Here is a 125,682-nt window from a genome sequence, read left to right on the forward strand (position 1 = left end):
TACCTCCCCCCACCCTCTACCTCTCCCCACCCCCGCCCCACCTCTGGTCAAGATTGCAACAAAATCACCAGTGTTGCCGAAGTCATTCTCTCTATTTTCTATTCCCTGAACTGTAGGTACCGCAAACCTAAAATCTCCCCTGAGCCTGTGGATGTCTTCCTGCCTTGTGGGCACTATGTTAAGTGAGACGAAAGAGTAAAGAATTAGAGGCCCTACTCAGGCTCAGTTTGCACCCTTCAACAGATAAAATAGATATTTTTTTTTTTAAAGAGAGAAACAAAAACCACCTTTTTAAAAGTACTAAAATTACCTCTATCCTTGATTGTTCTTTTCCATTCTGGAACTTGGAACCCGGAAGTGGGGAGGAAAATAATTAATTGACATTCTCATTCCTTATGAGACCACTTCATCAGTCGGAAATGATTATGAGGTCACCCTGCAGCAATTTCTTCTCCAGCGCAAGTAATTCCAAGTTCTTTTCACTTCTGTTCCCCATAGATCCATTTGCCAACACTAATTATTTTTGTTGCTCTTCCCTGGTTCGTTTCCAACGTTCCAAGTCACTTAGAAAAAAAAAAAAAAACAGAACCTCAGATGGGACAAAGCCTTCTATGGAGTTGGCTTGATTTGAGCTTCTAGATGGTGTGCTGGCCGCTGCGGCATTTTCTGCTCAGTGGAGATGTGAGAGGATTCCTGTGTTATATGAGTGTTCATAACCAGAACCTGACACCGGTGACCCCTCTCTATAGCTTGCTGCAATTTGCACTCCTGCTCCAAGAAGATGCTTAACAACCACAGTACGGTAATGGTGGAACCAGCTAAACATTTCTCACTAAGTGTTGATGTTGCTCTATTTTTTTTCTAAGCATTTCACATCATATCTTCTTTTACTAAAGTCTATGGATTTCCTCTTTTAATGTATATTTTAAAACATGTCTGTTTTAACTTTTTTGTTGTGGTTTAGGCTAAGAAAGTTTGTTCGTTCTAAAAAGTTCATTATTTAGCCGAACTTTCAGATTTCAGGTGAGATGGTTCAGCAAGGAAGAGCACTTGCAGTACAAATCTGAAAAGCTTAGTTCAACCTGTAGGATCCATGTTTAGGTGGGAAGGAAGAATCCATTCATAATGTTGTCCTTGACTATCACATGGATGCCGTGCACCACACACACACAATAACGGTAACTCATTAAAATAATAAAATATAAATAATTTGTCGCACAATCTTGACTCTTTTATTCAATTCCCACACATTACGTTGATTTCATAACCAGGAACTGACACGGCTGACCCACGGTACAGCTTGTTTTAATTTGCACTCCTGCTCCAAGATGAGGCTTATACTACATTACATTGGTGTCTTGTATTTCCTAAAACAAGATGATGATAAGAGCTTTGTGCATATAAAGAGTACTTATTTTATAGTGCTTTGCTTTCACAATACACATTTCCAGTCATGCACTGAACAGCATTTATTGACAATGTTTCAGAACTTGTGCTGGATATTAATGGGGTAAAGTAAAATAATGCATAACTGGCCTCAAGAGGTTAAAAATTGGGAGGGGAGGGGAGGGGCAGGGAAGGACATAGGAACAAAATGTTGCCCTACCCCATGGTAAATATTAGAAAATGGGGAGCAGTGCTTTTGTGTCGGGGTCGAGAGCAGAGTTTGCAGAAACAGGAGCTGATGGATGGGATTCACACAGAAGACCCAGATGAGTGTTCTGCAGTGGGAGGAGTGGAGGCAGAGGAAGCCCAAGGCAGAAGGTGGGCACGGACTATAGCTCTGCATACACTGAGTATCACCCGGGCACACTCACTCTCCAGTCAGAATGTTTGCCATCACTCTCATAAATGGCAAATCTGGGAACTGGAAGAAACAGAACATAAAGTCTGAAGGAAGACAGTTTCCAGCCTTTACCTTCCTAGGGCAGTTTGCTGTCTACATGAAATGTCTGCTATAAAAGGGAATGGACGCCTGTTCTTGATTTTAGCATCTACTCTTTTTTTCCTGTATTTTATTTTTTATTATGGAAATTAAAACATTTTTATAGCAGGACATTTTCAAAATAGAAATGCATGAAGAACTAATAAAATCAAAGGTAGTAACATTTAAAAATGTTTTCTCTGTCACTTGTATATATAAACTTGCATGCATATTTTATAAAATTGACAGTATTATGTCTCTATATTATATCCTGTTCTGTTCCCTGAACAAAATATATTGTGAATATTTTTTCTCGTGCACATAAATAGGTTTCAATAGTATAACTTTTAATGTCTGCAACGTATTCTATTTTTAATGATTGTAGAACATTCCATCACATGGATATAATGACAATAATTTGTCTATTTCACTATTGTTGGAATTTAAGATACTTGTAGTAGTTTGCATTATGATAACATTACTGTTCACAGTGTTATGGGTTCATGTTTCTTAAAAGTAACAGGTTTAGTAATAGGTTTATTAGTGCATATGGAGTTGTACTTTCTTGCAAGGATTTCAGACTTCTCAGTCTTAGGGAAATGTCCCATTCTTCCAGAGGAAATTTCTTATGGCCATTCCATCTATGTGTTCTCCTCCACAGCACAGCCCTAGCAACCAAGAGACCTCAGTTGCCATCTCTAAAATAAACACATGGGTCTATGATCCCTGACATTTGATGAGACAACTTATAAATAAAGACCACATTTTAAAACTGTGAAAGGTAGCCAGGTGCAGTGGCACATGCCTGTAATCTCAGCACTCAGGGAGGCAGAGGCAGGAGGATCGCTGTGAGTTCCAGGCCAGCCTGGTCTACAAAGCAAGTCTAGGACAGCCAAGGCTACACCGAGAAACCCTGTCTCAAAAAACCAAAGAACAAACAAACATCAACAACAACAACAACAAAAGTGAAAGATTTCAGACACATAGAACAACAGTGTTCATCTTTGTTTGCCTTTAGATTTTACATGACTATAATTGTTCTCTTTACAAAAGTTTATCATTTGCTTTCAACACTGAACGTGCTTTTTAAGTATATCCATACCTTCACCCTGTGAATCTACTTTCTCTCATATATATGGAGCTCTGTCATAGGATTATTCTCAGAATTAAAAAAAAATTTTTTTTGCTGTACATTCAGATTTTCCAAGGTTTCCTATTTCAAAAAATGCTATGATAAACATCATTAAATATAGTTTTTCTTCTTTATAGCTGAGAATGAAATTACTTATTGTAGGAAATGTATACTTACAAATTGAGCAGACCTCATTAAATTAATCTCCAAAGCAGTCACGCAAGTGTACGGCACCCCAATAGGGTGGGGAGCTCCCATCTTTGTTCATCTTCCTCAGCCGTTGATAATATAGCCTGATGACCCATCTACACCATGCTCAGAAAATTAAAACAAACAAACAACTAAAAAATATGAGGCCAGATGGATGGCTCAATAGTTAACAGTCCTGGCTGCCCTGAATTCAGTTCCTCGCACCTGTACAGCAGTTGGACTGAACTATCACAGCCTTGATGGATACTTCAATTTTCCATAAACCACATAACAGACAAACTGCAGACTCCTTTTCCCAGTGATGAGCAGATCCAGTCACTTGTTGGTCACACAGTTGGCTCAGTCGAAGGCTGAATTAGGCACTAAGCATCTTGTCACTTGGGAGAGAAGGGTTCCACTCTTCCTGCAAAGTAAAATCAAGAAAGAAATGAGAGTCAGATGACTCCTTGCTCGGGTTCTAACTGATTGCTATGGTCTAGGAGACGACAGAGCTGATTAACATAAGGAATGTGAAGAGCCAGTTGTAACTATTGTCAGGGCTAGAACATTATTACAACTACAAATCTGGAACAGTCTTACAAGATAAAATAATCCTACATGCTAACGTTAATATTCAGTAAATATATATGTATATAACTTTCAATAGGTTGGGTGATACTTTAAACTGTCGCCATAATTATGTCTGAGGATGCCATAGTAAATATAAGTACATGCTCATGACACAAGACTAAGATTTTTTTCAAAGGTATAAGAGGAATAATAATAAACTGCATACATACTATGACATATATATGTACACATGTATTGAAGTGCACATATACTGATAAATGCGTAAGCTATGTAGATAGAGGCCATTTTGTCTGTATTTTTGTCTGCATATATCTTATGTAAATATTGAGATTAAAAATGTACTAAAACGTTAATTATTTGGATAACAGAGTTATAATTAAGCTTTGCTTTTCTTTAATTCTTATATATTGTATGAGGTTGGGTAAATTACCTTAATATCAAGTGGGTATGTGTGTAAAATAAATGAAGCTAGAACTAAGTTGAATGTTGTAATTTGATTCAAGTATAAAGGTAAGAAAGCAGCTTGCCATCCATGGTCTGTAGTTATAAATGTCAGAAAATATTTGCTACATATAAATGAGTGGCTGAAGAGTCAACCTTTGTCCTGAGTTGATAAGGAGGAAGCCCCATGAATATGCAAAGCAGCTCATTTCAAAATTTCAGTGGTCTTTTCGCTGAATCAAACTGAGTACGTTATCAGTGTGATTGACTGTGACCAACTAAATTATCAAGGTGGCAAAAATAGATTCCTCTGAAAGTCACTGATCCAGTGGCCATGTGTAAACACGCAGTCTATTGCAGGACCAAGATGGTAAGAAAATAAAGATAAATAGTCACTGGATAAAACATTCAGAAATGCTTTGGGCAAGTCCTGAGTTTTCAGATCAGAAAGTCCTCTAATTCTTTCACTTATCTATTTGGAAGCCTGTTGACAGAATATGTAGTTCTCATTTGGAAAGGACTTGTGATCTGCATTGCATTTCTTCCTTTCTGAGCGACTGTAAACTGCCTGTCACCTCTGAGTGCCTTGTAGCCATCACTGTAAACTGTCAGGCTTAGCTGAGTTTGGAATGCTCAGATCAGTAATAAAGTTAGCTCTCTGAGTAAGGGGAAAGCTATGGTTTTCCTTTCTTTTTAATTAATTAATTTTTTTCTTGGTTTTTTGAAACATGGTTTCTCTGTGTAGCCTTGGCTGTCCTGGTTTTGTTTTGTAGACCAGGCTGGCCTTGGACTCCCAGCAATCCACCTGCCTCTGCCTCCCTGAGTGCTGGGATTAAAGGTAGGTGTTCACCACAATGCGTGGCTTGTTTTCCATTCTTACACTATTTTGTAGCTGAAACAATGTGTTAACAACATTTTAATTTAACTTGAAAGCGAGAAATTAAATTAGCTAACACTGGGTGGAAAAGTTACTTATAAAATAAAATGTAGGCTGGAAATCATAGTAGAAGTACTCTCACATCCAGCGATAAGGAAACTTCCCTGCGTGGTGATGACACGCCAACACTTGTCATCGCCGGTGTGTTAATCGGCAGCTGCGTGTATCGATAAAAATCACTGTGTCTTACAGGCAAGAAAGGAATTAGACATCATACAAATCCATCCCTCTGTCTGTAAATAAGAAAATCAAAAACAAACAAGCAAACGTCAAGAACAAAAAAGCCTAAATTTCAATCTAGTTTTTTTTTTCCAACAAAAGATCAAGCAACAAAATATACAAACAAAACACAATTCTCGCAGGGCCTTCGGTATTGCCTTCCTGCCTTTCTGCTGACTTTGCAACTAAGTCTTAGGAAAGTATTTCAAAGCAGATGTTGCATTGCATGAGATCAGTCTGGCCTGGGGGAGCAGATGCTGCTCTGAAAGCTTTCCTTACCTGAGGCCTTCTAGCTGTTCCCTCTAAACTGTAACTGACCAAGACAATTTAATTTGGGCAGCAGGTGACTGTGATGATGTAGAAAAAGAGATCACTTAAAGTCCAATGGCTTTTTAATATTGGAGTCCACTATAAGTTGGTGATTATTGTATGTCATTATGGGAGGCCAAGTTTTATGTGAAAGATCTATTTTGTTGATTAAATGACATTCCTTTTTTTGTGCCAATGGGTCACACATAACATATGTCCAGTCAATTATTTTAGCAGTAGTTGAAGATTTCTTTTTTTCACAGTAATAGTTTTTTTGGCAATCAATGGAGCTTTGAAGAACCATTTTTCTTGATAACGACATAGATCTTCCCTATAGAAGTTTTCCTCCCAAGATGAAAAGATGAATAAAGTTGGTTTGTGAGGAAGGGTCATCAGGTTTGCTTCATTGTAATTTTTCCAGAAAGATCAATGGCTTTGCATTCTGAAATGGTAGCAAAAACAACAGTTTTTAATAACTGAATGACTCAAAACAAATGGGGATTTGACTTGACATATGTCAAATTAAAAATATTGATAATAAAAAAATAGCCATCTTTTTCCAGGAAATTTCATCTCTTTTTATCTTAGGGGATCAATAAGATAAATTTAAGCTCTATCATGGTCAATAATCTAGTCAGGTGAAAGAGTCAGTATTAGATATTTGAGGATTCTAATTCAGGTCTAATTCTGATGCATGAATGAATTCTAGAGTGATCTTTAACTTTTAACATCTCTACAAGTAAGATGCAAGTTATCAATTACCTTTTATGCTTTTGCATGAAAAAATTACATGTTTACTAAAAGAAACACTTGTATGTATCAGTGTTTCTTTGCTTCTATTTTGTGTTTAAATTAAAATAAATAATTCAGGAAACCTATTGACACATGATTTACACAAAGGGCCATTTTCCTCAGAAACAGTTGAAGGACCTAAACAGAATGGTTTACTGAGCAGTGCCTGTTGACACAAACAATTCCTACACTGACAGTTTGGTTTTATATGCCTGCCAATACTATTTGAGAATCATTACCCATTATATGTATGACCCAGTGAACTTTGTTGACCTGCCGTGACCCCTTCATCCCATTGTCTGAGCAAGATACTTGAAGTTATAGCCCATCTTCATGTCTTTTACCTTAGGATTGTGGCACCAGGGGACAAAGTTTGAAAACTATTCATTGCAGTCAGTGCCTAGATGCAACTGGTCAAACTAGGATACCCAGTGTATACATACATAATCCAAGGGTCATTCAGCCTAGGAGGGAAAGAACAAGCCTGGCCCTGTTTAAAGTTCTATCATGCAGCAAATGAGAATATGAGACAAATACTCTGTGCTGCATGGAATTAAATCTAGAAGGAAGACACATCTAATTCTGAACCATCACAGATAGAGAATCATCAAAAAGTTACTTTTGTTAAATAGTGATTCACTGTAACAAGTGAGAATCCCAACCAAATCTGCTACCAAGGCATCAGGCAATAAAAAAGAAGGTTCTGTACTCCTCCATTGCTGGGGTGAGTGCACCCTTGTACAACCGCTTTGGAAATCAATCTGACTGATGCTATCTCAGGAAATTGGGAATAGGTTTCCTCAAGACCCAGCCATACCACCCCTGGGCATGCACCCTAAAGAGGGTCCACTGAAGGATGGATAAAGAAACTATGGTTTGTTTATACAATGGAATACTATTCAGCTATCAAAAACAAGGAAATCTTGAAAGGTGAAACCAAATGGATGGAACTAGAGACAGTCATCCTGAGTGAGGAAACTCAGACCCAGAAAGACACACAGGCTATATTCTCACTCAAAAGCGGATGTTAGCCACTTAATTCAGGTCAACCACATTACAATACAGTGACTGATGTGCCAACCAAGGTTCATGTAGAATGTGGACCTAGACCTCCTGCTCAGATGTAGTAGATAGGCAACACAGTCTCCTTGTGGGTCCCACAATATGGGGAGTAGAGACTACTTCTGACATGGACTCGGGCCTCCTAATGTAGCTCACTTCCACCCTGGCAGGGTGGCCTTGCCAGGCCACAGAGGAAGAGGCTACAGGTAGTTCAGAGGACACTGGATAAACTGAGGTTAGGGGAGGAGGGCTCACCTTTCTAAGGACTAGGGGAGGGAAGGAAAAGGGATGAGGGAGGGGCCTGCAATTGGAATGTAAAGAATTCACACTGCAGAACAAACAGGTAACTAATATTGTTAATCCCACTACATGGGAGCAGCTCTGAAACTGGCTGAGATATGAAGGTCTATGCATAGACAAGGCTACATGTTGGTCACAGATTCTCTGTGACTTATAATTAGAGGCCATTCTTAGTATGGCAGGAAGGAAGATTTGCAGATGTCTTACTTCAGCTCATACAATGAGCAGAGAACCAGCCTTAATTGCTCTGTGCATCCTGCACACCTCATACAGTCTTAGTGTTAGAACTCCATACTTGTGAGAAATTATGTTTTCAGAATAAAAGAAATGGACACTGATGCTGGATCAGACCTGACAGGATTCATTCCTCTCAGCATGCTGGATGCTGTCGCCCTGCATTCTCCATGTTCCAGCGCCAGGTGCCTCAGTTGCTGTTACCCATCAGAACAGGACAGCTTCCAGGACAGTGTTGTAGAAAGCATCTGATCCCAATTGATCCAGCAGTTCAGACTGTCCCACACAGAACTCCTATTAAGCCTGGAATTCCACAACATTTAGAAAATGGACCACAAATGCTATCACTGACTTACTTAACCATTTTCCCCCATTTTCGGCGCTGGGCAGGGGGCTTCAAAGGTGTTATTTGCCCTAAATCAGCCTGAAGAAACTTTAAGAGAATGATGTCCCATTTCCCCTAGGGGGGTTGGATAGGTTTCTGTTTACTCTCTTAGTCTACAGATGATTATTTTCATCAGGAGTTGGTTATAAGTTATTATTGGTCTTATACAGAAAGGAAACTAGGTTGGACTCAGGGACATCTCTCTTTCCTTTTTCTTTTGTAGGTAAGTAGATAGGAGCTGAAAAGAAAGAAAGGGGGATATAGAAATGTAGGAGAATAGAACAAAAGGTAGGTTATTGAATCTACTCCTCATTTTAGGGCCTTAATCATTACTCACAAATAAGTTTATTTTTTAGCTCAATGATATTGAATTTTGTATATTGAAGCAAATCATGGTCATGTCAATTATTAGTCTATTTTTATCACAAGAATATATATTCTAGGTCTAATAGATAGATATGATTCTATAGATAAATAAGGTAAATAGTTAAATAAGGTCTTCAAAAGCCCCACAGACCAACACAATATGGCATTTAAAGATGTTTTCATTATTTTAAAGACTCTTTGACAACAAGACAAGTTAACTCCTGGCAACACCCTCCCTCCCTCAAAGAAGATGATGAGCATCAAAGAGCTTTCTTATGAAGTTGGCTTCAAATGTGGCAAACCAGCCACTAGGCAAAGTGTCCTAATTTCTGCCACAGACAAAATTCTGCCTAAAAATGGGCAAGCTTAGATGTAGGCAGAGTCGATGGCTGAACTCTGCCAAGACAGAGTAAGCAAGTCCTCAATAGTTCCTGCCTTGTAATACATCTGCCAGATATATTGGGCCAGAAGGCTGAAGATGGTGCTGTAATGCTATACAGAGTGTTGGGTGACTATTCAGGCAGTAAACGATCTCAGCCATTTTTTATTTTGGAAGCTGCTAACCTGCACTTCTGGTTCACTCAGGTATTTAAGTTTTATTCCTTCACAAATCTCTGATGGGTTTGAAGACCAGATAGTTTAGTCTTTCAATTAAGCTTAGTAGATTAGGGGTTATGATGTTTTTAGATCAAGATAGATGTTTTAAGTTAATAGAGATGAGATATGATAGATATTGATCTTCATTCAGAAATTTAGACCCAACAAGATAGGAAAGGTGTTTACTTCAAGTTTGCCAAATACAAATAGCTAAGTCACTATGAATGTAACATTTATATAATTCCTGATTGTCTTGTGGTTCTTCCTGCTGTGTGCAGTTTATTTTATTCATGTGTAATAATATAAATGTATACCTTAAAAAAGAAACATAATTTTTAAAACTGAGGGAAGAATCAATGTAGCAACCATCTAAGTAAAAGAAACATTTTACATTCTGCTGTAGAAACAACGTTTTCAGTATTTTACCACACAAATATCAGATAAGCAAGGTAGTTTAGTAATTCTTTTAAAAAAGAAAAAAAGAAAAAGAAAAAAGGGGTTCTAGTTGGGACATTTCATAGCACAAGCTGTGCATTAGACCACTCAGTAAAGGTGCATTTCTAATTTCACAGGTCTCTCCTTAAAAGGTACCTTAACTGTGCATGTGTTCAAAGTTCCATAAAGTCATTAGGTCCCATAGTGCCCCTTCTGAAAAACACACAAATCTATTTTCCATATTTGCCATATCATTGAGATTCTGAAACAGGATCCTTGCTGAGAGACGAGGACCGCTTCGTAGAGTTTGGATCCTTTGTTCCGTCTTAATCCTCAGATTTTTGGAAGTTGAACCTTGATCTGAGAAGATGCAAATGGATGACTTTTCCAGCTTTTGAATGAGGCTGAATTAAAGTAAATGTCCAACAGCTGGTACTAAGGATTATAGACCAAACAGAGTCTATATATATATATGAACACTGAACTCTTTCTCTTAAGTTCTTGGTTAGACCTGTTGTAGAGATAATTTGAATAAAATGGGCCTGTTAACCAATAACCATATGAACAAGTTTGCAGATAAAGTCCTCAAATGGCACAATAGCTGTATCATGGTGGGGAGTAATAGCTGAGAATGTTGTATAATTACTTAGATTTTCTAGAAGCCAGAAGACATGGATTGTACTCTACTTTTACACTATGACCAAATGGAACTTAAAAGAGTAATCCAGTTCATGGATGGTCCATTACTAGTCAATTCATGAAAAACTCTGACAGCTGTGCTGACACCACCTGGCACCCCACCGGCAGTGCAAATGATTCTGCAAGACCATCATGGTCAAGAAATCATCACTGCTTATGGGACAGGAAGTTCTTACACTTGATGAGAGTCAACTCTCCAGGCAAGCGAAGGCAAGCCAACCAAACATTGTTGCTAAGGATGCCTGAGGGAACCAGAACACTGTAGGTAGGTGAGATGGTCTGTGTTCCTTAACTGTATCTACTCACCTACTGCCTCGTTCTTGAGGAGTTGACATCAAGCAGATAACCAGTTCATAAGATCTAGTAGGTCTCAAGAGACCAGATATGTCTGTTAACATTCCTCAGACCCAGGACCTCCTGGCATATCAGACTATATTGCAACTGATGGAGACAATCATTTTGGACAGCATATATATGTCTGAATTGGATCCTTACCGAGGTGCTGCCCAGAGTCTTTCCTGTGCTTTACAGGATCCCTATTGTCTTAGAAAAGTGGCAGCATATCCCAGCAGAACCATTAACAATAGCTCCTTATTCTAGGCATGCCCTGGATTGCTGCCCAATCCCTGATCTATTACTTTGCTCTTTGTCTCTCTGGTTCCATTTCCTAGCTTTGGTATCTGTAACCCTTATCATTTGGCAGATTTCCTTTTGACATTTCAGGCCTGAGGTTCATTCTCGTTGGAGAAAAGTGAGGGAAAGAAACCAAAAGCAAAAATTACCCCATGCTTTCTCTCACAGATAGTCACTGTAAGAATTTTAGTGACATATCCTTTTAGATATACTCTAGATTACTGGTTTACAGCTAGCTTCAGCTCCCGAGGGAGTTCTAGGCCAGTCTGAACAACCTAGCAGCTCAAATAGGAAGGTTTAAAAGAAAACAGAGGGCCAGGGTTGTAGCTGGAAAAGCCCTTCAATGTGTGTTAGTTATGGATCACTGTATAAAAAATTACCACACTCATGGTGCCTTAAAACAATTATCATCCTATGTTTCTCTGGGTCAAAGTCTGTGGATAACTTAGCCCTAGCATCTGGAGATAGCTCCCTCTCATATTTGCAATCAGGACTTATTTGTAGGTTTCTTGCCTCAGATACTGAACTGTTTTTTGTTATTGTTTTCTTACATATACTTTACATTGTTAGGTATTTATATTACTATAGTAATAATTCTTTCCTCATTTAGGTTTTAATTAGTATTTCTTTCCCTATTTATTGGTTATTATAATGTTTTGTTCAGATGATTATATGCCTACTATACTAGCAACTTTAAAACCATTTTTCTAAATGTTAACATTCATATTAGAAACCTGAACCAAGCTAACACTTTCTTATTATCTCAATCTTTAAAAATAAGTTGGTATATACAACTAATAAGAAATCATGTGCATACTGTTTTTAAGCCCATATAAAATGATACACTTGTGCTTCTAGACATACGCACAGTTGAAAATGGTTAGGTTATGGTAGAAGACACTCTTCGACCCAGGAACAGTTTTCCTCAAGAGAACTGGGTAGTTGTGAGACCAGGAGAAATTGATTTTCCCTATGTACCTTGTCTATGATATGACTTCATAAATTGTATTTTATTTGTGAGTATATATGATGGGCTTGCCTAAATGAATATATGGCTTACGGGCACTCTAGTAACTGTCCCATCTGCTTCCCCTTGTATGGTACTCCAATAAGCTGATATTCTTCTGCTGGCGAAAAAATAAGCAAAGAGCAGACTTTAGAGACTACTCTGTGATGATCTAGGGACTGTTTGATCGAGTGAAATAATTAGGTATATATACCTATATATAAGTGTATATACACCCAAAGCCCTCCAGACCAACTGATCATAGAGCATGCCATATCAAAAACATGGATTTCTTATCACTAAGAACTGAGTATAAAAGTTATTGTGGATGGTGGCTGGGAACGTGAGACCACAATCAACAATAAAACGTTGACCTGTGTACCACTGTGCTCTGTGACTGTAGACACCAACAGCTCAATTATTCAGCATCCACGATTGAGTGTGTGCATTATCTAGACTATTTGACTCATATCCTAAGCTCCCCTTTCACCTACTGCTTAATCATTTTCCTACCCATTACCAGCTCCAATGGGCATAAAGATGAGGAGCCCCTCCTCCATGTATTTAATTACTTACAGATGTAAAAAGTTTTTTTTAAGTGAGTAGTGATTAAAATGAGTTGTTCCAATAAGTTTGTTCTTTTATTTTCATTTGTGATTCATTATATTGATGAATTTTCAGTGCTGCCTTTTCCCCTTTGCTACTCCCTAAAATAATTATCTGCAGAGAGGACTAAGTGAGTATTCACTAGCCGTATATTCAACTTTCTAACACGTTCTCCCAAATATCAGCCATTTAAAAAAATGAAGACGCAACACAGTGGCAGGTGTAGGAGAGAGATTCATGATTCAGGATCTAGTGAAATAAAACAACATAAAAATTAATAATGCTTAATGGGGACAAAGTTAGGTGGACAAACGTGGCCCAAAAATGAGTATTGAAAAGTCAGATTTAAGGATGGATGCTAAGAAACAGCATCATGGAAAACCAGAAACCAGTTCTTTCATGCACCTAATAAAAGAACTATAAACAAATAGAGAATGTATCCAAAGACATGGAGGAAGAAAATAGCTAACAGAGATGATACTCTACTGGACAGCTATTGTCTAGTAGGTGGCTAATACTTATTTGACCTATTTTGATTACTGTTTTCACCTTATATACTTCGAAAATCCACTTGAACTCATTGGCATAAGAAAATATTTTCTAAAAAAACCAAAAAGAATATATTTTCTAAAGAGGACACTGATAGCACAGGCATTAAAACCAACAACTAATAAATGGGATCTCACAAAGCTAAAAAGCCTCTGTACAGGAAAGGGCACCATTAGTTAAACAAGCAGGCAGCTGCCCATAGAGTGGGAAAAAGATCTCCATCTATTTCGCGTCTGACAAAGGGTTAGTATCTAGAGTATACAAAGAACAACAGAAAAAACAAAAACAAAACAAAACAAAAACAAAAACCCAAAAACCTGAACATAAGAAAACAAATAACAGGCAGTCAGATCTCTGTGTGTTTTCAAGGCCAGCCTGGTCTACAAAGCGAGTCCAAGCTAGGCAAAAATACATAGGGAAACTCTGTCTTGAAAACCCAAATCAAGGCAGACCAAACCAAAACAATAACAACAACAACAAGAAAACAAATAATCCCCGTTTTTTAAATTGAAACTAGAAATAAAACCAGAATTCTCAAAATGAAGCACAAATGGCCGAGGAACACTAAAAGGAATGATCTCCTTAGCCATCGGAGAATGGCAAATTAAAGCTGCTGTGGTATTTCATCTTACCCCAGGAAGAAAGACCAGGATCAATAAAACAAATGGCAGCAGATGCTGGTGAGGATGCAGGAAAAGGCAGCAGATGCTGGTGAGGATGCTGGAAAAAGGAAACACTTAGTCATTGCAGGTGGGAGTGCAAACTTGCATAGCTACTATGGGAGTCAGTATGGTGGTTCCTCCAAAAGCTGCAAATCAGTCTAGCACAAAGCCAACTATATAACGCTTGGACATTTACCCAAACCACTTTACATTTTACTACAGAGTGTTCATCAGTGTTCACTGCTGCTCTAGTCATCATATCCCGAAGTTGAACATAGCCTACATTCAACTGATGAATGAATAACGAAAATGAGGTATGTTTACACAGTGGAGTATTATTTGTCTCCTAAGAAGAATAAAGTTATGAAATTTGAAGGTAAATGGATGGAGTTACAAACAATTATCCCGAGTGATGTAATCAGACGCAAACAAGCATTCCATGTTTTCTCTGATTTGTAGATCTTGGCTTTTAAGCTTTAGATATGTGTGTTTCATTCAGAATACCCATAGAAATTAGAGAGGTAGTAAGAGATTGGTGGAGAGGAAGGGATCTTCGACAGAAGGAGAAATAGAACACAATGTTATAAGGGGATAAATGGAAATTAGAATAGGGGGATTAATGGTGAGAATGGTGGACAGAGGGCAGGGTAGAGGAGGCGAAATAGGAAGGAATACACAAGATCTATGAAAAAGCCACATGCAAGTCTATTACTGTGAAAGCTTCTTAAAATATATACAAGTGAATATATATATATATATATATATATATATATATATATATATATATATATATATATATATATACACACACACACAGAAGTGTTAAAGGAATTTAAACGGAGTTGTCGTACAATGAGGGAGACAATACCTTAAATAGATATGCTATGCTACTGAACAAAATCTCTGGTACAAGAATAAGTTACATCTTTCTGAGTCACTGGCCAAAAGGGTCCTGTAGATCCCCTCCAAACATTATAGGCCATTGCCAGTTCTACTGGTTACTCTCCATAACTTGATGGAGAGACCCTGGTGCTGGTGACCCTACATAATTATGTCACTGAACATGGAGAACTTCAGCTGTGCTTAAGTAGAAGCTTCCACAACTACTGGCTAGCATTTCTGGTACCAGAAGGTACTATGCATGCTACTAGTGGAGAAAAGTAATCATCAGTCTTACCCTGCTTTATGACCTACATAACAATCTGCCTGCAATTTATGCCCACTGGTGCAGTGATGGCACAAGTGTTATGGGAGTCACCAACCAGTTTTAAATTTACTTTTCGTAAATTTATTGTTTCTTTAAAGCCTGATCTGTGAGATGAAGCTGATAGTACTAATGGCACCCAGACTCTGATGTCAAATAGGACATAAGCTCAGTTGAAAATCTGTTACTATTATTCTGCTAAATAAATATAGAAGCAGAACAACTCCAAATCACACATGTCTCTGCCTATAGATCAGTGCTTTGCTCGTTGCTCACCAGAGAAACTTCTTATGGTATGTAGTATGTAACGTAGAGACCCACAAGTGAACAATTGCAGAGAGTGCAAGACTTTGGGGCTATGTAGCAATAAGTGGGATGTATTTATCATACTTTCCCCCTCAAGGCTCAGGAATCAATGCAGAACACAAGGCAGGAAGCTTATAAGGGCCAAACATGATATATGGTTCCAAAGAAACAACATTTTTCCAAACACACCAAGACTGAGGTACATATGAACTCACAGAGGCTGTGACAGCACACCTAAGTCCTGTGCAGGTTCAAGCCTGGCAAGATCACAACATGGAGCAGAGTAAGTAGCCGCCAAGTGCCACCTGTAGCCAAGAAGCTATTTGCAATTAACAGCTGCTGGGAAAGGCAGTCAGTTTTCTTCAGTAGAGTGACACTAGGTCCATCAACCACACTCCACAGTGGGCCTCGTTCTCAGCAGCAGGCAACTAACATAAAATGGACTCCGTGTTTTGTTTGTTGTTTGTTGGTTTGGTTTGGTTTAGTTTGAGATGGCTGTTTGTTTTCAGAGAGAGAAAAAGAACACAAAGTTGGTTTGGTAGAGGGGGAAGATCAAGAAGGGGTAGGAGAAGGGGGACAGAATATGAGCAAAATATAGATAAATTATGAAAGAGAAGCCTAATTATCTATCTAATATAGATACATTATGAAAGAGAAGCCTAATTATCTCTCTCTATATATGTATGTATCTACCTATATTAGATGTACATATATATATATATATATATTACAGAACGAACTAAAAGAAGTAAATTTAACAAAGACATGGGTTATTATAATGTCTTACAGAGATAACTTAGCTCTTCTTTTGAAGACTCAGCCTAGCTCCTGTAACTCTAAGGGGAATCCTCTCTTTCTCTAGGTAATGATTGCAGGTGGTTTTGCTTAACTGCCTTTAAAAGAGGCAGACCTTTCTTTTATCTTTGAGATCTCTAAAAATATATATATGACATTGCCCTATTGAGCATCCACTCATAGGAAAATATTGACATTTGACATGTGAGAGTCGATAGATTTGAAACTGAAAAAGAAAAAACAGGTGAGTAAAGTTGGGATGACGTGAAAAGAAGTGAGGGTGACAGTGGATTTCAGAGCAAGAGTTTGGGGAAAGTAAAATTGTTTGTATCTCTAATATAAGTGAAATCTTTGAACCTGAGAGTGTAATGTATGCCTGGAAAATGTTTCAGATTTTGCTGTGACCTTGTAACTTGCTGGGCAACAGGACTCTATGCCCCTCATACTTGGAAGTCATCATCCAAGACTCGAACTCCCGGAAAAAGTTGAACACAATCAAAAACTCTGAGTCACTAGTGCAATAACTCAATGCCAGGAAGCAATGACCTTTTTGCGTGATGCCTGCAGTGACATCAGTTTGCAATGGGTCACTAAGAATTGCTCAGGGTGACAAGGTTTTGTGAACTATCCCGTGAGAGGCTTCTTGCATGAAATGCGAGACTCTAATTGTAACAATATTATAAACAAACCTATGCAATTAAGACTCAGCGCATGACTGGAAGCAGAGATAAGCTAATACGATTATGAAGCAACTAAATAGATCCTGAAGCCATATGATGACATCATGAAATTTTAGAAGCTACAGCTGGCTTCCAGTGATATTTTTGCAGTTGAAAATATGTAGCATCTGGTCTTTCACTTATCATTCTTTGCTGAAGTCGTCGTCATCTTAAATTTCCTTTTATCATGTAGATGTGGTACGTTTAAAAATAATGTTGGAAACTTTTGAAAGAGCATGGCATCCAAGTTCAAGGAAAATACAAGAATTATTTGCTATTTCAAAAAAAATTGCTTATAAAGATGGGCTGTGCCCAGAGCCCCTGTAATTGTACTAACCAGTTTTGTACTCATAACAAGTCATTGACCTACGGCATGAATGTCTCTTATTGAGTTATGAAAGTTTAATTTTTCTTGTCAAGTATGCAGTGTTCAGCCATTCATTCTTGCGTGTTTCAGTGATGAGATCTTGTACCCTTGTATAATATACAGTTAAGAAGTCTTGCTTTGAATATAGATTTCTCAGGTTCAAATCCAATTTGCCACCTACAATCCAGGTAACATTTAATGAGTTATTTAATCTCTTGAGATCCTGATTACTTATCCATAAGACAGGAATAGTAGTAATTACTATTAAATGACACAAATATTTATAAAGTATTTTGCATCATGTCTGACATTCATAAGCTCCAAGTAAATATTATTTATTGTTAGTTGATCACCTAGCAAATATTTATTTGTCAACAAAGATTTATGTGCCTAGAGCACTGTGATAATCCTTGGAAACACTTGGCCACAAAGAAAAAAATGATCTATTAAACAATTTACTTGTGCATAGTGACGCGCGCGCGCACACACACACACACACACACACACACACACACACACACACACACACACCAGAGTCTCTGATTTTCTATTTGGCAGATTTTTTAGTAACTACTTTCTTCCTGTTGGGAGTGAATGAGGGAGGATTAGTCCAGAGAACTAATGCTGAGAGTGGGGAGACTTATTAATTTCACTATGACAAAAGGACCCTATCTGCCTATATAGTCACACACTGTCATCCAAAGTTCATTCTAAACTTTTTCACGATGTAGGGGTGACTTGGGAGTACACATTATACTCGGCAATCTGGGGAACTAGGCCAATCTTACTGCTACTCCTTCAGCTCCGCTTCCCTTGTTTCTCCACCTTATCACCTCCTGGTACCACAGGATGCCAGCTGTGTTTCCTCTACAGCACCCTAGCCCTCACCTGTGCCACCCCACTGGCACCACAGTTCCTCAAATGTTGCCTCTATTCTTGCTTCTGGAGCTGTAGATGCCCCTGCCTCCCGGGAGCTTACATCCTAACATGACCAAGGTCCGTAGAAAGTTGAACGCATTGGATCCTAGATGAAATGAACACTGACAGAAATGTTAAGAAAGAACAGTGAAAATGGCCTCATGTTAACAGGTTTATGTGAACTGACTATCCAAGTAGAGAGAATTTTTAGGGACAAATAGTAAAAGAAAGACCATCTCAGGCAATGACAAAACATCCGAGGAAGGTGGTCATTTTGCTGTTCTTTCAACAGTACAAAGAAACTCAAAGCACAGAAGGATGTGCCCTCTGGAGGGAAGTATATCAAGTCAGTTTTTCTAAATAGATGTACAAAAGAAGCTGTAGTTACAGCAAAGTACCAAAAGATCTGATTGTTTTGCTTGTGTATATTAGACTTATTTCTTAATATACACATTGTTTTGTGAGTGGTTAAAGCACACCTACATGTGTGAGTGTGTGTGAGTGTGGGGAGGTGGGTTCTGTGTGCTCACATCTGCATACTCAAACACACACTGAATAGACGTGTGGAAGTTTGAACCAAGCAGAACTCTAAAAATCTAATCTTTATAAAATAGCAGCATATTAAGGCTGGGGAGGTGGAATCGTGGTTAAGAGCATTGGCTGCTCTTTCAGAGGACCCAGGTTCAAATCCCAGCACCCACTTGACAGCTCACAGCTATCTGTGACTCCAGCCACAAGCAATCCAAAGTTGTTTCTGGCCTCTAGGGGCACCAACCACACATGTCATGCACAGAGAAACATGCAGGCAAAATGCCTTCCCCCTCCCCCACTGACAAAATAAATACAAATATTTTTTTAAAAGATTTAAAAACAGTATCATGCAATGAGATGAGTTCTTCCTATTTTCTGCTGTTATTATACACTGGACTTATTTAGTTTCACTTGTCATAAATATGACATTTGCATACAAGCTACTGTAGACTAATTCAAAGAACATTTAAGCATTTGAACATTAATGACTGACTTTTATGTGGATGGCTTGGTTAATATCAGGCGCCCCTCATTATTCACCTGGGCCTTTTATGGGCTTGGTGCCTTTGATCTAGCAGATATCTAGAAACATCTAGGACATGATGAAATGAGCCTGTTCCGGCTCATGGTGTTTAGATATGTCAATGGGAGACCTTTCATGCCATCACAATAGCACTTCTTATCTTCCTTCACCAGAGTCGAACACAGCAGAGCATGAGAAATGCATATGCCCAGGTCTCAACAAAGAGCTCATTACCATATTAGACTTAGCTGTGCTCAGTTAACTCTGAAGGCTCACAACACAGGCCAGCGAGCCACAGAGTACACTTGATTGCCAAATGTTGTCCAAATTAAAGCGATTATTTTAGCAAATGTTTCATTAGTGTTTGACTCCGCAGTCAAACCTCTCTTTTCCCTGTGAGCATGTTTTCATCAAGATGAAAAAGGTGGCAGATGCTGCCTGATCATTTTAAAATCTGTACGAAAATTTCTCCCACCGCCAAATACATTTCGTGTTCCTTTAAAGGTGATGTTGAGAATGCTTATGCCCAAATTACATAGCTCAGTTCACTTCAGAGCTTTCTTGCTACTTTATATCAATTCACCCCATTCAGACAGGATTAAATTACACATGGTTTCACCATAAGACCTGTTGAAGTAATGAGAGTCCAGCTGGCTTCCTGGACGGGTTAAGTACATCAGCAATCTCTAGGGTAAGAGGAACTATAAAGTTGGTTCTTTGATAAAGAACTGGATTTGCTGCCCTCTCCCCCTCCCACCAAAAGATATTGTTCAGGAAAAGTGTTGATCGCAGGTAGGGGTACCCTAATCTTAACATTTCTTATTCATGTTATGTAATTGAAGAAAAAATTAAAAATACAGTGTTAAAGGATAGGTCCTCCGTTGGCTTTTTGTCTGCATCCAATTTCAACTTTTTAAGACAATCCTTATGATTTTCTCCAGTCCCTTCATAGGAGTCTAAACAAGAGTTTGCTAACTCACTAACAGAGATTAGTAAGTCTGCACCCTGAAGAATGACTGACCTCAAGGTTTCTTAGATTTGTTTAAGAAATGAAACAGAAACACCTACACAACCCTTTCTCCAGCCCCCTCTGAGAGCTTGTTATACTAAACTAAATGCGCATGTGTGCTTTCTGTAAATGTGATGCCATATGAAACAAGACTCGAGTTTCCCTAATGAGGGCACAGACCAGAGACCAAATATGAGAAAATGCTGATTTTTGAAGATGGCCTGGGAGCTAACTGTGCCCACTATTATCTCATTTTTAAGAATGGTAAGTCTTCAAGCACAGGTGTTCTTACAATACAACTTGTGACCTGCTGATTTAAAATTCCCAGTAGGGAAGAGGTTGAGAATGGCAGCGCAGGCCTGTGAAGACTCAAGAAGTGTGGTGACTCCTGGCTCCTGACTCTGAGAGAGGCTTGAACTGTCCACGAGCCACACCAGGACTCCCACGGAGACTATAGCTTCATTTCCTCAGCTCCTATTCGGGCAGGGGATTTCATTAGGAGCCATCTAGCAGGTCGCCTGTTGAGTGAGTTTCCAGGTCTACCTGACATACAACGTGCCCGATGACACTTTGGAAATTTTCAAATAATATCAGTTCTCGATGATTCTACTACCTTGTAGAGCACCAACTTAGCAGTGTATATTTTTAACATGGCGATAGAGCACTCTTTAGAAATGCTGCATCAACAACAGGTCTTGATAGACAAAGAGTTAAATATCATCTAAACCAAAGCAGCACTCCTGGGAGATATTCTCCATTTGACAATGTTTGTGGAATATGTTTAAGAGGGCATCTTACTTACACTATCCTCGTATTTTTATGGAGGGCTGCTGTAAGATTACGTATATACATTTGAATATAAATTTAAAATAACTCCCCCAGGAAGTATAAAATTCAAATTCTGTGCAATAAGAACTAGCACCATGGCATTGTTTAATTGATTACAACTTTTTTCCCTAGGAGTCCATGAAATATTTGGTAGTGTGTGTATTAATGTCAAAGAAATATGATACATAGACACAAAGTGTCATTATGAAGTTACTGGGCAGAGAAGGGAGCGCTGTAGCAAAAGTGAATTAGAAATACTATATGTTTTGGCATAAAAGGTAAGTTTAGACTGTTTTACAGCTCTGTTTAAGGTCAGCCTTGAAAGCAAGGAAAAAAACCAGGGCAATAGCAGCAACTCCTGCTGGTAAAGACACAAAGTTTGGATGTGTATGCAAGTCATGGAGATGCTTAAAAATATTTTTCTTTTTTTTTAAGAAAAGAAAACCCCAGAAATAGCATCAGAGAACGCTTGAGAAATGCTGCATCGACAACAGTGGTTTTCCATGGTCTCAGGGATCAAACTCTATGTTGAAGAAGAACTAAACATTAATTTTAAATGCACACATGCCTTCCATGCAAAGAATCCTCTCTGTACGTTGACATGCTGGGAGGGATTGAAGGAAGGATTGAGAACACCTGAAAAGCTTGGTGTCAGAAGGTGGCAGAATAAGTATATGAAAGCTGCTTAATGCTATCTGTAAGAATAAGGTGGGCTAGTAAATTCCTCATCCACAATCTTGCCTAAAAGCGTTTGTGCAATGATAGAGAGGTGGCTCAGAGGGTAAGAGCACTGTCTGTTCTCCCAAAGGTCCTGAGTTCAACTCCCAGCAACCACATGGTGCCTTACAACCATCTACAATGAGATCTGGTGCCCTCTTCTAGTGTGCAGTGCCATATTTGGGCAGAATACTGTATAAATAAATAAATAAATAAATAAATAAATAAATAAATCTTTTTTAAAAAGCATTTGCTCAAAGGAAGGAAAAACATTGCTAGAATTTCCAAACTACAGCTTCTTTCCACATTCCCTATAGCACCTGTCTTAACTACATCTTTACTTTAAAAACATATCTAGGTAAATATTCCATTTCTCTTCTTGGTGAGCACCACAGGAGAAGTAACTGTGATTTGTTTCTTGGGTTTCAAAGAAGCGTGATACAATGTTCTCTGTGGGTTTAGGAGGCAATTTGTAAATAACTGGTAAAGAGAATGAATATGTTTAGTGTATTTTGTCCAGAAATCAATTTGCAAGCAGGTAATTCATATATAAGATTAATGATGTCATTGCAGTATTACAGGTCCTAGCTCCTGGAAAATAAAGGATAATGACCATCCTGGAGAATTAATGTATTCAGGCACCACACCCATCTTATTCTTATTTTTGCCAGCCCTATACACTGACTTGGGAGTGTCAATATATTGTTTTTAGCTTACATGTATTATTTATATTATCTGTAGGCCCGGCTAGCAATCAATTAAGACACAGACACTTGTTATATTTTAAAATAGCCTTAGTTAACCTGGGGCGGGGCAGATATCAATCCTCTAAACTACCTCCCATAGTGGGGCAGGCATGGGATCCCTGCCTCAATCCCATGCCATCTGCTTCTAATAACTTATATCAAGTTACCTCCCGTCCATAATCCCAAATACTTGCTAATGTTCTTCATCTGGGTCAGATTCTCCACCTACGCAGGCCATGTGTGTCTCTTCCACCTAACATATGGCTGCCTTCCTCTCTTGCCTTCAGGTCTCTTTCCTTTCTCCTCGTGGGGGTCTCTCTTCTTCCCAGAATTCCTCTCTCCTAGTCTCACTTATCTCCTCCCCTGCCCAGGTGGGATGGCTTTTTATTATGCAAAAGGTGGGTCACTCAGACAGCAATTAGTGATTAGCATCAAAATCCACCAGACTATCCCCCCAAAAGTCAAAGTGAACTTTCCCTCCTCTTCCCTGAGTATGGTTGTGTAGACTGTGGTAGAAACCTAGCCATATAAGAACTACACTGGAAAAGATACAAAAGAGCGGTCTAAGAGAAAATTGAGTTTGTCCTTTGGACAGTTAGATAACTAACCATGGTCCAAGCACACAAATAACCAAGGCACATGTAACTGGGAGGGCATCCAGGGGAATGTGTGATATCCTGGAGACAATAACGGTAAAGGCGGTCTAAGAAAACTACATTACACGCATGTGTGAAAAATGTGACAATGACACCCATTGTTTTACACAATTAGTGTGTGCTAAAACAATCACAAAAATAAATTGCTCTTGTTATGCCAACTGGCATAGATATTCCTTGCCACTGAAAAAGACTTGGCCAAAAGAAAATAGAGTATTCTTTTAATTCCAACCAGACTAGGATATTGGTTAATAGTCACTAGCCAGTGTTGCAACATAAAATATAAACATAAAATTATTGTGGTATATTAATGAGCATTTGATGAGTTGTTATTCCTGCTATGATCTGAAATGCTTGCTCTGTCTCAGAAACCTTAAGGACTAGTCTTTCTGCTTTGTGTTCCTCCTTGAGTTTGCGCGGTGCTTACCCTGTATCAGAGTTTTTCTCTTTCCATCAGACAATTGCAGGCCTCAGGTATTCACACCAGCACTGTGAGAGCATCACACCATTTTCCACTCCTGTGCCTCTGCTAGGTAAGGGCTTGATACAAAGGGGCACCCTCTATTAGAATAAAAGACGATGGGCGTGAACTGGGATTCATTGGCCAAAGGAAATTTATATATCAAACACTTTTGAAACATGACCAGGGCCTTTAACATCAAAAGGTAAAACAAAAAATCGTAACACTGTTAGTCCCAAAAGACGGACAAAAGAGGCCCTGGAGAAAAGGAGGGCTAAAATGCGTGTTACATATTAATTTTTATATATGTTGCTATGAATTTACTAAAGTTTTATGATATCAATTACGTATTATTAAAGTTCAGAAATAAAACTTTGGCTGCCATGAGAGCAATGGGAGAATGACACAATAAATTATACATTTTTTTTTAATCTAGTGTACTTTCTTGGGTTCTGTGGCTTGGAAGACTGGATAGTACAGTTACAGCTTAGACTTAGGCAAAACTGGGCTTGTACATGGAGCTTTGTTTTTATCTATATGACACAAAGAGGTAGGTATGAATTTCTGTGAATCTGAATCTCCAGTTGTGCTGTTTGTCAAACAACATGACAGAAGTGTTTGCGCGCAGGTACCAGTGTTTGTCAAGATCTTGAATGTTCCTCAAAGGCTCATGTGCTACAGGTTTGGGACACAGCTGGCTGTTCTCCTGAGCATCCCTAGAAACTTTAGGAACTGGATCTTAGTTGAAGGAAGTCTATCACTGAGGGTGTACATGTGAAGGTTATATGGGAATTGAAGTTGCTTTCTCTGCTCATCTTCCTCACAGAACTTTATTATTATAATCTATGCATCTGCCAAAAGGCTGTGCTCACAAAGGCTCAAAGCAATAAGGCCAAATAACCATGGGCTGAAGCTTCTAAAACCAGGAGCCAAAATAAACTTTCTGTCCCAAGGAAAGGAAGCTAGGCCTGAGTGACACTGGATGCCACTCGACAGCCCCTTTGTACAACTCCTCACTTTCCCTATGTAGCACCAAGCCTGGGTCATTGTACAGTATAGGTTACGTAACTATGCTGTTACAGTAAGCCTATTTCTACCCAGGCTAAATAGCAAGTTTTGTTTAGTGTGTGTGTGTGTGTGTGTGTGTGTGTGTGTGTGTGTGTGTGATGGAGAATCACAGCCATTAACTGGGTAAGGTAGCACATACCTTTAATCCAAGCAGAGGCAAGCAGATCTCTGGGAATTTTGAGGCCAGCCTGATCTACCAAATCTGGTAAGCTCCAGGACAGTCAGAGCTACATCTTAGAGAGATTTTATATCAAAAGATTTTATATCAAAAAGAAAACCACAGACCACATCTTCTGCCTGCTATCGGTACCACTGATTTAGTGGACTCAGGGAATGAGGAAGGCAATGTGGTAAAAATATTTGTTAGGGATGCTGTTTCCTTACCTTGCAAAGTAGGCTGATCACTAGCATAAGTTATAACACTAAAAGACTGACACGCAAATTCACAATATTGGTAGGAGTAGTTTATGCCAGTAGTTTAGTTGCCATTTCCTGCAGATGCATATAGGTCAGATGAACTCAGACCAGAAATAAGTATTCTGGAATCAACAGCGGAAGAAAGGAAGAATTTGCTAAGAAAGGTGCTCTCTCATTGTCCGCTAACTGCTCTGATGGAGAGAGCCCAGTGATTTGGGTCTTGCCGAGCTAAAAGTGATCTGCTTTGTACCTAAAATTGAAGAAGTTTTCTGCAGTGACCATGAAACTGCAGGCATAGCAGGAGGCAAGAGTCTTGCCTTGTCATAAAGCACCAGTGATTTTGCTAGCAAGAGGTGATAAATTGTATTGCTTTTCCTCCTAAGCCTATTATTTCAGATGATCTCAAGGTAGCCACCATTAATTTAAGGACCAGAAGGAAGGGCAGAGACCAGGGCCTACTAAATAAAAGTGGAGCGTCTACAGGCAGCTAAAGGCATGCCTGGCAAGACTGTTATCTGGGTATGTGGCTGAGATAACTGTCTTGCCAAAGACATCCCCAACTTTTCCTGGTGCAGTTCATTATTGTGAAAGCTCAAATAAACATATGTCATGATGCTTCAAAATCTATGAGCTTCCCAGGAGAAAGGATCCTCCCCATCTTATGTATTTCATTTGTATATGTTGAGGAAAATTGTGAAGGACGAATTTCCCAAAGGAAGATCTGGGGACAGCAGAGAGCAAGAGAAAAAAACAAAACAAAACAATATCCGGGAGAAGGAATCGGTGAGTGTGAGAGGCAGGTCAGGCAAGACTGGGCAGGGTCCAGTCTGTTCCTGCTCAGTTGCCTTCGCTAATTATTATGGAGGGTGGTGCATCCTTCCTTTTGCAAATGGATTGCTTTAATGCAACCATTGTCTTCCTTTCTACCACTGAAAATTTAAGTGTGCTGGTTACTGAAAAGATACTCAGATCTTTGTTTGTCAACCTACAAGGAGCCCCGATCACAACCCATTGCAGAGGACTGAATATCATCCTATTATCTTGGGCAGTCATAGACACGGTACCATATCAGGAAGATACTTAAGTCTTTTTTTTCTTCCTAAAGGTGACAGGGAACCTGCTCTGAACATGTTTGTTTGGCAAACAGAAGGGACTGACCATGACAGAAATGCCAGTATCCAACTGTGGTGGTTTCATAACATGTCTACAGATTGTCTGATAGTCCTCCCTTCAAGTTGACTTTCCCCGTGAGGATAGAATGAACCCAGTGACTCACTTCTAATTAGAATAAACTGGAAGTAATTGTGTGTGAATTAGACCAGGTCACAGAGGACAGTGTGACTTCATCATTGCTCCTCTCCGATAACTCGCTTTAGTGGAAGTTCACTTCCACGTAGTGAAGTTACTCAGGCAACCTGCAGAGACCAGGAATCCCTGCCATCCTGACCAAAGGTCTCCTGCCAATAGTCATGTAAGCGGGGCTTCTTAGCACTGGGTCCTCCAGATGCAGGAAATCCTTCAGAAACTGCAGCCTCCCCAGCATCATTCTTGCAACCACAAGTGGCAGAGTTACCTCAGGAGCTCGGGAATTAAGGCGAGCAGTCTCCGGCATTCCTTACCCCTGCAACCTTTGAGATAACTGTTTGTGATTTCAATCCACTGTATTTTTAGGCAATTCGTTATGAAGCAACGAGGAATAAAAAGTGATTCTAATTATGCCCTGTGTCTTTGGCAACCCTATTTTTACCCATCATTAGAGCTCTCTTCCTACTGAGTGTGAAGTTCTGTCACATCGTTGTTTTGACTTGTAGATTCCTAATAGTTAATTACACGGAGCATGTTCCCATGTGCTTCGTGTATATCTTCTTCAGAGACAAGTCTATTCAGAAACTTTGCACATTTAAAAGAAATGAACTTTGTTTTTTGTGTTTTTGAGTGGTAAAAGTTCTTTATGTGCTCTAAAATATACCTTAATTTATATAATATATATTATATATACATATAATACATATTATATATATGAAAATTTGCGCCATACTATGTGTGATGCTTTTATGTGCTGTAAATTCACAAAATATTTAGCTGTCCATCTGGGTCTAGTATGCTCATTTTTTTTTCTTTGTCACTAGTGCAGTTTGTTCGTGCGTCACAAGACTTTGCCTGAGCAAGGACTTAGGTCCTCAGGATTTACTAAGCTTAGCTCTTAACATTTAGTTCTCTGATCCATTTTGAGTTTGTTTCACATATAAAGTGAAGAATGGTTCCAATTTCATTCTTTTCACATATTCACATGCATATATCTCCAAATGTCCCAACATCCTTTGTTGAAAAGTTATTTTTCTATTGGAGTGTATAAAGTCTGGAGGTAAAATATGCATGTGCATGTTCCTGTTCTGGAGTATATTTGTGTATCAAGGGTGATGATATGTTGGCTTGGATTTGTAAAAAGATAATTTATATGAGACAGTTTTTTAACAATATAAATCAGGAGCATATATGTGCCTATCTATTTTCTCTCCTTTGGAGATTCAACCAATTGCACAAGTAATAAGCATGCATATTACAGCTCCTTTATCACTTTCTTCACTATAGACCCTTGAATAATTTGGAAAACAAGATATATACTTAATTTTAATTGAAGGGTATCTGAATACATGGCCCCCAAATTAATAGGATTATTTGTTTACTGAACTGAATCATGTCACGCGTGTTTGTGAAATCTTGAAAATAAATTTTTTATGTAATATTTCCTTTAATTGTCTACACATAGTAAACTGATTTGCTATCACAACTGGCAGATTTCTCTTACTTCAGTGGGAATTTTTGGCCTTGTAGCCATAAACTGTTCTATGTATTTCCATGTTTTCAGAAGGAATGAGGCACATCATGCCTGTTTCATTGAAGTGTCTGCCTTTTTCTTGCACACCTTTGGTTGCTTGTAGATAATCATTTCCAGATTTGATTTTTTTTTTTTGATAGATGAAGTTTTCAGGATGCATTTTAGTGCAGAAATGAAGCAGGCTGCTTTTGGCAGACCTTGGGAATCAGACTCCACTGGGAGAGAAAGGGCTGGGGTCCCACTAGGGAAAAACCACATAGGAAGCTGCAACCGGGGCATCTAAGGGTCTTCCTTTTGGTTCTTCAGGCTTTCTTCAGTCTCAGTGAGCTGCCACACAGGCAGTGGGGTAACCTGAGAGAAGTGACTGCTCCCACAAGGCTGGGACAAATTCTGAAGTCCACACGTAAGTGCTGTAAGAGCTAGTAGAAGCAATCCCCCAGCAGTGACAACCACTAGCTCAGAGGTAGACTTGTGCTCTTAGGAAGGGTTTCTTGTTTGTTTGTTTTGTTTTGTTTTAGGGGCTTGGTTCTTTGATTTGGTTTGCTTTTTTTTTTCAACTTATTCAATCCACTATTTACAGCATTTCATTTCTCCTATAAAAACAGGTTACATTTAGAGTCTTCCACCAAAAGTTAATAGAAAATAGGAACAGTTGTAACTATGGTATGCTTAATGAGGACACAGTAGATGAAATGTCAACTCTGTGGATTCTCTGATTGCTATCAAAGCCTCCATACACGAAAGTGGGCTTTATAACAAAATAACTGACAAATAAAATGTTATGCTTAACATGCTTTAGGTTTGCGTCTAACAGATTGTTTTCTTTATACCATTAACAGCTTCATGCAGTCCTCCTAGTCTAGAACTGTGCAACTCAATATGGCAGTGGCTTAAACTGTGCAGTGTTGTGAGCTGAAAGAGCACTGGGGTTTTCCGACCTAGTGTTCAAAAGAATAAAATAACTGGGCATATTGGTGCACATCTATAATTCCAACATGCATCATGAGTTCCAGACCAGCCAGGGCTACATAACAATACCATGTTTAATAAAAAAAAAATGAAGGTATAATATCCAATTTTTATGGACATTGAAATGTTTTGTATATGCTGAATTAATTGGTGAATGCAATTTAAGTTAATAACATTTTTTTTCGTACCTGTGAGATATTGCTCCTGCAAATTTTAAATAAGACATGAAACTCACCTTTGTGATTCACTCAGTGTTTTTATGGGCTAAGTTTATGTGCTCAAGAGGAAAGATACTAGTGTAACTATACTGGTGGCTCCGTTTGTATGTGATCATTTACACACACACACACACACACACACACACACACACACACACACACCTCCCCCCCCCCCCCACACACACACACAGAGAGAGAGAGAGAGAGAGAGAGAGAGAGAGAGAGAGAGAGAGAATACAATATGTCCAAGTCTTCTCAGTGTGCTTTTGTAGTTTCTCATAACGTGCTTCTGTTAATAGTCTATTCCTTCCCTGAGAACCCCTTTGTCACTCTGCCTACTTAGTAAATTCTTGTAACCTTTCATCGGCCACCTGGAACACTATTTTCCCTGGAAAAAGTGTTTTCTAAACTCCCTGGCCTAACATTCAAACCCCAGATGGAAAGAAATACTCTGTGCCAGAGGTTATGACAGTGACCTGGCCAACACCTACTGAAGGCTTACTGTTTGCTGGCCACAGGGCTAGGTACTGAAGGTAGCCCAATGTGAGCAAGAGGGGAGATTGGACCTCATGAGTGCATACTTTCATTGTAGAATGGAATGTCGAAAAGCTGGCCATTTACAAACTTCAAGGCTTCAGGGATGCTGGGCATGAGAGATGTAAAGAAAACATCCAAGATCTGTCTTTCTCAGACTACTTGTAGATATGCATAAGAAGATAAATTAGAATATTGAATTCCAGAGGACTAATGACCTTTTAAAAGATTTACTTATTTTTATTTTATGTGCATTGGTATTTTGCCTGCATATATATCTTTGTGAGAGGTTGAGATCCTGGAGTTCCAGACAATTGTGAGCTGTCATGTGGGTCTTGGGAATTGACCCCAAGTCCTCTGGAAGCATAGTCAGTGCTCATTAACTACTGAGCCATCTTTCCAGCACCAACTAACAGACTTTTTATAATACATGTATGTTTAGGTTTATAAACTGAATGACTTTTCACATTACACATGCTTCCTATGAGAACCAGCTTCCAAAGAAAGACAATTGTGCATCACATATACCCCAAGATCCATGCCATTGGTACTCTTAGCCTAGACATTGTCTTTCTGAAAATCCAAAATTATCTCATAATCACTAGGAGATGCAGCTCAATGGGAGAGATGTTGGTCAGCCAGTGTGTATGAGGGTCAATTCCTAGAAGCAGAAAAACTACTGTGTCTGTGTGTGGATGCTTGTGCCACGCACATGAGCTGAGTTCACTGGACAACTTCATGGAGTGTGTTCCAAGGATCAGACTCAGGTAGCTAGGCCGTTTTACTGGCCCAGCACTGGTATTTTTTTGTTTGTTTGTTTAAAGAAAGAATAAACACAAAAAGATCCTCATACATTTAGCATGGTACATTGAGATGAATTCCACATGTGGTACATAATTAATTTAACACAAATGAATTATCAGAAAGAGTCCAGGATTTAAATCGCTACATTGGGAGGGATGAGTACCAGCTTAGGTGCATCATCTAATGTGTAGCATCAGGGTTTTAGCACTGATGTTGGACAAGCAGGACAAGACTTGACTTGCTGGGAAGTCTCAGGGAGCTAAAAACCTGTTTAAAAAGTGAGAATAATATTTTTTCTGAGTGACATTTGAGAGGCTCAAATATCTGTCCTCAAGTGTGTCACCACAGTACATGTACCTCAGTCCTTGGTAGGAGCATCATTCTCTTACATGGAATCTCTTACCTTCCTTAGCTTTTTGTTAATTGTGACAGGCTATCTGGATTCTTAGTCTGTGCCACAAAGGAACATGCCAATCAAAAGAGAAGAAAGTGTTTGTTGACTGGTAACAACCTTGAAGTAGAGTACAAGCTCAATTTTTCTGTGTGTGTGTGTGTGTGTGTGTGTGTGTGTGTATGCATGTGTGTGTGTCTGTGTGTGTATGTATGTGTGTGTGTTTGTGTATATGTGTATGTCTGTGTGATTGTGTGTGTGTATGTATGTGTGTGTCTGTGTGTTTGTGTGCATGTGTATGTATGTGTGCTTGTATGTGTGTCTGTGTGTGTATGTGTGTATGTATGTGTATGTGTCTGTGTGTGTGTGTGTGTGTGTTGCACGGACTTGAACCCATTGCTTTACACATACTAGTCCAGTGCTTCATCCCTTTTTGCTCCACCGCTGTCTCAGTTTCACAAACCTGGGTCTCTCCTTTGGGAACTGCATCCGTGAACTTGCAAAGAAGTCTTGGATGCCCCCCCACCTCCCCCGACCCCCGCCTGCCTGTCTCAACCTCCCAAATAACTAGGATTACAGGCCAGTACCACTATGGCTAACTGAAAACATTTGTTGAATCCACTACAATCTACCACAAGGATGACTTTAATGAAACTAACATTGAATTTTCAATAAAATACCAAATAATACCCAATAAGCTGCTTAAGAGAAGGACACATCTATTCTACATTCAGAAAGACTTTGTATAATATTAACTTTTTTCTCAAAAGAGCTAAGTTCTAAATTATGCTGGTCATTTAATTGCAATGATTTGCTTTTTGTCAATCCAGGATAGATGATGTCCCCAAGATCTGCTGCCTTTACTAATTTGCTTCAAGCAGGTTTTGAACTGTGGCATATGCAAGTGCTATGCTGTGACAGGAATTTTACACTGCATTAGGACAACAGATTGCATAGGTGAATCACTAGGAGGAGCAAATAGTCCTAACATGTGCTCAGGACCATGCTAGGGTGTATAGATGTATTAAGAATTAATTTGAAAAATTGCTTTCACTTTCAAGATTGGGACGATACACCAGACCTTGCTCATTTGAAAAATCTGAAAAATAGCTATAAAGCTCTTACATAACAAGGAAAGAATACACTTGATCACTTGGATAATTTTGGGTGTCGATGTGTATCAATAGCTGTTTCCAAATGCTCCGGAAATTCTTATGGAGATGAAAACATATGTATGAGAGTAAATAGCTTGGTTCACAAAATTGTCTTATTCGGTAAGTATTTTAACGCAGGCGTACCACTTCAGAGTTTAGGATGAACTGAAGATGCACTTCAGCTTTTTTTTTTTAATGTCAAACAAAAACAACTTCTGCCATCATTTCCCGCTGGTAATTCTTTTCATGGCGAAATACTGGAGTCAAAAAACCAAACGTGACATCTAGGGTAGAGGGAGCATTAGAAGGAGGCTTCACGAGTAAGACGTGAAGGGAGCAGAGAGAACACAAGGAGAGGAAGAGATCATGGTTTCGTATTTCTCTCTCCTCCCTCCACTTTCTCGCTTCACCAATCTGTTGGCCCCCCTCAAATTTAGAGGCGGGTTCAGCAAGAGGAGGCTGCAGGAAACCCAGGTTTCGCTGCACTGCCACCCTGGCTTCGTGATGTAATTGTTATTTATTGAGACTCTGAACCGAGCGGAGCGGCTTAAAGAAGTGACAGCCCATCTCCCAGTCCTGTTGGGTCAGATCCTTTCTGGGGGTGGTGCAGATTGGCGGGCAGACCCTGCTGGAGACTTCGCAGTGACAAAGCAGCTGAAGATAAAACCGGGTTCCTGGGTTCCGCGTCGTCTAGGGAGCTGAGCTGTGCACTCCTCAGGTCTTTCCTAGTTTTTCGCTTGGAATCATGCCACATTTATTACTGGGTCCTACTAGGTGCTGGGCCCGGGGTCAAAGTGACCTAGGGTTATAGCGCTATAGGTTCCGGGACACAGATTTCAAGGAGATTGAAATTGAGGGTGGATAAAAAGGGAGCCAAGAGAACGCGTGCTGTGGGGTGAAATGGGAGGAAGGGAGACACTTAAGGTGCCAGCCCCTAGGTGGGGACCCGGGGGACAGCCCTACTCCTCTGCGGTGCCCCCAACGCTTGCCCTGGCCTTGGTGACATGGACGGTCGCCTGGCCCCTAGGGAGAATGTGTTCACGCTGCTGGCTGGACGGGGCCGGGAAGCCAGGTTGCCAGCTCCGGGAGCAAGGCACCCCCCTCTCCCGGTGGAACCAGGTCGTCTCCCTGCCTTCAAGGCCGCTCAGCTCCCGGTCCCGGACCCGGCGTACTGACAAGGAGGCCTGCAGGCGCCGGGTGGGCTCCTCAGCTCCAGCGAGCCTCCGGGTGTGTGATCTGCCCGGGTGACAATGGGAGGGAGGGGCAGAAAAGGGTTAAGAAACTTGGCTGAAGAGCTGAATGGCGTGGAGCAGCGAGGGGAGGGACCCGGCCGCCGCGAACTCGGCGGCGGAGGGAGGAGCGCGGCTGCGGCGGGCGGGAGGCGAGCGAGGCGCTCAAAGTCAGCCTCGCAGACATTGCAGCAGAGCCCCGAACTCGGGAGGCCACGGCGACCGCGGCGCAGGCGGAGGACGAGCCGGCCCCCCAGCCCGCCGGTGCGCACCGCCCGTGGCCTCGCGCGGCCGCAGGGCACAGCTAGCCCGGGAAGGAGGGAGCGACGCGGATCGGCGGCCGGGAGCCGCGGCGGCCTCGGTGAGTGGCGATCGCGGCCCGGGCTCCGCGCGGAGCTCGCGGAGCGGACGCCGCGCCACCCGGGCACGGCCTGGGTGCGCGGCCCCGTGGAGACGGCGGAGGCCGGGGGGAGGCCCGCGGGAGGCGCCAGGGACACGGATACCGGGGACAGCCCGCCGCCGCGCCCCGCTCCGGGTCTCCCCGGGAACTCGCGGGCCCGGCCGGCGCGGCTGCCAAGTTGTGGAGTTCCCAGCCGCGGGCTCGTCCGTGCCAGCTCAGCGTGAGGGGCGCAACCTCCCCGGGGTTGCTCTGTGCCGGGACCCACGCGGGTGGCCGGGTCGCGGGTCCCCGGTCCAGCCCGCTCGGCTGCCCCCGTTGGCCCCGAGCCCCGGGCAGCCAACGCCGCGCCGCTCGGTCCTGCCGCCCAGCGGTGCCCGCGGTGGCGCCCGCGCAGCTCCCCGCCTTTCGCCGGTGCTTCCCTTGCGCGGTGCTCGCGGATTCCCGATAGGGAAAAGTGACTAGGGAAAGGGACAGCGCTGAGCCCCAGGCTCGGCCTGCTGGGCACGAGCTCCCGGCCCGCCGAGGGAGGGCGAGGCCCCTTGCACCGGAGGCCTCAGCCTAGTTTCCCCAGCATCCGAAAGGGGGTTCGCTTTTAGCATGAGCCTAGTGAAGTCCTGGGAGACCGCTCTTCTCTCTTGTGTCACTATCCTCCTTACTACAGTTGTTGTTTGAGGAAACCCTCTTCCGTGGAAACACCCCCCAAGACCCTCCCATCCTTTCCCAAGTAGTTTACAAATTTTAATCAGGAGTTGATATTCAGACTGAAGGAACAAAGGAACCCACTGTGTTTAAAAGGCGGACAGGCAGTGAGTCTGACACATGTTGATCTCCAAGGCATTCCCGGAGTTTCTACCTTCCATCATGTCAGTAATTTACTTGGATTTTGGCAGTCGTAAACGAAGAACAGAACGTTAAGTAATTTTACGCTTAAAAACCTTTTTACAATTTGCTAAATTAATGGGTCGGTTTAGTTGGGGGAAAGTCCCGACGTTCTTAGGTGCAAGAACTTTTAAGTAATTTTTTTTTTTTTAATTGTGGCACCAGGCTGGAGTTTCTCTGCTAATGTGATTATGACACTGAGGGAAAACCGTGTTTTTAGAGAAAGGCTGTCTAAAGTAAAACAAGATTGGCGTATCTGTCTGTCTGTGTCTGTGTCTACACATATACGCATACATGATGTATGTGTAGTCTTTGTATTTTTTGCGCTCTGTGAAGCAAGGGGCCTCAGTAATTCATTCTTTAAAGTTATGAATTACATTATACCCGCTTATTAGTGAATCATAGGTTTAGCAAGTGGGTGGCTTCTTCCAGATGCTACTATTCGTGTTTAATCATCAGTTTGCCACCTTTGTCTAAGAAACAGTGAAATAAGTTTACTTTTTAAACAAATGGTGCTTCCGGTGTATGACCCCTTAAGAGTGGCTGCTGCCTGGAGTATGTTGAAATGTCCTTCCACATTCCAAGGTTTTGCCAGCAGTTTGGTAATGTCCATAGGGTTTAATTGATTCAGGGCGCCTGGCTTCCACACCAAGAGGAAGTTTCTCTTTTAGGACTTAGTTCTTACAGACAAAGGAGGAGAACCAATCAGTAATGCAGCAATGCACTACCTGCAAACTGAATACTTCCTGGGGCCTGTTTTATACTCCACAGGGAGATTTCTCTCCAGACTTAGCCTTTCAAGTACAAGGAGCAGGAAGAAAAGACATTTAAAAAGTAAATAAGGGCTGGTGTGTGTGTGTGTGTGTGTAAAGTGTGTGTGTGTGTGTGTGTACAGTTCTGCTGTTGCTTGTATTCAAGTGAGTTCTCTGAACTGCCTTTGAGAGAGTTGAGAATCAGGTTTAATGGCTATGAGAGGACCTAGAACCACTTATCTCTGTTAAACTTTGTAGAACTTGCACTTTTTTAAAATTGAGATACCTGAAAGTATTGTGAGTTAGCAATGGAGAAGGGTTTGTGGATGTGTGTAGGGCCCCTCTGACTGCTCCAGTTTTAAGAGCAAAACATTGTGATAAAAAAAAAAATAACCTATACCACCACCTAGAGTCTGTTTGTTAGCTTATTGCTCTTGGAGTTTGCTTACATTGACATGCCCCTTATGGTTGCTGTGTAGTCAAAACATGATTAAGAAGTTCAGGCTTTCCAAAGGCCATCCAGGAGAACAATTATTTAAGTAGTAAATAGCAAGTGCCAATTTAAATTATCCACACCACCTTCAGAGTAAAAAATTATGACATTTCAACTCAAGTGGGCTAGTCTCCAAAAGATATTAACTCAAAAAAAAATTAAGACAGCCTTTGTAGTTTATGCTCTGACTGTTTAAAGATTTTCTGTGTTACTAGAGATTCAAGAAATATTATGAAATAAGTGCCTTTTGAAGTTCAGAGGAAACAAAAGCAATGAGAAAAAAAATACAGAGAGAGGTGTGTTGCCGCTATGAAAATTTTAGCTATTGAGAAGGTTAAAGAGAAGGTAGGCAGTTTTTGAAGTTGGCCTCAGATATTTGAGAATACAGTCAATGTGAAATAAAAGGGATACTCTGTCTTGCTGGTGGTTTGTATGCAGTAAAGCAGTCTGTTAAACAGGAGACCATAGGGAGGCAGCCTCTGCCATGTGGCTTATCACATTGTCCAAGGAGGAAGTACTGTTCCTCCTTTAAACGTGTAGCCTGAAAGATGGCCTCCAAGATCTTTAATTAAATATCATGTTGAACAGAGAGAACTAGAGCACTGTATTAATTCTGTCAAAAATCACTATTTTAGAACATTGAGGACAACTAAAAATGAATTAACTCATATCTGAAAGCAGAGTTTTATAGAAGGTGACAGATGAGGCAAAATATGTCAATCTAATGGAACACATAGGGAGATCAGGATAGATGTGCCATCCTCGGCTCTTTAGATAGTTGAGCGAAAAGGAGATTATTATTAACTGCACACATTCTATGGCCAACCAGTACTAGAAGATCATGGCATGGTGCTCCCTTTAAATCAAAGTGGCTCAGGATCTATGAGGATAAAGGTGTTAGAGTTTTTATTTGTAAGTCTGAAGATGGCAAGCAACGTATGTCTTCCAGAGCAGCCAATAACTCTTTGTTTTTGTTTTTTGTTTTTTTTTTTTGGTGGAACATTTTTTTTTATTATTAATTTATTCTTGTTACATCTCAATGGTTATCCCATCCCTTGTATCCTCCCATTCCTCCCTCCCTCCCACTTTCCCCTTATTCCCCTCCCCTATGACTGTTCCTGAGGGGGATTTCCTCCCCCTGTATATGCTCACAGGGTATCAAGTCTCTTCTCGGTAACCTGCTGTCCTTCCTCTGAATGCCACCAGATCTCCCCCTCCAGGGGACATGGTCAAATGTGAGGCACCAGAGTACATGAGAAAGTCATATCCCACTCTCCACTCAATCGTGGAGACTGTTCTGACCGTTGGCTAGATCTGGGTAGGGGTTTAAAGTTTACCGCCTGTATTGTCCTTGGATGCCAATAACTCTTTGATGTATGAAGTCAAAAGATCATTTAGCTAAAAATATGTTTAAGACATTCAGAATTGAATCGTAAAAATTGCCCATTTTAAACAGTGGTGCATCTTTTTTAAAGTTTTGAAATTTAGGCTTCCTGACACAGTTTTTAAAGTGTAGGCTAGTTGGTTCCTCTCTGTACGCCCCCCCCTCCTACCCTTCTTTTCCCTCTCACCCTCCGTCTCTTAAATGAACAAACCACATATCTTTAGCCATTTCTCTCTCTTCCACGAGAAGTGCTTTAATTTGTTCACTTTCTTTTGTGTCTGTGGTAGGGTGAAGTTTCGTCTGTAGTTTTCCACCTCCCATTTCTGGTGACTGATACACACTCATGAATCAGCTTTGTATTTTCAAAGGATAATTTACTCTTATTGGGATGATGGTTGAGGAAAAAGCATCTGCTGTTCTTAGCAAAATCCTGTGTGCCCATATCTTCCAACTAGAGACAAGGTTGTTTTTTTTTTTTTAATTTTTTAAATTAATTTACTTTTATTTTTATTTAAATTGCCTTGAATTCTGTTGAGGAGTTAATAAATATCTCCAACAGAATGTGGTAGGGTCACTTGAACTGGGCCTGTGAATTAAAGTAATTGTAGTTTTTCAGGAACCCTGGGGATGTACATGTTCGTGCAGTAGTATTTAGTACGGAGCAGGCCAGTGGAGTGGAGCTGGGGGCTCTGTGCAAAAGTTGGAATGAACAAAAAGTAAATGGAGGAGAGAGATCTCGCCTTCCATCCCCGTTTGCATCTGATGCAGAAGCGGGGACGTGAATTGCTGATGGTAATGGATTCATTCCCTTTTACGCGGCCAGCAATATTATATAAACAGTGGTTGTTCGAGGGAATGAAATGACGAGTTCTCCATTTGTGCAGATTCACATTTAGTTGTTGAATGCTCCTTAAGTGTATCTGAAGTGGAAGGTCAAGATCGGGTACCAGAATAGAGCCAGGAGGTACGGTTTACTTGCCAGAAAACGAGTATTGTCTCCCGTTCTCTTTCGTCCATTCCTTTATAAAATCTGGAGTTTTGTAAGTATTGTTGTGGAGATGGAAAGCCGGGTGCTAAGGCTTGGGTGGTGATGCAGAGATCTAACAGAATCTTATGGTGGTGGTGGTGTCTTGGTGTAACTGGCTACAGGAAGTATATTGTTATTATCCTAGTGGGGCATGGACAGCAGAGAGACCAGAATTCTCATCGAGAGTTTCCTTACAAATAGTTCCCCATCATTTTTCACCATTGACATTTAATGTTCAGTGTGCATATATACTGAATGCGTAGGAATTCTAAAAATTAGATTGGAGTTTATCTCGAACAAAATTCTTGTTTTGCTGTGGGTATGAAAAATAAGTTTTTCCATGGTGAAAACTGGTATGTAGACTACTAGGAGGTTAGGATGGGTTTTTCTTGTTTTTTGTTTTTGTTGTTTTTGGTTTTGTTTAGCTCTTCCTATATACTCTGTGTCATGGGCCTTGGCATTGTAATTGATCCTCACACTTTCTCCCAGACATGTCACATGAAACATTATAAAACTTGCGATGGTATTGACCGTCAATAAGCCTTAAACAAGACATTTTCTTTAGGTTCATACAATGGAGACTAGGAGTACACTTTTCTAAAACTGATCCATCTTACATGATATTGGGATTTTGGGTCATGCTAGGGATAACTATTAAGCCCAGAACTCTAGGGGTGCTCTAGCGAGGAGCAAATCTGAAGAATTTAGAAGGCTGGCAACCCAAATTGCAAGAAAGCAAGCAACTTGGGTTCTGCAGGAAAACATACATTCTGCATCGGTAGGCTAAAGATGCTGTTAATGTTATGTTAATTTTTAAGATAGAATAAGCTTGAAGATAATCAGATGGATAATTAGAAGTTATGATTCATCTGTTTGTTTGTTTTGGTTGAAATAATGCCAAGCAGGGCAGCAGCATATATCGGAACAAAGGCTGGAAAGGGAATTGCAACATATCGATCATCTCTTCCTCCCTGCCCTCCCTCTTCTTTTGACTCCCAACTAATGGGTCTAGGGTAAACCTAAGATTTTGTTTGAAAAAAAAAAAAAGCAAAACAACTTGGAAATGGAATTAACATGTGAAGAAGGAAATAGTTGTATTTGAAATCTCAACATGTCATGGTTCTCTCTCCCTTCAGGTTTTTTTTTTTTTTACTTCCTATAATTAGGAATTAAAATCCACCTTTTGTTGTTCAAATACTTTTAAGGGTGAAAGCAAAATATCCTTTGTTGGCTTTAAATCACGCGTGACTAGCCCAGAGTTTCAAGAAACATTGAATTTCAAGTCTGTTAGGTACTTGTAAGTTCTTGGGGCTCAGTCTCCCACCCAGACAAGGAGCACTCTGACAGCCTCGTGCTGTGCTGGTGTTTACTGAGAGCTTCGGTGGATGGGGATCTCTCACTTTTAGACTTCTTATTAAGAAAAGCCCCTTAATGGTAGGCAGAGTCACTCCTTTTGAAGCCTGCAGTTTCCATCGGCTGCAAAGGATTGTGGGCAGTTTGGGAGCGAGGGAGTTTGGAGCTTGTACTGTTAGTAGTTTGCTTTGAATATTTTACTTCGTGTTCTTTACTAGCTCTGTGAAGGTACAAGGTACAAGGCCACATTGCGGTTATTGGCTTTAGAAGTCAGGAGGAAAGCTTATAGTAACTATACTGTGGGTTCGGATGGTAGTTAAGCTGGCTGCTTGTGCCTATGACCTCCTAAGTGTTGAATGTGCCTAGACACAGCATGTGCCGATGTTAAATATCACTTCGTTAAAAATGTCAGATGCAAATTTTGCATTACAATAGGTAGGTGGGGAAATTAAGCTGAGACACAAGCTTAAAGCGAAAGAAATAATATAATATGGTTTTTAATGTGGGCAATAACCTGGCACATACTGTTAGGATCAAAATTTGAGATTTGGAAGTTCTGCACAACATGGGCGTTTTTCCAGAAGTGTGTGTGTGTGTGTGTGTGTGTGTGTGTGTGTGTGTGTGTGTGTGTGTGTTTTGAGGATTGAACCCCGGGGCCTTGTGCATGCCAGGAATGTATGTGCTCTACCACTGAGCTACATCTGCAGCCCAAGAGATGACATGTATAAGGAATGATAAGTGGATTGGGAAAAGCAAAGTTTTAAGTTTTTAATTCCTGGATTTTGCGTTTCTACTGTCAGAGTAGAGAAGTTGATGTATATACTGGAAAGGAAGCAAGCTAAAGATAGAGGGGCAGAGGAAAAGTATTGGGAAACATGAGGAAACTCCAAGTGAATTAATCATCTTTGCCTTGTTTTACTGGAAGGGGCATACGGGATAGGGTGTGATTTTCTTTTTTTTCAAAAGTACGTTAAAGATGGCACTTCTGTTTCTCTACATTTCTCTTTCTTGTGTAGAGTCTTCTACTGAATCAGTCTTAGATTCTGGTAAAAGGGAAGTCCTTTTTGTTTCCCTGGGCAACAACATCCGTAGCCTGAGAGGTCAGATGTGATTTTTCAATTCTGAGGTTCTGCTGCCGTGGGTCAGGACGAGTTGTTCATGACTTCAAACTGCTGGTTTTAGAAGCAGTGGAGATGATTGGGTGACAGCTTCACATGTGCAGAAGTTGTAGTGCTGCATGCCTTTTGCCGCTTTACCCCCCTGTACCCCTCCAGCATGAGCAGGAGCCGGGAAAGGGAGTGAAGGTTAGGAAGTGATGGCCTTGTGCCTGGCACTGCTCTGGCCAGTTTACATTCAGTTTTTTCACTTTCAATCCTTGCAACTCCACCTAGACATGTTAAAAAAAAAAAAAAAAATATATATATATATATATATATATATACATATATACACTTACATACATATATTTACACATATGTATATATATACACGTATATGTATGTATGTCTCTCTCTACATATTTTTATATATGTGCATATATATATATTAATATTATTTTTCCCCTCTAATTACAGATTCAGAAACCCAGTCTGTGAGTTTTCAGAGTCACTTGCCTGAAGTCACACAGCTAGTTTTCATTTCCCATAGGAATGTGCCATCTTTAGAAAAAGAAGCAGCTGCCCCCCCCCCCCCGACTTTGAGGGAGCCTTTAGGGAACCTTGCTCTCCTTCCTGATAGCTGCAAACCCCAGGATGCAAGAACAGGCCTCCCTGCCTGATGCTCACAGGCCCTGCTTTCTCTAGAAAGGCCTCTCTTCCATGGTTTCCTCAGCTGCTTACCCTTAACCAGAGGAGAACTTGCTCCCCAAGGGGCAGCGGGGCTACTCTCCCCCCAAACTTAGTCCCCAGGGGCAGCTGGCCACTCCTCCCTCCCCCCCCCCAGTGTGAAGTGCCCCATGGAATTGTCGCAGCGTTCTTTAAGGTGGTGGATGACGCTGTATTTCTTGATGTAACTCGTTAAAATGGCTTGTCATGTCTTCACCTTGGGGTTCCCAAGGCTGACTGTGTTTGCCCCCGTCAGGGAGCTGCTGTCGCAAAGGTACGCAGCCTTCTTGGTTGAAGAATCGTGACTCCTCACTATCCTTAATGTGATTTGTTTTTCTTTTTTTTCCCTTTTACTAGCTTTTCTTCACCTACAATGGTTTTGTTAGAGACGGTGACATGTTGATAAAGCAGTCTCTGAGCTCCAAGAGGGAAATGGATAGTGCATTTGTGAGTTTATTGGAAGGAGAGAGATAAGGAGGTAGTTGGCCTCGTTTGGGGAGTAGACCTTGATGAGGAGGGAACTCTTTGAGTTAGGAGGCTTCTGACCCAGGGTGCATTTTTAACTACACACCAGTTCGTGGCCTTTTATTGTTGAGGCCATAAGAAATGGAGTTATATACCTCTCCACCTTTTTTTTTTAATTGACTCATTTAAAATTTATGGAATTTGGAACCCCAAACCACTGTAGCTGAGTGGCTCTTTATACAGTGGAAGGTGCAAGTTGAAACTATATTAGAGACATAGAAGGAGATATAAAGTGAATATACAGAATAGTTTCTAGTGTGCTATGGGTGTTATATTGCTAAGTACATGTTGGGAAACAAAGGATTCCCATAAAAGCTGTAAAAGAATAATTTGTTTTGATTTTTTTTTTTTTAAAAGAGAATGGATATTTTATTCTGGCTAAATAAAAAAAGAGAGGAACTTTCAAAGTGAACAATCTGGAGAGGAAAAAAAATCTTTTTATGAGTATTATGTATTGATATTATTTCTCTAACCCTCCCATGCTTTTAGGGAATTAATTGAAATAGACCGAGCCCATGTGATAGCAAACATACAGGTTGGGCTGGGTTCCTAATTTACGGTCTGGTACTTTCCTCAGTGTCTACATACTTTGTATCATTAAGGCAAAGCCATGCATAGCTGTGGGGCTGAGGAGCATCACCCTCCCCCATGTGAATCAGTGCTGAACTTGAATCTTCATGAGTGGAAATAATGTCATGGCATGTCTTCAGGTTGGAAGAGAACTTGATAGAAAGCTTTAGAAGGGAGCCGGGCGGTGGTGGGCGCACGCCTTTAATCCCAGCACTTGGGAGGCAGAGGCAGGCAGATGGCTGTGCAGGCAGATCGCTATGAGTTCGAAGCCAGCCTGGTCTATAAAGTGAGTCCAGGATAGTCAAGGCTACACAACAAAACCAAAAGAGAGAGAGAGAGAGAGAGAGAGAGAGAGAGAGAGAGAGAGAGAGAGAGAGAGAGAGAGAGAGAGAAGCTCTAGAAGGACTGGAGCTAGCTAAGGACACTAGCTAGAGGACCTGGCTCTGCTTCCTCTTTAATAAAAGCACTCAAGTGTACTTGGTACTTTCCCATGAGTTTCTTTCCTCTCTGTTCTAACCTTTTCTGCTTAAGCTTGCTTTGGAATTCCTCATCTCCCCCACCCCCACCCCCACCCCCTGCTCAGGATCCATGAGATACGACTGGGCAATCAACTACTGAATCTTTTAGCACTTTTTTTTTTCTGTCATCCTTAACCTCAGACTTCCCAAAAGGAGGACCTGAGCAAGTTGACTCTAAGAATTAGCAAGGCAGCAGTTGGTTGGCTAGACCCAGGCTGAGAAGTCGCGTCTTGATTTACTTCAAAGGCCTCTGTTTCCGTTTTCTTTCTTTCTTTTTTTTTTTTTTTTTTTTCTGATGCGGGTCAACCTTTGGCTGTGGATACAGCAGCAAAGTGCAAGGTAAGGCCAAGGAGAGATCAGTGGTACCCAGTGCTGGGTCCTGAGGGCTGAGTGGAGGGCAGCTGCATCTTTGCATCTTTGCATCTCTGTGGCCTTGGGCCTTTTTTTTTTTTTTTGTCTTCAGCGTAGCCTTGGATTCTTTTCATAGTTAGAATTCTTTTCGTAGTCCTGTGATTTGCGTATAATTTCTAGGCCATTTTGTAGCAAAGGTATGTGTGTGTTCCTGCAGATGCTTTGTTTTCCCGTCTCCATACATTTTTGGTTCTGTTTAAATAGAGACAGGGTTGAGGTTTCCTGGGCGTCCTTTCTTCCACATTAGCATGTCTATTGATATCATGTATTTTCAGGTCTTTTTTTAGGAAGTCCTGTTGGTTGGACCTCAGGGGGTAGCTTCTCTGACATTTCTAGGAGACACAATTGCACAGCAACCTTCTGGATCCTCTGGCTCTTACAGTCTGTCTAGCCCATTTTCCAAAGTGATCCCTGAGCCTTGGGGGCAGGGCGCTGCATTTTGATCGGTTATCATTTTAGGTGATGGTCTCAGTGTCTTACAAAGAGGCGTTTTCTTGATGACAGATGGGGACTATAATGTGGTTATAAAGACAGATATTTAGGATGCATTTTGGGGTTATGTGGTTGTAGGTTCCCCTAGACAAGGAACTACAGGCAACTAAGGAATGCTGAGAGTTGAACAAATAGTCTTCCCCAGGGAAGAGCCCACCCATTAATTATTTAATACCAAGTAGTCAGCCCTGAAAATGCACATGCAGTCCATTATATGGACTCGGCAGGTTGCTCTTATGGAATACACACATATGCATGCGTACACACACACACACACACACACATACACACACACACACACACACAGAGAGCAAAGAAATAGAGGCTATGAAATTTGAAGAAGAGCAAGGCAGGATGCATGGAAGAAATTGTAGCAAAGACAGGGAAGGAAGAAATGATGTAATTATATTATAATCTAAAAAAGAAATAATTTAAGAAAGCACCAGGGGAGCTTCCTATTTGACTTAGCAGAACCAGGCACTGTTAGCTGTCCGTAAGCAAGGTACTGTCATCCAGCTTGCCTTACTCCTCACCAATGTCCTAGAACTAACTACCAAAGGAGTGGCGTGGGGTCTTTTTAGTCAGTTGAGAGCACAGAATGTGTGGTTTTTATGTGCTTTCAACCAAGTATCCCCTAGTCTGCACTCTAAAGATAGGAAGACAGGAGACCTAACTGTAGTCCTTTACACAGGCCACAAGCTGACAAAGAGCCTTGCCTTGGAAGGCAAATTGGAAGAGTCTTGCTATTGGTGACTGCCAGTAGGTGGGCAAGTTCAGAAGCTTGCTGCAGGCCCCCACACACAGTCTTTCTCTTCCGAAGTTATGCATTCCCTGATTTCCCACAGCCCTGTTTGTCTGGTGTCTCCTCTAGGAAGCCTGTAAACTTCATTTAGAGGAATGGGTTCATTGACAGATTGTTAGTGCCCTACGGCCTGCCACAGAGGACATTGTCCAATTCTGGACTATTCCTTAACTAGACCTGCATCAATCTCATCTTTGTTTATGACAGCTGTTAATTGTTATGTAGAGTGTAGGAATCATAGCTGTGGTGCATTTCTTTGGTCTGCTTAAATGAACACTTCCAAAAGGAATAATATTGTATGCTTAAACTGTATCCTCTTTTCAGTTGTATTAATTATGTGAGAGAAAAAGGAACGCAACTGTGGTGGCATTGTAATTAATTGATACTTGAAATGAGAATTTGTTTTATAATAAATATGAAATGTCTTCAAATTGCCCAAATTAGATTAGAAAATACGTTTCGCAAATTCTGTAGACAGCATTTAGTTTCTTTCTTCCTTATTTATTTTTAAGGAAGCGAAACATAGTATTTCTGAGCCCTTTAAGCAGTTTCCTTAGTTCAGGTTTAGAAGCCAAAGGAACTGACCAGCTGGGCAAGTTTAATCCTGTGGATTTGACTGCTTTGCAAGATGGACACATCTTAAAAGTTTATGTCTGGCGAGATGCTGTGACTCAAAGGAGGCTGAGGCAGGCAGAATTTCTGTGAGTCCCAGGCCAACCTTCTCTACAGAGTGAGTTCCAAGGAGGAAAGAAGGGAGGGAGGGCGGGGAGGAAGGGGAGGACAGAGAGGGGGAGGGAGAGAGGGAGAGGGGGGGGGGACAGATAGGCAGACAGACAGACAGACAGACAGACAGACAGACAGACCATATCTCAAGCAAAACAATAACCAGAAAATGTATGTGTAGACTTAGTTTTGAGTGTGGGAATATGGTCATTGGTCAGTGAGACAGTACTTGCCTAGAGTTAATTTGCCCCCCTCTGGTTTTTGAGGCAGCATTTCCTTATGTAGGCTTGGTTGTCCTGGAACTACCTGTATATACCAGGCTGGCATTGAACTCAGAGATCTGCCTGCTTCTGTCTCCCGAGTGCATGGATTCAATGTCTGGCCATCACACCTGGGTATTTTTGGTTCTAAATAACCTTACAGAGTTAACATTGTAGGATGACAGTATACAAAGCCCTTTGTAGGGTTTAATTGATAGGTCTGCTCTTCTCTCGACATGAATCTTGTTATAGTGTCTTTGTGTTGATTGATAATTAATAATGCTGATGCAAAGCAGAAAATACAATTATATGGAAATGGAGTTCAGAAGTATCTATCCACTGAGAGATTTAGTTTCAAATGCTAAATAAACATATACATTGTCTAAGCATGTACACATTATTAAAACATGTATTGTTGGGGCTGGAAAGATGGCTCAGTGGTTAAGAGCACTGGCTGTTCTTCCAGAGAACCGGAGTTCAATTCCTAGCACCCACCTGGCAGCTCACAACTGTCTATAACTCTAAAACCTCACACCCTCACACAGACATACACGCAGGCAAAACATCAATGCACATAAAAATGTATCATTATTAACTTTGATTGTTAACAAATGTTCTTAAAATCATTTCAATGTTTTGTGATGACAAGTTTGTAAAAAGTGTGTTGCATTTGAGAGGGGGGGAGGGAGGGAGGGGGAGAGAGGGAGAGGGAGAGGGAGAGGGAGAGGGAGAGGGAGAGGGAGAGGGAGAGGGAGAGGGAGAGGGAGAGGGAGAGGGAGAGGGAGAGAGAGAGAGAGAGCAAGAGCATTCCAACATAAGGCACACCTTGGCAATTGGGTTTCTTCCACTGCTTGGAATCCAGGGGTTTAAGTCAGGACCCCTGGCTTGCTGAGGCCTCTCACCAGCCCAAGACAAAGTTTTTAATGGACATAACTTCACCTGTACCAGCAGTGAATGCCAGGTGTTTCTTTAGTTTGACCAGTTATTCATTCATTCTTTTATGTATTCCTCCCAATAATTAGCCCAGGAAGTCTTTCTTCGAGGGCATTGTTCTAATATGAGTATATTTACTGATTTTTACTTTTACCTTTTCAGCTCCCATGCTTCATGTTGCAATTACTAGTTGGTCTGCACAAGCCCAGATGATACTGCTCTTGCAGTACATGTTCTGTTTAATAGTAGGTTACCTAAAACCTGTGAGGCTCAGAATTAGAAGTAGTTAAGCATATTACTTAGTATAGACATCAGCTTAAAAGCTGGTCCTTTTGGCAGTGAACAAAATGATAAAAAAAAAATCCTGTTTTTAAACCCTTTGAAAGGCAAAAGGAAAGATTATTTAATTATTTCTATTCATTGTTACACAAGTGTATGTGTGTGAGTTTATATGTGCCATGCATGAAGGTACCTGTGGAGGTCAAAGAGCATCGAATCTCCTGGAGCTGGAGTTACCCCAGGTTGTTTGTGAGCTGTCAGATGGGGTGCTAGGGACAGAACTTGGGTCCTCTGTAGGAGCAGGATGTCCATCTTAACCACTGAGTCATTTATCCAGCTTTAAACAAAGCCAAACTTAATATGCATTTTCCCTCTGGTTGCTATGGACATTTAAAATTTTATGTTATTGATTGATTTTAGTTGTTAAGTCACAGCAGAAGCAATAAAGATTTTTTTTTTTATTTTGTAGTGGTGTGAAGTGTATGGAAGGAGAATAAATAACATAGATTACTATGTGATAACATGAGCATGCCAACTTGGACTGCATTTGATTTTATTTTACTGTGAAGTTTTACCTTTTTTTTTGGGGGGGGGGTTCAGATTTTTGTAATTCTTGTACCTGAGCAGAAATCTATATTTACATATGTGTAGAAAATGTCTATTCAGAAATACACGAGCGGTAACTTGCCTCGTGATCCTCAATTCTGTAGCTCAAGATACTGGCTCAACTGAACTTGTCAATGAAGCATCAGAGAAAAAATTACCTTTGCACATATTGCTTGGGGGTGTTGCAGCAGCACTTGACAATCCTTGGTGACCATGGTGTTACAATTTCTTTAAAAAAAAAAAAAAAGAAAGAAAAGGAAAAGTGAGCACACAAGTAGTAGTCTTGGAGGAGAAAAGAAAAGTCACTTCTAAACTATTCCTGAAGTTGTGGTTTCTTTTGTTTCATATATATGTACATAGATATGAATATATGTATATACCATATCCTAAAGGATACTGAAAAGTAAAATGGTCTTCTTAACGCTGTTCAGGGTAGCCTAGCTGTTAATCATAGACACCGTGGTGTTTGATAGCCGTGGCAAAGCTATGAAATGGGTGAGTCATTTAATGTTTTCTGGCTTGTTCCTTTCATAAAGTAAGGAGGTTGGGTGCGAGTGGTAATGTGGTTCTTCTCAACTCTGTAAAACTACAGCATGACTTCAGGAAGGGAGCTTGAGTTTTTTTGTTTTTTGTTTTTGGTTTTTTGTTTTGTTTTTGTTTTTTTTTTCCTTACTGCACTGAGTAACAAGGTGCCCAGAACCTCAAGTTAGTATGATGCCCCTTCTGAGTTTTTGGAGCTTGGCATTTAATATTTTACTGCACAGTTTTTTAGTTTAACATAACTGAACTTGTGCCGGATAGGGTTAATAGGCTGGAACAAAAGGTCAAAGCATAAGGCATTAGGCTTAATTAAGGGAGAGCAGGAGTGGCAGGGGTGTGTGACAGTTAAATGGGTTTCCCACAGACTAATGTCGGTTACGGTGTAGCCATGCCGCAACTTAAGCCAAGGGCAGTGGTGATTAGCAGTTCGACATGCCAGACACTTCTGGCCAATCCCATCTGATTTAGAGGTTAAAAAAGCACACCTTTATGAGCTGATGGATTGATTTGTGTGCCCGTCTGGGAAAGATTAGAAGTCCAAGGCCGATGCCGTAAATGTCAGTTATGGAATATTGTACTCTCTCTCTCGGTTGCTCATTGTTTTAACCGTCAAATGTTTTATAATGGGGGATAACTGCTGTTTATGGAGTTGAATGCAAAGTGGGTGGGTGAACAGGTGAGGTAGGAAGGGACAGTATTTCCTAGATGAAATTACGATTTAACATATCCTGTAGCAGGTGCTTCTGCCCTCTCCTTTATAGTTTGTGTCATATTGCTCTTTTGTGTTACCTGAGCGGCCCTGACGTTGTCAGTCCAGGATATACTTTTGCTGATAGAATTGATAGGCATGTGTATTTAGGCACCTCTCTTGCCAAGCAGATGGGCGATTTATCGCCATATCATTATACACATTTTCTAAAGTGGGGAAGAAAGAGAAAAGAAAAGAAAAAACAAAACTCAAAATAAAAGGAGTCCGCACAAGCGTGCCTACAACTGTTCTTCATTAGGAATATATAGTCACAGAGCAATAAGAGACAGGCTCAGGAAGATGAAGTTGTTGTACTCAACATTTCCCCCATAACATGTCAGGCCAGCGCATGGTGGTGTAGGAAAGCACCAGATGCCGACAGACCCCAGGACGAGCCTGGGATTTGGCCTTTATTGGAGTTTCCATGGGGCAAGCATTGCAGGGCTGGGCAGGGTAACCATGTACAAGACGAGATAATCTTAGTAAACAATGGTTAGGTACTTGTGGGCTGCATCTTCTTCTTATATATAACAGCGTAATAGATGGGATTACATAGTAGCATCCAGTTATCTATCAGTATATAACTGATATACAGGAGGAGTCTTAGTTTGCTTCAGTGGTGTGAAGGGAGAAGAAAAAATACTGCCTTCTAGATGGTGAGGCCAAGTAGAGGGGGGTGTGACCTTGATTGATCCCTGTTCATATCAGAGACATGCGAGGATCGGCATGCATCCAAGGGGGACAGACTTTAAGATAAAAGGATCATTAAGATGTTGAAACATCGTGATGTACAGAAAATGAAAAGTAGACTCTGTGCTCCCTGTGCACAGATGCTTTATGGGCGGAGCTTGCTATAATCATCTAAAACTGAGATGCAGAATCTGTTCTTGTTCACTTTCTCTCTGAGGAGAAGGGCCAGCACTTTATTTTAATATGTTGTAGGCCCAGCACACTCCAACCTGTGCTTCTCCACCCAGCACACAGGGATGAATGGCATACCTAATATTGCATTTCTAAATACGACCCAGTACCATGAGATCACTTTGTTCTCATATGATTTGTCATTTGGTATGATATTTTTTATCCCCCCAGAAAGCTATGCAATCCTGTTACCTATAGTTGGTTTTCAGTTCAAGATTATAGCAATATTTAGCAAGAAACGATGGTTAAGTTGTGGTTATAAGAATTGGCATCTACATCTCCTCACCTCCAAGGAATGGAAAAATCCTGACTTTATGTGGATGTTTTAGAATTTAGGATAAATCAGCATAATCGATGTGCTGAGCAGCTTAAGTCACTGTCTCACGAGGTGGGCTGTGAGCAGTGTGTAGACAGTCATCATGGCTTTTCTGTCAGAAAGCTCATATTCCATTGGAGGTGTTGGTGCAAATAAAAAAATCGTAGCCGCGAGCGTTGGAAGTAATGCTGGGAGCTCAGCCTTATACTCTTTCTGATAAACAAATATGAACAAGAATTTCCCCTTATAAGGCTAAACATTGACCTTGAATTGTATTTGAAAACTAAGCTCATCCAAAGTGAATTAATTTATAGTTATAAATGAAGCCTTTTAATTTATCACTTTAAAAGGGGGGTAGGCAGAAGGCTCAGTCAGTGAGGTGCTTGCTGCAAGCCTGAGGACTTGGCATTCGATCCTCAGAGCCTGCAGCCTTCACACTTGTGATGTGGAGACAGCATCCCTGGTGTGCCATCACCCTGCTAGACCTGCTGGATTGGTGAGCTTTACGTTCAGTGAGAGACCCTGTCTCCAAAAATATGGCAGTGAGTAATACCGAGTAATGCAGGCAGACACCCCACATCAACCTCTGACTGCCACATGCATGAGCATCCAGAAAAATAGAAGGTTAAGTATGTGATCTCATGGGATTGGAGTGTATTTAGACGCGTGCTGGTAAGTGTGTATTCCCCCATGTACCTTGGAGAGTAGCAATTGGTTGAAGTGGACTGGGCCCATGACATAAAGGCTCCCACTCGCTGCCGAGGGAGAAGGTGCCAGAAGCACGGGGTTTGAAGTGTCATTTAAGTCACTTTTAAATTGCAAAAGGTTGGCTTGGGTGGTATTTTATGAAACTGCTTGGTTAGTAAATTAAATAGAGGAGCTTGCCCTACTTTAACAGAGAAAATCTTGAGAGAATTTCCTAGGATATGATATTAAACCCCAAACAAGTGCTTGATGCTTTATGTTGGTGCTAATGTGTTTGTATATAGATATGTGTGTGTGTGTGTGTGTGTGTGTGTGTGTGTGTAAATATGTATGCACATATTTTAATATATACACATTTTTAAAAGTATCTTACGGCCCATCTTTACAGTTTCCTTTCTTTCATTTGGGTGATTCCAAGTGTTGTGCTATCTAATTTATTTTAGAGTGGCATTTTATTACAATAGAGAAACTGTGTTATAGGGTTGTTGTTTTAGTGTGTTGTAGAGTTTTGAAGCACGGACTTTGTGGCCTGCCATTTATGGGAGTGGATTTCTGTCTGCCTATGGTATCTCCTTCCTTCTATTAGCATAGTGTTAAGCTTGGTCCTCTAGGCAGTCAGTGGAACCTATGCTTGTTGCGCTTATTACAAATGAAACAGAAACTCAAGACTTTCCTTAAATCTGGGAATGGAAAGGTCTTGTGCATGGTGTACAAACAGTCCGCCACTGAGCTACAGTCCTAGCCTCTAAAAAGTATTTATTTATTTTAATTTTATGTGTACTGGTAATTTACCTGCATGCATAACTCTGTGAGGGTGTCAGATTTTGGAGTTACAGACAGTTTGTGAGCTGCCATGTGGGTGCTGGGAATTGAACCTGGGTCCTCTGGAAGAGCAGTCAGTGCTCTTAACTGCTAGGCTATCTCTCCAGCTCCATAGATCCCTTTTAAAGAGGAAAGACAGTTTTAATTAAAATACAACTACATCAGTTTCCCTCATTTCCCACCCCTTCCCCCACATTCAAATTCATGGCCTCCTTTTCTTTAGTTGTTATCATCAAATATGCAGATAAATGCAAACACACACACACACACACACACACACACACACACACACACACACACACACACCAAAAACAAAAAACTAAAAAAACAAAACAAAACAAAACAAAACCCAAAAAACCCCCAAACCTGCTTTACCCGTTTGCTGTCCTTGTATGTATTCGATTTCAGAGCTGACCACTTACAGTTGGATAACCAATCAGAAGGCTCATTCCTGGGGAAAACTATTTTGCCCATTCTTAGCATTTCTTAGTTGTCGGCAGTTCCTTGTTACATGTTTATTGGTGTTATTGTTCAGATCTTCTATAGGGAGCCATACTGTTGAGAGTTCATGGGAGAAGCTTCGCTGTCATTTTGAGCAGATACAATCTCACAGCCGACTTCCTGTTCTCTGGCTTTTATAATCTTACTGCTCCCCTCTTCCACAATGTTCCTTCAGCCTTGGGTAATGGAATTGTGTTGTAAATATGTCAATTAGGAAAACAATTATAAACAAAGGGTGTTTTGTGCTTTTTTTTTTAAATGTTGCTAAAGTATATGGGATTATTCTTTGCCTCAGTTTAGGCTGATGAATTTCAGTAAGAGAGCCGTAGTATGCGATGGGCTTATTCAAACATACTGTTCTGTAGATGTTTATAAAATCTATGAGTATATTCCTGTGTGCACAGATGTGTGCACCTGTTGATTGCATTAAGCATTTGATGTTTCCTAATAAGGGATGGAGAAGGCGCTTGCTTCCCACACGGTTTTAAGTGGATCATTTCTCCTAGGTGAATTGCACACATCCTACTTTTTGTATTCTGTGACCTTGCAGTCATGACTTCAGCCCAGAATAGTTTCAAAGTCATGTAAATGAATGCAATTAAGGTATTGCTTATCATCTTACATAGTTCAGATGGAACCTTACTGGATGGAGAGGTTTGTTTGCCTTATGAGGAAGGTCAGGATAAGGTTGAATTTTATTACATAAATGATACAGCGATGTTTTTATTTAGCTGATGAAAAGCTAGCGTCATAGTAGAGAAATCATAATTTTTTTCCCTCTAATTACCTGGATGTCTTCTTTCGGTTATTGTCATTTTGTTTTGTTTGCTTGATTGTTTATTTCTCTCTAGTAAACACTTTTAAGGGGATTCATTTTGTCTACTTTTAAGACCCTGGAACATCATACTCAGTTATAGTTCTAGGTTTAATGACTAACTCATATGTAGAGGAATTTTCATTCAGAACATAGCTGCTCAAGCAAGAGATCACATCCAAAGACCTTCTATGTCTGTGTGATGCAGCTGGAATACAAACACATCCTTAATCCAGGAGACAGAGGCAAGAAGATCTGACTGAGTTCAAGGCCAGTCTTATATAGAGCATGTTTCATGTAAAGAAACGCTTAGGTCCAGGCATGGTGGTGATACATGCCTTTAGTCCTAAATAGTGAAGGTAAAGTTAGTTTGTAAAAGGAAGCACCCTTGTTTGAAAGTGATGTGGCAGAATTGAGTGGCAGAAAAAGTGATGAATCAGAGAAAGATTTGACAGAATAGGATACGTCCAACTCACAAAAGAGAGAGGGAAGGGAAGCTCCTTAAGGGGCAATACAGAAAGAAAGAAGACAGTTTTACTAGAAAGTTTTACAGATCGAGGTTGAACGAGACAAGCTAGACAGGAGCTTGCAAAGACAGACTGAGGGGCCAGGAGATTAAAGCAGATTGTGGGGAGTTAGTTTGAGGCCAAGCAGAGCAATTCAGGGGCTGAGAAAGAAACCAGATTGAGTAAGTCAGCTTGGAGAGGAGTTTGAGCCAGAACAGCTGAGTTGAACCAGCCAGCCCAGAGCTTAGAAAGAACAACTAAGGATGAACTTATTAAGCAGTAAGTCTCAGAGGCTAAGAACATTCTAGGCCTAGACTTGTACGGAGACTAGAAGCTTCCAGGACTAGGCCTGGGTTAGCAGAAGGAGGCAGGTAGCCTCCCAGGCAACAACTGAAACAGGTGAATAAAAGTTCCTTTTACACACGTGTAAGTTGACAGCCCAGCTGCTAATGGGAGTTGGCTTTGGGCTTTTGGGCTGCCAGTTACCGGGCAGGTGGCACAGGGCTTTCCAACTGTAGGAATGAGAGTGTTGCGACACATAGGTCTGTCTGTAGGGTAGAGAGAGCGCCCATGGAGGTTGTACTGAAAAAGAACTGAAAGTGAGTGTGAATGTGTGGGAATAAAACAAAGTGTGCTGTATCAATTGATTCAGGATTTAAGGCTCATGTTTTATTTAACAGCTATTTGTCGGGAGGTAGCTAGATGCTCTTGCAACATGGCAGAGACTTGGAGAAAATCAAAGAAAAGTGAGAAGACTCCCAGTCACAAGGGGAATAGCAATAAGTAGACCCAGAGGACATAACCTGCAGATGTAGGGTGACGAGCCTGCTTGGTTAGCATGCGGGAAACACCACATCAAAAAGTTTGGTGCCTATGAAGAGGCTGAAAATAAGATGAACTAACTGCTTCACTCTGGTAGGATGTTGTTCTGGGTTATGGATTTTTTTTTTTTTTTTAAGTAAAGCCGTGATTCTGGAAAACTTAGCATAAGGTATGGATTAGATACCAAAGAGGACAACAGTGTAAACTCTATAGCGTCCAGTGGAACAATGCTGTAGTGAGATCAGAGTGTGTCTATCCTACTTTCCCCATCACTGGCTGACTACACTGTTGTTGGCCTGTTGGTCAACACCTGTGTAATGGAGGCCATTTCTCTGCTGGCCAAATGCATCCATCGATCAAGCATATCCACTGTGGCCTTTGGGCTGCCTGTACTCCAGGATAGTTATGGATAGAGCCCAATACAAAATCCTAAGAGAGAGACAGAGACAGAGAGGCGGGGGGGGGGGGGGGGGAAGGGCAGGCGGTGGAGAAAGTGAGTTATGTAGTTCTTGAATCAGTAGAAGGTGACAAAGTTGAGTTGTGATTTCAAAAGGTTGGACATGCCTGCCAGTTTCTCCTTTTCAGTGTCATTGTGAATTGAGGATGGTCCTAATTCTGAGTTTTAACTTTCTTTTTCTACTGGGTGAGAAGCAACAAGGTGTTTCCAACTCTTTGATGAATGTCAAATACTTCCAATGCCCTTTTTCCCAGAAATCCTCCCATGGTCCAGATTCCTCTCTGTCCTCAACATTAGCTTCTCACACCCTTGAGCTCAGGGGGCGGTCTATTTTTAGTGTGAGGACAGGTGTCTTTTTGCAAGTAATTCTATAGCATAGGTAGTATCATTGGGGGTGGTCAGCCACACTCAAGGGAAGCACGCGTGCACGACGGTCTCGAAATACATGTATTTGTTGCTTTTGAGTTAGTTTATTGTAGACCATAATTAATAGCCCATTCTCAAACGCATCATTGAAATTACTACACGCACTCAAGATGACACATCTCTCTATTTCAGATTGCGTGAGGATTGCGAGCTGTTCCCCAGCTGTTTCCGGGATCCATTATTTTAACACCTAGGAGAAGCACATCCAAAGGTATTGTAGTTTGTCTCATTGTACCACTGCGAAAACAAATTACTTGTGGTCAGTCTTTTCGGTGATAGGAGCATATTCTGTTATTTTCTTCTATTAAACTAGCTTGTCGTTTGTCACAGGCCATCCCATCCAGCCCCTTTGTTGTCTCTTAGCTTGTTGTGAGTCAGGATGCAGTAGGTTATGGTGGCCAGGGATGTGTTGGAGCAAAACCTTTTGGCACATCTTTATGGACAGGGAACAGGCCAGACATGGAAATTGGGTTAGAGATATGGGGACAGGAGCAAGATATACCCTTTGAAGCCATAGGGGTAGCAGCACCCTACTCCTTTTAACCAGGCCCAACCAGGCCCAATCTTCTGGTCACTCATTTAATTGAGAATTCACCAGAGGTTTCCCAATGAGAAGGTTTTCTCTTAATGTCCTGTCTTCCTTCTTCTGGCTAGTGTGTGTCTCCTTTAAACAACATTGCTAGCTCTCTTGCTTGGAATAGAAATAGACGATGGAAGAATGCATACATATAGTTAATAATAGAGTGTATCTGTTAAGGTTACAGTGAATAATGAGCTGCTAAACTATGTGTTCACTAGCTGAATATTCATGGTCTACATTCATGTGAAACAGCAAATACCAGTTTTATAAATTATCGTAATCAATTCTCGAGCAGTATGAATAGCGAGGATGGCGTGAATATTGCTTTGTCTCGTAGAATATTGGAAATCTTCATTCTGAGATGTTTTTGCTTTAAAAAAAATTCTTAGAATTCTTTTTTTTACTTTATTTTTGGAAAAATAAGCTTGGAAATCTTGGTGTTTAAAGGAATTTGGGATCATTTTTATTAGGTGAAGATGATAATTAACTACTGTAATTACACATTTAAGGATAGAAGCATTCGAGTGTAGTGATAAAGAGAATTGTTCCACTTTTCAAGCCCTTGTGAATTATCCAGTTATAACAATGTATCATTATCTCAGAAGATGAGTATGTTGGGTGAACGTTGAGCTGGATGCTACTATTAAAAAGAAACTCACGGTTGAAACGAGGTATAAAGTGGGCATCCCTGCTTATAAATTCAGAATAGAAATGGTTTTGAGGTCATTTCTTTGAAGATACAGTACAGGGGCTCCTTTTCTAAAGTGCTTACTTGTAAGACATTCTTTCGCCAGAGTTGAACTAAATCCTGTGAAGACAACATCTTTCCTTGTGCGCTGTGTGTAAGTGTGTATGTGCCTTAATTGTCAGGCTCCATGGATGTGCCCAGGTTTCTTCTGCACAGGGTGCCAAGCAGCCTTCTGATGCTTGCTGAGAGTCACTTGAGACTGAAATTCCATATGGCGAGCATGTCCCTTCCTCATACTTTCAGCCATTGACTAGCACAGCCTCTCTTTCATCTCGATTGATTACGTCAAATGAGGATTATCATGCTAACTGAACTTTCATACGAGAATTGTATTGAGTAGATTTCTCCCTACCCCCCCAGGGGCTCACTGAACATGAGTGTTGGTTTCTGTGTACTGGCTTCCCCTGTTCATACACTGTGCAGTGGCTTTTCTCTCTTAGTTACGCACCATTCCTCAGAGATAGGACTTTTTGCAGTTTGAAGTGTTACAGCAAAACTAACACAATTTTCTTTTTTTTCTTTTCACAATTTCATGGGTGTATTTTTTTTTTCCCATAACGCGACTGTAGCAACCTCTTTATGAGCTTTTTCCTGATTTAGTAAAGAACAAGTTCACTAAGGGAAGCACTTTATGGCTCCTTTGACATACCGAGTACCGTTATTCAGTAAATAGTCTGATACTATTATAATGTCTCTGGTAAAATGTGAGTTCCTGACTAGTGGGCAGGTAACGTATACAGAGCAGATGCGCTGGCAAAAGCATGCTTTAACTTGTGGAAATAGACGGGGACTTCCTTGTGCTCTTCACAGCTGTGTCATTATATTCTTCTAGACTTTTCCTGCTGGTGTTTTTAGATCATAGTTGATCTTAGAAAACTAAACTCCAGGCAGTGAGACTCTGATTTGTTCTAGGACCTTCCATGAAAATCTGCAAATGCTCACATTTCTTATAACGTGCTGTAGCATTTGGAGGAAATCCACTTCATTCTTACACTATTTTACATCAACTCTAGAATGTGCCCAATACAATAGAAATGACACATAAATATCTATATATGATAGAGTTTGAAGAGTAATATCATAGTTATTGTTGTGTATTTATAACATATATCATTATATAATTGTAACGATAATGATGTCATTACTGTCTAAATTATATCCGGGGCAGGATGATCTGTATATTCTCAGGAAATAGACTGCCCCTATTAAATATTTTTCATCCAATTTGTCTAAATCCACAGATGCAACAGTATTTCTCTTTTACCTGTGTAGCAATATATAATTTAGCTGCATGGCAAATGCTGGCCTCAAGCCCAAGATGCTTCATATAGACTCCTCAATAACCTATTCTTCAGTTTTCTGACTACAAACTGAAGATACAGCCTGCATCCCTGGAACGTCATGAGAAACAGTGTGTTGCCTTCAGTGTACTGTCAGAGAAAGAGAAAACGCTGCAGACAGTGGTGGTCATTTGGCATTGTCAATGATCTCTGTGACTCTGTTGCATGTACTTGTAGCCACAAGGCTTTTGGTGCCCTTGCTCTGAATAATGACTCAGAAACCGATACTATTTATTACAGCCTTGAACACTATTGCTGTGCAGACACCCAGATATTCTAACCTGATATCTTGGTATGGCCCAAGTCTGGTTACTTACTAACATTGTCTCATTCTGCCATCTGCTTCTTCATCCATGTCCCAGTGGCAACTTTTTCTCCCTGGTCCCCAACTTAAAAAAACAAACAAACAAACAAAAAAACAAAACAAAACAAAACAAAAAAAAAAACCCGCTCTCTTTGACTCTGGGAACAGCCTAAACTCTCCAGCCAAGCTATTGGCCGCTCAGCTCTTTTTTTAACCAATCAGGAGGTGATGCAGAACAGTGTTACAAACCACTAAGGCAGCAGATGCTTCCTAATGATGACAATAAGGAATCGGCTTGTACTCACCTCTCTGGGTACAGAAATCAGCATTTGAATATAAAATGATAATCTTTTTGTTGTGGTTGTTGTTATTTGTTGTTTTGGTTTTCGAGACAAGGTTTCTCTGTGTAGCCTTGGCTGTCCTGAGCTTGCTTTGAAGACCAGGTTGGCCTGGAACTCACAGAGATCCGACTGCCTCTGCCTCCTAGAGTGCTAGGATTAGAGGCATAAACCAAGCCACCAGGCTTAAGATGATAATCTTTACACAGCGCACAAAAACAGTACTGCAACAGGTACTTCTACGTCAGGACTTGTGCTTCCACGCGTTATCAGCGTTTCTTTCGTTTCCTGTGCATTTAAGGGTTGTGCCAAGCCGACCAACTCTGTACGTTTTCATTCCTTTCAAATTGGAACGCATAAAGGTCTGCCAACTGCCGGCAGTTCCTGGCTCCTCAGCAGTTCTCAAGTCCCTCGCTTACTGTGAAAGCCGTCCTCAGTTTTTTGTTTTTGTTTTGTTGTTGTTGTTGTTGTTTTTGTTTTGCAAACATCCAGATTGCACAGGGCTAGGAATGGCAGTCTTTTTGAGTTTGAGCTGTAAAACAAAGCACTATACTGGAAACAATGATCTTCAGTTTTCCTCCCAGGAAATAGCTTTCAGGTAAATAATTAGTAAAATCTCACCTGGCTTTGTTTTCCCTCTCATGGCAAGCTGCAGGATTTCAAAGTGATGTCTTCTGACATATCCAGGTTAATAGAAGTCTTTCAGTAGAAAGGGTGAGTTGGGAAGTTGGCTCAGCACACATGGAGCTGCTTCAAGACACATGCCCTTAACTACTGTTTGCCTTCTTACAGGTTTATAGTTTTCGCTGACTGCAACAAAATGAAAGGCTCCAGAGTTCTTACTGGGTCAAGATTTATTTTAAAATATTTTCAGGATTTTTTCTTTCTTTCTTTTTAATACAAAAAAAAAAAAAAGCTTGGAGGTTTTCATGCAGAAACTTTTAACCAGATTTATTTCAGTAAGGAATATCCAGGACATTTATTCCCTGGTAGTAACAGAAGCAATACCTTTGGTTAGTTTTCAGTCAGAAGTTGTCAGGCACTAGAGTATCTAAGAATGAGCTTTTATCATTCCAAGCTGAGTCTTAAAGGGTTTGTGTCTGTAGCGCAGCTCTAGGCACAGAATACCGTGGTCTAAGAGTAGGTTATCGGTCTCTGATGAAATGGACAACTGGGGGACTGGATGGCACAGGCAATTTTGGTGAGACAATGTGGAGGGCTTATTTGTGGTTCCTGGGACTTCCATTACAAAACCAAACTGGCTCAAGTTCAAATCCCAGCTCCACCTCTTACCTATACATGACCCAACCTTACTGAGCCTTGTCCTCACTCTTGGTTGCTATCTATTTAACAGTTAAATGAGTCATTATTTGACTTAACACTATTGGCAATAATTGATAGTGTCCTAGTTAGGGTGGCTATTGCTGTGATGAAACGCCAGGATCAAAGCAACCTGGAGAAGAAAGGGTTTATTTGGCTTATGCTTCGACACCATCTCCTCTAAGCAAGTCAGGACCGGAACTCATACAGGGCAATAACCTAGAGGCAGGTGCTGACACAGAGGAGTGCTGCTCAGTAGCTCGCTACCCATGGCTTCCTCAGCCTGCTTTTTAAAACAGAGTCAGTGACTGTGTTAAAGCTACACTACAGAACTATCTCGATGGCAAAAACTGCAATGAGAAAATATTGATGGAAACATCTGCTCTAAATATTGGCCTTAAATATTTTTCTCTGTGTCATAATTAGCCAAATATTTCCTTTTAAATGATAGCCAAGGGCCAGCAGATGACTCAGCAAGTAAGTAAATGCACTTGTCACCAAGGCTAATGTCCTGAGGTCCATCCCTGGGACCTCACTGTGAAAGGAGAGAACTGACTCTTCTGGCTTCTGCATTTATTACCCATGTGCACATATACACACAAAAATCCGTACAAACCAAGTAGCTGTAGAATACAATCACATATCTTTTAGAAATTAGACCTAATAAAATATTGATAACTAGTCATGGTGTAATTATAAATACCATAAATGTAGAGTTAAGTTGAGCCTACCTAGAGTAAAACTTTGCAATATTGCCAATTTTGGTCCAGTTATGTCTAGAGCAGATTCTTTTGCTCTTATAAGAATTATATAAATCTGTTAAGGTTTTTCTTACGTTGTGGTGTTTTGGTTATTCCGAGACTTTGGGCTGTCAGTTTAAACAGATAAAATTTGGCCTTTGTAGCTAACTGAAGGTTTGGTTTTAAATGAGCAATCAAAGGGATTTTTGAGTACAGCTTGCACGCACCCTCTCTATTCCATCACCTCTCCAGTCTAGGATTTCTTTGGGATGAAGGTGGCATGTATAGTCAATGGCAGTGACCCCGGATTGCCTTCTAAAGAGTGTGCACACTCGTGTAGCTTTGTTTAATTCGTTATTCACCTTAGTATATTTGGCCTTGAACCCTTTCTTCCCACCGTCTTACTACATAACTTGACCTTTTCTTTCTGTCTTCACTGGATAAGAAGTTACCATTTTACAGAATGCATGATTTCACAATCTAAGTTATGTTAAATAATACATCTGAATGGCCTCTGCTGTGGCCATATGTTTGTTTTCAGTTCTTGTTTATTTGTTTCTTTTTTTTTTATTTTTGATACAGGATCCTAGTATGTAGCCTTGACTGGCCAGGTACTCACTATAAAGCCCAGGCTGGCCTTGATCTCACAAACATCCACCTGTCTTTGCCTCCTGAGTGCTGGGATCAAAGGTGTGCACCATCACACTCAGCCCTATTTTCTGTTCTTGGTACAGCAAATATCATAGGTACATTTACCGCACTGCCAGGACAAAATGAATGTGTGTTAAAATGACTTGTTTTCTCTGTCATGGAACATGTTCTGTAGGTATGCATCATAACAAAAGATAATAAAAAAGCCCAAGTGCCTCAGGTGAATATATTTACCTTTCTTTTCATTTGATCTAACGTATGGTAGGATCCTGCATAGTTCAAAAATATTTCAGTGCTAACTAAAATGCATGCTATTGGAGGCACTCATAAAAGCAGCTTTGGTGGTGAGTAGGCCTTACCACACACCTGGAAATTTGAACTGTTGACAGTTAGTTACCAGGATGTTGGGTGCTTTCCCTCCTGGTGTCCTGTTATGTTGATGTCTCAGCTGTGTCACTCATTGTGGTTGCAAGATGGCCATTTGCCTGTGATGTTTGCTTGTTGTTCAAGAGCGAGAAAACAGTTCCCAGTAAACTCAAGCAGCAAATTCTCTTTATCTACTCCTGCTATGACCCTCATGATCAGAGAAAATATTATTTGTCAATCGTAGGTACCTCAGTGTAGCTGGACTTAATTAGATTTGCCTTTTGAGAGAAGGTGCTTGATTTTGCCCGCCCGGCTAGTCAGGAAGGGACACCAGTGTTTCACATCTGTGGGAAATGCAGCTATGTTTATTTCCAGAATCTGTCTTCACTGCCGTCATATTTGGTGACACTCTTTTCTAGTTGTCCATTTGTTGTGCTGTGGGGGGTAGAGAACCCGAAGGCAAAAGGCTTTGCCGTCTTTCCAGAGTGTACCTGTTGTTGGTGAGACAGACAAAGCAATTCAACATCATGGTGGCTTAGTAAGTGCTAAGTGGAAATGGAGGTAGAGAATGCAGCCTGGAAGACCTGGAGGAAGGCAAGAGCCAGCTTAGATGGTGTTCCTGAAGGTCTCACCTACCGGAAGGCTGAGAGGTGGACGGTGTGGGCGGAGTTCCGTGGGCGGGGAACATAAAGGTCAGAGGGCATACAGCTTCTGTGGGTGAGGGAGGAGGAGTAAAGGGGATGAGGGCGAAGGGGAGAGAAAGCAGTGAGACAGCAATGGCAGAGTGACCTCCTTCGGCATCGTAGTGGTTCATTTTCACAGCAGTGTAAAACTGCAGTTAAATCTGTGGTATACATTTACCAAAAACAAACAAAAAACCAGCACAAATAATTAATAAAGAAGTCTGATATGGGAGTGGGTATTCTGTGTTTAACAAATGGAAACAGTGGAAGTAACTTTAGAAGTATTAAAAGCTTTCAGATGCTTAGAGTAGATTTAGGGCTCACTTTTTTATTCTTGTCTTTAAATTTACATGTTAAATATATTTATTTGAGTCAGTGCCTCATTTCTGAAGACACAAATCTTATAATAGATATGATAGTTTTTAATAAACAGTAGAATGGATTTTTTAAAAAAATATATCCTTTTCCTGGGTAATGTGATACAATAGACCTTCCAAAGTATATGCAGATAATTGTCCTCATCCTAGCTTCCTAGTTGTTGTTTAACAGTTTCCTCTGAGATTGAAACATTCCATCCTATTTGGGAGCCACTAAGATAGGAAGGTAAACAATTTAAAATACCTTCAGAAAGTTCCTAAAACTGACCAGATTCAGTAAGCCCCTCCCTGCCAGGGTAAGCAGTAAAAGCTGAGTCACTGAGACAGCTCAGGCTGTGAGGAAGCCTCTGGGGCCCTGGGAAAAGCAGAAGCCAGCCAAGCTTCCTGGAAAAGGTTTAGAGCAACTGAGTGAGGGGTAAATGCGCCGAGGAAAGGACACCCTAACCCTGACTTGCCCTCAAGCACCTGGGCTGAGGAAAGAATATTCTGATCCAGACTTGACCCCAAGACTAGGGCCAAGGGAAAAATATCATGACCCTGATATGGCCTGAAGCTCTAAGAAGTGGAACTTGGAAATACCCTATCCCTCACAACACCCTATCCCTGCCCCCCACCCCCCACCCCCACCCCCACACACATACTCAAGGTTAATGGCCAAACAATGTTTCCTATGGAAGGATATTTTCTCACTAAGCTCAGAAATCATGCTCCAGAAACTATATAAGCCTTCCCCTTCACCCAGCCCTCTTCTGCCTCTCTTCCTCTTCAAAGGTAGCTGCCATTCTGTTTTCTCCCCAGTGAATCTCTTGTGTGAGGTTTGTTGTGTGGTGTGACTTTGTGGTATTCCTTGGCTCTTGACTGCCAAGATGCCCTTGCACCAGAAAAATTCTTACACTGAGGCACCTGAAAAGGCCACTCTCTGATCTGTTTAGTTGCCTGTAGTCTGCAGTGTGCTCCAGAGCTTTTGTGAGCTCTCACCCTTGCTGGGGATGGGGGAGGGCAAAGACAAAATCAGCTGACTGGGAGTCACATGTGCTTCTGTAAGTAACCCCTCACCCTTACTCCTCTAACCCCAGTAATACTTACTTGTTCACCAAGTTGAACTCTGGTAATATCCAATCTGGTGTGAGTAGACCTGGGCATTGCGTCACCCCAGGAAGACGTTTTGTCACACATGATTGGCCCCAGAACAGGGACATGACGGAACCAAAGATGAGTTAGGGAGGAGTAAGTGAATGGTCCTGCCTGTGGGGTAGCAAGGCATGCCACCAATGCCAAGCAGCCTCTGGGGCGAGCATCCATTGAGGAAATTCTGACACAGTTCTTTTCCTGTGTGGTATGTACTGATGTGCCTTTGTGCTATCTATGACAGAGGTTGCATGATTCTTGCTATGTGTCATGAGACCTGCAATTAAGGCTGAGCCATCAGGATTAGTAGTGTCCGTGGAGGGGAATCCCAGGATAGTAATATTCATCGAGGTGGCATGGGGTGACATGCCTGCTGGATAAGTGGGGTCTATCTCATGACTGTGGTGGTACCCTGGAAACAGTTAAAGATGTAGAGGAAAAATTTCAGTCTTTTAAGTTTAGCATACAAGGGTAGGGGTTGTCAACAAACAAACAGCGGCATAGGTTGCTTGGCCATGTTGTGTGTGGTTCGAAATGCATTGGTGGCCAAGATGGCAGCCAAGCAGGAACTTGATTTTGTAAAGGACCAACTGCAGTAAGAAAGGGAGATGCTTTCATTTTCTGTATTGGGCTCTGGCTTGGCAAGTAAGTTTCATAAACAAGAGGACGGGAGCGAGGTGTTAAGTATAGTAGGATATACCCCTCAGGTCCTTCCTTTAGTAGGAAAGGGTAACTCCGTGACCCAGTGTATAGATGCTGGCCTTTATAGTGGGCCAGTACAAGAAACTATGGTGGTCAAGAAGTACTCAACACTTGCACTGTTGGAATTGGAGAAGACTTGAACAGCATAGGACATGGGAGCAGATGGGATCATTAGGACTGCTGTGAAGGTAGACAAATGAGTACCTTCTGACTACCATCCTTCCTTAAGACAAAGGGTGCCTAGCCTGAGACAATATGAGTGAAATTAGCCCTGATGGACCAGCTTAGTAGATCTGTTAGGATCACTTTGCTGTTTTCATCTGAGGTCTCCACAAATAGCAGGGGCTGGAGGACCACAGAGGATGGGTGGATGCTGTCAAGGCAACCGGGATAAGAGAAATTGGGTTTGAACCTCAGTCACAGGGTCAGATGGAACCGTGTTCACCGAGGAGTTGAAGAAAAGGTCGATCCAGCGGGGACATCAAGGCTGATATAGATTATCAGTGGCTTTGCTGGGTCCGTTGGTAGGACAGGATTTTTATAAAGTAGGTTAAGACTTTGGCAAGTCTCAGGTACTTTAGAACAGCATGTAAAGAGAGTTCATAATGTGATAGACCATCCTAGAAGAGATAAGAAAAAGGTAACACAGAGAAAGAGGTCTCTCTGGGTTACCAGAAAACACATGTGACAAGATTTTTGTCGACTTGGAGTTCCTATGGAAAGAACTGATGAACCAAATTGCATTCTTACAGCCCAGCTGGAAGGTTTGAAAGCCCAAGGAACAGTCCATAGTTGACAGCCATTAGAGAGCAATATGCTTGATGGTAATGAAGCCATCCCAGGGGTGGGTACATGTCCTCCCAGAGTAAGGAGGCTGCAATTCCTTCCAACACAGAGATATACTAGGGCTGGATGTATTCTGCCCAGCCAGAAACTCCCTCAGTAGCCTAGTAGGGTGAATAGAGAGGCAATAGCATCAGATATAGCCATGTATCTTGCACAGGGCCACTCTGACCCAAGGACCCAGCAGGTGCAGCAGGGAAGGACAGAGCCATGTTCCCCCATTGGCCCTGAGTAAATCTGAGCAAATTAAGTTGGACCGTTGAAACTCATCATGCATTGGGAAATGTAGCGGGGGCGGGGGGCATGGTAGGACCTTAGGATATGGAAAAGTCATGACTCAGAGAGAAGGACTGAGGGCTACAGGGAGCTAGGTAAGACAGCAGTGCTTCCTATCCATGCTCTGTCCCCAGCCTTGCTCTGTGGAGAAAGCAACTGATGCAAATGGATGCAACCTTTCCATGCTGTCTTAGGCCTTGCCGGGTTCCTCTTCAGTATCTTCTGAGGTATCAGCCTCTGGGATCACCTGACACATGCTCAGACCAGATGACAGCAGACTTTCAGAGAGGGCATGCCAGCCTAGTACTTAGCCATAGGTCGGCATCTGTAGGCATCCCATCCCAGGCTTGGAGTAATCAAAGTAACCCAAGTAGTCAAAGTAAGAGTCTCCTTCAGAGGAGCCAAGCTATGAAGAAGACTCTTAGATCTGGGAGAAGCAGACACCAGCTGAGCTGCCTAGAAGAGGGTTAGACCAACTGATGTGTGTGTGGTGTCTCCCCAGGAGAAGCTGTGTCACACTACAATAATATATAGTTCATGGCCAACTTACAGTTAAGTGCGAATCAAAGCTATCAGAATGAATCAGTACCGTATCATCATGTGACGTTGGAGTGAGCAGCTTTGCGTCCATTTGGAAGAGGAGTTAGTGTTAAGACGCTGGAATACTGCACTCATTTGAACTCGGACAAGGACAGTAGCGAAAAACCTCAGTCTGCACGTTCTACAACCTACTCAGAGCATTTCAAAGTACCTTTCCCATGATAGACACTGGGGAAATATTTAAATAGAAAAATAAATCTACATTATTATTATAATTCATTATTTTAAAAATTTAGAAATAATATGTTTCATACAGTGGTTTTCCTTGAGTGCCATGTCCCACCTCTGAAGCCGTGCCACTGGAAACATTGGATTTTAACTGCTTCTGAGCTAAAAGCAGCATATAACAAATATAAGGAGTTCTCTGTCTGCCAAGTGCTTTGCCGTGAAGGGTGGCTAGGCTTTTCTCATGACCCTCTTGCCCGTCATGGCATATCTATGACTGTAGCCCTGTGTTCTCAACTGGGCAGAAAGACCTGTGAAGACCCTGAAGCTCCTGAAAAGCACTGGGTGATTCCCACACCATCTCCCATGAGCCGCTCTGAAGTGAGCCACACGCAGGCAGGCCGTTGCATCCTTTTGAGACTTTGGTGACTGATAATGAGCTAGCTTCATTCTTAGATTAGACTGTAAGCTTTTGCCTGCAATCCGGCTTCCATGTTCTTTGGAGCATGTGCATCGCTTGCTTTATATATTCCTTTTATTTATTTATTGTTAATAAAGAACAAAATCTACTGGCTAGAGGCTAGTATGCATGTGTGGAAATTTTAGATACGTACCCTAATCGCTTCTTAGCACAGTGGCGTTCTGTTTGCCACAGCGCAGTGGCTCGTTTTATTTCCATTTGTGTCGCACTGTAAAGAGAGGTAACACTGGAATATCCCGTCTAAACTGCTTCACACTTGAGAGTTCGGACCAGTTTTGAATATTTGCATAAGCTTTACTGGGCTCACAACCCAACAATCTGAAATGCTGTAATATTGGAGGCTTTTTGATACCATGTCAGAAGCTTTAAGTGTTTTGGATTGTAGAGCGTTTGTCACTTCAGTTTACCTGTGCGTATATTATGAGATACAATATACTGTGAAGAGAACCTCACTGATGTGATCCTTCTGTCAACTACACGTCTCCTTACCGCACAGTTTAGTTAGCCCTTACCCCATTTTGCAACCCTGGACCACTTCTGAATTTTATATTACTCATTTACCTTGTTTTTAATAGTGCTGTTTTTCCCACCTGCATAATTAAATACTACGTTATTTGACTTTATGCTTTAGTTAAGTCTTGTGAAATCATAGTATTTTGTACACAGTCCCTTGAGACTTCTCTTTAATTCATTGTGGATTTTTAGAAATCATTTATACTGCTGTATTTATAGCCCATTTGTTCTCTCTGCTGGGTAATACTATATTGTGTGAATTTACTTTGTTTTGTTGGTTGATAAGTGGGTGCATTTGTTTGCTTGTTTCATTTTGCTTTGGTGTGTGTTACTTTCCTGTTGCTGTGATAAAATACTATGACCACAAGCCACTTACCAAAGAGTTTACCAAAGATTAGAGTCCACTGTGGCTCCTCTGTCCAGGGAGGACATAGACGTAGGGGGCAGAAGCAGGAAGCTGGCAGATCACATCTTTCATCCATACACAGCAGATAGAGGAAAAGGGGGGGGGGGGCGTACACACAGGAAGTAGGGTGAGGCTATGATTCCTCAAGACCCACCCCAGAGATGAACTTCCTCCAACAAGGCTATACCAACTAAAGGTTCCATACCCTCCTTAGCAGTGCCACCAGCTGCGAACCAAGTGTACAGCTGTGAGCCTGTGTAGACATTACTCACTAAGACCACAGCAGCGGTGTCTGTATTGATGTATTTATACATACATGGTACACTTAGAGTCATATATATATATATAGAGAGAGAGAGTCATATATATATACACAACAGCTGTTACAAAGCGTCAGTGAAGTCTATAGTGTGATATATCTTGTGTGCTTGGCCCTTTAAAGGATCCCCAGTTGCTAGTCAACTGGCCATTCAAGAATTCTTAGCCAGTAGAACTGTCTCACCCGACACGGCCTTCGTTCAGTGTTGGGTATAAAAAAAGCCAGGAGACACTGAGAGAGATTGCATAGAGTGAGAAGCGAAGGCCGTTGGAGAAGATGTTGCCAGCAGAGAGTTGAGCTTGGGGAAGCTGAGCTGGGCAGATAGACTAGAACAAGTATAATGTTTTGGAGCTGTTAGTATCCGGAAACCTGGGAGAAGGGGCTGCTTAATCAGACTCTTGGGGAACTGAGGGAGGAGTAGTTAAGAGAAGTGTTCCAGTCTGGCCCGGAAACTGGGAGGAACGGTCGGGAAGGAAATTAGGTCCAGGCATCTCTGTCTTTCCCCTCTGGCCTTCTTTCTCTCCTATCTAGTGTTTGGGGGAGAAAGGGAGGGTAATAAAGGCTTGGAAAAAGGAGAACCTACAAAGAACCCCCAAAGTAACAAAGACAAGCTACACATGTCAGCAGCGGCTCTCTGTGGTTTCACACAGGGAAGACTCAGGGTTACACACCCCAAAGGGACGTCTTGAGGGTAGAGAAAGAGGGAGAGGAACAGAGAGAGAGAGAGACACAGAGAGAGACAGAGAGACAGATAAAGACAGACAGACAGAGTGTCAGTTCTAGACGCTGCCATGCTTTGTGCTTCCTAATGAGGTGCTAAACATTGTTTTCTGTCACTACCCAGTTTTGTTATTTTCTTCTATATGGGCGGGACATACAGCTAGTTTGGTATAGTGCTTGCTCAGCGTGGGCAAGGTCTTGAGTTCAATCCTCAGCACTACAAATAATAATAACTTAGTGGGTTTTTTGTTTTTTTAAGAAGGAAAGAAAGGAAGGCATATTCATGTCTTCTAAAACTTTTCACTCAATACGGCACATACAAATGGAAAATTAAGACTACCTTCTCTGCATCTCATAGTTTTTAAAAATAAAGTTTTGTTGAAAACACACATGTATATTTTCATGTATTATAGGTACTATTTTTTGACCATGGGTTCTATGGTTAATTTTTTTGTTTTTATTTATATTTGTTAATGAATGGGAATGTTTGATGTTAATGCGCTTACATTTATTATGCTTTCTCGTTAGCCCTTTCTATGCTTTAAGAAGCCTTCCCTGCCTTTTTATATTGTCTGTCTGTCTGTGTGTTTCTCTCTCTCTCTCTCTCTCTCTCTCTCTCTCTCTCTCTCTCTCTCCCTCCCTCCCTCTGAGACAAGAGTCCAAGTTAGCCTTGAACCTGCTATATAGCTAAGGAAGGCCTTAATTTTCCATCCCCCTGCCTCAACCTGTACGTCTGTCCATCTCAGAGCTCATGATCTCTTATATATCATTTGTAAAATATTAGACCCTTGCCTTCATGTTTAAAACTTCAATTCCTCTGGGATTTGTATTTTGTGATAACTGTAGGGACCCAGTTCCTTTTCTTTCTTTCTTTTTTTCTTTTTTTTTTTTTCAGTCAACAGGACATTGGGTGACTGCCTCCCTTTCCTTGCCGTGATGTACAGTGCAACTTGTTTCACATGTGATGGCTCTACCCAGAGGTCAGATGTCTATTTGTCCAGAGTACTCTAATTTAGCCAACTTCACTCCCAAGGCTAGATAGTGAGCCCTGGTGTCTCGCCAAGCAAGGCCCCTCTGGTAGTCTTTGTGGCCCTTTGGAGAATGAGGTGGACTGTTTCAGGTCCGTTTAGTCAGTTCATAAAGCCTTTTGATATCAGATTCACATTGTGTGGAATGTATTGATTTGGTTTGGGAAGAATTATTTTCATCCACTGGGGTTTCCTATACATGGCAAGTTTGGTTATATCGTTTCTCCTGATAATGTCTCCATATACTTTGGCCCGACAAGAGCAGCCTGTGTTTACACCTTACTTGTATTTAGGTATGTCTTGTTGTTGAGTGTTTTCATGGCAGTTTCTGAATTGGTTGTTTGTTTTTTCCTCATACAAGTGTGCTTTTTGTTGACTGGCTGTTTTCAGTAGGTGTAATAAAATTGAAATGTTTGTAGAATGCAGCAGTACTTTACTTTTTAATGGTTGAGTAATAGTCCATTGGTCTGATTTAACCTTTTATTAACTATTTGGATAATGGACACTTAGGTTGTTTCCAGCTGCTTTCTATTATGAATAACACTGATAGCGTCATGGAAATTCCTGTGTAGACAAAGCTTTCATTCTCTTTCTCCATATATCCAGGATAGAATTTCTGGGTGGTATAGCTTACTGTTAATTTTAAAAGAACTGTTTAACTCCTTACATAGCTGCTGTGACATAGCCTGCTTTGCCCCTGTGGCATGTGAGGGAGACACAGCTTCAGACTGTTTCTGAATTCTCCAAGGAGTAATTGTAGTGTACTATGTTTATCTTAGATTCTAAGTTTTCTTTTAAATAATGGAAAAAAGCGTGACTTACTTTACATCAGATTCTCAATAAGGCAGTTTAATTTTCTAAATGCTATAGTGTGTCTTTTCTTAAGTCTTTCCCCCAGGTGGACCTGTAATTGAAACACCACATAGCTCATACACTGATACTACTGAGATGGATGATTTCAAGTAAATTTTCATTGCAACTGTTTTAGAAGACGAGGGTCTCCCAGTCTTATTTATAATGATAGCCTTTCTCTGGCCAGGAGTTGATCTACTTTCTCTACCTCAATCCACTCTTCCAGCTGTCCCATACATGTTGAATAAGGGTACAAATATGGAGCTTCTTCTCGTAACTGATCTTTAGTCTTCAAGTCTTGTTCCTTAGTCATTAATGCCTCTTGTTTGTTTTTGTTTTGTTTTTGGTTACCACCTTAGACTTATCACTTCATCAGTGGATGTCTGCTTTGCTTACAATATTGGCTAAGAGGTCTGATACCAATCTCATGTGCACACAAGTTTCGGACAAGCTTTGGTTTCTTTTCCTTAAATAACCATGTGGGAAATTCTTGGGACACTGCGAATGTATGCATGCACGTAGCTGTATGAAACAATCCAGCTCTTTCCCAAAGTGGCCACGCCCCTTATGTTGTTGGGGTGTTTTTTTTTTCTTCTTCTTCTTCTTTTTTTGTTTTCCTTTTTTTTGTTGTTGTTGTTGGTTTTTTGTTTTTGTTTTGTTTTGGTTTTTGGTTTTTGAGCCAGAGTTTCTCTGTTTAGCCTTGGCTATTGTGGAATCACTTTTGTAGACCTGGCCGGCCTTGAACTCACAGTGATCTGTCTGCGTCTGCCTCCCAAGTGCTGGGCTTAAAGGCGTGCACCACCACACCTGGCATATTCTTAGCATAAGTGTGTGACCTTCTGGGAAAAGAGAATTTCAGTTGATAAAATGTCTCTACCAGGCAGGCCAGTAGGTCAAGCTAGGAGACATTTTCTTGATTAAGGATTAGTATGGGAGGGCCCAGCCCTCCCGTGGGTGGGGTCACCTCAGGTGACGCTGAGTTGGAAAGCTAGCTGAGAAAGTCAGGAAGAGCAAGCCAGTAAGTAGCACTCCTCCATTGCTTCTACGTTAGTTGCTGGTTTAGTTCCTGCCCTGAGTTGTCCTCATTTATGGACCCTTCAGTGGTAAGTAAACCTCTTCCTCCCCAGTGTGGGTTTCTGTTGGTATTTTATCACTGCAATAGAAAGTGAATTAGTACAAGAACCGCCTCACCCCATCATTTCCAACTGAAGATGTTTTTCTTTCTTCTTTCTTTCTATCTTTCTTTCTTTCTGGACCAAGCTGGCCTCAAACTCACAGAACTCTGCCTGCCTCCCAAGTGCTGGGATTAAAGGCACGGATCACCACTCCCAGCTCTTATAATTCTTGTAAATTGAAAAACTGATAGATACTCTAGTGTGTGTGTGGTGCGATTACTGACACTCAGTCGGCTTTTTTAAGGAGTAATTATGATGGTCGCCTCACTGTGTGTTGGCTAAACCTTCATTAATGCATTTCAAGCCTCATCCGGTTTATTTATCTTTTTTGGTTAGATTATTTCATTCTTGAGTTCTGAGGACTTCAGTGTGTGCTGGATGTAGTTTCTTTATCCTGTATATGAGTTGCAAACATTTTCTCCCATTCTGGTGCTGACTTCCTAGATGACTGATATCTCTTGGGGACTTGAATGAAGTTCAGTTGTTCAGTTTATACGGATTAGGCTTCTACTGATCTATACAAGGAGTCTATCTCTAACCTAAAATCTCCTCTTCCTTCTTGTAGAAGTTTCCTTTCTTTTGTTGCTCTAAACAGTGGTCCAGATAATTAGTTTTAGACGTAGCAAACTAAAGGATTAACACTTGTTTATTTACTCATGTGTTCTTATGCTTTTATGCCCATTTACTAGCAAGGTTGTATTTTATCCCTTTAATATAGCATTTTTGTCAAAATTTAAATGACATTTGGTCTGAGAGTTTGCTTATTTTGGTGCCTCCCTCCTCCTCCTACCTGGTTGTATAGATCTGGCTTATGCCTGCACTATACTGTGTTGGTTCTTACAATAGCTTTATAGTAAGCTGTTCTTGTGTTTTTTTGTTTTCGTTTGTTTTGTTTTGTTTGCTACTGCTTAAGCAAATATATCCAATGTTTGCAATCACCTTATTGTTAGCAGGTAGATGAAAAGCAATTCTTTCGTTTTAGGTCTTGTCATCTATCAAATGTTTTGGAAATTTTATTAATGTTAAGAGATACGTAGTAGATGTCATATAAGATCATACTGCCTGCAGACAAAGGATTTTTTTTTAAAGTATGTATGGGTTTATGTCTACATGTATGTGTAGGCTCCAGCATGTAAGTGTGCTAAATGCCTGTGGAGACAAACTGGAGCATCAGATCTCCTGGAACTGGAGTTACACATGGTTGTAGGCCATGGAGTGGGTGCTGGGAATCCAACCAAGGTCCTTTGGAATGAGCAGTGCTCTTGCCCTCTGAATCATCTCTGTAGCACCCAGATAAAGGTTAACTTTATCCTTCCCTAAGCTGTCTGTGTTCATATTTAATTTTTGTGTTTTACATTGAGTGGATGGTAATTACCCAATTTAGGGAGCAAAGCCTGCAGTCTTTTAACCATTAGTGTGAGGAAACTGTCTTTAGACCAGCAAGGAATGGGTGTGTTAATTTTGAAACAAATAGCCAGGCGTGGTGGTGCACACCTTTAATCTCAGCGCTCCGGAAGGCAGAGGCAGGCTGAGCTCTGTGAGTTCAAGGTCATCCTGGTTTGCAGAGCAAGTCCAGGAAAGCCAAGGCTATGAGAGAAACCCTGTCTCGAAAGCAAACAAACAAAACAGAAACACCCAAACTCAAACATTTTAAACAAATAATGCAGTACATTTTAGTAGCCGAGTAGAGGGCGAACCCTCTAGATGCCAAGAGCTGCAGGAAGAGCAGGTGACCATGTCCAGCTCAGGAATAAGTAAAGCAAGTGAGCAAACTGAAAGCTGAGTATGGATGGATTGCACAGATGTTCCCGCTAACATCACAGCTGGTCGGGAATGTAGGTTTTCCTCTCAATAATGTGTTTCCTATTGTCATCATGCAAAACACATCTCAAACATTTAGGCATTGGCTTGTGTATGAAATTACCATATACATTTATTCACAAAAGAACTTTGTAGATATTCATCTGTGAAAGTTGTTACTTTGCATTTACCTTTGTTATTGTGTTTAAATATCTATATTTGTGTTCATCTATAGCTCAAAAGACATGCAACAACCCTGGTAGAGAGTAGCCATCAAAATGAATAGTTCTAGAATGTAGTAAGCATCCACACAGATGTAGATGTAACTTTTCCCTTCCTCCCATGGAATATACGGACTTCATCTGCTTCAGTGCCCCCACTCCCAAGTACGTATGTGATTTGAGAAGGCTGTAGATGTCTACTGCTACAGAAGTGTTACTAGTCAGGGTTCCAGATAATTCCCAAGACTTAGAACTTTTTCAAGTAAAATGTTACCAAGATTTGGTTTCTTTTTGAGACAGATTTCACTACATGGACAAGGCTGTCTCTACCTCCCAAGTGCCGAGATAACAAGGTGTGTGTGGCCACACCTGGCCAGGGTTTTGATTTCGTCTTCAGCTTCCTTTAGCTTTGTAACTTGAGGTAACTTAACACTCCGTTTTCTCATCCATCAAATGCCAAAGATAGTAGTTGTCTTATAAGGTTTTTAAAAATCATGTGCATCCAGGTTTCATGTTGTGCCGCACTGTGACACCTGCCTGGTGCTGGGAATGTGAGCAAGGCCTGTGCCGTGAAGGCTTCCTATGTTTCCCCATGGTTCTCAAACATGGACCAGCCGTTCAACACACTACACATGTTTATTGTAGTGTTCTTCATAGAACATCCCAGTTTGGAGACTATATTAAGGAAGATATAGCTTGAGTTGTAGATTTAAGTTCCATCTTTGCTACAGTCTTAAAGACAATCAGATCATGGTCTTTTGCCATATTTGAAAACCCAGTAATGGTGCATCTCACAAAGAGAAGTAACGTTAACAACACTGAAAATTTACATTTAGCAGGATGTCAGTGGTTTCATATTTCTCGTCAGCCAAGCCAAGGCAGACTCGTATTGAGACTAGTTTCCAAGACTAAGAATTGTGATGTAGAAAATCCCCAAGACCTCTGTTGTACTGTAGCAAATGTGGTGTTCTTAAGTTTACACATGAATAGCTTCCTTCTATACCTAGCCAGGAAAAGTGGTCCCCCGACCCTTACTTTTCTAAGAACTCCTGTCAGAATTTATTGGCAAGGTCTGACTTGACTCTAGAATATAGAATTTGGGGCCCTTCTCCATATTGGCTGTTCCCATGTAACCTCACTATAAAGATCAAATATGCTCAAGCCTAATAAAGTGTTTGTAACTGGGAAGGCGTGCAGGTTAATGATTGCTTCCATTTTCCCAGTTTCCTCCTCACTCCCTACTTAGTAGGTCACTGGTGGAGGCAGGGTGGCAGCAGAGCCACCCCTGTGACTTAGGCTACCTCTCAAGATGCCTTTCTTTTATATTTTTAATAGGCAGGTACAATTTTTCCTGGTAATTATTTTCATCTTTCGTTTATTAGAAATATATTTTTGGTGAAGAAAACTACGAAATATCAACAGAAAGAAAATAATAATTTTGTCTGAATGCAGAAAAGATGCCTTTATTTTATGTGTTTTTAATGTAAAAGTATTTATGACAAACATAGAGTTGTTTTATTATCATTCAATATAACTCAATTTCCTTATATAATACTTCATACATGATACTGTATCTTATATACTATATCGTATGGTATGAGAGATTATTTAATTACTTTCAGCCTTTTAAAAATTTTTCAACAGAGAATAGCTATTTCTAATTTTTGTTGTTAAAATAATGTATTTTATAAACATTCTTTTTGCCAAATACTTTTATATCTCTTCCATATTCTTTATTTTATTTTTTCTAAAATAGTGCAGATCTTAGGCTTGGAATTGCCACAATAAAGGGGCATAAAATGTTTTGTGGCATTCAAGTCATAATGAAACTACCAGCACATTTTAAGATGCACATGTTTGAATTCCCACTCTGTGTACCCTCCTTTCCCAGGAACCCCATAGATCAATTTTTTTTTTGTCCATAGTAGGTTAATTTACATTGTCTAGGAGTGTATGTCAATGGAATTACACTCCACATGTCTGTTTTTATATAGTTTCTTGTACTAGGATAAGTTCTATGTTCGTTATTGTTGTATCAATAATATAGTAGTGCTGAGTGTTATAGGTGCATAGACATGCCACAGTCTGTTTACCTCAACTAGACAGTGTTCTTTCTTTTTTTAATAATATATTTTATTAATTTATTTATATTACATCTAAATTGTTATCCCATTCCTTGTATCCTCTCATTCCTCCCTCCCTCCCACTTTCCCCCTACTCCCCTCCCCTATGACTGTGTGTGAGAGGGACCTCCTGCCCTGGGACTGACTTTTACATGAACTCTGGTGCCCCATATTTGACCATGTCCCCTGGATGGGGAGGCCCAGTGTACTTTTCTTTTCTTTTCTTTTTTTTTTCCACCCAGTTTGTGGCTGTTAACAGCCAACCTGGTCCTGACTTTTCTACTGTCTGTATGTATCTAAGGCAGTTGATGTGTATTGCGTTGGGAAGGTTAAATAGTTGGTATTTTGAAACTGAAGAAATTTACTCTGAGAGAAATAACAGCTGTTTTTCTGTCTCACTTTCTTTGTTGGAGATGTCTTAAGGGGTACATAGACTTATGGGGGGAATCAGAATGGATAAATTGTTCAGAACACTAGGAAATTTGTATTTAACCTACATTAACAGGCACTTCATAGCAACAACACACTCTTGGTATGGTTTATTTTGCGATAGCATCTTCTTCTAATAATTAGATAAATGTACTCTCTCCATGTAAGGGAATTTTACATTCCTTTAATACGCAAACAGTTTATATTTACCTGTCATATTCCTCCTTCTACATAGAACTTGAACAAGAAAAGATTCTGAGATAAATGTATTGAATGTCACAAAATAATGTTCCTAAAGCCGGTTTGGAATAGCTGCCAAACTGTCCTTTTCTGTTCTTTAGGTGCGCAGTTGACTGAGGAGGATCAGAGAATCTGAAGACTCCGATGACATCAGAGCTACTTTTCAACACCCTCCTCGGCTTCCTTTCCCACACAGCAGAGGCTCAGGCTGGAGTCAGGCGGTGAGAAGCCTTTCCTTCCATTCTCTGGCTTCATCGTGTGGCTTTAATCTGTTCCGGACAGTTCTCTCTTGGCTGTAAATTAGCTTACAGTTACCAGATATGTATTCCGTGTTTTATCGGTACAAATTCTTTCCTTAGGCAGTGTGGTTAAGAAAGCACATGAGATCCAATCTAAGAAATTATAGTGAAGAATCTATAAATATATGTCAGCAAATGTGCCACAGGAAAAGCCAAGGCCAAAATCCTTGTTATTAGAAGCCAGTGGGTGACTTCTGTAGAGATGGGCTGAAAAAAAAAGAAAAGAAAATGAGAGTAGTGTCTGTGTCAATGCTATTTAATTTGTTTTTTTTTTTTACCCAGAACCATAGAAAATGTAAAGCTGATTATCTGCAATACTGATCCTGTTTCATCTAAAAAGTTACTTAGCGCTTGGAGAAGGAGATAGAGATATTTAGCTCTTGTTTGTATGTCGTAGTTTAGGTCAGTCATTACTTTTGGAGTTGTCTAAAATGGTTACGTCCTACAAGGCATTTTTGAGAAATGAAAAAATATTTGGTTTGAGTTAACAAAAGAGGTGAGTGAACGGCGTAAATTCTCGTTGAATTGGCCTGATCGTTATTCTGGTATAAATGCAGCTTCGGGCGGTACACGGTTTATTGTACAGGCTGGAGCAGCCTGGGAAAAACAACGCGATCCGTTATTATCCTAGCAAGTGCTTGGGGAAGAGTTTGCCTTCGGCTAGAGAACAGGAAATCTGGTCAGAAGTAGGGGCTGTACCCTAGGTTCACCCTGTTTTAACTGAAATGATACTTGGAAAAGGGTAGGTAATCTTGAGCCGATTTCTATTCCGGAAACCTAGCTGATTGGTTAGCTTAAAGTTTTCCTTAATGTTTATATTTTCTTGTCGTCTCACCAAGAAAAAAAAAACAACCTTAAAACATTGTTTTGAAAACAGCCTAAAATTAGCCGCATTTGGTCGCTTGTTATTGTTTATATTTTCGCACATTCTCTTCCTGTAAGTTAGAAGTTATGCCGACTACGCCTCTGTTTACCAACAAGCTGTTAAATCGTGTGCATTCTGAGTTCCCACGCTGAAATATACCTTTGTTTAGATGGTGAACCCTTGAACTCCTTTCTTACCTTTTGAGTTTGTTAAACTAAGTCCCAGAAGATGGACCTCTCCCAGGTGTCATGAGTCTCTTAGTGTTTGCCAACGGACTTGTCTTACTGAGTCACCAGAAGTCACAGTCTCTTAGACAGGTGACACTGAAGGGGAGCAGATAAAAATACAGCCAGTTGGAACTTCTTTAAAAATCATCACATTTAGCGGCTATGGTGGCCCTGTAATCCCAGCACTAGAGCCTAACACAGGACAGTGCTGGGTCCCAGGCCAGATGGGGCCACCTGGCAGTGATGAGAGACAGTCTATCTCAAGAAGTGGGGGAGGGGAAACTATCAATGTGGATTTCTCTTCTGAGTAAAATAAGATTATTTAGAACAGTGGACAACTTTGAAAATGTAAAATAAATCATTGATAGTGATTTATTTTTTATTTTTTAGCATACACTTAACATGAGTTAAGATTTTTAAGGTGAATATGTCTGACTTTTATTTTCTAAAATGTATTTATCAGGATTGGGCCTGTAGCTCAGTTGATAAATGTGTGCACAAAGTCCTGGTGTTCAATCCTAACATCAGATAAAGCCAGGCCTGGTGGCACAGGCCAGTAACAGCAGCTCACAGGGGTAGAGGCAGAAGAATGAGTATAAAATCACCCTTCCTTACATAGTAAGTCTCAAGCCAGCCTGAAGTAGGTGGAACCCCATTCAAATTATATGTATGTATGTATGTATGTATGTATGTATGTATGTATGTATGTATGTATATACACACACACTTGCTGAGCATGGTCAGGTAAGCTTGGATATGGCAGGGTCATGATTTCTAGCGTTTGGCAGGCTTCTCATCAGACAGTGGACTGTGTCATTCTAAGCAAGATGTGGTAGACCAGTGTTTGACATGTTGAAGTTACTTGTATATTTTCTTTATCATAAACTTTATCATAGTTTACCATATAACCACACTAAAACACACACACACACACACACACACACACACACACACACACACACACACACAAAACACTCTTATACTTTTAAGATGTCTTTGTGACTGAAGAGTCCGGTCAAAGAAACAGCTAGATTATTAAATATTGAAAACATATAAAACATGGAATGCCTATGAAGTTTTTAATGTCTTATGCAGTTTTTCAGTATTTGTTATCTCAGTTCTTTCAAGAAATAGAGTCCTACTATGTAGTAACTAACAAAAGAAATTTGCCCTTAATAGGCAGTTTTTATCCACTATACACAGAGCTCTACTCCTTACTTTGTCCAGTATTCATTAGTTTATTTTTATTAAAAATTGATTAGACAAAAAGTGAATATCTTGGGTACAATAGACAATTTACTGAGTCAGTTTGGCTTACATATATGAACATAATACTTTTTCCATAGGAGGAAATGCTTTCTGTGATATGCCTTTTACTAGGAAAGTTGTATATAATGTATTTTTTTTCTAGTTTGATTAAATTGTGCATGACTTTCAGCAAGTGTTTTGCATAATCAGCTTTTATGTCAGAAAAAGAGGTTTGTATAAAAGACAGAAAAAAAGATGGCCAGAGATTGAGTTGGTTCTGATAGATTGGGATGCCATATTGCTAAGGTCGGTGGAAATGTTCTCCTCAAACACCTCTGGGGCTAAGGATACTTAGTACATAAAGATGTGGTCTTCCACACCTGAGTTCAGTCTCCAGGACTCACATGGTACAAAGATAAGGAGAGTGCTTGCTCTCTAAGGCACAATTGTGGCATGTGTGCGCTCACAAATACATTAAATAAATAGAAAGATTTAAAAAAAAAACACTCCTGAAAGAATAGTGCTCCTTCAAAGACCCACAGGCATCCAGTGCGTGCCTGATATCATGCGTAATACAGAGTTCCTAGGTACGGTACACTGTATTGTATGCAGATACCTGTAGTTAAGTTGAATTGAAAGCTAGCTGTAATTAGAGATTAGCAATAATAACTAAGGATAAAACAGGATATAGAGCCAGGCGTGGTGGTGCACGCCTTTAATCCCAGTACTCGGGAGACAGAGGCAGGTGGGTCACTGTGAGTTCAAGGCTAGCCTGGTCTACAGAGTGAGTTCCAGGACAGCCAAGGCTACACAGAGAATCCCTGTCTTGGGGCTGGAGTGGCGATAGAGGATATAGAAATAAGGCATAATAAACCTTTTGTGGGGTTGTCTTTATCCTGAGGCATCTTGCACTGGGCTAACTGTGCTGGGCCAAGCCGACTTACAACAGAAAGAGACCCTTTGGCCGAGTAGAGCTGTGGTAGTGCTTTTTACGTAGTATATCACACTTTGTGAAAGCATTTAAACTTCTACACAGTGGCTGTAGGAACGTGGTCCAGGCAAAGCCGTGATCAGTCAACTTAATTGGGATAAATTGCTGTAAGTCAGGTTGGCTGCCATCAGGCAGCTTGGCTGCCCCATTGGAGCTTCGCTGGCTATGGACAACCCTGGTAAGAAGATCTAGAATGTTGGCTCACATGAAGTGTTGTTAATTTCCAACATCGCTTCCTCACAGCCAGCCATCTTATTTCAGAGGCTTAGCCTTTACCTTTTACAAAGGTCCTTGCCCCAATGTCTTAGCCACCAGATTTTCCCCAAACTCCAGTTGACTTGTGTTGTTTTCCTAGTCTTTAAACACTTGAGGGCTTCTGACAGCTTAACGATCATAGGGAAATAACAAGCCTTTCCTTTGTTTTGTTTTGTTTTTTTGGTTTTTCGAGACAGGGTCTCTCTGTGTAGCCTTGGCTGTCCTGGACTCACTTTGTAGACCAGGCTGGCCTCAAACTCACATGGATCCACCAGCCTCTGCCTCCCGAGTGCTGGGATTAAAGGCGTGCGCCACCAGGCCCAGCCTACAAGCCTTTCTTAATTAATCCTGACTTATCATTACAGTGATAATTCAGCATAATTAACATCTCTTCTAAATTTCATATCTGTAAAGAATGGCCTTTCCTTGACTCTTCTGAATAATTAATTTGACTTACCTCATTTGGGAGGGAAATCCCTACTGTACTAAACTTCCGGATGTGCTTGGACGTTTGGCTGTTCTTTGATAGATTCAAATGACGCCAACAAAACAAGGAGAAGCTCTGCAGAACCAGCTGTAAGCCCACTTTCTGGCACAGACCCTGGTCTTTCTCCTTGGGGCGCCTACCCAGAGCTTCTTGACTATCTGCCCTCTCGGCCATCCAGCTTGGCATGTTTCTAATTGTGGAGCCTTTTTGTTTCTGTAGCAGTTTCCCCGTCTGGAATCAGACATCACTCTCATTTTCAAACCTTGTTGATCCCTTTGCACTTCCACACAGAAAGCTGGTTCATGGGATGGTATAAGTAACGTGTGGTGGAAAGTCTTGTTTCCGGCATTGCTGGCCACTCCACCCCGCCTTGCCATACCTAGAAGTCCTCCAAGCTGGCGCTTTTCAGTGTGTGCAGACAGAAGACCTGGTTTCCCTTCTGCCTGCAGTCCATTTCAGTGCAGGTGAGAGCACCTGCTCACTGTCATCATGTCAGGGTGGAAATAAAACAAAAGGCATACAGATCCTGTGCCCCAGTCTTTCACCAGACTCAAGGATGCCATCTTAGCCCCACACCCTGAGAAAGTTCTGTTCTTTGAGGAGGTAACAATGTTTCTAGAATGTACTGTTATGTGCACCCATCTCTTCCTTTCTTGATTGCATGGTGCATCCACTCCCTAAAGTGTTTCAGTTGTTGGCAAAGCACTTGATTGTCCCTTTAGCCAGCCCGTGTGCCACCTCTGTAGACTGTTGCCTTTAGAAGCAATTCCCTGCTCTTTCTTCCTTAGTGCTATTTTATTCATGTTTTTGTTTCACTATGATCTCAGACTATTGTTGACTGAAAAGCTTGTAAAGTCAGTACAGGCGTGTTTGTCATTGATTATCCTTGGAGCCTCAGTTCTCACCATACAGCAGCCTCTTTATCAGCATTTGTGGATCTTACTAATGGCATGGTAAATTCAGAGTGATGTTGAATGCAAAGATGGGAAACGAAAAGTCCTCTCCTCTTCTACTCTTTTGAAACAAACATCTTTTTCTTTCTTCAACTGCAAACTTGGGGACATTTTGACATAGGATATCTTTCTCCCCTTTCTTCTTTCTTACTTCGGTTTGTCTTCTGTAGTATGAGAGATTGGCCCTATCTAAGGATTTGTGCGTTGTAGGCAAGCAGGCTACCACTGAGCCACGCCCCTAGATGAGAGCATTCTTCATTTGGCACAGTTATAGTGGACAGCCTGGAAGCTAGAAAACAAATAATTTGTTTGAAGTCAGTCAAGATGCTGCTTCTTGGCTTTTGCCCCAATATGTCATCAGTGGTTCTCAAATTACTTAGGACCACCATAGATTCTTATGCAGTTGAGGTCTCAAGTGAGTTTTCACCTAGGTCAGCTATAACACCTGTTATTTACCATGTAAGAAATTTAAAGTGAGAACATTTTGAAATGCAAAAATGCTCAAAGATGCATCTTATTAGTCATTAAAACAATTTCATTAGGCTTCTGAATGGTACCATGTACACAAAGCACATACGTTTTAGTATCATGAAAGTCATCTTGCTCTCTTGTGCATCCTGCATAAGGACCCTTGAGCCCCACTGGCCCATATTCTGAGACTGCTGTTAATGAAATTCGCTTTCCAATTTGCCAGCAAAATCTTCTACACATTCCTCATACTGTAACCTAACTTTTGTGCTTGTAGATTTGTAAGTTTCCTTCTAATGTCTCCAGAGTTCATCATGTTACCCACTCTTCTATTAATGTCTAGACATAGAATGTGCTGGAACCTGTTACCAGTGTCAGCTTGGCAGTCATACGACAGAGATGCTTACTCAAGGAGAAGTCATTTTATTTGTGGATACTCATAAGGTCATTCCTAGTCATGCACTATCAGTAACCCTGGCTTTCAAAAGCTGTCCCTTTTTATCTCCTGTGGAAATTCTCACTTGAGAGATTGTGGAAGTATTTGCCATTATTGAAGTCTTAAGATAAAAGCAATGTCTTCCTTTGGGACAGTGGTAGGCTCCCCTCACTCTCTCCTCTGTGTGCCCTTCCCTTACTCTTGCCTCAGCCTGACCCCTGATGCTGGCTTCCCTTTTGTACTCTGGCAGATACTTCTTTGGCCCTAGTGACTCCTGCCCCCACCCCTGTACCCTCCCCCCCTATGTTGGCTGACACTCTGTTAAATTCCTTCTGAGGTCTTAGCAGGACAGCCAGTCTCTAGAGTATTTAACAGCTCTCCAATTCCCTGAGTACTGGGTCTTCCTGAGAGTTCTGGGAATGCAGCATGTACCTTGCGGCTGGATGGTAATCCCAAGATGGCTGCTCATCAGACTCTTGATTTACTAACAGCTCATAGTCTCTTATTGTGTGGTGATGTCATGACGTGAGCTAGAATCCAGGGACTTACTAAGATTACCAGTGATAATCTGGAAGCAGGGCATGAAGCCCACACAGTACTAATCTGTTCATTTTTGTTGTTGTTGTTGTTCTAAGCTCTCGTTGTTGTTGTAGGCTCTCGGTAAACATTTGCCAAGTGCTTACTTTTCTTTATTAGTGTTGTATAAATCTCTTAGCGCCAGCAATCATACAATAATTTAAGCCAGACCTCTACTCTACTTGATCACTCACAGCCAAAAGAACTATGCCTTTGAACTGGATCCAGTGGCGCATCCCTGTAATCCCAGTTCCAGAGGCTAAGGCACTGGAATCATGAGTTCAAGGCCAGCGGAGACGGTGTAAGATGTCAGATCTCTTCTCAGATAAACAAAACAGAAAGGAAAGAAAAGCAGAAAAATGTCTTCACATTGTTTGAAAACGGTACAGCAAAGCTTTTTGCCTAACGATGAAGATTATATTTGAGTTATGTATGGGTTCAGATTTTAAGATTTTTAAATACTGACTTCTGCTGGAATTTTTGTTTTTCTTGAAATTTCATACAGAGCATATCAACACGATATATTATACATCTATGTTAGAGATCTGGTAATTATTTATTTTCATCTTTTGCTGTTAAATATCATCTATTTTGTAGCAGTCTTTATGTTATACAGATTGCTTCTTAAATGTTCAGTCCTGATTGCATTGCTTTCTGAGATACGTTTAACATGGCTGCTCATACCTTAGTTTGACTCTGATTTCTTCTTTGTACTACATGGTCTACCACATCTTTTCTGTAAGCCATTAGCAACCCCACAGTTTCTTTCCTTTCTTTGTTTTGTTTGAAAAGCATTCCTTTAACCATATCGTTTCCTGTAAACCATCCGTTCCCACCAGATGAAGGCCTAAGCTCCTTGGTATGGCCTTGACTCAGAGAAGTCCTTGGTCCTAGTCGCATTGTGAGCTTAATCTCCAGTCACAATAGATAGTTGTCACATCAGCTCTGCTCTGCCTTCAAGTCCATTTCTCGGGCCTAGAATAGTTGCCATTCTCTTCAGGTGGGATAGCACTTTTCTTCCTGCCTTTTGTTTGTTTGTTTGTTTTTCTGTGTTTTGAGACATGGTATCTCTGTGTAGCCTTGGCTGTCCTGGACTCACTTTGTATACCAGGCTGACCTCAAACTTACAGTGATCCATCTGCCTTGCCTCCAGAGTGCTGGGATTAAAGCTGTGCACCACCACTCCCGCCTTATTCCTGTCTTTAGTCAGCATTCCCTACCATCTACATACACAGAGAGAACTAAAACCTGGGCTATCCACACTCAGTGTGTCCAGGGCACTTATTACACGCATGCTTCTGTCATCGCACTCAGCAGCATATGCCCCCTGACCTTTTGCACAGAGAACACAGGAAAGATTTGCATGTGCAATGCACACTGCTGTTACATACTCACGAGGTATTGCAACCCTTGCCCTGTCTTTTTTTTTTTTTTTTTTTTTTTTGCAACCACATACCTGAATTCAAGTGAGTGAAAATGTGGCTGATGTTCAGCAGAACCTTGAACGTGTGTATTTATTCTGTTTTTAAAAAGGGAATAATTTACAACCTCTTGGGCCTTCAAAATTCTAAGCTTTCCACTTAAAGCGTCCACTGCTCGTCCTTTTGTTAATTGTGGAGATGGAGGGGGTGCATGCCATAGTACACTTGCGCGGGTTAGGGAATGACCTCGGCGTCAGGTCTCTCTCTCTATCTTTATGTGGGTTCCGGGGTTCAAACTCAAGTAGTCTAGCTTGTGCAGTGAGCTCCTTTGCTGGCTGAGCCTTCCCTGTAGGAACAAGCGTATCTAGTTTATTCTATTCAGCTGTAATCTGAGTGCTGAGGCTGTAGTGTGTTTAGTGTTTTGTTGTTCCCAGACAGTTTCTCTGTGTAGCCCTAGATATCCTGAACTCACTCTGTAGCCTGGACTGGTCTCAAACTCATAGAGATCTGCCAGCTTCTGCCTCCTGAGTTCCGAGCTTGATTAAAGGTGTGCACTGTATCCATATGGATTTTCTGTTTCCTCCCTTACTCTGAATGATGACATGGAGACCTTTATATTTATTAAAAGATGCAGGTATTATAGCTGATCAGACACTTGGCTGTTCTAACCAGACAATATCGGCCTGGCCTACTTCCTGCCACATGGACTGTTACTTACCATCTTAGTCTCCCCCTGGCACTTGCTTCTTCATCGCTGTACAGATGGACTCCTCTACCTGGTCCCCACCTGATACCCTCTCTCTGGGCCCAGAAAGTCCCACCTTTTCCTCTCCTGCCCAGCTATTGGCTGGTCAACTCTTTATTTGACCAATAAGAAGGTGATGGAGAACAGTGTTTACAAAATGCTAAGACTGGTGAGGTCTCATGATAGTGACAGTAGCAAAGTCGTGGACTGTAGTCAGATCTGTACCAGCACAGAAATCCAATGGTGTGCCACTGTTCCCAGCTCTGTTTTTGTTTGGTTTTTTTTTTTTTTTTACCTTTTTGTTTTAGAATAATGATTTTAAAATTTGCCTACTGTAGCAACTAAATTAAAATCTGAAGGCATTTCCTGGGAAAGACCAAGCACTGGCTACCCCCCCCCTTTTTTTTTAATTTTTGTGGTTGCTCTAATGAAATACTTGAGGCTGAGTGTTATAAGAGGAATGAAGGCATTCCTAGGAGTTCTAGGTACTAAGCAGAGGGCATTGTGTTGACATTTGCTTGGCATCTGGTGAAGGCTTCATTGTACATCATAAACTGGCAGAGGACATCCTATGGCGAGAGCTGTTTATTTCTCCCTTTAGAGGGGTCACACCTTCATGACATCATTTAATACTAATTTCTTCTGGAATGGAAGGCTGCACACGCTTAGGGATGTAGTTTCTAATATATAAATTTGGGGGAGACACATAGCAAGTCTCAGCTGCCAAGATCTCTCTTTTGGCCTGTACACAGAGATGCTAAGACAGTGACAAAAGTGACATCGTTTACCTCATACAACGAACAACGCTAGGCTTGCCTTAGCACGTTTTTCTCATGTCCAGTTTCCATATGTTGATGGTCCTTCCCAGTGTATCTGTCTCCATCACATGATACTATTTGATTGTCATTTTGGCAAGGTATATGCAGTTGTATGAAGTCTGCTATTTAACCAGCCCAAAGCTTAATTTTCAAAAGCTGAAACTCCGAGATTAATGTCTAGGGAATGTTTTCCATAATCTCATCTTGTCATTGTGCTACAAATCTAAAAGATAACTATAGTTTTAAAGGTTTCTCTATGACACTAAATTATAGTCAAGAAAAAAAAAAGCCCAGCTTGAATTCATTATAAGCAAAAATGGAAGGAGTGTTTACTTTGAGGGCTAATAGTGGCCTCGTGCCTTTTGTCATTTCTTGCTTACATAATTTGTTATGAAAGAGTGCTTCTAGGTATGCCATCTTTTTCCAGAATGCCTGTCATTTGTTCTGTCCTGCTCTGGAAGAGTTAAAGAGAGGAGACAACATCCTGTCAAAGACCTTGTTTTTAATTTTGCTTCTCACACTGGCACTGATCCTGCTAAGAGCAGCCCAGATTAGTTCGGGAAACCTTTGAAGAGATTTAAGATGTCCTTCAGCCAGTTTGAAGGTTTTTGTCTTGCAAATCCAGTACAAGGGCGCCTGCAGGCATCTCGACCCTTGCTGAGCGGCTGGTGCAGCTCAAGGTCACACTAACCCGCCCTGTGACATTCAACAGCAACAACAACAAAAAAAATTATGCGGTGGAACTGCCTCAGCATTCAGCCAAGCAAGAACTTCCTTAGTGAGGAACTGGGGAAGAAGTCTTTTTCAGCTCCCACCACCCTTCACTCTTTCTTGTGTGGGGGAGGGAGGGGCGGGGGTTGTGAATTTTTTTTTTTGCTGTAGGAAATAATCCGGGATTTCTGGTGTGTGTGATGACAAGGTCATTTCTTAATTAGAACACATGTAAAGAACAAAGCTAAATGGCTTCAAAACAGCTTTGTAGTTGATGGAGAGGATTTAAATTATTTAAAGAGATAGTCACCCATGTATGATGGAAACTGAATTCTAAAGGCATTAACTCCTTCCTCCCTGTCAACTTGCTGTTTCTTTCCTCATGTCTAACATTACAGGATTGCGTTCGAAAGTAAGAAAATGTGTATAAATGTCTAGTTTGGATAAATGCTATCCTGAGGTAAACTTTTAATGGAGTTTTCTCTCCTTAACACGTGTCCTGGAAATTTTATCAAATGGCTTGAGGAAGAGCTATGGCTTGCACATGTAGTTGTCCCTATGGCAGCTGTGATTTACTTGTGCTATACTAGAGGGAAGGGAGTGAAGGCTTGAACACCTTCCTTTCTCTCCCTTGGCATTACTCACTTCTGAGGTAAATGGCTCCCTGAGCACGTTAGCCTCTGTTTCTTTAAAATCACCAACCAATATCATTCAGGTCTTTTAAGTTTCCAAGAATTGATATGGACTTTATATGGATGTTGCAGATTTGTTTCTGAGCACAGAGAACATGTTACAGCTACTTACGCCATGTCCCTGAATACTCGGCAGCCATGTTGGGTTCCCTTTCCTCTGGTGGTCGTCGCTCTGCATGGATCTCCTTATGCGCTAGGCTAGTGCTAAGTAACCAGTACCTCAGTAGGATAGGGTCCCAGGCCAGTCCGCTTCTTGTGCTTAGACTTCACTCTTGACACTGGTGTAGTATTCGGGCCCAATAATGAAAGAGAGTAAATTTATGGTTGTTATTTTTATAGGTATTAGATATAAAACCACTAAAAATTGTTTTTTCAATTTTATAGATGCAGAACAAGTTTCCTTAGAATTCAGACCCCATTGCTTCCTCACATTGATGTTTTTCTACAAATAGGACAGACATGGAATCTGGCCAACTAGTTTATAAAGGTGTAGAATATTTCCTGTGTGACTATTCTAACAGGTATTTTGGATTTTGTAGGCCATGCTTAAAATTTTTAAGTTTGAGTGGATAACATGGTAGACTGTGTAAGAACTATCTAGAATTTACTAGACCTGTTGTTACTCTGAGGGATATTCTTCCAATCAAGAAGCATTTGTTTGAGTCCCTGAAAAGAAAGTGAATCTTCACATGAAGATGCATATTTTTAAATATATATTTAAATATATATATTTATCTTTATCTTAAAGGACTTCAGGTTTGCCAAAAGTCACATGGGAAGGGAATCAATATGCAAGGGCATAGAGTGATGCTGTGAGGCTTGCCCTTGCCTGGAGTCTGGTATGCCCTAAATGTCACGTATGACCCAAGCTCACCTGCTACTCATTTCTAATTTACTGTCCTAATTCATCGATTTGTTATCGCTAATTGTTCTTCATTTACTTCTGTGTAGTTTCCAGTACCTAAAGGGTTGAAAGGTTGCTGTAATTGGCACCCGCAGCTGCTCTTTCTTTTGACAGGGGATAATTTTGCAGCCTATGCTTTGTGTGACAGCTGCCTAATTGGGCATTCTCCCCTTGTAGCAAGCCTGCCTCCTCCAGCCTCCCTGCTGACAAATGGTGGTGGATTATAGATGAGGGCAAGCTGACCCATTCGACCTTGCTGAGGCAGCGGGGAGGGGCTTCCTGCTACTTGAGGGAAGCTTTAGGTCATTTAGAGGACAAGGTCACAAGCCAGGTGGAGAAATGACATGATATCACATGACAGTAGCCTGATGACATAGTCAGCATGTCAAGGACAAAGGTATCAGTATTGATTAAGCCTTACTGCAATACTTCCCTGAGTCCCCTAGTATTTCTTAATTGTTGCTACTGATTTTTTTTTTAGAAAAGGGAAGAATGTGAAGTAAAAGGGAAGACTGTAGAATAAGATGAGCAGGACTTTAATGGTGGTGGAGCATTTGTTTATATGAAAATAGACTTGGTGGAGGATTCTTAATGAAGTTTGTTCAGTTATATGGAATGTTCTGTTCTGTTCTTAATTAAAGCTTAGTTTGCAGCTCTTTGACTATCAGGACTTTTCAAGGTATTCAAACATCAAGGCAGACAAATTAAAATGAGGTAATGTGTGTTGTTATAAAAGTATTTAACAACTTCTGTCATCATCCTACCCAAAGACTGGCAAAGCTTTTGTGTGTTGAATAAAGAAAAAATAAGCCAAATGAAAATGCCTAATTAAAGAGAACCTTAAAACTCTAGATTTAAGAGATCAAATACACTACTGTGCCTCCAAATTCTAAGTGTTACAGATACTCTTAAAACCATTTCTGAGGCCTGAAAATGTTTTTTTTTTAATGGCATGGAATTATGCTTAGCGTAATAGCTTCAAGATAAATGGAAATCTTTTCATTGTTATTAGTATGGCATGTACTCTTTTTGAAGTAGGTTCGGAGCTATTCTGTTTTAAGTGTAAAGTCAGAAGAACCCACACCGACTCTATTAACTCTATCATAACCCTTGAAAGTTAATCTGTGAGTTATGTATTGGAGAGCACAATTTGTAAGATTGTCTCTCTCTCTTTTTTTTTTTTTAAACAGTGACCATTCTAACACAGAACAGATAATGATTCTCAGTAGTGGAAAAACAATGGTTTTGCTTGCTGTTTGGCAGAAGCCCTGTGGAACAGTGGGAATTTTTATTCCCCTGAGATTAAAAACTGAGGAATGATAGAATATGAATTGGTTCCCAGAAGTAGGCACATCTGTGTTTTCATGGTGTGTGTGTGTGTGTGTGTGTGTGTGTGTGTGTGTGTGTGTGTGTATGTGTGTGTGTATGTGATGATTTTGTCTGCACTGTGCATGTGGTGAGCTGTTGTCAAAACCTGACTCAGGCTTGGTGCAGGTTGGATCCTGTGCCCTTGTGCATATGTACTCGATTAGTAGTTGGGGTTATCACAGCAGAAGACATACCGCCCTCCTCCTTGTATTGGTCGGGACCCCGGGCACTGGGGAGCCAGGGCAAAGGAGAAAGAAAAGAGGTTTGGCATTAGTATTCTATGAAAGCGTTACTGTCTGCAGAACAAATTGATTGCTCCGGCATACCTGTGCTTGGCACCACTGCTGTGAAAGAAAGGTAGGGCTGGGATCTGTTTGATTGTATGACATATTGTGACACTCCAGGAGTGTTTTAACATGCGCTCTTTCTGTGGTGTGATATAAGAAAACAACAACAAACAACAAAGAAATGAATGAAAGTGTACAGGAGGCGTAGGCTACAGCTTGGTTCACTTCAGCCATGAGTTCATTCGAGTATGATAATTTTGCTAAAAGGCAGCCTCTGGGAGCGTAACCTGATTGATAGCGAAACCCTGGAAAATCTCGAGGCACTAATGTATTTCCTTATTCGAAATGTGTCAGGCAAAGAGGAGATTCATGCTAACTGTGAGACTTTAACTATGGAGGGGGAGGGGCCATGGGAATTGTTATGCACATAATTAGTTTAGGAAATTATTTTCAGTATGTCCTATTCTTAAAGATCCAGTGGAGTGCAGAGGATAAGTAAGAGCTTTTTCATGGTAAAAAGAAGAGAAGCAGCTGCTGTGTTGTCTTAAGCTATATTAAGAAATGTGTTATTTACTTCATTCTTTTCATGGTTCTTCTATATAAACATACTTTTAGGGTTCTGTGGTAGGAAAAGAAATGACATGATTTCCATTCCGATAGGGACTTGTAGTGGATGATTTGGGATTGTCTATATGAACAGAATGGATGTTGGACTATTTTTAAATGTGATTCCCATATCTGCAATTGGAATCGGATCCCTCGTCAGTCTGAGGCATTCCTTAAACGTGGCTCCGGCATGTTTGGCTGTGAGTACGTCTGTCCTGTGAGAGGGGGAGATGGAATCCCTTTTGCCTCATGTGAACTGTGGGTGCCCTTTGCCTCCACTGCCCATGTCTCAGTCTGCTGAAGACAAGACAGTCCCAGCACTAGACCTAACAGCAGAAGGCTGGCTGTTAATGTGTGATGAGTGACAGTTGCCTCACAGTTTACTTTTCTATTGTTGAAATGAATATATGGCTTGGCATGCTGTAGATGACGCTTGGCTTTCCTGTAAATGAATGCACAGTTGTTCTGTGTGTGCTAACTTTTATGCCTCATGAAGACTTCCTGGTACAGATGGCGCTGTACAGATGGATAGGCAGCGATCTGGATTTGCCCTCATGTAGTTTTAAGGGAAAATGGGTGACTAGGGAAGTATTTCATACATTTGTAAACTCAAACACAAACACACAAGTTGTGAAATAAAACAGTAGTGAAAATCAGCTACTTAAAGTCCTAATGCCTGGTGAAGATATATATTAAAAACTCTTATATTACATGGCAAAATTAGCATTATTAAGTATATTTAAAATTGAATACAGCCATCGAATGTCTTAGTACTGTATTTTAGTGTAACTAGTTTGTAAGAACCAGAATACTTATTTTGCAGAAGAAAGAAAGAAAGAAAGAAAGAAAGAAAGAAAGAAAGAAAGAAAGTTATTAAACTCGTTCCTGTTATTTTTAAATTTTCTAGTTACATTGAAATGTTGATAAACTCTTGGAATGCTTTGACTCTTTTTAAATGTTTTATTTTGTGTTTACATATTCTTTGACAACCTCATACAAGTATATAGTGCATTCTGTTACTCAGCCTGCTCCCCTCTCGCCATCTCTGTCTCCTTCCTGCCCTTGTCCATCCTTTCATTTCCACGTCCAGCTCTTCTTGTCTTTTTTTGGTTTGTTTTGTGACCCACCAACTTGTATTAGGGGCAACTGTGTGGCCATGGGTTTGAAACTGTTCTTTGGGGCCTGATGGGCTCACCTTGGGAAAATGACTGGCAAAGACTGCCCAAGGGTAGAGATTGGGAGAGTAAGGCAGAGGTTACCCAAAACAAAAGTTGAATGAAAAATCCTGTGGAAACCTGCTATATTATAATCCAATTTAAACAGTTTTTTTTTATTATTATTAAATTAGAGGGATGGTGTCATAAATGACAGAAGAATGCTGTGTCCGAAAGCCAAGGGTTTATAAACAGGATTTCCCAAACATTTCTTCTGAGTTGTTGGCCTTTCACACTTTCAAAACAAATACTAAGCCAGGCAGTGGTGGCGCATGCTTTTAATCCCAGCATTCTGGAGGCAGAGGCAGGTGGATCACTGTGAGTTTAAGGCCAGCCTGGTCTACAAGGTCTACAAAGTTAGTCCAGGATAGCCAAGACAGACAGGCCCTGTCTCAAAAAACCAAAAGAAAAAAAAAACCACAAAAACAAATACTAGGCATGTGTATGTACATATGTGTATATGTATAATTGTGCATACATGTACATATATACTATAATAACTAGCCAAGGAAAATAAGAATGGAAGAATAACCAAGGAAAAGTTTGATTTTTTTTCTTGTTTCTTGTCAAGGAAACATGGCTATATTTTGATTTTCAGAGTATGCATAAAGCCTACATGTTGCCTCGTACATACTAGCTGCTCAATAAATCATTTTTGAACAACTGAAAATGGACTACCTATGAAACCCCTCCCCACACACGCTTCCTTTCTCTGTATGTTTCCATCTTCAGTTACTGCGCCCGGAGATGCGATTTTTTAGCCTCTTTTGGCTTCTAAAAGTATTGTAGCTATTAAAGAGATAGGAATTCAGTTTTTAAAAACCAGCCATGACACCATAACATGGTTTTCGTTGTCTTTGTAGTTCAAGTGTCTGACTGAATCTAACATTGGTCCTCTTCAGTTGTACACTTAGGAGCCCCTTTCCACGGGAGGTGCCTGTTTTTTTTCCCCTACTTATATGCTGACTTACTTTTTTAAAGCTTTTTCTTTAAAGCTATAAAACATTCTTACAGTTTCATTTGTGAATTTACATGCTTGTTAACTAATATCAACTATTTTAAACTTCAGGCCTAGGTAATTAAATTAGGAAAAAAGTAAATATTTAATTACGATGATTACTTGAGGCCACAAAGTAAAAGTTATTCACGAGAAAACTATCTGTGTGACACCTTTCTAAACCTAGTGAATAAGTAAATTTCAGTGTGTGGGGCATTTAGCCTTATGTGTGCCTAGACCATTGCTTCTTGAGCCCCAACCCAAGGAGAATAAGGATGGGAGAATACAAATGCCAAAGAGAAGTTTGACTTTTATATTTTCTTGTATCTATGAAAAGAAACAAGAAACAGAAACTGGTGTCAGAGTTCATGTGGTCATTGAGAAGAGCAGGCTTCCCATAAATTCTTTCCCATAGGTAGCTTAGCACGTAGGGTGGGCATACCTCACCTGTCTTCTTGAAACTATCTTCCTGCCATACTATCTCAACTGTGTTAATTTTACTAAAATATTAATATTATTCAAGTTTTACACTTGTAGCCACAATTAAATTAGTTTATGACTAAGTAGACTATAAGTGTGCAGGGTCACATTTCCCATCCAAGACGGACATGCCTCCGCTGTTGTTTGTTTATTGCACTTTTCCTATGAATAGGATTGATCAGGGCACCGTACTATGATGTATCTAAGAACCGTTCTGGAATGTCATGGCTATCAATGTGATTTTTTCCCTTCTACTTCTGGTGGTTTTAGTGATTCTACCTGCTAAATGACACTTAGAATTAACCTAATGTGAGCTCTGTGGCTCAATAGTAATAGGCATCTCCCCAGTGTGCACATTTTGTCTCTGTCTATAGTATAATTTTATTTGCATTGTTTTTACTAATATATCAAATCTGTTTGTAATTCTGGGTGAGCATATGCCTATATACCAGTAAATCAATGACTTCCAGTCAAAACCACAGTAATGTTTTGAAAAAGGGGGCAGCCAGCGTAGAGAAAGAGTATTTACTTTCCTCAAATCGTGGCTGTTTACTTTCTTCAGCTTACTGCTCAGTTACCAGACTTGTGGCTTTTTTTTTTTCTTTTTGCTTTTTCCTTTAACTGTGGAAATTTCTGAGTAATTACAGAATTTTGGGGTGGTTCATTTTTATTTTTAAACAAACTAGGGTGGTATGACTAGATAGGAGTAAATGTCCAATGAAACAGCAGTTGAGTGGTCTCCTGACGGGCAGGAGAACAGGAATGTTAGAGATACTTTATGATTTACTGTGAGTTTTAATAATGTTTTCCTTTTTATCATATATCATTCTGATTGTAAGAGAAGTAGTGATTAATTCCGTGTGGCACAAGAGCATGGCACTTAAAAAAAAAACCCCAACAATTTCACTTATATTATAAAACACCTTCATTTGGTTTACATGACAATTTGAATAGTTGTGTAGATATTTTCCTTTTTACCCCTCCCTACAGGTAAGCTGTACCTTGGGATTGTGTGCATGTATTTGTGTATACATAATGACTAGACATTCGTTTGCTCAACAATACGTGTCTCAGATGTCCTATTGAGGACAGAATAAAAACAGCTTTTTCCTTCTGGACCAACAATTGTAGTCTATGGTGGTAGAAGATGATGACAAACAAATATTTTAAAAGAAAGCACAGTGAGCAGACATTAGAATAATGAAGAAGGCCTAGGGTATGCTGGGGACTTATTGGGAAATGGGTGTAGAGAATATTTAGTTGTGGTCACAGGGAAAGGCTTGTCTTAGGAAGTGACATTTAAGCTGAGTTGGGTGAGGACCCTGGGGAGCCAATCCTGAGAAGAGGCCCCAGTAGGAGCTTGCTGAGAAGCGGAATTGCATGTAATCAGGCTTGAGGAGGAAAGCACTATCTTATCAATGGTCATGGATACAAGGGACGCTGTGGGAGGAGCTGCTGGCCCTGTGTGGCAGTCAAAGCCACAGGTGGCTTTTCCCAACAGAGAACACACTCAGACTAAAGCACGCACAACACACACCTAGCCCTGGAAAAGCTTATGAACTTTTATATGATAGAATAATATTTTGGATTAACTAAGACATTCTCTCGTTGTACCTTTCTTTTTAACATTTAAAACACCTTCTAGTTAGGAAACATAAAGTCGCACCTGTGGCCTTCCTCACGGTTTTGTTGAGCATTGCTTGATGAGATGGCCTGGCTGCCTGAGATTTTTCTTCAGGCTCAGGTCATCCAAGGCAGTCAGCCTTGGCTTCTCAGTAGCAGCTTAGAGAGAACTTTCAGCTTAGGTCCCAGTGAGATCAGAAGTATAACATGGGACAGGGTAGAATGTGTTGCGGGACCAGTGGCTACGATTTGTAGGATGTCTCAGAGCGCCAATGTAGGAATAAGTACAATAAACACACGTGGGCAAGCGCAGCCCAAAGCCAGTCAGCACAACAGTTGTCAGAAAAAGGTGATAGCTCTGCTCACAAGTGTGAGAACCATCTTTCTGTCATACGCGTAGCATATTCAATAGTTACAAAGTTAAATCTCCCCCATCCTCCCACAACCTTGTATTCACATAAACGTTACTACTCTAAAATGGTATACACACACACACACACACACACACACACACACACACACACACACATCCAATACAAAGTTGGGAGCTGTGTATATCTCAGATCTTGCAGGCCTACACGTTTATTTCTTTTATTTTGCTCTGTGGCGTGTGTGTGTGTGTGTGTGTGTGTGTGTGTGTGTGTGTGTGTGTGTTGTGTATACGTATGCATATGTGTGTTTTCTTTTCATTCTTTGTTTTGTTTTTGTTTTCTTTAAAAGGTCTTACTTGTGACTTAGCTTGGAGCTTACTCTGTGGCCAAGGCTGCCCTAGAGCTGGGGCAATCCTCTTGCCTCAGCTTTACAAATGCTAACAAGATATGAGCTTCTGTGCCTGACTTACACTGAGACTAGTAAGAAAGTTAAACCACTGCTTTTTTTTTCCTTCTCAATGGTAATACTGAAAATTTTCTGTTTTTACATCTATCTGTTTTTACATCTGAAGTTATGTAATCAAAGGGAAATGCAAAGTAAGTTCTTACATCTATAACTATATAAAATATATTTATATGCACATATATATCTTCATGTGTATATTTATATAAGATAATAATTTTATATAAATATATAGCTTCATCTATATATTATAACAGAGATTGCCAATATCATAGATATCTGTATTTTAATCTCATCATTTGTCTTCCTTTCTGCTACTTATATAGATGTCAATGAGACCTTTTTATTCTGAACATAAACTCCAAGAAATTCTACTTTGTAAATTTTGTACTATCAAATATCAAAACCTTAAAAAATGGTTGCCAAATTTAGGGACAGATTTAGTGTACCATATGTTTTACTTTTAATCATAATGAGGTGTTTTATTTTCTTCTCTCCTTCTTGTGCTTTGTGTGAAGCTTTCTGCTGTATGCATACTTATTTGGAGGCTCACCTTCCTCCGCAAATGAGCTTTCTTACTTATTTTGTTCCAAAACCATTTTGCAGCTCCACAGTTTGAGGCACTAGCCCAAGTTTGTTGTGGTTGTTAAAGTTCTTCTCTGTAAATACAAAGTAGAAATGTAACTGTTTTCACCATTATGTTATAAATCACACTCAACAACTTATAGACTGTTTAAATGATACATTTGTCTCTTGTTTATTTCAAAAATGGTTTCTTTAGGTTTTGCAAGGTATTCAGAATACAGATTTATTCTGAGTAAATTACTCAGAGAGAAAAAGAAAAAACAAACAAAACACGTGGTTTCAAAGGAAAGGAAAGTTTTCAGCACTAGATGAGGTCACTTACTCTGTTAAGTGTAAATGAACAACATTTTCAGCCATCTTTGTACTTTGTACACTTTGTACAATGTACTTTGTCAGTCTTCATAATGCACACATGACCTTGGAGAAGGTTGTAGGGAAGAGTGACTACTTTGTGCCTCCCCCCCCCCCCCATCCTTAGAAGAGTATATTAATCTCTTGGGAAAAAAAATAAGATTTATGCTTTTCATGACTTGTCTGTGAGTGCATGTGAATGTGGGTGTGTGCCCGGGAGGCAGAGCTGCAGAAGCACGGAATCCACTCCTGCTGGAGAGCCCCTGAGCTGTACCTGGTTGCTGGACGGTCATGCTGCCCGTGACCGCTGAGTCATCCCTCTACTCTCCCCATATTAGTTTCTTTATTAGAAGAAAACTTGGTAACTTGGAATCATATATAAATATTGTCCTTTTAATATCAGCTATAGGTCATTAAAGCTTTACTACAGAAAGTCTGCAGTGTTACCAGAAATGTTTCCACTTTTTTTTTTATATAAGAAGGAAGATTAAATAAATAGGTGTTTTATTCCATCTGGAGTGGGCAGTGCATGCCCATGCCTGGAAGGCACATCCATGCTAAAGGGCAGAACAGAGCAACAAAAGGCAGAGGGATCAGATTTAGCTGTGCTAGCCCTCTGCAGTTAAGGAGGTAAAATAACCAGAGCCCAGGAACATGCAGCGGACTCTCACAGAAGATCTATGGCAGCCTGCTGCTATTAAGTGAGTAAAGCAAAGGACACAGAAAAGACAATATGTATCGCTTCCCTTGAGTCTCTCTTGTAGCAGTAGAGTTCAAAAGTTGGCTCATGTGGCCCGATCTTTGCCTCTGTCTCGCCTCCCAGCTTAGTGCTATTAGCTAATGGCAAGGGGCAGGAAGGAAGTGACGTACTTGGTGCGACGTACTTGGCGCGACGTACCCAGGGAACCTAGCCGTGGCACTTCTGCCTCAGTCCTCCTAATTCTTCTCTCGTGGAATAATTAATATGTCTAACTCTGTAGGTTAGCAACTGTCCAAACATTTTGGGCTGTAATCCAAGACCTACCTACCAAAAGGTAAAAAAGAGTTGGAGACATGAACAGGCCCAGAAGTTTATGGTAGTAAAAGGTTTCCAGAGTCCTTAGGGACAGCTAACCTTACCTGGCCCAGAATAACCCTCCTTCCTAGTCTACATCATCAGTGAACTTTGACATAAGCTGAGGGCTGCTTACTGTTAGATGCCATGTCTATTTTCCATGACTTGTCTACTCACCCAGCTTGAATTCCATCATCTCCTTTAAGGCCTCACCACCTCCTCTCTGTTCCTTTTTTTCTGCTTCCTGCCGTGGACTCGTACGTATCACACCAAGACTGCATGCTGGCTACGGACATTTCCGCTATGCTTGCTTTTCTTCTATTGCTCAAGGCTCGCCCTCCTTGGCGCACCCACTCTCACCCACAGTTAAGCATGAATGCTTGCATTACTTAAGAGTAAGCCACGGGCCGGAGAGATGGCTCAGCCACTAAAGGCTAGGCCCACAACCTAAGTGTAAGAATGACCCACCCCAGGGTAGCATCCCCTAGTGTTGTTTATTTATTTATTTATTCATTTAAAATGACTTTGTCAAGGAAAAGAGGCTGGAGGTGCTAACGCTGTACTTCTACTACTTTTCACTTCACATTAGAAGCCTATATAGTTCTGAATGCCAGGAGTTTAAGCCCTGAGAATTAACAAAGTGAAAAACGAAAGCATAAGCCCTGTCAGAGCAGGCGGGAGTGGAGGGAGGCGGGCACAGGGGAGGAGGAACTGTATGCCTGCCTACCTACTGTGGAGTGGCGCTTAGACAGTCACAGCTGACCCCAGTTGATGGGTGTCCGTCTGCTCGCGGGTACTGGGCAACTCTCTTGACCGCAGTTGTCCGGATTCTCTTCTCTTCAGAGACTTACAGTGAGCCAAGGGAACCGGACAAGGAAGTAGGACGCACGTGTTCCGTCAGAGCTCCTTTTTCTTAGGTCGATGGGAGGACTCAAATCTTTAGCTCTCATGTAAAATGAATTGTTCACGTCTGAGTATTGAGACTCTATAGTCTTAATCATCTTTGTGAATATGAGAATTGTATATAAAATATTTCAAGCTCTAGCTCCCCCCCCATCACCAATACGCACACATACACGTGCGCGTACACACACATGTATGCTTACACAAATATGGTACTTCTGTTTGTGTGTATGCAGTAACTTCAAAGTCACTGAAATTTCCTGGCTCATCTGAAGATAAAAATGTATCCACTTTCACAGGATAAGAATTACTAAATGCAGGTAATGAGTTATAAAACAGGACATAAAGATAATTGTTTCTCTAGTCTCTGTCATGAATTTTTGTTGTTTATAGTGGCAGCTAAGTGCCATTCCATAGTGGAAGTGTAAAAATCCATTGTGCAGCCCCGTAGCTTCAGAATGCCTATTCTTAAAGTAGAGAACTTCAGTGAGATGTATATACTTTGGATCTGGTTAATTTCAGTGTGTGTGTGTGTGTGTGTGTGTGTGTGTGTGTGTGTGTGTGCGTGTATGTGTGTGTGTGTTTTGTTTTTATTACTGAGAGGTTTTTGTTTGGTTTTCTGCTTGATTTTAAAAATTAAAAGCAAATTTTTAAAAAATTAAATACATTTAATGGGATAGAAGGGAAATACTAAAACCTTTTAAAGTGAAAAGTTCTTCAACACCGTTGAGTTTCACACAGCTGCAGGGATGACTTGAGCAAAGGACATATGCGGCCAGATGGCCTGCGCTGGCCTCCTTCCCGTCCCTGCCACAGATATGTTATTCCCGCCCAGGGTAGCTCAGGCAAAGAGCTGATTATGGAATTAAAACAACCAATGTCCAATTAACCCCTGTTTTGGTCAGTGTTTTCTACACAGTTTGAGTAATTGGCATCCCTTTCATTCCGTCAGGAGAAGCAGCTGGAATCTTGGTTAGTGCAGACCCCTCCGGGAATAAGATAAGGGAAATGCTGTTACCATCAGCTCTGCCCCCTGCAAACTTAAGTATGACCTTGGACATTCTCATTTTCTTTGTGTCATTAACTTTTCCTCACTTGAGAATCAGAGGTGTGTGGTGCTACCCTTTAACCGTTCCTGAGGGGAAGTGACTATAAGAAAAAGGAGAAAAATTGCGCTTTTGTTGGCAGAATTCTTTAGGATCGTAGATTAAATCATAATTTGCCTTCCACACTATGAATGAAGACCATGCAAAGGTGTGCTCGCACGGCGCGGATACTCAGGGGACCAAGCAAGTGCAGCGATGTTCATAACAGACATGCACCGGCTCTTCAGGGACATGACAGGTTCCTGCAGCTCCCTGAGACAGGAAGGCCAGGCGTAGTAGTTTTATGTCTGTAATGTCGGCACTAAGAAGGCTATAGCAGGATTGTGAGTTCAAGGGCCAGCCTGTGCTACATAGTTAGACTGCTAAAACAACAGTAAGAATGTAGCGAAAAGTTCTGGTCTGATCCTGTGTCATCCATCTGTAAGTAACAGAATCATTAGCAGTAGTATAGCAAATTCTAGGTAACTGTAGTAAATATTTATAGTACATATATTGAATATATGCACATATATTTATGAGGTAGATACTATTATTCTTTTTTCCTAGATTAAAGAAACTGAGCCCCCAACTAGAAAAATAAGTTGACTAGAGTTACATACCTGCTGAGTTTTGACCAGTCAAGAATTTATTTAAAAAAAAAAAATTGTGACATTACAGCACCCAGAGACATGGAAGATTCACCATCTGTTTACTGCACTTTGATAGACTCCTGTCAACAGTGTATTGTTACAGTCTCCCCTGGATCATCAGGTTGAGAGAGCTAGTCAGTGGCACGGCATTGCTGTTTTGAAATGATTGGCCTTCATTCCTGTGACTCCCAGAGGACCCATGATCAGACTGAAAAGAGCCACAGTCCTGTCTGTGGAGGAGCTTAGTCAGGGGAGAGGGTACTGCACTCAGCATGGGGACTGGAGTTGGACCCCAGCACCCCCCTGCCGCTGGGACATTAGTCATCCTAGTTCTCAGGAGGCAGGGATAGCTGATCTGTGGGACTCACTGGCCTGGCCAGCCAGCCTAGCCTAACTGTGGTCTCCAGGTTCCATAGAAGAGCCTGTCTTAGGAAAGGAAAACGTGGGTGGCTCCTGAGGAAAAAAAAGCACCCAAGGTTGACCTCTGACTCAATGGGCACACATGCATGTGCACCTGTGTACAAAGTTGTGAACACACACAAACAAGTGAAAGAAAGAATAAGTCAATACATAACATGAGAGACAGATTGTAGTCTAGTACAAGGGAGCATTTTACAATTTAATTTTTACCACTATAGAACAAATTCTCTGAACAAGTATGTTCCTTCTGAATACATTTATTTCTTAAGATGGATGTATGAAATATGAATTAGTTTTGTGCATTTATAAATAATAACACTCTAAGAAATGGCCAGCTTGACTAGAGTTAAGCAGTTGATAAATTAAAGAACCCTGTCAGCCTTGAGCCCATGGTGTAAGTAACACTTAACACTAACACTAATAATATATAGTCTGTACTTTCTGTTGCAAGATAATTAGTTCTTTTCCTGCATTAAAAAAAAAAAACCACAGGGTTAATTCTATTTAATATTGCTGAATCTGCAAACAAGAGTGAACCCAGACCTTTACTTTTTAATACAGGTCCCAGAAATGGTTTCCCTTGTTTTTTCTACCGATGCCCCCAGGCCAGTGTTTTAAAGACAAAGTAAACATATGCTCTTCGTCTGCATCAGTATTCAAGAAAGTCCAGCTTGGTAATAGTCATGTTCGTTGAACTGGTTTTCAGTTTCTCTGAGGTTTTCTAGTGTGTTTGATTAGTGTGTGTTTATGTTTGGTGTGTGTGTGTGTGTGTGTGTGTGTGTGTGTGTGTGTGTATGCGCGCGCGCACATGTAAGCCTACGTTGCTGTTTGTGAATGTTGGTGTGTCCGTGCCATGACCTGCACATGGACATGAGAGGGAGCTCTCAGTGTTGAACCCCATCCTCCTGTGTTTGAGACAGGATCTCTGTTGTTTATCAGACTAGCTGGACCACAAAAGTTCAAGGAGTCACATGTCCCTATGTTTCATTGCTCCTGCAGCAATGGTCCAGTGACAGCTCTGTGATGTGTCAGCTTTTAGATGGCTTCATGGGATTTGAACTCGGGTCCTCATATTTGCACCGCAGGCGCTCTTAACCACAAGTCACCTTGCTAGCCCCACTTTTGCATGTTCTAATGCAACCACTTTAGGTCAGAATACTATTTTTATTTAGTCAAACTAAGTGAAAGCTTATATTTCATGTTCTCCAAATGGTGGGTATAAATGGAATCTAAGTTCTTTAATGAATAAATATTACTTCAGTGGTTAATATTTAAAATGGACATAAAGAGTACTTTCTTGGTTATACCTAATACAATAAAATAGAAAAAAAAAGCTTTATTTCAGAAAGTTTTCCTTATTTTGCCTCATTAAAAATTTTCATAAGGTATGTGATTTCTTTGGTTTCAGAGAACAAGCCTTTCTGTGTGAAACTTCATTTCTTAGTATGTCTTCATGCAAAGGAAGTTCACAAATAATATTTCAATCACACATGAGTGTTACTCATCTTTCTATATGGGCAACAATTAGAAAGAGTAAAAATGATGAAAACTATATAGTGCTAGTATTTTGAAACACATACATAGCTTTGACATGAGCTTCCTTAATGTGACTGATATAACAGCAAAAAGTATGCACTTTAAAAATGTATATATCTTCTGGTTCTATGAGAACAGTAGTCGCTCATGTAAGATTAAAGCAAACCAACAACTTTCTTTATTCACTTCTACGGATTTTTCTTCTTCTTTCTGTCACTAGGGACTCAAGCCAAGGCCTTGACTTTGGTACATAGGCACTCTACCACTGAGCCAAATTGCTAACCCTAACCTTATTACTTTTTACTATTACATTTTTATTGGTGTAAATTCAGAAGAAACAAGTCTTGAATTTCCAGCCAGATGTTAAAAATAGCATCATATGATTTTAAATACAGCTGTGATGGACCATGCCACACTCAATAGGACTGAGCCTCCCAGTTGTTGATTTTTTGGCACATTCTAAGACATGTCTACGCAGTCCTGTGGATACAAGGCTGAAAAGATCTAGTTCTTGCCTACACGGAATTTACCCTGTATTGAGGAGCAAGGTGTACACGTACACACACACACACACACACACACACACACACACACACACACACACACTCACTCACAAAATGCAACTTTGCAAATGAGATGATTGAATTCCTCCTAGTTCTATGGGCTCACAGATAAAAAGCTGCCCTGGTCTGCAGGTTGTGGCCGGCTGGCTGTGTGAGTCCTTTGTGTTTAGCATGTTATATAGACTGAGTATGGCTGTACGGATTGGACAGGCACATGGGAAGAGCACCCTTGAGCAGATGATTGCCTTCCCGCATCACACTGCTTCTCCCTGCTCTCTTATTTATGTCCTTCTGTGCAGTGATCAGAATTTAAACATAAAACAAATTAAATTATACACGTATATGAATGCTCTAGTTGAAAGCACTGTGAAAAACAAAAACTCAACGCAGTATGTAAATAGGAAGAACTGTTGCTGCGGGAATTGAAGTGATTTCAGAGTTGAGCAAACTAAGCAATGAAGTAATGATCATGGCTTACTGCTGTGCACACACTGCCTTTCTTCAGGCAACCAGCAAAGAGGTCTAGAGAGAGGATGAGCGACTCCCATGTGGCGAAGGCATTCAGTTCTTTAGCAGAGACATGATTAATTTTATTAAATGACTTAGAAATAGTAAAAAGTTAAGTCTTTTTTTTTTTTTTATAGTTTTCATTTAGTACAAACTCACTCTGGAATATTCTTAGCCCAGTATGTGAGGTCACAAAAGCCCAATCCATGGCCCTTCCTGTTCATCTGGCAGCTCAGCAGCCTGCTCTCTGCTGACTACCCCTTTTTACCCCTGACCCCAGTCGGGAATCAACTTCCTCGTGGCAGAGGCCAGGGTGAGGGCAATGGCAGAGACTTCAACGGACAGCGGTAATGCTGTCTTAGACTAAGAGTTCCGGCCTGTGACTAGAGATCCCTCCAAACACTAGGTCTGCGTATGAGCACAGTTGGGCTGGGGAGAGGTCAAAAGGAAGGTACACAAGGCAGTTCCCTAAACAAATAGGAATCCACTGAAAGTAGCCTCCTAATGGATAGAGGCATTCTCATCCCTTACCAGGAAGGACGAAGTCACATACTAATAAAGACGTAGGACTTTCCCAAAACCTTGTACAGAATGTATCCTTGTTCTGTGGCTGACATCTGGACTTATTAGCTTCTACAGGTGTCCTTATTGTCTGTGTCCATAGATTGTGTCTGTAGTGGTATCTGTCTTATATTATATATCCCAGCGATATATAACTTTCAATCTAAAGATATTTGGGTTCTGGGCCGGCGCTGGCAAGAGCAATGGTATATTATGTTTACCATTTCTGGAAAGTTGTGGTCTGTTCATAGCAGGTCAGCACTTTTACCCAGGCAATATGTAAAAACGAATATATCATAACTTTAAGTGTTCCCACTAAGACAGCTTAGATGACACAATTTACAAGGAATTTTACTTATTTTCCAAAAGTACTCACCAGTGGAACTTCCATTACTTGACAGAACTAGACGGTGGTTTTTATCGAAATCATTAATGGATAGTAATTTATACATTAAGCTCTTTTTATTCTTTTCTTCACCCACCCCCCTCCCCACCCGCAACTACCTTGCGACAGTCTTTATTGTGTAGTTCTTACTGTCCTACAACTTGCTGTATAGACCAGGCTGCCCTCGAACTCGGGAGAGCTCCCACTGTACCTCTGTCTTCAGAGTGCTGGGATTAAAAAGTGTGTGCTGCCATGACCAGCTACAGTAAGCTTGCGTCAGAAGCTGATATGACAAATTCAAAGTTAGTTTCCAGATCCATGAGTACACCCTGCTTCTTCCACAACCATGACATCACTAGATAATGGCATCCTAATAATAATTTCATTATAAAGCACTTTTACTGTTGATAACTATATTTTCTCCCCAAATATATGTTGGAAATTATGATGGAGATATTATAAAACATTCCTATAAAACTACTAATATTGTTTTTAAAAATTACATGTATTATCTATATTATCTGCAGGCCCAGCTAGCAATCAATTAAGACACAGACACTTATTATGTTTTAAAATAGCCTTAGTTATCCTGAGGCAGGACAGATATCAATCCTCTAAACTACCTCCCACAGTTGGGCAGGCATGGAATCCCTGTCTCAACCTCATGCCATCTGCTTCTAATAACTTATATCAAGTTACCTCCCATCCATAATCCCAAATACTTGTTAATGTTTTTCATCTGGGCTGGATTCTCCATCCATGCAGCCGGCCATGTGTTTCTCTTCCAGCTAACCCATGGCAGCCTTCCTCTCTTCCCTTCAGGTCTCTCTCCTTTCTCCTTTCCTCAGGGCAGTCCTTTTTCTTCTCAGAATTTCTTTCTCTCCTAGCCCCACCTATCTCCTTTGCCCTGCCCAGGTGGGATGGCTTTTTATTAAGCAAAAGGTGGGTCACAGAGATAGTAAGCATTAATTAGCATCCAAATACATCAGACCATCCCCCGACACACTACTCAACAGTTAAAGCTATACATGCTCTGAGATATTATGAAATATAGTATTAATTTCAGTCTCGTGTATTGAACCTATAAGGAAAGAGGATATGCTTGGGGGGATTTGCAAGTCAAGTTAACTTTTAAAATTATCATGAGGAAGATGAGTTACAACCAACAAAAACATAAGTATACATATGCGTATGCATATACATACACACCTTTTTACATATGTGTAAAAATTCACAGTCCTGAGACACAAAGAGTTCTGCTGCTCTTGATCTAAGGAAATATATTTAGTAGAATCATGCTTTATAAGTATATGAAGACCTTGTCTTCAAGATGAAAGGAATATTTTTAAAACAGAGTATATCCTGTGAGTAAAGGCAAATGTCTGTGAAGTGTACTAGAAACCTTGGGAGCTTTGATCAAACGCCAGCTGTTACATCAGTTCTCTTGGTAATCTTTCTTGCTGATTTGTGACCTTGACCTTGGGCTTCTGTCTGTATGTCAAATCTATTTTAAGGATGGAGAAACTGTAGTTCAGTTCAATAGAAATTATGCACCAATCTCAGAGATGGCCTGCGTGTATACATGTTATAAACAGGCAATTCAGAGAGACGGGCTCGTTTTGCATGCTGCTTATAGTTTTGATAGAGATTGGGAAATAGACTTTGAAAACTAAAAGAATGGGCTTGTGTTACTTTGAAGAAATGTTATTGACAGCCTGAAAGCTATCTCCTGTGTTCCTATGGATTCAGACTTAAAGAAAGAAGCAAGGGAGGGAAGGAAAGAAACTGGTGTCACTACTAAAATAATTTGTCAGTAATTATTTTTTATTATTTCAAGTCTGATGAAGGTAGTTCAAAATTTTATTGCACCAACATAGAGGTACTCATTTCTGTCATCTCTTTCAGATTTATCTGGGACCTCAAAGATTCAGAATATTTTCTTGCCTTTTAGTATATAACCGCTGCGAAATAAGTGAAATATAATTCATACTTGGCTTTTAAATAAACAGTTTAAATTACTGTGACTTTCAAAAATAAAATTCATGAAATAGATAATTTGAAGGGAATTGAGTGCACTTCAAAGCCATTTCCTTTCTCTGGAATTCACTAGGAAAGCCACAAAACATGTTGTCGCATCTTCTGCATATCCTTCTGGTCAAAATGCTTGTTACTTCGTTAACTACAATTTAACAGATTGCTTGGAATCGTGAAGATAAGTCCAGCCTGTGATGGGCCGTCGAGTTAGTCAAGTAGCTATGTCTCCCATGCAAGCACCCAAGAGTCAAGCTGAATCCCTGGACTTGGAAGTGAGGAGCAAGTGCACCCTTGGACTAAATACCCCCCACTCTCCACTCCCACCCCCCATCCCCCCCCCCACCCCCTCACCCCCGTTATCAATTGAGAGGCGTTTGGGTGTCAGTGGCTGTCCTCTTTGATCTCTACCTCTTTGGGACATTTAGACAAACTATGAGCCCTGGTAGTGGGGGTAGGGGATGGGGGGGGGGGCTAAGTTTTAATTGCAGAGAGTGAGAGTCTCATTTGAGCAAACTCATTTGGGGGAAAGAGTGCCCATTAAACGCCGCCCACCCGCATAGTTTTCTCCTTCTTCCTTCCTCCTCCTCCTCTTCCTCCTTCATTTTTCAAGACAGGGTTTCTCTGTTTAGCCTTGGCTGTCCTGCACTCACTTTTGTAGACCAGGCAGGCCTCGAACTCCTGGTGATCTACCTACCCCTGCCTCCCAAGTGCCGGGATTAAAGGCGTGCCCTACCACACCCGGCTTCACATTTATCTTTTGATGAAGATAGCACTGTAAAGAAAGTTATCTTGGCTTCTATGAAAAGATGCACATTTCATGAAAAGTTAAGAGTTTATGAGAACTGCACTTCAGCGTTGTCACATCCCTGTTGTGACTATCTGCCAAGCTGTATGCTTGTTCTACTCTCCTTGAGTTGTGGTTTTAGCCCAGTAACATCCTCATGTTTAATTCATAGTGGGGGAGCTGCTGTAGTCCTCCCCTCTTAATAAAGGTTTAGAACCCTTATCTCAGGTGTTTTCTCCTCTCTTGCTCTGTGCAATTGTTGAGGTTTTCTGTTGTAATTTCTCGTGGATGGTTTCATCCCTCTGGAAAGAGTGCTACACGTCATGACGCTTCCCTTTCGTTTTCAGCTTTTGAAACATCCTTTCTTGGTCAATAAACAGGACTCTGGGATGTTCTTACTGGTTTTTTTCATTTTCTATTAATACCTAATAAAATACTGTACTATACTTTTAAAAAGCCCTTTGTCTAGAAAGACCCTTCAGTGGGACCTAAAGTATAATCCAGAGCAGACAATGTTGTTATAGTAGTTACCATTGAGTGGCACAAGGAAATAATCCTTAAACTCTTCTGTATTTTTAGGAACTAGAGCCAGGGAGCAAAAAAGCTTCAGTGGAGAAATTCCTTAAAATTTAATACTTAGATAATTATGACTTGACAGTGAGGAAATTGGAAATTTTTCATGGAAACAACTAGAAATCATTCCTTAGACTTATTTTAAATAGCATGATCTGTGACATTTATAGATACCAAATCACTTATGTGTGTTTTTAATGGAGAATTTGATTGAAAGGTACTAAATCTAAAAGCAACTAGATAATAACCTCTATTATTTATCTTCAACCAAAAGTGATGGAGAATATAAAACATTGCATTGAAAGTAATCTAGCTACTTCAGGGAATATGTGTTGTGCCCATTCGTGGATGCGTCACATGTGAAATGCTTACACCCCTTATAACACACACACACACAAACACATGCACGCATGCACACACACTTGGAGCTAACTTAATACTTTTCAGGTACGTTGTTAAATAAAAATATACATCCCTTTTGAAAAGATACTCTTAAATTCAAACATTGATGGGTATTTTATTAAGATATTCTGTATGTTGAAATAAGCTATCTAAGCACATGATCAAGATTCTATAATTTTTCTCATTGTTTAGTTTATTATTTTAGGATTCTTTCAGAAATACTAAGGAACCAGTAAAGTTTCTTTCATAAGAAAGATCTAAGAGATATTTTTATGCTTATAAATGCTTTTTAAATTAATGAAAGCAGGGTTTAATTTACAATGTGAATGTTGTTGAGCACAGACATGAATTACATTAAATCTCCGTGAAATGAATTAGTCCCCGGAGCACTCTTGTGGTTCTTTAGACCCAGTTTTGGTTTTCAAATCTTAGATTAAAGAATATTTATTAATTGATAATAAAGATTGTATTACAAGGAAATAAGTTTTAAAGTTACAATGGTGTGTGTGTGTGTGTGTGTGTGTGTGTGTGTGTGTGTGTGTTACTGAGGATCAAACGCAAAGCTTTAAGCTCTTCGTTGTACATCTGAAGCAAGTATTTTACAGTGAACTGAATTCCAACCAGGAATGTGTTGATGAGTATAACATTGTATTTTGCTGTCAGCATACACATATCCATTGGAGCCTTCTATGCACTTTTCAGTGTTTTCTTATAAGCGTTTTTCCATGTTGCTGTTGTCCGAGTGCTGTTGGACTTTCTGGTAATACTGTCTTGACGTACCAGGGCAAGACAACATAAAACCAGAAAGATTTAGACTTCTGTAGCTCATGCTTGCGAAGGGTGGAGGAGCAGCTCACATCAAGGTGGAGAGGAGGCAGGGCCTGTGCTCTGTGCATTCTCCTTGGTTCATTTTGATTCCACCTGGGGTCCTAGACTTCAGAAGGGTGCTGCCTGCACTAAGGGTGGGTCTCCCCACTTAGTTAATCCTCTCTGGAAGTAATTGTTTTCACAGGTACATCCAGGAATGAGCTTTCTGATCTGGATGTTTCCCAATCCCACCAAGATGAGATTAGCCATCACTGCAATTCACCATGCTTTAACAAAAGACAAAAGGAAAATAATTGGATCCCCACAGTGGGATGAGGCAATCCTGAAATGTCTTCATTGTTAAAAGCCATCCACAGACTAATTGTGTAATCCATTGTGCTGCACCCTCTGTTAGAACATAAAAAATCTGCAAGATTCTACTTGTATACTCATATTTAAAAGTTTTTATTAGGCACAAGTCATTATTCAGCATTTTTTTTTTCATTTTTCTATTCAGAATGTGTTACTCTGAAAACTTACAACAGCTAACTATGCTGAATACAGGGCAAGAACCTTCCTTGTCTTAATTGGTAAATTGGTAAATAAATTTAATTGGTAATTTCATTTTCAGATTAATTGTACTGTGGTAACCAACTGACTACATGATCTCACTTTCACATGGCCTCCTTCCTTCCAACTTCTTTTGTTATGCGCCTGTCTTGGGCATTTTTCCACTTAATGACATCTCATTTTAATTTTGACTGCTCACCATCTTGAAAGTTTGAAAGGTGTTCAGAGACTTGGGGGGACAGATGGGGTTCTGGCTTCAAGACAGTAATACCACTGAAAGATAAAGTCCTTCCACTTGAGAACTGATAGAGTTGAAAGCACCTTATGTTTGTTGTCCTTAGAACTACATGGTTCATTCATTTTATTCTTGAATTTGAGGGAAAAAATGCACCTGGATATTAAGGTATCTGAACACATAAGTCAATGACATCATCGTCTTTCATGACCACTGGGCTATGAGTCTCCGTCCTTACATTCTGATTCATCTATAAAAGCCCCCTTTATCGTCTTTCTTCGGTGTTTTCGGCAGAAACTGAAAAATAATTTAAATAAAATGTTTTTCTTTTATTAAATTTTTCACTTCAAATCTCGAAGCAGTCTTAAAAATATTTTCTGAATCCCGTTTACTTTAAAAACATATCTGTATTCATTGGGCATGTAAAAATAAATAGAAGGGTAGGGAGAAGAGTATTTTCTTTATGCTGCCTTGCCCAGTGCTAGTGCTCCCTATACCAGCACCCCCTTTTCATGCCACTCCACAATCCTAAAAATTGATCCCGTTGGAGATGAGAGTTGTGCTGGTCCATGGAAGGGTCAAGGTGGGTACTCAGGATGCCCGCCTTTTCCAGTTAGTCCTCAGTCTAATGCAAATGAGGCTACAGTGTACAGTTTCATCGCAGTCGTGATTTCTGGCTGTTAGGCCCTTATTTATCCAGACTTCAGAAGGCAAGAGCATGTATGCACACAGGCAGGTTTTACTGTTTTCCTCTCTAGAAGTCATACGTAAGGTTTTGTGTCTAGTGTGCTGTGTGTACTAACTTATTAGCATAGGCCCCGTACAGAAGGAGCACAGCGAAGGAGCTTTTATGTATCATTTTGTGTTCCTGACGTTAAGTTGAACATCCGGTGTGATTTCTGCTTTAGGAAATGATTATTATTAACCTCTCAGCTAGTTTTTCTGGTAAGGTAGGAAATAAACGATGAGACAGGTAAGTCCAACCTTGGAGCTGGTTTACAAACTATGCTAAGAATGTGTGCATAGATGTTCACGAGGCCTTATCTCTTCCATCAGTTGCAGTGAAGTGTTTTTAAGGCTCCATACTACAAATCACATCGATTGTGTGTGGCTGTCATGATTATGTGTGTGTGTGTGTGTGGTATACATGTATAATTTATACTCATAAACTCATAATGCTGCTCTCTGTTCCTTATAGGTAATAGGCACGACTCCAGTGCTGTACCTCCTTAACTGTTTTTATTCGTATATTTTTAGGTACTGATATGTGCATTTGGTGAACAACAAACGATGAAGAAAGAAAACCAGTTATCTTCCCTACGAAGCATTACCTGCGTGCCACTGTGCTGAGGAGGGGACTGTGTGACTGCTCCTTGCCTAGCTGGTGATCAGTGCTCTGGTCTGCATTGGAGTTTGCCTGCCTCTCAGCTGTCACTGCCAGAGGATATCCTGGCCATTATGTAACAGTGCATTGCCCTCTGACTGCTATGGAAGGTGACCGGCTGACACTAACTTCCTGAAGTCGGGTCTTACAGACAAGAAACGCGTCTTTAAAGTGAATAGAAGCCAAGCCCTTGTGAGCACTTGTATTGAACATGACTCATGGAGAAGAGCTTGGCTCTGATGTGCATCAGGATTCTATTGTTTTAACTTACCTAGAAGGATTACTAATGCATCAGGCGGCAGGGGGATCAGGTGCTGCCGTTGACAAAAAGTCTGCTGGCCACAGCGAGGAAGACCAGAACTTTACCATCTCTGGCAGTGCGTTTCCCACCTGTCAAGGCAATGGTCCCGCTCTCAGTACACATACGTACCAGGGATCTGGCATGCTGCATCTCAAAAAAGCCAGACTGCTGCAGTCTTCTGAGGACTGGAATGCGGCAAAGCGGAAGAGGCTGTCTGATTCCATCGTGAATTTAAACGTAAAGAAGGAAGCGTTGCTAGCTGGCATGGTTGACAGTGTGCCTAAAGGCAAACAGGATAGCACGTTGCTGGCCTCTTTGCTTCAGTCATTCAGCTCCCGGCTGCAGACTGTTGCTCTGTCACAGCAAATTAGACAGAGCCTCAAGGAGCAAGGCTACGCCCTCAGTCACGACTCTTTAAAAGGAGAGAAGGATTTAAGGTGCTACGGCGTGGCCTCGAGTCACTTAAAAACTCTGCTGAAGAAAAGTAAGACCAAGGATCAAAAGTCAGGTACCACCCTTCCTGATGTGACGACAAACCTCATTAGGGATAGCTTTGTGGAGCCGCCTCATCATGCCGGCCAGAGTGGAGCGAAGGTCATGAGTGAGCCCTTGTCATGTGCCGCAAGACTCCAGGCCGTGGCCAGCATGGTGGAGAAAAGGGCCAGTCCTGCCACCTCACCTAAGCCTAGTGTCGCCTGCAGCCAGCTAGCGCTGCTCCTTTCCAGTGAAGCCCACCTGCAGCAGTACTCTCGGGAGCACGCTCTGAAAACGCAGAATGCACATCAAGCAGCCAGCGAAAGACTTGCTGCCATGGCCAGGCTGCAAGAGAATGGGCAGAAGGACATGAGCAGTTTCCATCTCTCCAAAGGGGTGCCTAGCCATGTCAACGGGCAGGCCAGAACGTCGTCGTCGTCGTCGTCGTCGTCAAGCAAACTGGTGGCCGGCAAGAATAACGCCACCACATTTCAGAATCCAATAGCTGTTGTTCCTTCTTCCCCCAAAAACACGGGCTATAAGAACTCCCTGGAAAGAGCCAGCATAAAGCAAACCTCTAACAACAGTTTGCTTTTACATCTTCTCAAAAGCCAGACCGTACCCGCGCCGATGAACGGTCACAGCCAGAATGAGAGAGGAAGTAGCTTTGAGGACAGCAGCACACCCACCACGATCGATGAGTACTCTGACAACAACCCCAGCTTTACCGACGACAGCAGCGGAGACGAAAGCTCGTACTCCAATTGCGTTCCCATAGACCTGTCTTGCAAGCACCGAATCGAGAAACCGGAAGCTGACCGACCTGTTTCTCTTGAGAACCTCACTCAGTCCTTGTTGAACACCTGGGATCCAAAAGTCCCCGGTGTTGACATCAAAGAAGATCAAGATACCTCAACAAATTCCAAGCTGAACTCACACCAGAAAGTTACCCTTCTTCAACTGCTCCTTGGCCATAAAAGTGAGGAGAATGCGGAAAGGAATGCCAGCCCTCTGGAAGTCCACGGCGACGGGACTAAGTTCAGTCCGCAGAACTACACTAGGACTTCTGTCATTGAAAGCCCCAGTACAAACAGGACTACCCCAGTGAGCACTCCACCGCTGCATACGTCCGCCAAGGGAGAGTCTCCCATCAATCTTTCTCAGCACTCGATGGTCATCAGGTGGAACTCCCCACCCTATGCTTGCAGTACTCCCGCCTCCAAACTAACCAATCCCATGCCGAGCCACTTGATGGACCTCACAAAAAGCAAAGAGTCACAAGCCGAGAAAGCAGCCCCAAGCGAAGGTGCACAGAATTCGGCCACGTTCAGTGCCAGTAAACTGTTACAAAATTTGGCACAGTGTGGGATGCAGTCTTCCATGCCCCTGGAAGAGCAGAGACCCAGCAAACAGCTGTTAAGTGGAAACACAGAGAAACCTCTCGGTATGATTGACAGATTAAATAGCCCTATGCTCGCAAATAAGACCAATGCAACTGAAGAAAGCAAAGCCTTCAGCGGTCAGCCAGCAGCACCTGAGCCAGGGCTTCCTGGGTGTGAGATAGAGAATCTGTTAGAAAGACGCACTGTCCTCCAGTTGCTTCTGGGAAATTCCAACAAAGGAAAGAGCGAAAGGAAAGAGAAAACTCCTTTGCGAGAGGAGGGCGCTCAGGAACACTCAGACAGAGCTGGAAGTGAACAAATACTGATGGTGAAAATCAAATCTGAGCCGTGTGATGACTTCCAGCTTCACAACCCAAATGTGCATTTAAACCACGGTCCGAAGAGCACCCCGTTCTTCGGTGGTACTCCCGCCATGCAGAGGAGCGTGGCAGCCTTACCGGTGTCTGAGGACTTTAAATCCGAGCCCACTTCACCTCAGGACTTTTCTTTCTCGAAGAACGGTCTGTTGAGTCGATTGCTGAGACAGAATCAAGAGAGCTACCCGGCAGATGATCAGGACAAGAGTCACAGAAATAGTGAGTTGACACCCCTGGAATCCAAGAACTTTTGCATGGTCCCTAAGAAAAGGAAGCTTTACCCAGAACCACTAGAAAATCCATTTAAAAAGATGAAAAGTAGCGCTGTAGATACTGCCAATGATCATAGGGCTCCGGAAGTACTGTGTGGGTCACTGCTTAATCAGGAAGAGCTGAAACTCAGCAGAAACGATACTGAGCATAAGTACCCTGCTGCTCACGGCTCAGCCAGCGATGGTGAGCACAGGCCTTGGGCCAGGGAAAGCAGAAGCTTCAACGTTCTCAAACAGCTGCTGCTCTCAGAGAACTGTGTGCGAGATTTGTCCCCGCACAGAAGTAACTCTGTCATCGACAACAAAAAGAAAGGACCGAGAAACAGTGTGCCCAGTAGCAAACCCGAGTTCAGCATTTCTTCTCTAAATGGTTTGATGTATAGTTCCCCACAACCCGGCACTTGTGTGGATAATAGGACATTTTCATACCCTGGAGTGGTTAAAACTCCTTTGAGCCCTCCTTTCCCAGAGCACTTGGGCTGTGCGGGGTCCAGAGCAGACGCGGGTCTTTTGAATGGGTGTTCCGTGCCCATGCCCAGCGAGAAGGGACCCATTAAGTGGGTCATCACCGATATGGACAAGAGTGAGTATGAAAAAGACTCTCCGAGACTGACTAAAACTAACCCTATCCTCTATTACATGCTCCAGAAAGGAGGCAATTCTGTTACCACTCAAGAAACACACGACAAAGAAACCTGGAGGGAGCCGTCGCCTGCCGAGAGAGTCTCACAGGTCATGGTCAAAGAAGAGTTACTTCCTGCTGCAGAAACGAAAGCGTCTCTCTTTAATCTAAGAAGCCCTTACAATAGCCATATGGGAAATAATGCTTCTCGCCCACACAGTACAAATGGAGAAGTTTATGGACTTCTGGGAAACGTCCTCACAATAAAAAAGGAGTCGGAATAACGTGTACCTGCCATACCATTTTGGATCTTTTTAAAATTAATCAATATGAACTTGAGATCTGTATAAATAAGAGCATGATTTGAGAAAAGCATGGTATAATTGAAACTTCTTCATTTTGAAAGTATTGGTTACTGCTGATGTTTAAATATGCATACTAATTTTTGCTTAACATTAGATGTCACGAGGAAACTATTGAACTAGACGTTGGTTGTTTAATACTTCTGTATGCATCAGAGTAACAACTGTGAGTAACCTACGAATGAAACAATTTTATAATCGTAAGTAAGAGGCATACATTAAAATGCAAAACTCCAATAGTGGATTGATGCAATTTGCTGTCTTTATTAGTGTACTTCATTTCACACCTCAGAAGTCAGCCTACATAACATGTTTTTAAAGTCCCAATTGTTAACTATTTGGAAGGTAATCAAATGAAGACAAATCCAGAAGCCTTGTGCTGATTCACAATCTCAGTTCAAAAATAAGAAAAAGTAATGCTGACATTTTTCACTTTTGCTAAACAAAAATTATTTTTAACTCTTGGTAGGGGGTTTTGCGGTTCCCAATATGTCTGCCCCACCCCAAACCTTTTCAATACGTATTTCTTTACACCTTGTACTATTTAGTATAAATTGATTACAACAGAGAGGAGTTTAATAGATCCTTAAAAGGCAGATTTCCATTTTTTTATATTTTGACTACTTTACTAAATTAGTACTCCTCCTTTTACAAAATTAGTGAAGGTAATGTTCAACTTCAGGCAGTTTCCTAAACAATTGACTACTTAGAAATAGTTTTTAACAAAAGCAAATGTGGATTTTTCTTTGGATGGTCTTCACCATCTCTGCTTAATTCTCACCATTCCTGTGGTACCTGTAAGTCTTATGACCAGGATTTCTTAATTCTGAACAAAGAAACTGCATTAGCACTATCTAGAGCAGTTGTTTGTTTAAAATGCAGATTCATAGGCAGCATCTCAGGTCTACAGAACAGGTCTCTGAGTGGACCTAGGAGTCTTCTGCCTGTATCCTGACATGTTCTGTGTGTGTTTCTTCTGCATCCTGATGTTTGAAACCATGGCTTATAGCTTTTCCAGAACATGGGACTTTAAAGAAACTATTTGATGCCTATACGGTCCCCCAATACAGTCACATGTCCACTCGAAATTTACAATATTGTAGTTCCTATATTGCTCTTTTATCTTTGGAAATCAGGTTCAGAATACTTTTTAATGACAAAAAATAAAATTGGGTAGAGGGGACAACTTTGCTATCTGGGTCTACATCTCAGGAAAATCTGTGATTATTTATTCTAATTAGTAACATTGACGTAATTAGCCTTAGGGGTGGAATAACAGGGCCACTTAGCAAACTCAGGTGATCCCAGGAAGGTTGGGAAATTTCTCCTGAATGCATCCTTACCTTCTACTCAAACCGTCCTCCACGCAACAGTGCATATGAAGCTAACAACTCAACTCAAGAAAGGCATCAAACTCAGAGTACCTGACACCAAATCCAAGGGCACTTACTCTCCATGGCAGGACCTAGATGGCACTTCATGGGCTCCATTCATCTTAAACAGGCATAAAAATAAACACTGATACGGACTTGGAAGAATTTAATATATAACTGAGCCATGTGGAATTTCGATCTTGAAACAGTTAGTTTTTAAGTTTAGTTTTTATAGCCTACAGGTCACCTACCAGACAATATTTTGTTTTCAGGTTTGAGCCAGGTTAACAACTGACTTATCCAAAATTAAATAAAATAAAATTGTGTACTCAACAATTAGATAGGAGGAAGTTTATTTGGGGTTGTTGTACGTACTTGAAGTTGTTTCTAAGATTTTTTTATATTACAAATGGACATTATTTCTTTATTATCTAAAATTCTAAATGATTATTTTTTTCTCCAGATGATTTGTAAATAGTTAATGGGTATGTTATATAGCAATCAGAGTGTACACTGTGCTATGTTAGAGAGAGGAGAAGGCATATTCGTGGTCTGCTATGAAAACATCCACTGGCCAGTGAGGATACTTTACTCCATGTCCATACTGTGACAATCTCATGTCTACACTATATAAATAAGCTTTACACTAAGTCATTTTTCTTGGTCATTGTGAAAGGGCTAGAGCCTTAGAAATATATTAGAGGATGCTGGTGTTCCTCCTCAGCTGGAGGCGAGAGGCTTCTTACAATGGAGCGACACTTAGGTCAGGGAAACGCCCAGAGCCAACATTGCTTTGTTTTGTTTGGTTTTTGTTTGTTTGTTTTGTTGGAATGAGAATATGTAATACAGAAATAAATATGACTATAAAGAATGCTGTTCTGACTTCCTAAAGACTATCCCCCCATGCTGAGTTTAGAGAAATATTAGAGAAGCGAAGGGGCATACATCCACAAATTCACTTTGTTTGCATATGTAGATTCAAATATGCACACACACATACATTTTCAAGGACTATTTTCAATGTCTAGGCAGTTTCTTCCTAATAAAGTCATTTGTGAATGGGTACTACAGCTCTCATTGACATCAGTAAAGTAGCATTACCTGTTTGTTCTCTGCTACAACGTTCAGAAGAATAAACTGGTGAGAGTATATATTTTCTATATATATATATATATATATAATGTATATATATATATTGACTTGTTACATGAAGATGTTAAAATTGGTTTTTAAAGGTTATGTAAATAGTGATTTCCTTAATGAAAAAAAAACATATTTTGTATTGTTCTAATGCAACAGAAAAACCTTTTAATTTCTTTGGTTCCTGTATATTCCATGTATTAAGTGTAAATATAATCAGACAGGTTTAAAAAATGTGCATGTATGTATACAGTTGCAAGTCTGGACAAATGTATAAAATAACCCTTTTATTTAAGTTGTGATTACCTGCTGCATGACAAGTGCATGGGGAGTCCTGTGCATCTGTGCATTTGACAAAAATGTCTTACCAAGTCAGATCAGATGTTCATCCCAACAGGACTGTGGTCCATTTCTGGACATGACCTCTGTGGCTTATACTTTGTGAGAGGATGTGCTTTCCATCCAATGGTCTTAATTTCTTTTTAAATCAACCACTTTTCAACATAAAGAATTCTTACAGCGACTTCACATATCTTAAGTCCCATTGGAAACATAACGAGGAATGGTCCAGTGTTCCTCATTGCTGGAATCCTGGCACACTACCAATCATGGTAAGAATTTTGGGGTTTACAGCTAGTTTTGCTGCAATCTGCTTAGTGATATAATTTGCCATTTTTATTATTAAATTTGATTTCCTTATGTGATGTCATGAATTGTACATACTGCAGTGTGAATTTTTTGTTTTTTTTTTAATCTTTTAGTGTTTACTTCCTGCAGTGAATTTGAATAAATGAGAAAATGCATTGTCTCTAACTTGAAATGACTTATTTTTGTGGGCTTTCTCTGTGTTTTAGGTTTACCATTATTTTTTAAAATCCAAGATCCTAAAGGAAAAAAATTAAGAAAAGGGAAAAAACAATAGATCATGAATTTTGTCTGTCTTAGAAAAAAAAGGAAGGCAAAATTAAACAAGTGAACAGCAAGTTAGTATATTTAGAAACATGTAATTAAAGCATAGCTCAGAACGATGGCCTGTGGTCTGTCTTCCATTTCTCAGTATGTATCTTGATGACCACAACATTTTTTTAAAACTGGAGTTTGTACAGTGTTCCAAAATAAAGTTAATTACATACATACACTTTGTCTTAAGATTTTTATCAGGGGCTTTTATTTCATTTTTAATGGGGTTGTTTTAAATGCAAGAAATTTGCATCACTTTCCAAGTAAAACTGTACGTGTAAAGGAAAAGAGTTGAGCATGGTCACCTGTATACATCTGTGACCAGCAGTGGAGACCATGGTACATTACCTTTGAATTTGCAGTAGTGAAGACTGAGCCTAAGGCCTCTCTCTGGGCAAGTCTTCTACCACTGAGGTATATTCCCAACCCTAGTTTTACTTTCTGTTTTGAGACAAGGTCTCCCTAAGTTGCCTAGGGTATCCTTGAACTCACTTTGTCATCCACACAAGCTTGGAACTTGGTTTCCTCTTGCTTTGGCCTCCTAAGGAACTAAAATGTACAGATCTGAGCCATCAGACCCAGCTAAGACCACCTAATTTAGGGAGAAAAAAATAAACCCTTGTTCATCTTATGACCTAATGTATTAACGCTTTATACTCTTGACATAGGTTGCTGGTAATGGAGCGGGGAGGCAGTTGCTCAGCAACAAATTGTATCTCTTGAGACTAAGATAGTCTTATAATCCCAGCAGATATTCTCAACAAGTCTATAGGCATTTAGGCTGAGGAACGGATTAATGGCAGTGCCTTCTGTACCACTCAGTCACTCAGCCCAGCTTCAATGTCCAGCACCACACAAAAGGCTGATAAAACGTGCAGTTCTTAGAGACACACCTTGTTGCTGTACACTATCTGCATAGTGACCAATTCTAGATTCCATCTTACTGTACACGTAGATGCTAACTTCAAGAAGCGAGGTAGAAAACCCTGTTTTTGTGTACATGGTGAGAAAGCCTAAGTGCATTGCCTGAGATGGATTTTCAAAGAACCACTAGCTAATTTTTTTTTTTAACTAAAGAGTAGTGTCTTTGAAATGAAGAGTTAGAATTACCCGTGCTATGGAAGGTTCTACTTCATACTTATTGGTGTGGGAATATCAACAACAAATTGAAATTTCATTCCCTGCCACTGGGATCTCTAAACTGACCTGTACGGTACAGAAAATAGACTTTAAATGTTAAATTGGTAAATGTGCTGTGCCCTTCTGGTTTTTATTTCAGATTTTGTAGGTGAGCTGATGCTATAGCTCTCGCTTAAGGGTTGTTGTTCTATTAGGAGCAGGTAGCATTAATACTCCAGTTTTATAAGTAGTTAATGCAATACTATTTACATTTTCAAGGTGCTGTCTTCTGGAGTAGGTTAAAGACCCCTGCCCCAAAAGTCAGTAACTGTACTCCGGAGTTAACAGAATAATTGGAAATAATCTTAAAATCTCTTAAGCTCTGCCACACTTGATCCCCTCCTATTATAATATAGTCGTAAATATTTTGGAACTTCTGAGCCTTTGTGCAGCCTTTTTAATGACGTGGAGACCCTGAAGAGCTGCTATTTACCTCTTGGTTTTTCCAAACATAATGGGCACATTCCCCCAATGTTGAGAAAGCTGGACAGTCTTTTTATACTAATTACTTCACTTGAATTTTGCTCATAAATTTTGATCGTTGAGACTACTGTACAGGAGGGAACATTCTATAGGTACAGATCCTGTGTTTGGAAAGCTGTGTGAACAGAGCCATAAGGAAGAGGGGCTGGTATGGGTTTGTTGCCTGAGGCTGTTTAATTCAAAGACAGCAATGAGATGGTTTTCATTAAATCAGGAAACACTTTCACCTAGAGTAGTTGTTCTGAGGGAGAAAGCAGGAGACATCTTCATTCTGTTCCCTTCATGACGTCATAGTCTCCCTCTGTGCTGTCTAACTTTGTGTTAACTTGACACAAGCTCAAGTCATATGAGAAGAGGGAATCCATATTGACAAAATGCCTCCATACGATCAGGCTCTAGGCAAGCCTATAGAGTATTTTCTTAATTAGGGGTTGATGTGAGAGGGAACAGCCCATTGTAGTTGGGACCACTTCTGGGCTAGTGGTCCTGGGTTCTAGAAGAAAGCAGGCCGAGCAGGTCAGTAAGAAGCACCCTTCCATGGCCTCTGCATCAACGCCTGCCTCCAGGCTCCTGCACTGACTTCCTGTCTGTACCTCCTTTGATGATGAACTATGATATGGACATAGCCAAATAAACCGTTTCCTACCCCAAATTGCTTTGGTCATGGTTTTCTATCACAGGAATAGTATCCCTAACTAAGTCTCAAAAAAAATTCTCGTGCTTACCTTTGCTTCTTCCTCAAGCTCTTCACTATATATGGTTCCCTCATTTACCTCGACTCGGGGCAAAACATCATTCACTTATGTAAACAGAGTGCTGAAAACTGCACATATATGTAAAAAAGACTTGAGTCTAGTCATCAGGTGCTTGTCCAGTGAGTGTGAGGGATGGCTTTGGATTCAATAGCATCTCTCACCCCCACTACAGCATTCGAAAACCTTTAAAGGTATGGTGGGCATTTACTATAAAGCCTTGTAGGAGGAACAGGGTGAGGCAGGGTCTTATGGTGTAGCATTGTATGCATGTCGTAGGCCACCTAGCCTTCGGTTTCCTTCAACCTTCACTCTCCCAGGGACTGAGATTACAGACATGAGCCATCACTCACTGCTCATTCTTGCATTTCTAAAGGCAGGTGGTTAGAATGTAAAAAATGCATATCTTCCATTCCTCCCCCACTCCCAACAACACGTAGACATTGATCTTAAATAGAATCTAAAATAGGGTCTCAAATTCCTAGTTCTGACAATCGACAAAGATGGCAGAGTAGCTTAGGGTATAACAGGCCCAAGCACTGTTGCCTGTCCACAGTCAAATGGGCTAATACCTCACTTTGCCTAGCTTAATGCTAATAAATGTAACTCCAATCATCTTTCTAATACAAAGAGCTTGGGGTGGGGGTTGCAAGACCCCTTTGAGATTGCTTGTCACTCGAGATGTTAGGCTGTTGGTGTCATTGTCAACTCCTCTGCCATGGTGGCCCTCTAAAGAGAACATTTCCTGTTCACTTTAGAAATGAATGCTTAGAAAAAGCAGCTGCTCCAGAGAGCACATCCCAATCTGCTTTTTTATAATGTTGTGCTGGGAAATCTATAATGCACCCTCAACAGAAATTAAAGTTTACTCACTCAGAAACCCGGCAACTGGAGGCAGAAACACCAAGTTCTGTTCCTAGCCTGGGAGTGCTGTTGGCATGTGGTCTCTTTGGTTTCATAACCCACTGTCTTCCAGTCCTCTACAGAGTGCTAACAGCAACTCTGTACAATATTCTTTGCCATTAAGGCTCCTTTCTATATGTGCTTTCAGCAATGCTTTATCCAGCCGTTCGAACAGCTCTGATTTCTCCCAGTTACCTGGACATCCAACCTAAGTTTAGCTGTCTCCTCTAACTTGGGTGCATGCTCCCTCCCAGTTTGTTTTAACAACCCTCTCCCCACGTTGGAAAACCATGTCTCAAAATTGTGTTCCTCCATAGCTATGGCTATGGCTACTATCATTCATCATCTGAGATTCCCTTAATCTGTTGTTTCCAACCCAGCTCCTGTGCAATCATTCTGAGCTTTAGCAAAGATACAAAGTTTTCAACATCTGCTTGACTTTCCTCCTCAGTCTGAAAGTTTAAGAACCCACTATGCTGTTCAAATGAAAGTATTGATGACAGCCAAAGCCTGATGTGAGTTCACTTAGATTGTTCCATATTAGCCAAGGACTTCTAGCCCTGTCTGCACTTTCAACTCTCTGACCTTCTTACACCCTTTCCATCACGCAAGTAAGAAACTTTACAAAAGACTCACTGTCTCTGAGCATGCCTGCTTTTATGCCATTGGTACCTTTAGTCCTTTACCTTTCTTTGCCATACGATCTTCTCCTTGGCCCACTTGTTCCCCTAATCAGCATAGTGTGCTCCCATTTCCTTTTTATTTTATTTATTTATTTATTTATTCCTTTTTAAATCTTCCCTTCTCAACAAAGCCCTTCATATTTCACTATGGGATAAATGTGTTGTTGAGCCCTCTACAAATGCCTGACCCCTTTTGTAAACTTCTCTTATTGAACTCATTAGAATGAATAATACACTTCGGACTCCTTTTAAGAGGCAACTGGTAGACAAAGTTCTTAATAAGATTCTCAACCTCATAGGAACTGCTGTTAATATTAGCGTATTTCATATCCCCAAGGAAATATGAATTCCTGTGGGTATAGAAATGCCAAACAGTCCTAAATGTTAACTAGGTCACTAGTCACCCATTGGAGTGTTTTGAATGTGGCAACTTACTTCTTATAACCAAATTACTAGAATTTGGGTGGCTCCATACATGAAAACTGAATGTACATGGGTTAATGTAAAGTTTATATCTCATGTGATGCTACGCTGATAGATGTGATTTCCCTTCGTTCTCATTCCACAGAAGTGGCATAAATTTGTTTAAGGAATGCATTCTGTTTGCCTGGGATCACAATGAGAACTCATTTCCTATCCCTTGAGGAGAAATAAGATCGTGTCTGAAATTTTGCACTCAGAATCTTTGCAACTGGCCCTGAAAATGTAAATCCAGAGCACATTGAGGATGAGTAGGTGTTTTCGATGAAGATGGAATAGTTCACTTTCTCTAGCCAAGCAGTGTTGATAAATGTCTTTCCTGATCTCTACTCATTATAATGCTGGAGGTTGAAAGGACGAGAGCGTGGATGCCTGGCTTCAAGGCTTTTTAAAATAAAAGGGATATTTTAAAGTTAGCCTTTGTGTAATTGAAGGACCATGAAGACATGTAGGTAACACGAACGAGAACAATGAGAGCGACAGCTACACACCCAGAGTCCCCTGTCTTTGCTAGAGTGAGGTCATTTCCTTATGTTCTAGGTTTGATTTCGAAGACGGAAAAGAAAAGAAAAACCTTTCTAGCTTGAGAAAAGCAGGATGTCTTTTAACTATTTTAAGGATAATCCTACTTCCTTCATCAAAGTTTGTTACAAATCCATCCATTTAAATCAGGTTTATTTATAGTATCTTTTGTCCTGGGGTAGGCTTACAGAAACCATGACTTTCGTGGCGATAAAAGGCCCTGTAGGTATAAATTATATCTGGAGTGAACCCCCAATGTGTAAAGCTCCTGGAACCTAGAGTGGTACTATTGAGAAAGAGTGGAGCATTAGCAGATGATTGTTATCTAGCAGGAGGCCTTCATGTCTCCCTTTCCTCTTCTTGCCATAAGACAGATGGCTTGCTCAGCCGTGTGCTCCCCATCAGGTCGTGCCATCACAGGCCCAAAACAGTTGGACAAGCTAATCACTGACCGACTCTACTACAAGCCAAAACAAACCATTCTCCATCATAAATCAATTTTCTCAAGTGTTCATTATACAATGCACTTTGTAATATTCCAGTATTTACCACATCACAATACTTTTTATTATTTAAAGTTACAGAAAAAGAAAGCAAAAGTAGCGAAGATTTACCATATACCTTATCCAAGTTTCTCTTCTATTAGCAACATTTTGATTAATGTGTTTCATTTGTTATAATTGATGAACCATATTACTGTACTATCATTAAAGTCCATAGTTTACATTGAGTTTCAATCTTTGCATTTATAAATTATATTGAATTTGATGAATGCATAGTGTATAGCACTATTATATCATTATATAGAACAGATCGAGCACCCTAAGACTCCCCCATGCCCATGGCCCCCTCCTTTCACCCCCGCCACACAACCCTAACAATACTATAGCACAAGAGTTATTCCTTTTCTAGAATGTCCTGTAATAAGAACCTAGAAATATGCAGCTTTTTCTGAATTGCTTCTTTTACGTAATGATATGTACTGAAGTTTTTTTTTTTCATGTCTTGTGGTTTGATAATTTACTTCCTTTTATTGCTGAATAATGATTCATTTTTTAAAATCATATCAAAGTTTGCTTATGTGTTGACCTATTAGAAGATGTGATGGCTGTTTCCAAGTTTGGGTGATTATGAGTAAAATTCCATAAACATTAGCATGTAGATTTTTGTGCAAACATGATCTCTCCCTTTTTCAGAAAATGTGTTACAGAAATCCCAGCCTTTCAGTAATTTAAATTTCCTAGCTTCCCTACAATCAAGAAGCTTAACTGTCATTCGGAATCAGCCAGTTTCATTGGTTGTATCAGAATAGGCTAAATTAGGTTGCAGTATTATACAACCCTAGACACTTGGTGACCGGGACCCACACAGGTCTAAGTTGTATCTGTGATACCTGTCTACCCTGAATGAGGAGAAGCTCTCTTCTACCTCATCCTCACCACAGAGATTAACAGCATGGTGCATTGTCCCAGTGCCTCTCTATCTGCCTCAGATAAAAATGTCACTCTCAATGACTTCTCCAGCACCATGCATGCCAGCCCACTGCCATGCTCCCTGGCATGATAACAAAGTGCTAGCCCTCTGAAGCCATTAGTAACCTCTCAATTAAATGCTTTCTTTTATAAAGATTGACTTGGTCATGATGTCTTCTCACAGCAATAAAACAATTCCTGAAGTGTTTTTAGTTCAAAAGATAAGTTGTCCTTTGTACATTTTAACTCATTGGTCTTGATTCATCCCCTGAATAAACGATTTCTTCTTCAGCATTTGTGAGCAA

General features: G+C 40.8%; 1 protein-coding gene across 4 annotated transcripts; it reads left to right on the top strand.

Annotated features, from left to right (window-relative positions):
- The first annotated feature begins 32,756 nt into the window (after positions 1-32,756).
- Positions 32,757-121,217, top strand: NRIP1 (nuclear receptor interacting protein 1). 4 transcript variants are annotated; one of them, XM_084800843.1, is made up of 4 exons: positions 32,757-32,959; positions 55,411-55,489; positions 76,848-76,967; positions 111,514-121,217. In XM_084800843.1, exon 4 carries the CDS (start codon positions 111,852-111,854, stop codon positions 115,350-115,352), a length of 3,501 nt encoding a protein of 1,166 aa, XP_084656969.1. In that variant the 5' UTR covers positions 32,757-32,959; positions 55,411-55,489; positions 76,848-76,967; positions 111,514-111,851; the 3' UTR covers positions 115,353-121,217. The 4 variants fall into 4 exon arrangements, with proteins under 4 accessions (XP_084656969.1, XP_084656968.1, XP_084656971.1 ...); XM_084800842.1 differs by lacking the exon at positions 32,757-32,959 and adding an exon at positions 33,605-33,831; XM_084800845.1 differs by lacking the exons at positions 32,757-32,959; positions 76,848-76,967 and adding an exon at positions 33,605-33,831.
- The last annotated feature ends 4,465 nt before the right edge of the window (positions 121,218-125,682 follow it).

The sequence above is a fragment of the Acomys minous genome, assembly GCF_964271855.1.
Source record: "Acomys minous genome assembly, chromosome: 11".
NCBI classification, from domain to species: Eukaryota; Metazoa; Chordata; class Mammalia; order Rodentia; family Muridae; genus Acomys; species Acomys minous.

Coding starts and splice junctions, on each gene's coding strand:
- NRIP1 (XM_084800843.1), top strand. CDS start 111,852: ATGACTCATGGAGAAGAGCTTGGCTCTGATGTGCATCAGGATTCTATT.